A 144179-nucleotide genomic window follows, 5' to 3' on the forward strand; every position below is an offset into this window, starting at 1 on the left:
TTAGCTTAGAAATGTGTTTAGTTTTACTGTGGAATTCATTTGGTGGCTTGTCATCCTTTCTGTCAAAATACCTCTTAACACTCCCAGGATGTAGCACGTATTCATCAAGAACTGCGCCAATTGAACCTAGGAAGTGATCTTGTGCAAATGGACACGTTGGCGGCCTGACATGCTATATGTACTTTCATGTTATATGTACTGTTTAACACACACTTTTGTTGAGGCCGTTACGTAGATACTACACATTTTACAAGAGATGAAAGGAAAGTAGATAGAGCATTGTAATAGTTGTTATGTACGTTGATGTTATACATACTGTACAACATATACACGTTGAACCTGTTAGAAATATTACAAGTTTAAAGGCAAGCAGACCTTCTGCAACTGTGACTATTGTGAACACTGATGTTATAGGAATTGTATACAACTGTTAAAGGTGACCTTTATCATATATATGCTGTGCTATCAACATTCAATTGAACGTACTTGTGTAATTATTTAAAGTACATTATTTTCAGCAACATCTGTGAGGAACCTGAGGGCATCCTCATTTTCCCCCTGTATCCTCCTCTCATGAGGCCGGGGACAGGCCATCACTTTTGAATCCTGACCGTGGGGGTGCAAATGTGAGGGAGGATCACACATGGGTGGAGACATGCTATCCCCCCCCCCCATTTCCTTTTCATAATGGACCTTCCATCCCACAAGCCTTCATAGTTTGTCAGCCCTTTCCTTGTTCCTCCCCTAAAACATTCCCCAAGAATCAACAATACTCTACTGGGACAAGGAAGAGACCAACTAGAGCTACACACACATCCTCATTCTAATAATACACACACATATAGACCTCAACTGGGTACTGAGACGAGGAGGAGGACAGCAAGAGTCAGGCAGGACTACCATTTCAGCTGTAAGCGGTCTAGTCCTTTTTGGTCCAATCATGATGGGGGAAACTTTAAAAGGCGGAATTAGAGCAGAAATGGAGGCAGAAGCAGCAGCTGCGAAGGCAACTCCAGATCAGCGGTGTGGAAGGCGAAGCGCTCGAGATCCATTCAGAAATGCAACAAATTTGTGCAGCAGGGACTGAAGCCGAGGGACACTGGAGAGTGTGCAATGAAGGGGAGACAGCAGACTGGCATGCGAATATGTGGACCAGGCAATGTACATTGTTGTGAATAATGAACAAAATGAAAGGCATTACAAGTACTTTTGAATATTGAATAGAGTGGAAGCAAGTTTTGAGCACTCGTGAATATTGAGTGGAGTGAAAGAAAGTTGGTGAATTTGGCACCTAGCACAAACTGTTTTATATGAGGCACAAGTATTGGCAAAGTTAAGAGAACCCCCAAAAGGATATGGCATGAGTATACAAGTATGCGCAACAGCCAAAAGAGCTCAAGGAGCTGTGTGTTATGAGGAAACCTGCATTGGCAAGAGCAAGGAGAATACACAAAAAGGTGTAATAAGTTTATGGTGGCCAAACAAGCCACGCTACAGTGTCAGAAGAATGACACAGGTGTGTGGAATCAAGCCTCACTGTTAAATGCAAGCAGTAGTATATTGTTGATGGAAAGCAGCCAAGAAAATAGTATTGGTTACGTGACCTGTAATGGGTGAACCGTGTGGTCCGACAACTGCACCTAGACCACTGAAAGTTCACATAAAGACGCTTGTGTTTTACAGCAACCTCTTATGTGATTTTGAAGTGAAGACATTGTACTGCCTATGTGAACTAGTGAAAATCACCAATATCCAAAGAGATGGGAAGTGTCCCAAGAAACTGTGTTGTTTTGAAAAGCTGGAAGACTTGAACTCTTGGGGAAGGGAACCCTGGTGTCTTGTGAACTGTCTTGAACTTGGGGGAGGGGAAGCCGATTTCAAGCCAAAAGCTGGAAGAAGTTTAGAACTTTATTTTGGACACTACTCATTTTGATATGGGCATTCCTACACATTGCATACAGTTAGTTTTGAGAGCAAGTATAGGTTTTGGATACAGGCAGGCATTTGATTCCTGACACAGACTGTCCTTCATTGTCTTTAAGTAGCAGAATCTGATATAACTACAAAAAGTTAACTTATAATGTTGGTTTATTAAAGTACTACAGTAGTAGAGGAAAATACAGGGACATCCACATCCATCCAGAACAACAGCAAACTGTCATCCCTAGAATCCCAGAACCATGACCCTGCCAACCTTCCATGAGCTTGAACTAAAATGTTATACATGACCTCATAGCCCAGAACCCAGGTAAGCACAGACCCAGATCATAGCACTTCTCCCTCTTTACCCAAATTAAGCACAAACCCAGATCATGACACATCTCCCTCCTTACATAGCTTAAGAATCGACCCAAGCAACAAACCAAACTGGCCGAACAACAACCGGACATGGCACGCCTACAATAGATGTAACAGTCAAAAGTGACCAACAAGTAAAACTGTGACCCACCAAGTCCAGAGGAAAACTCACCACTGAAACCAGCACGCCACAAATGAACCCACCACAGAATAAAAACCCAAGACCACCTACAACCCGCTGATGAACAACAACCAATCAATACTACAACACATGTCCCTGACAAAAACAACCTATTGTTCCCCTTCCGCCCCCCCCACCAGAGCCCACCGGCCACTCTGGAATAGACAAAAAAAAAATGAGTCAGCACCTCACTGCCCAGACCCGTTTGAAATGGGCAACACCACACTGCCCAGAGTGCAGAACACTGGCAGAAACAATGTACCCAACGAGAACACACCTCTGAAAAGCACAATCAGAACACAATTCTAAATGACCAAACTGCACACCGGCAGAATTCAAATAACCAACTGCATACATCAGAATGTAGACCCAACAGTTGCACCCCAAAAAACAACCATGTCTCCATGAAATCTTCCCAAAACAACGTGAACACACCAACTGACCTCCTGCATGCACATAAACAATACCATGCCCCTCACACGACCCCCCTACCAAACCACAATTTCAACCAACAGTTGAATACTACCAACAGTACCCTGCACCTCCCGCACCTCAGTTGACTGTGGATGTAAACATCAGCCCCTAACATGCTGCAACTAAGAGCAACCAACCACTGTACCCGAACAATCATGCACCACATATGAATCCAGGCTGCACCCAACAGCCCACCACTGAGCCACTACAACTGCACACACAACCTACAATCCCCACAATCCCACTCACTACCTAATATATGCAGACCAAACCCCAAAACTACCATGCACCTCACAGCCCCTAAACTGCTGTAACCAACAATGCCCCAACCATAACCCAGAGTCAACCGGTACCATGTACCTTGCACAACCCTAAACCAAATCCCCAACTACAACCCACAGTCAATCGGTACCATGCACCTCACACGGCCCTATACCAACCATACCACCACCACCACCACGCATACTCATGCGCCTGACTGCAACCAAACAGCCCCCACTGAACCAACACCCACACACACAACATACACTCCCCCAAATCAGCACTGCCACGCACCTGGCTGTAACCAACAGCCCCCACTGAACCAACCACACAACACACTCAAGACACACACTCACCAGAATCCCGCTCACACACCAGGGGTATATATACAAACAACACAATCGCAACCACAACTGACCAACAGTCAACCAGTACTCTGCACCCCACACCACCCTAAACTCATGCCAAGCACCTCACGCCATGCACCTCCCACAGCCCTAAACCAAATGCACCAACCAACTGTACCAAACAGTCATGCACTTAAATGTGCACTCCACTTGAATCCAGGCCACCAACAGCCCCTAACTTTCTGTAACCTACAGCAACCAAATGACTGTACACGGAATTCACCACACAGGCTGTACCAACAGCCCTACCAAACCAAATACACACTGGCTGAACCATCAGCCCTTAACCTGCTGCAACTAACAGCAACTGACCGACTGTACGAAACAGTCGTGCCCCACACTTGAATCCGGCCACCAGCAGCCCCTAACTTGCTGCAATGATGGCGACAACAGCACCTAAACTGCCCCTACCTCGTTTAGAATGGGTCAGCACACCACTGGCCATACCCCATTACAATAGTCAACGCCTCACTGCCCAATACCCACCAGAGCTCATCCGGCCACTCTGGACTAGACAGCACCTCACTGCCCATACCCCGTTTCAAATGGTAAACACCACACTGGCCACACCCTGTTTTGAATGAGTCAGAACCCCACTGCCCATAAACCGTATAAATGGTTAACGCCTCACTATCCATGTACCTCATTTAGATTAGCACCTCACTGCCCATACCCCTATTAAATGTGTCAGTACCTCACTGCCCATACCCCATTTAAATGACCTCACCGGTTAAAAGACATTTCCTACCTGCCTACACCTAAGCATCATCAACAAACCCCCCTCACCCCCACATCCCCACATCCCAAGAGCCCACCCGGCCAATCTGGAAATTACCAGGGGAAATTCCCCTACAAACACCACAGACAACAAATAAACAGCTACAACAAATGACATGCCACAGCTGAACGCACAGCGCTAGACCCCAACCAAAAGTCACAGCGCAAAAGTCCAGCGCCTCCGCACCCTCATGTCCACGTAAAGCAAAACCACAACACACCTTGCAGAAGAGCGTCTACACCCACCCGCAAGGAAAACACAATACATCAAAGTATTTCACACCATGCGACCTTGAACCCCGCACCCTGATTCCATGGAAACCCATTCAGTGTCCTAAACAAAATTTGGCCACAATCATAAACACAATTGTCTTCATAATCCACACAACAGGCCCAGACCACTAACATCAACCCAGGGTCCAACCCAATGGCAAATTATCCCCCGAGGCCACATCATCATTGCAGGCCTCGCCCAAACACCTACTGTGCTCAGTCCTCATTCCTTGTAAGAGCCTTCGTGCGCATTTAAGAACCCCAGAGGTCCGGATCCAGCTCCCTCAGGTTTGCCACCATGCTGCGGCACTTGTCGCAGAAAACTTATTGGCGCAGCCATCCCTTGGTGCACACGAAGTACATATCACTCAACGATCTTCCCTAGAACACATCTTCTCTTCCACTGTTCCAGGCCATCCTCACCGCTCTCCCCATAACCGAAAAACAAACACTGTCTCTTGCTACCCTTTGCATCTCTGTGCCGCCATGGAAAACCTAAGCCTGACCTCGCCGTTACCGCAATGGGCTCCATTACAATGACCGGTGTCTCTTGTAACTCCGAAAGCGCTCCATAAACGTGCGGAAATTGCCATTCTTTCCGCACCCCCTTCAAAGCACGTCTCTCAAACCCAGCGGTGCGTTCCAAAAGAAAGTTAGCATCCTCTGGAACGTTGCGTTCCAACTGGCAAAGCAGCCATGTTGCTTCCAAATCCTCCTACGTCATCATGTAGTCTGCAGGCACTGGAGGGTAAACATCACCTCCAGCCACAACCACGACAGCTTTAGCCATGCCACCTTCTGTGAGCTGCTGCTCATCCCGACACACAGTAGCCATAAAATATGTCCCACGACTTAGCATGAACCACTTGCCTCAGGCCTATAGCAAGCACACTCGCTACAAGGGATATTCCGCCCTGGTCTCCTCAGCAGCACCTCCTCAAATCACAGTCACTGCTAGTCAGCACCCCGGCTGCCCCCTTTTACTGGCGTCGTCCGGCTGCCAGACACAGGCTGCACCTCACAGCCTGGAATGTCCGGAAAGTACACACAGACTGCCACTGCTCGTCACCACAGGCCTCCTCAGGCCCCTGGCCCCATGTGAATCCACAGTGCTGACCTATGCCAGGGCCAACCTTCTGAGCCTCAACGGCACCAACTCTTAGCCTGAACCACTTCCCTCAGGCTGGTAGCAAGCACACTTGCTACAAGGGGTATTCCGTCCTGCTCTCCTCAGCAGCACCTCCTCAATTACCATCACCACAAGGCAGCACCCCGGCCGCCCTCCTCGCTGGCTTTGTCCCGCCGCCAGACACAGGCCACACCGCACAGCCTGGAATGTCCAGAAAGAACAAACATGCTGCTGCTGCTCTTCACCATGAGCCACCTCAGTCCCCTAGCACCATGTGCATCACAGCGCCGACCTACGCCAGGGCCAACCTCCTGAGCAATGCCAGTGCCCCACTGCTGCTCCTGCCCCACCCTGACAGGCCAACTCCTTCTGGCGGTCCGGAACTGGATATCGATAAAGAATGTCACCTCAGGAAGCAGTACTCCTCACCAGCTGCCCCTTCCCAGCAGACTCAACACCCTCGTCACCAGTGATATAACTAATAAACCCACATTTTAACTTACCTTTTCGTAAAGTACTACAGTAGTAGAGGAAAATACCCGGACATCCACATCCATCCTGTACAACAGCAAACTGACATCCCTAGAATCCCAGAACCTTGCCAACTCTCCATGAGCTTCAGCTAAAATGTTCTACAGGACCTCATAGCCCAGAACCCAGGTAAGCACAGACCTAGATCATGACACTTCTCACTCCTTACCCGAAGTAAGACCAAACCCACATGACAAAATCCCACCTTGCCATAGGGCAAGTTTTGCCTTACTCCATCCTGCTGTGCAATACGTGGAATAAACCTCATACTTTATGTTATGGAACTGTGTGATACTCTAATTTGGTTAAACTAATTACTAATCTGAGCGCTAGTCGCGATTCCGGAGCTCTACTTTCTTCGTTCATTCATTCCAAATCAGAGTGGGTGATTTGTGGGGAGTAGGGTGCTCGCTGTCGATTCGGAACCTTAGCACTTTTTAATTTTGAGAGTGGTCAAAAATGCACAGAAACTTCTATCGAACCCACTCACTGCATTCTGTTGCTTATGAGGTAAAGCATATATTTTACAAGATGTATACTGCGTGTTATGTTATTTCTGCAGTTTAGCGTACACACGTGTACATTATAATTGAAAGCAGACTTGTTAAATATGAGCTAGTGGTACTGTTTAATTTACACACCTATACGTACATTATGTATATGCCTCTGATGGGGACCATTTACTTTATATGCTGTACTTTATGTATTATGCTTTTCTTCCTGTTTAGCGTACATACTTGTACATTACAATTGTAAGGACAATTGTTAAATATAAAATGTTGGGCTTTTTACTGTAAACACATGCATGTTAAAATGTTAAGGACACGTGATGCTACTGCTTACATTCGTATTGAGATTTCTTATATAGTGATACAAACAGTACAGAGTGCTTACATTTATATCTGTTTTATGTAGTATTACAAACATGCTAATCTTACTGTTTATTATACACACTTGTACATTTTAAATATAAAGACGCTTGTTAAATGTAAAAGGTTGCACTGTTTACTGTACACAACATTATGTTATAATTGTAAGGACATTTGATGCTACTGCTTACATTTGCATTAACATTTTCTATCTAGTAGTATTTATAGTACACTAGTGCCTACATTTGCATCAACTATTTCTATACAGTGCTATTAACAGTACTCTAGTGGCTATGTTATGTGACGAATCAAGGGAATTTGTCCCTTGTCGTCTAGCAGGAACCCCTTCCTGTGAGGCTAGGTAGGTGAGCCCGCTGCTCAATACCCTCCCTAGGGGTAGAGTCAAGTAGAAGCTCACCGGGAAAGATTCTCCCTTAGGGGACAAGGACTCCTGTTCCCATGAAGACCACTCTCAGGCTGGAAGTATCATGGGATGTGTTAACACAAAAGTAAATATGAATTGTCAGGAATGAGATGGAGGTATATATTTATTTAGTAGGAAAGGTAGTTTTCCTTTAAGTCCAGACAGCCACTTCACTGGATGAGGATTTTTAAAGACGTGCTTCCAAGGAGTGAGAGAGAAGCAGGAGATGAGAGAGAGGAACATAAGCGTAGGCTATGGAAGGCCCCAAGCTATGCTGCACCGTAAGAGAGTGGAGAGCAAAAAACTGTTTCAAACTCGCTTGCAGGAACAGTTCGGGGCGCCAGAGTCGGCAATCCAGAGACATGTGAAATCCACAGGGTAGGAGCCAAGGCTGAAACAGAGGTGATTACGAGACCACAGGAGCAAATATGTGGTGGACCCTTGGTCCAAGAAACATCGCCTAGATGGCCGACAGACGAAGATAATAGTCGAGGATGGCGCCACCACAGAGAAGGGACACCGGAGAGAAGACAGCATTTGGGACACGCAGTAAAAATGAGACCCCCCTAAAGCGAAACTCTCCAACACCGTTCCTCACCAGAAAAAGAGGTGAACAGGAGGCACAGGGAGACTCCAGTGAAGAATAATAATAATAATAATAATAATAAATCAATATGTTATACAGCCAACTAGTCCCAGTATAAAAAATGGAAGAGAGTTAGCTTGGAACCTAAGTCAGTATAAAGACTGTGCAGTAAGAGAGAAGTATTGTACTACACAGCCACCTCATCACACTAGAAGATATTAAATAGATTTGGTGTTCATTAGTTCTGACAGTAAAAGTGTAAATCAAGAGAAAATCATTATCACCCAGAGTTAACTCGTCACAGTAGAAGATATGAAACTGAGTTAACCTCGCCAATAATTAGAAATAGGAGTCAAGAGAAAACCTTGATGAGAAAGTGGACAATAAGAGAGAACCACTGGGACCAAATACCCTGGGAAAAGGGGAAACAAAAGTGCCAAACTGAACCAGAACAAAATACTATTATGGAGATTAGACAAAGAGGGCTCAAAGTCTACAAATATTTACCAGATACAAACCAGAGGGGCACAAGCAGGTTTATGATCAAAAGCCTAAACCAACTAAAATAGAGCCAAAAGGGAACCCAGGTGGAGAAAGGAAGAGCAACTACAGAGACTAATACAAGGAGTCGCAAGAGACTATTTTTTTTTATTTTAAATTTTTTTATTGGCATTTGTAGGCAAACAATAAGACAATAGATCACTCTGCATTCGTTACAGGTATGCATTACGCTCACTTGGTGCATTATGCCAACTTAAGCAAACAAAACAAACTTGTCAAACATGTCAAACAACATAACAGTTCTCCAAGCATGTCAACTAGGTCCTAGTGTTATCAGCTCTGTGGTCATGCTCGGAACCAACAACATTCCCAGCGTACATATTGGGCCATGTTAACCAAGTTCCTACCTGGTCTGGGGTTATAGGGGCCGACAATAGGGCAAAAGGAGCAGTGAAGCCAGCTAGTTATGCAACACCTCAAGTTGTGGCAGGGTGTTCCATGTTGGCTTGTTGTCTAAGGGGTGAAACATATCCCAAACAAGCTGCTTCCACAACTCGTAAGCTCCACCTGAGGCCACATCTAGGTTCTGTGCTGACCTGGCCCACACTCTTGTCTCCGACTAAGCCCAAGTTTCAAAGTTCCTATGCCAGCTTGAGTACTGTGAAGCCCCAGCCGACTTCCAGGATATGGCAATGCAGCGCTTAACATGGATAAATTCCAGATCCATAAAGTTAATGATGTGCTTGTGTTTACTATTTCTCGGGTATGCACCCAGTAGGCACTCCAATTAATTCCAGGAGTACCTTGTGATCCAGCCTTTCTACATGCCTGCTCAACCCCGGACCAGAGACCCTGCACCTTAGCGTGACGCTAAAACATGTGTATCAGATTGGCCCCATCCCCCCCTACACCAGGGACAGGTGGACTGTTCTCCTTTATTGAATTTGGTCACCCTGCTAGGAGTCATATAGGTGCCGTGAAGCACATTTATTTGAATCAACTTGAAGCGTGCATTCCTGGACACATCTTTGGGAAACTTGAAAATACGTTCCCACTCCTGCTTCCCAATCTCTACTCCTAGGTCTGAGTCCCAGCATGCTTTTAGCTTTGAACTCCGGGATTATGTCTATCATTTAAGGCACCATACAGTCTAGACATCGATCGCCAACCATCCTCCAAAAAGTACATTAAGAACAGCAGCACAGTGGCCACCGGTTCCTACGGCCACCGAGATCATTTGTTTAGCCACCCCCGCTATTCTATGCCACACCTTCCTGCCCAAGCCGATTAGTAAGGGTGTAATGTCCAGGCAGTTCAGTGGTAGCCATATAACGTCTCTGAGGTAGGCAGGGGCCACCAGCTGCTGGAGCAATAGAAGCTCAGATGTAACTTCATCCGATAGCCATGGCGACACATGACTAAGTTGTGCCACCAGGTAGTAACATTCCAGATTCGGGAGCTGCACACCACCCTCCTTATATGATAAACACTGCGTTGTTAGAGCAATCCTATGGCGAGATGGGCCCCACAGGAAACCCCTCACCAGCGAATCCAGTAAGCGGAAAAAGGAAACAGTGATATAGTGGTGGGCATTACTAAAGAAGTACAAGAATCTAGGCAGAACAATCATCTTTATAATAGCTATTCTACTCAACAGCAAAAGTGGGAGCTAAGACCAAAAGGGCATTGACCTTCTCAACCCTTGCACCACCCCAACTGTGTTAGGTGTGTGCTTGATGTGTACACCTAAGTATCTGAATGCACCCACTTCTTACAGGAGCCCCATTCTCGGCGAAGCCTCAACCCTGCCAGCGGAAAAATACAAGACTTCTTGCTATTAGAAGATAACCCAGACACTTTAGCAAAGTTGTCCAATACTTCCATAATCATTAATAGGTTGTGTTGCGGCTCCCCTATATACAGCAGGAGGCCGTTGGCATAGAATTCATATTAAATGTCTAGCGCCACCAACCCGAATGCCTGCCTCTAAACATTATTGGCATAGGTAGACCGCTAGGGGCTCCAGCGCCAGTACATACAACATGGGTGATCGCGGGCATCCCTGTCATGTTCCCCTTTGTATGTCCCAAGCCACCGACACCTGGCTCACAGATTTGACTCTGACAGTCAGCGATGTGTATAGGATACTTACCCACCTTATAAAATGTTCACCGAACCCAAATCCCTGCAGTGCTGCAAACAGCCATTCCCAATAAAGCGAATCAAAAGTTTTAATCGCATCTAGCGATACCACCATGCTCTGTTTAGGGCAGTCATTGGTCTGAGTCACAAGAGACTATTTGCGAATTATATACTAAAGACTGGTAACTAGCAGTACCCTCAGGGGAAGGGAGTCATTCCCCTGAACTGACATGTTGAGTTTTCTTAGTGGGAGGGTCAGTTAAACTAGCTTTGGACTTGTTTCTGTTTGCACATTCACGACCGACACACACAAGCACCTTAGTTATTAGAACAGACAGGGATCACCCATGGACATAGGGGAAATTACGAATTCTATTTCATTTTGAATGAACAGAATTTTATCATGTCCTCTGAGAGTCTGCCCTTCTTCTGACTCACCACAATTCATATTAATTTGTATCTAGCATTACAAACAAATACATTTTACATACACACTTGTTGAAGCTATGCATCTGAAGCATATTAATTCATTGAAAAATTAATTTACGTTAGTGTTGTAAAGTTGTATTTATAGTTTAAATGTATTGTTATTTTGCATTATAAAATGAGTAACTGAAAGGTTTTTAAAACAATTATTTACAATGTTAATATTTTAACAATAGTTGTATTCACTGGTAAAAGACAATTTTATAAACAATTATTAACTAACCTGGCTCAGTTGAAGGCTCCAAAGGAGTGGTTGACGACATGTTCAAATTTGCTGCAATGAAATTGTAATACATTATTTTAAATACTACAAGTTTAACATTATTAAAATTGTATATACATTTATAAAGGGTACTTACTTTGCATCAGCACTGATCACTGTCTTCAATTGAAATGTTTACTATTGTTAATAGAATTGGTTGAATAAGTTGCGCATTTGGGCATGGTCTAACGCACAAAAGGCGCGTGTGCATGCACAGTTAGTGATTATTTGAAAGTGCCGTTTGTAAACCAAGAAGTTGTTTTTTCGGCAAAGAAGTTCATGTTGAAGTTATTTCAAAATAGAACACCAGCTAAGTGTATAAGCAAACGTGTTGTGCACTTTTCAATATTAATTTGTGCATTTTTTAAAAGAAAATATTTGTATACATCTGCAAGGAAATGTAATTAGCAATATGCACGCATGCAGATTTGTAGTGTTGCATTGCTGTTCCAGTCATTACTCATGCATGGGCATGTTTAGTGTTGCAGTGTTATTACAGTCAAGTAGAAGTATCGGTGCAGCATTATTACATTATACAAGCATGCATGTTTTGTATGCAATTAAAATGATTGTAGTTCACATATCACATGCTTGAATGTATATTTTAAGCACTGTGACATTGCTGCGGTTGTCCCTGTTCCCCTAGAGGGAGCCCCTTCTCGTGTGGCCAGGGTGGTGCAGGCACAGTCAAAAGTCCCTTGGGGTGGTGTAATGGGGGAGGGTCACATGGGAAGGGATACTCTCTGTGGGATTAGGAACGATTGTCAGGAGACAACACAGTATCTTTCTTACCCTCATGACCTCAACTCCCACACTTCTACTCCCCAGACATCTATGTTGTATTATAAAAAAGAAAATTGTCAACCTTCTTCTAACGACTAAGAGGAGGAAGAGTTCTGTTCCATCCTGGGTGAATACTGGTACTGTGTCGAGGAAGATGATCAGAGTAATGAAGAGCATGGGTAAGAATCAAAGTGTTCTGTCTAGTCTTTTTATCTCACCTTAATTTTCACACAGCGTTCAAAAGGAACGCGGGGAAACAGAAGGGAAGGCATGCTCTCTGTGTTGACTGGGAGTGTGGTAGCTGACGTCAAGACCCATCGGGGAAGAACAGGAGAGGAGACGGGATCCCAGCAAGAGGTATGCCCAGGAGAGCTCCAGAGTGGCTTTGCAGAGATGGGGAGAAGCAGAGGAATCTTCCTGAGAGTCCAGGGAGCTGGGACATTTTACAACGGCGGCCTCTGTCACGAGTGGAAGCAGAGCCTGACCTGCATGAACAAAAGAGAAAGCCAGTACGAGATAAGGGCTTGGGACCTGAGAATAAAAGGAATTTTGAGAGTCCTGGCAGGTAAGTGAACCAGGCATACTCCTCAAGGATAATGTGAGAGGTCAGAAATGAGAGATGGACACAAAGCAGGAATGTTCTCAACATTAGAAAGTTTATTAAAATTAAAAGGGTTTGGATAAAGGCCTTTCTTTCCCCATCCTAAAGAGAGTTTCCCTACCTCTGAAACAAACTAAAGATTGTTCTTCGTCTCGTCATCTAAAGTAGGCAAACTGTCCTTGTGTCCAAAACATATCTGACCGTCACGCCAAAAATGAATGACAAAATGTGCAAGGAAAATGTCTCTGCTTCAAATTCAGTAAAAAGTGTGCAAGACCCAAATATGTGTAAATCCAACAAAACAATCCATGTATCCAGGAGAAGGTCCCTTTCCCATAAATTATTTCAGGTAGAATATTGTAAATGTTTAGTTCAGACAACAGTTCTTTAAAGGGTGATGGAAAGGCCTCTTTCACACAACACTCCCTTAAGATGATGAAGGAAATGTCTTTTCCAAATAATGGTGTTTAAGGATGGCAAAGTATCTCTTGGCAACTTAAGAATTGATGTTTTAATACGTTCTTAGGGATGAGCATTGTCATTTCAAAACAAGTCCAAGAATAATAGAAATGGCATTTTTACATGACACATTTATAAGGCTGACAGAGTATCTTTCCAAGTAGTTGTGGTTTTCATAAGAAGGATGCATGTGTCTCTTCTAATCAGATGTTCTCTGGTATAGAAGGTCTCCTGGTATACTCTCCTTCCATGAACCCTCTTCTCAATGTCCTTGCCTTTCAAACAACTTACAAAGATTGTCTCCTGGTATACTCTCCTGCAGGAGCCTTCCTCAAAATATCTCCTCTATTCACACACTGTATATGGAGTACCTGGTATACTCTCCTGCTAGGAATCCCCCTCTGGGCCTTGAAGATCGCCGGTCAGGTATCTTTCCCCCAAAGCTACACTGGGCTTTGAAAATCCCCTGGTGGATTCTAATGCCAGGTATTTGCTCTTCCCAAAGGCTTACTGCCCAATGCACTCTTCCCACCAGGTCTTGTAGCAATCTTTCAGTTCTCGCCCTCTTTCTTTATGTATAACTGGAGGTGTGTTCCTCCACTGGTTTATTCTCTATTGGCTGCAGGTAACCCTTGTTCGAACTTGCCCCACATTGGCATCCCTTTATATAGAGGTTTGTTTAAGTTTGAATTGCTATCTTCATTGTTAGCATTCATTGACTTGTGGCAATTTGTGGAGTACATTTACCAACACAGCAGAATTCCCCTCCATCACCAAGCTGCAATTCAACAGTACCAGCAGAAGGGCTGCGCTGGCTCTATTGAGCACCATTGCCTCGCATCAAATCTGTGTTTTGCAGCTACAAAAATGATCGCTGCGCTGTCTTTGCCAAGCACTTATGGGGCAAGAGGGAACATGGAACACCCTGAGAATGGCTGCCAGTGTTTTCCTTATGTGGACCAAAGAAAAGCATTAAACGGCAGTGCTGCTTTGCTGCTAGCTCAAAATTTCCCGTTGCAAAAAAGGGCAATATTTTATATTTAAATTGACTGCTCCCTGATGCTCTTTTCCACCGCTTTCAACAGAACACAGTTCTGATGCAGTGAGACCCAGCTATGTTTATCCACTTTCAGGTTGTGCTCCAGCAAGAAAGGGGCATTTCTCATTGAATGACAGGCTGCGTCAGGCAAGATCTGTGAAATAACAAAGAAACTTCACTTCAAGCTGTACGGAAAAATGCTTTACTTTGCAACAAAATATCACAGCTGAACTCTTCACAAGTCGTCCCATTTCTGTGCGTATTGTTAGTGTCAGTGTCAAAGGAAAATTCACCACGTGTAAAAATGGTTGCTTTTTGCAAACAAGAAAATGTCTGTTTAAAAGTAAATTGTTGAATTAAGGCCATGTCCTTGCATAGAAAGGTGAGGGGGGGTGTTTGTTTTGAGAATATATGTAGGATATTTATTCCCAACAGACTTGCTTCTGGTTTAGGAAAGAAAAAATAAATAAATCTACCGTGAAACCAGCAGGACAGGTTTGTTTCAGCCCCTGGCTTCAAAGGACATGGCTTCCTGGGATTTGCCTCCCTTCAACTGGACCAGCCCCCGGGGCATATGAATAGACAATGGTGGTGGACCTTGCACGCCCATCACACTTTGTGGCTGTGCTCCTGCCTGATACAATGGATTTCTGGGACACTAGGTGTGACATTTTAAGCAGCACCTCCTCTTAACCTTAAAAAAAAACCAGGGAGCTTCAAAGGCACCTCCAGAGCAACATTTGGAAGTATGCCTGCATATGGGAGATAAAAGCTAGCCCATCTGGGGCAAAAGACTGTTCGGAATTAATAAACTTTGGACTTTTATTTGTGCAACTGGACTACACAGTAATGCAAAGTTAACAGTTCAAATATGATTTTGGGGGCGTTAAAACAAGACATTGTAGCTTTCCCTAGGATGCAGGGGACGCAAACAGCAAAAAAAGGTAAATCATGGGAAAAGTATCCATGGTCGAATGTTAAAAATTAAAGCAAACATGCTCTATGATAATACATACAACATGTATAAAGTTGTAGAATTTTAGGTGAAATATTTCCCACCAAAAATGCCAAAAGATTATTAGAAGGATGAAACAATGTTGTACAGACCTGGGAGTTGGAATGTTTTGCAAATCACATAGGCAAATGACAAATTCCACACAGAGCATAAGTCCCACAACTGTAAAAATGTGTGATTTATGTCCTGACTGATTTTTGGCAAAAATGACTGTGGGATGGCTCTGTACCTCATAAAAACACAACCCCTTAAAACGGAGTCCCCTCCTTCAGTCCCATCTGCTTCTAAGGAGGAGGCAACATAACATAGGCTGACCTATCCGATTCTTAGTGGTAGGTCTAGCTTAGTTCTGCCCAACAATAAATCCTGTGATGTCACCCGCCTTATAAAAAGGGGGAAACTCACAGAGACAAGGGACACTCTTCTGAATTTTCCAGCTTCTGCATATCCAGACATTCCATATTCATCCTGCCAGATTCCAGATCACACTGCCAGGCCAGAGAATAGCTTACCCTATCCAGGCAGGACCACTGATCCAAAAGGAAACCCCACTGAAAATCTCAATAACTCAGGGAGAAAGGGGGGAAAAGCTGTGGTACCCTTTTTGAGAGTATCCTGTGACCAGACCGGCTTCTTGTCCCACTACCTGCATGCCAGCTGTACTCTAGCTATCAAGTGACCAGACAGGCCCAGCTGTTTCATTCTAGGAGAGCCCCGCCATGGTGACCAGTGACCAGATATTCCCTTGGATTTGGGACAGCCAACCAGCTTTTTTGACACCAAGTGCTGATGTGAGTATTACCCCATCCCATAGAAACACGTAGTATACCCCATCTTGATACCTTGTCTTTGTTCCACCCTCTAAGTAATCCCATCAATACCCTGATAACTTGTTTAAAATTGTCAGAATCCTCTGTGCATCCTGTCCTTGATTTCCAAGTGTTAGTGCTATTCTTCCACTCATTGCCATCATTTGTAATTTCTTAGTAATATTTTTATTAAATTAATTCTCCCTAAAAATAGGCACACTGTGTGAAGAGTTACAACTGCAGCGTAACTTTTCTATTCACGGGTGGCATTTCTCTTTTCTAGCCACTAAATCTAGTTTAAGTGAAAGTTGTCTTTTCCTTTCCAAACCGATTTTCTCGGTTAACTGCTTTTATTTTTAAGACCGAATTTACTTTCCCCTCAATCTCATCCAGTCATTAAGTTAGAGTCACTCTTTCACTTGCATATCGCTGCGATGTGCATATGTCATTAAGCATAAAAACCACATTCCAATTCTGTTTATTTCAGCTGGTTTTCAAACCGTTTTGACATTTAAACCTGTGAAAGTAAGAAAATGCAATTTCTATGCGTGTGTTTTTGCTGCACTCTGTTGTCACTTCAAAGTGGATTTTCTGAACTGTATGCCCGTTGTTAATATCTTGCCTTGTAGTTTGCTAGTGTTCTTACATCCCTGATACTGTTAGAACTAATATTTGACTCATTCATTCAACCACACATTAAATTAATTATTTACCAATTCCGAGTGTTATTTATGCAATTGCAAAGGGTTTTGAATCCAATTTTGCCTCTCATTTCGTGGGGGAAGGTCAGGTTTTGATTGTTTGTGCTGTCTAGCATACCCAACTCATTGCTGCTCCTTTCTAGCCACTCAGAATTTGATTAATTGAGGTTTGAAGGAGCATTGCAGGGGGACATCTTAACTTGGGTGCCATTTATCCGAACAGTAAAATTGCTCCCATTCATTTGTGCTAAGTGTATTCTATTATTGTACAGTGTAATTATCAGCCCATTGGTGATTGCTGCCCAATATTAAATGTGTGATTTTCGTTGAATTTAAAATAAATATTGTATTTCCAACCACCGGTCTGGTTCATGGTCCATTGTGACCCGCGGTATTTGTAAAAGGGGGTGTGAGACAGGTTGGGTGCTAGCTCAATCTGAATTCTAGGAAATAAAGAAAAAGTATTTTAATTGTGCGCTACATCCTAGGCTAAGGGCAGGCCTGGTGTGTGACGCCCAATTGGAATACTTAACAAATGCTTGTTCCAATGTTCCTTATATTGACTTGTTATATACAGAGATTTGTACAGTTCTTGCCTTTCAATTGTTTTATTACAGTTCATTTGTACATGATAACATTTGCTGTGGGGTTCCCCATATCAACATCTTATATAAGGGGACTTGTGTAAATTCAGTCTTGGTCAGTGGTTTGATGCTTAAAGTAAGTTCCTAATTTAAACACCTGTATAGTCTCTCCACTGCTGCCGATCTACAAACGGTCCGTGTGTGGCACCCGCACTGCTTCTCCCAGTCTCTCGCCATCTCTGAGGGAAGCGCCTGCTTTCCTCCTCAGTTTGTTCACGTGCGTCTGCTTTCGGGTTTGATTCCTTCTGCACTCGCTCTGCATCTCTTCTCCTGCTTCACTACTGCCATCAAAAGGCACACCATTTTCAAATATCCCATTTCCTCTTCCTCCTAGTACTGAAGAATTTATGGGAATTGTAGTCCAGAAAGGCTACCTCTTGGCTTTGTGGACACTTGAATCAGGGGAAGGGATCATCCCGCCCTCTGGTGTTGCTGGGAAGTGTGAAGATGCCAGAGGAGGAAGGAGTCTTCATGGCCTTTTGCACTTTGCAAAAACCTGACACATCTTACTGAAAATTGGAGAAAAGGGCAAAGGAGACACACCCGCTGGCATTTATGATCATGGTGAGAAGCCTGAATGAGACCAAAAGAAGGGAGCAATTCTCTTAGTATCAGTATTGTGAGTTGGAACTTTTCGTTTTAGCCCTTAGTCTTTCGTTTTTCTTGTATATATTGAATTTTCAAATATTCTTTTGTTACTTTCTGTACCAGTTCCTGTAGCTCACTTTGCAAACCTTTAGCGTTCCTTTGCTCTTTAATGATTACCATCTTTGCTGAATCCATTAATTCATACTAATGTACTCTAGGTAACCGTGGAAAGTCTCTTTTCCAAGGGGTTTACAATTAGGCTTCAACCTTTCTTGGCATAGTCGGTCTTGTATATCATTTATTCCTGAAGCTTCTCTGCCTTCCACTTCATAATATTCTTTCTCTGTTGCGTTCCCCTCAATTCTCAGGATTCCTGAGGCTTCTCTGTCCTTTACTTCATAATATTCTTTTTCTGCTACGTTCTCTCAATGTTCAGGACTACTTTCTTTCGCCTTTATCAAATCCTTGGCGAATATCTTCTGGGTAATCGTGCAAAGTGTCCTTTCCTTTGTGTGGTTTGTTTTTCTTGCAATTATGTTTCAACCTTTCATGGCGTTGTCTGTCTTGCATATTATTTACTCCGGAGTCTTCTTTACACTTGGCTTTAGAATGTTAAACTTTGCTTTAGAATGTTTCTCTGTTACATTCCTCGAGTAACTGGGCGTTTTCCCCTCTTCAGAGGAGAGTTAACCCACGGTCCATTGGTCCCTCTCTCAGGATTACTTATGATCTTTCTTATTTTATCACTGTTCAAGTTAATCAGACTTAGTTTTACAACTTTGTCAATTGTACTGACACGAGTCTCTTTGCTTGCACAATGAGCCTAACTCTGTCTCATGGTTCTCCTATTTTCCCCCGTTACCTGTAGTCTGTCAGGGGAACATCCCTGGCGCTTGTACTGGTGGGGAATCTTCTCCTTTGCTCAGTTTCGGTCTGCTCTCTTCTCTGTGTGGTTCTCTCACTCTCTCTTTGTGTCTTGGTATCCGATTGGGAGACCTGAGTATTTGACAATTCCTGCTTGGTACGGTGTCAGCATTGTTGGACGGGCAGTCTGCCCACCTGACATCTTTGCGGTCACGCCAAGATCCCATTTTGGACTCCACTCATCTCCGCTTCTCGTTTTCTCCACACGCTGGGCTTCCAGTGTTTCCGGTGTTCAGAACACTTCTGATCGTTCCTGGCTCCACGGCTCCCTCCAGCTCCGTCTCCTCTAGCTCTTGCGCTCAAAGGGGGCATCCCCTGCATGTGTATGCATTCCTCTCTCTGCTTTGTTCGGCCTGCACTTTTTTTCCAATCTCCTCCCAGTTGATTGGAGATTTTTATTTAAAGAGACATTTTTGTTTTCTGGTGATGGCATCACATTCTTCAACCAAGTCTTGGGACTTGACACTACTGGATATTACATAGTCCCATGTAGGCCATCATGTGACTTGGTTTAGGGAGTTCCTCACAGGACCAGGAGTCCTCGTCCCCAAAGGGGAAGTCTCTCTTGGTGAGGCCCAACTTACCTCTAGCCCTACCCTACGGACTGTATTGCGGAGCGGGCTCACCTCCCTAGCCTCAAAGAGTGCACATATTGCTGGAATTCTTTATTCCCTTGCTCGATTGTATGTTGGAATGTGTATGCAGTGGGGGTGATTGCGTATGCTGTGTTTGGGCATAATGTTGGCTGCATATTGTTGCTGGATTATATATTCCCTTGCTTCACTGTATGTTGGAATATGTACAATGAAATGGGAGTGAAAATGTAGCATGGGTGTGGTTATTACTGCTGTCCGAATGGGTGGTATGTACTTTTAACTTATTTCAATTTGTTTTCGCTGGAAAACTTGGTAGTCAGCGATCATGCATCATATATACATATATTTGTAATTCTCAAAATTAGCAAAGTCTATTTGCAATTAAATTTTTCATTGCACCATTTAAAGCAAAATTCTAGGCGCCTGAAAAAACAGGAAACTCGAAGCAGACAATTTTGAGATTTCGGCCAAAATGTCTTTTTCCTGTGGGAAAAACTACTTGTTAAAAGCTGTTCAAAACACATTGGTATGTTAAGAACCTTGTAAAGCGCAACTGTTACACAAGTGTGTCCTGGTGCTAAAGGGCCAATTACAAGAAGAGGCCCGACAACCAGCAGAAAGGAAAACCTAAGCCAGAAACAAGTAATTCAGTGATTAAAACAAAAGTTTTCAAAGTTTTTCTAAAGCACAAAATGATCTTCAATGATCCGAAGGGACATAGGGATGGCCTTCCACAAGGCAGGAGCAGCAACCGGAAAGGCTCTGCCACCCGCAGTGGATGTCCAAAAACGGGGGACATGGAGCAAGATAAGACTAGAAGAGCGAAGATTCTGAGAGGGACAGTATCTCTCAATATTCTGGCAGATATGGGTGGCTCTGTAGCCATAAAAGACTCAATGGACCATGCAAAAGGTTTTAAACTTAATAAGGCCTTCAATCGGGAGCCAATGCAGTTTCTGAAGCACAGTAGCGGTCTGGGCAAATTTTGGAAGTCCCAGGGCCAAACAAACTACTAAACTTTGCACCACATGCAAACGATGAGTAACGGTTTTGGGTTGTGTGAGCAAGGTGGCATTACAATAGTCTAAGTAACCCAATACAGATTTGGAAACCACCAGCCCACGCAGATCGAATGGCACAATTGGTGGTGCTGCACCTGGTCTTAATCTGAGGCAAGGCCAAAAGTGATGTAGCAACTTTAATACCTAAATATTTTTTACTATGGGAACTGGAGCAGTGAGCAAGCCCCAGGAAGGAGGCCAAAAATTAGATGTCCAGGGGGAGAAATTTGGCGAGTTGGCAGCCAGCACCATGACCTTGGGCCAATTCTGTTGCATCCAGTTTTCAATGTCAGACTGACAATTCCTAAGACAGATGAGTGCATGGTCCTGATCGATGCACGAAATAAGTTGTGTGTCATCAGCATAAGAGAAAAACCTACAGCCATGTGCATGGACTAGTTTTGCCAAAGGAAGCAAATCATTAAACAAAGGAGAAATTGCCGAGCTCTGGGGGGACTCTAAGAGAGTAGGAAAAATCAGAAAAACGGGGCAAAGAAAGACTGAGTCCTATCTGTTGAAAAGTACAGAATCCAATCCAGGGCCAGGCCACAGATTCTAATTGCAATCGGGCTTTGACACAAGGTGGCATGATCAATGGTGTCAAATGCCACAGCGAGGTCTACTAGAATAAGGACGCCCACTCTGCCTTGATCGAATATAAGAGAAAGGTCATCATGACAGTGAATAGCACAGATTCCGTGCTCATTAAGGGGAAAAAGCCTTATTGAAGTGGGTCCAGGATGGAATGTGACTCGTCTTAACTGAGTTGTCACAATGGCTTCAAGAGTTTATCAGAAAAAACAGCAACGAGATTGGCCAGAATAGCTGGGTCCAACTAAGGCTTTTTCAACAGAAGAGAAACCACAGAATGTTTTAGAAAGGCAGAGCTCTAACCCGTCTGCAAGGCGTGATTGCTGCTCTTATAAACTTAGCCAGCTCAGGTCCCATAGATTTAAAGACCCAAAAAGGAATAGTGTTAAGAGGGGAGGCAGATTTAAGAACATTTACAATCGGGAGGATTTGTTCTTCCCTGACAGGAGAAAAAGAGAAAAAAGAGCTGTAAGGATAGGGAGAAGGCGGCAACACAGTTGAGAGAGGAGCAGTCCAGGCTACATTAAGATCTAATACAAATCATGAGAATCTTTCGAGAAAAAAAAGTCAGAAAGAGAATCACACAGAGCCTGGGAACCAGGCCCTTGGGTAAGAGCTGAGGTGGTTTGAGACATCTCCAGAATAACTGAAAAGTGCTCCTCATGCTTGACTTTGTGCTGCACGAATACGATTAAAAACGTGAAAAATGTTTGCTTCCTTAATGGGCAAGCCACTCTGCTTTCAAGGATAATTTGTCAGACTCTGAATATCCAGGGCAACACTGCGTTCAGCACTCTTGTACTAAGGTTTTAGGGCCCAAGTTCTCAGAGAACCAAGGAGCAGACAGCTTCTGTGATTTCTTGAGCTTCTTCACTGGAGCCAATTCCTCGGCAGCCAGATTAAAAGGCATAATGCATTGCTGAAAGAGGATCCGAAAGGGAATTGGAATTGGCAGTGGCTCTTGATACAAGTAGCTAAGGAAGCAGCGTCCACCTGATTCCAAGGCTGAACAGAGAAATATGAGGGTTTAGTAGCAGTCCTAGGACTAGAAATGAAGAGTAAATGGAACAATATAGTGGTTCGAAAAACAACTGGATAAGCTGGATGAGTAGCAAGGCTGTTGGAATCAGATCTAATGTAGGACTATGAGAATGAGTTGGACCCCACACCAGTTGGGAAAACTGAAGGTCAGAAAGAAAGATAAGTAAGTTAGCAGCATGAAGGTCGGAGGAATCATCCAGCCAAAGGTTGAAATCTCCTTAAATAACCAAGAGGGGGGTATTTCAATTGCATGGCTTCTGGGAAGTTGGCAAGATCAACTGCAAAGGAAGAACCAAACCTAGAAAGACGCTAAATGATAAGAAATGGTGGGAGTGGCAGAAAAGGACAAGTAAACCAGAATGTACTCCATTTTCACCTCATGTGGAGTCGGGAAGATCGAGCATTTAAACTATTTCCTGAAAATGAGAGTCAGTCCACCTCCAGGGTGCTCAGAAATGCAGTTGCATGTAGACTAGCATAGGAGTCAGAAAGGACATGGCAAAGACCCGGAGAAGAAACATCCGAAAGCCAATGCCGAACAGTCAGGCAGCAAATTGGACTCAGCAATCCAGTCCCACTTAAGGCCAACAGGTGAAAGGTGGCCTGAGATTGCCTAGTGCCTCTCTAGAATACCTTCGTAAAACCAGGTTATCCATTGCAGAGGGGAATGCCCAAACCCCTGATGGGCACAGCCGCGTTTGCCTCAAGTGCGCCTTTGGCGCAGCTGCTCACCCCAGCACATAAGTGCAGTGGGTCAAATGCAGCTGTGACAGAATAGATAAAAAAAATGAATAAATACCTCTGAATGAAGGCAGAGGGTATTTCCCCTGCAAGCAGCAAGTAAAACAATAAAAACAATAATAAAAGTAATCCCCCACATCTAAGCACAATCACTATGACAACCCACAATTTAGCAGTAAGCATAGATTAAGAGCAGCTTAGACAAAAACGGTATTCAAATTGCACACTCAAGAGCAGCCTTACCGGTTGTCTACTGATGGAATGAAACGTTTTTTAAACTATGACGCAGTTAATGTACACATTTTGCATGCACCGGTGGCTGCCTGGAAATATTACTCTGAATAACGTGCAGATTTTGTTTCATGCAAACCTAAGAAAGTTGGTAAGAAAGTCATTTTCTGAAACACCACGGGAGCTTAGTCTTAACCATAACTAGGCTTTACATCCATTAGCGCGAAAGCATCAGATGGATAGATGGGTGTCGCCCTAGAGTCAAGGTGAAACATAAGATCACTCTCTTTTCACACTTCTGTATGACATTTTTTTTTTTTTAAGAGGTCTCCTGGCCTACCCCAGCCCCTAAAATTGGAAAGTATGGTGTACATTCATCCAACGGTTTCAACGTTATAGCTTTCCCAATTGGCTTTCTGGTAGGGAAAATGAGCATCCATTGAAACAGGGGCACAGCTTAAACCCCTGGTTGGATTGGCTTCAAATGTATTTCAAAGCTGGCCCAAAGCAATGCAGATGCACCTTTTGTTGGTTTGGCGGAAAATAAAAAAAACTGAGGTACCCCCACACCAAAATCTTTGATATCTCCCATGTTGCATTGTAGAAACTGAGGCTTCTTAGAAATGAAGTCAACATTTATTTTTTTAAACAATGTGAGGCCTTTCCACGAGTATTCGCATCAGAATGTGAAATTACAGCATGCTTACAATATTAGGAGGGGGAGCAGGTTGTGGGGACGTCACGTTTATTTTTAGGTTGGATTTGAAGGCTGAAACAGTTTGGCTTCGGATATTTCTTTTAATTCTTTTGTGCATTTCCATTAAAAAGGTGCTGTTCTCATGAGAATATGGTTTGATTTTTAAATTTGTGTTGAGTAATACGGGGGATGACATTAAATTAAGAGGGTGGCTTGTGGCAATTTGGCTTCTTCGGGAAGGGTAATAGAGTAGTATGCCTATTGTTAAATTTTGACAATCATAATCTATGTAGGTTAAATTCAGAGAAACAATTTATACCTGTACAGTTATTGAAGAATAGGTTTATTATTCCTTTTATCTTGCACAATAGTGATAATCCCGTTCTTAATCAATATTGCAGTTAATACCAAATAATAATATCATGTTTACAATACATATATTATCGAGCAAGTAACAATGTTATTGTATTGCAATTCAAATGTTGGAGCGTTTACTAATGAACTTCGTTGATATAATTTGGCAAAATCATTATGAAATAAAATCAATTCATTAGAGTGTACATCATTGTATTAGTGATTTTAGTCACATGTTTACATAACATTGTGTGGTCTAGCCTTGACATCATCACATATAGGGATCGCTTTTGCAGAAAGACGCAATATTCTTTATGAATGCTGGGTCCAAGAAACACGGCTGAAGATTTCAGCCACAGGCAAATACATGGTGTTATTTCCATCATGTGGATATAGACCTAAGTAGGTAGTCTTGTATGCAGAGAGCAAAACTAAGTCGAGCTATACAGGATGCACTTAAATTGGTTAATTTAGGGTATATTGCAGACCAACAGTCCTTACAGTTAAATTTGTTCTATTTGTTCATTGGACTTGAAGAGTAGATATCATGAAAGTGTTAACATTTGGAAATAGTCCCTTGTCAGTTTATAAAAGTGGAAGTACTACGGGCAAGAATACTGCATTATTATTAGAAATAATACAGGATTTAACTACAGGGTAAATGTCGGTGAGTAATGAAGGAAAACCCAACAGATTTACTCTTAAAAATATTGATGACGAAGAAAAGCCAACAGGTTTACTTCAACAGTCTGCAAAAGAGTTGTTTGATTGAGAGTACTTCATTTTGAATAGTCAATATGATTACATTAAAATTGGTTAGCCAATGAAAGAAAAATGGTCTGTACACATTGGCTTTCTAGGAAAGATCATGAACTTCTACTGAACCTGGTGTCATTGAGACATTTAGAAATTGAAGTTGAGGGATTTTGCACCCTGATAAAGATCCTGTCATAATTGATCTTAATGGGATTCAAACATCTGTGACGTCAGTGAGGTCACCTGTGATTTCAGTGTGCTCTTGGGCTGACCAACATGATCTCAGACTTAGGACGGCGTAGTTCACAACACTTGCCAAATGTGTTCTTTGAAACCCTCACCTCAGTGTCTCGTTAACTGATGCTTGTTCACTGAATATTTATATATTTAAAAATTGGTCGTCATCATTGATGGATGAATTTAAACTCAAGTTCTATTGACTTTGAATATAAATGCCAAATGAGACTAAGTTATTAGTGATAGCATTTTTGCAAAGATGTTTTTTGGCCCAGGTGCTACAAAATTGGTTGGTGCAGATTCACCAGATGGTTCAAAAGTTGTACATTTTATAAACCATTTTTAATTGATTTTCAAATTGTGAAAATGCACAGTAATTGAATAGGTGGACGGATTTGCTTCAAATTAGTTTCAGATGTGGAACAACGAGGTGCAGAAGAGCCTTTTGAAGGATTGGTGCACATTTGCTCTGTAGGTTTTATAATTTGGCAGAGAGCAAGTGCCCCAGGCACCAGCATAATTCATATAGTTCCCATGATGCAGAGGAAGAGATATTCAACAGCAAATCTGCAGCTTGTTTTTTTATGGGAGTTTACTTTATAGAGGAAAAGCCAATTGGATAAAGGAAGTATAGTAGACAATGTATGACATTTCTTTTTTCATCCACCCGTTTTTACCATAGCTATCTTGTGACCGGAAGATGTTTGAATGCTCTGGCGGCACAAACTGGAACAAACACCCCCACTGGTGAGGTCTGCAGCTGCTAGTACAAAACCAGTCTCAATGCACTTACATAATCACATGTTTCCATGGAAATACGGAAGATGATTTTGCCTGCAATAGATATCAATAAACCCTCTCTTTGCTTCAGTATCTGAGTGTGGGTCTCATTTGTTCATTGCTTTAAACTAATTTTTATCTTGATCAAATTCCGCCCGAAAAACCCACTTATCCTGCTTTCCGATCCCCTGCTTAAATCCCCTTCCCTTTCCTGAGATTGGGAGACTCTCCCAGGCCAATCTGGCCCCATTTCCCCCACTTGAGTGTATGTGTAACAAAGTCATAAGCAGGGGATAAGCTCCTTCAACTTTCTCCACACTGGATCACCGCACTGAGTCTGGTGGCCTGGGAAGGTTAATGTTCATGTCAGTTTTTCGGGGCTCAGCTATAGGTTATCTCCCTGTAAGTGTTTCTTGGGTGGGTTGGCCCTTCTCCCTTTCCGGCCCCACTGGTATTGGGATCTTTTGGGTGGTGCGCAAGCTGGTTTGTGTGGTTTTGGAGCTCTGTGAGAATTGCGGCCTTACTGCTGTTTTGGGTAGTGTTCCATCTCTATGTGGCACCTACAGCACGTCTGCCACATAGTAAGTTTGCCTCAGAGGGAGGGGGGTGGCAGGGCTCCCACTCGCATTGTCCATTCTTGGTCCTTCTTGTTCAGGCATGAGGTTTCTACAAAAGAATACTGGTGAGCAACTTGCTGATGTGTGGTATGAGTATAAAGCGGTCTGCACAGTAACATTCCAGCATGGGAAAGGTATTAGGACCCTCTCTGCTACCACCATCCACCTCAGAATGGGACTGGCTCTAGAATTCGCCCAGATAGTCCTCCCACTTCCGGCTGAAAGGGGTTCCCACGCCCTCTTGACAAGGCCAGGTTGCTGGCCTTGTCACGCCTTTACACTTTCTCCTAAGCATTCCTCTTCTTCCTCCTCTGCCAAGTCGGCAAACTAGCCACACTTGCTTGGTCAATAAATCATGCCTCCGAGGTGGGGAACCTCAGTCCTTCTCACACAGAGCTCATGTACACAGCTCGCAGTGCATGGATGCAACACCCGTGCCCAGTCCCAGGCTTGTTCCCATGAGGGCTGCCGGAAAAGCTTTCGGCCTAGTCTCCCACCTCAGAGCCAGAACCCTAGACCCAGGTCAGCACCCACCAGACAAAAAGGGGGTGGGGCAGTGCACTGAGACACTGACACTCCAGAGTACTGTACCACCCCTGCAGAGACCCCCACATGGTGCCAGAGTTCCACAGACCCGGCTTCAAACTTCCAGAGTCTTCCATCTTGGAGGGTGCTCGACAGGGGAGAGAAGATCTTAACGGGGTGCGTCACTCGTCTCAGCACTCGCACCTCAACAGAACCTCGCCAATGCCAAAACAGGAAAGAACCTCTTGACGTGACAAGCCGCACCTCCACTCTACACACAACCACTCGAAGAGGCCTCTTTAGACACGAGACACGACAAGCCCAATGAAAAACGTATTGTATCGTTTGGTAATTTACATAGGTAAATTCAAATTTTAAGACAAAGTAAATGGTTTGTCAAGGGTAGAACCATTATTTACTTGCAGGGATAGGTGTAATGTAAATCGAGTGCACACAAGACGTTATAAAGAGCGGATCAAAAGACATTTTGTTGAGCAGAACTATTTTATGGCAGCATTTAGATAAAATAGGTCATTGTTGGCATAACCAGATTTGCTTAAATAAAACTATGTTATCAAGAGAGGAGGAGATATTTAAGGCTTCCGGTTTTATGGTTCTTATTTATCCACCATTTCATCTATATGTTTTCCAGCTTTATTATTTTCTCATTTTCTCTGCATGTACCACATTTGTTATTTACCACAGAAAATGGTGATCTGCACAACCAGTGTTCCCTCAGAATGTATTCAAATGAAAAAAAAAAAATAAGCATTAATTTAAAACATAAGCAGACTGGAACAGAGTTATTCCACTTCAATTTCAGCTCCAGTTTGATCATAAACGCAAACGGTTGATCCTCTGTCATTTGCTCACTGAGATGTAGGTTGTCAGCAATTAGAAAAACTTCAAAATTATTTTTCACACACATTTGTACAACCTTCATGCTGGCAGTTAGTAATGCCATTGGCCTGCTTTGCTTGATCTGTCAGCATACAAACTAAGCAGAATGAGCTGCCTTTATGATTTTGCAAAATAATAGAGTGAGAAGGAAGATTGATTTCCATCTGCATTATATATGTGAAAATCAGTAAAAAACAGAAAACATTGAGCTATCATGGTTTGTAATAACACCAGTGCTGGTAGACAGAGAATATCTGTATTCACACATAACCACAAGCCGGGACCTATTAGTGAAACAGAAGGACTGTGGCAGGGCAATATAGCCAAATTGCTAAGTTCTCTTCTGAAGCTGATCACGGGAGTAAGGAACAAGTTACTTACCTGTAACTGTTGTTCTCCAGCATGGGTCTGGCATGGATTCACATGCTCATGAATATTCCCCGTCGTCAGGCTGGGAATCCTCGGTAAAAGAAAAAAACAGTATCAGTTTCGTTTCTGATCTGTCTTTCGTAGTAATAACCAATCACTGGTCTCTGCATCATACTGACCACAGCCAATGACTGCCCTCTACCTAAGCACCGCCTCTGGCAGCCATCTTCAGATTTGGAAGCACGTGAAGTGGCAGTATGACCAAGTGAAGAGCCGCAGAGGGGTAGGCGGGAGGGTTCGCATGTGAATCCATGCCAGACCCATGCTGGAGAACAACAGTTACAGGTAAGTAACTTGTTCCTTCTCCAGCATGGGGTCTGGCATGGATTCACATGCTCATGAATAAAGAATACATAGCAGTAAACACATGCACAACCACAGGAGGTGGCAAAGGCTCAACATTAAGCATTTACATCAAACTCAACATCGAGCAATCTTACCTCCTCACCAGGCTCACCTCAGGCGAACAGGTTGCGCAGCACTGCTTGGCCGACCCTGGACTCCTCCCTGGAATCCCGATCGACGCAGTAGAATTTCGTGAAGGTGTGCGTCGACCTCCACGTAGCAGCCCTGCATATGTCCAGCAGGGGCACACCAGAAAGGAACGCCGTGGTAGCTGCGATCGCTCTGGTGGAATGGGCTCTCGGACGGCCAGGCAGCGGTCGGTTTGCCAACCGATGACAGTACATGATACAGCCGGAGAGCCATCTGGAAATGGAAGCCTTTGAGAGAGCCTTCCCCTGATTGACAGGTCCAAAGTTCACAAAGAGTTGTGACGTCTTCCGAAAACACTTCATGCGGTCCACGTAGAACTCCAGCGCTCTAGCCACATCCAGCGAGTGCAAAGTCCTCTCAGTCGGCGACGAAGGCGACGGGAAGAACACAGGCAACACCAAAGGTTCGTTGAGATGGAAGTTCGACGGTACCTTGGGCATGAAGGAGGGGTGCGTCCTGAGCACTACCCTCGTGTCGTGAAAAGTCAAGTATGGGGCCTTGCAGGAAAGGGCCTGGATCTCTCCAACCCGTCGTGCGGAGGTGATGGCCACAAGAAACGCTGTTTTCCACGACAGAAACTTCAACGGGGCCGAGTGCAGAGGCTCGAACGGAGGTTCCAGGAGCTTGGTCAGCACCACGTTGAGCTCCCACGCCGGGGCCGGCGCCTTCACCGGCGGGAACGATCTGAACAGTCCCTTCATGAACTCTTTTCACCAGACGATGAGACCACAAGGACGTCCGGCCCGTGGTTCTGGTGTATCGGGAGATCGCAGCAAGATGAATCTTGATGGATGCGTGTGCCAGTCCAGCTTTGGCCAGCGTCAGCAGGTACGGCAGTACCTGGGGAGACGTAATCCGTAGAGGGTTAATCTTCTGTGCGTGGCACCAGACAGAGAACCTCTTCCATTTGTGTCCGTAGCATTTAAGAGTCGAGGACGCCCTGGCCTTTGCAAGAACCTCTCTGCAGTCGGCCGGTATGTCGTATCCTCCAAACTCTAGCGCTGCAGGAGCCAGGCCTGCAAATTCAGCGATTTCGGGTCGTGGTGGAGGATGGCGCCTCCTTCCCTGGAGAGTAGATCCGCGTCCATCGGCAGCTTGATTGGCAGGGGCGCTGACAAGTCCAGAAGGTCCGGGAACCATATCTGCCTCGGCCACGCAGGTGCGACGAGGATCATCCTGCACCGTGACCTCTTGAGCTGGTTGACGAGCCGGATTAGCAGTGGCAAAGGAGGGAACGCGTAGAGGAACAGGCCCTCCCAGGGGAACGAGAAAGCATCGCCCATGCTCCTCGCCTGGGGAAACCTGCTGGCGAATCTCCGGCACTTGGAGTTCGTCGCCGTCGCGAACAGGTCGATCTGGGGTGTGCCCCACCGTCGGAAGAGGCGATCCGTAGTTCCCACTCGTGGCACGAGCGCAGCTCCCTGCTGAGTGAGTCGGCGATGGTGTTTTTTATCCCTGCCAGATGAAACGGCACCAGAAACACCCTTTGGGCGACGGCCCAATGCCACAGGTCCCGCGCCTCCTTGGACAGCGCTGGAGACCTGGTTCCGCCCTGTTTCCTGATGTAAAACATGGTGGTGGTGTTGTCGGTGAAGATCCTCACCACCTTGCCCTTGAGGGATGGAAGGAAGGACCCGAGGGCCCAGAACACTGCACGGAGCTCCAGGACGTTGATATGGAGGAACTTCTCCGTCGGGAGCCAAAGGCCTCTCGCGTGCAGATTTTGGTTGTGCGCTCCCCACCCTTCCAGGGAGGCATCCGTGGTCACTGTCTCCTGGTGGTCTGGGGTCTGGAAGTCCATGCCCGCTGTCAGATGCGCGCGGTTGCCCCACCACCGGACCGCTCGGCGGAAACTCTCGTCGAGTGTGATCCTCTCCTCGAAGCCGCCCGTCGTTTGGATCCAGCGCGCGTCCAGGAACTCCTGCAACGGGCGCATCCGGAGCCTGCACATGGGAATGAGGTAGATGCAAGAAGACATCATTCCGAGGAGGGACTTGATGGACCTCAGCTTGGCCGCGTCGGAAACCAACATCCGCTGTACCTTGCCCAGGATGGACCTGGTCCTTTCCTCCGACGGGGAGGCCATAAGGGACACTGTGTCGAGCTTCGCTCCAAGAAACAGTGCGTTTTGCGCGGGTACCAGGTGGGACTTGGCGTAGTTCACGGAGAATCCCAGGTCCGTGAGAAGTTGGACGGTCCTTGCCGTGTGCTCCACGGCGAGCTCCCTCGTCTTGGCTCGGATGAGCCAGTCGTCCAGGTAGGGGTAGACGTGGATCCCCTCGCGGCGCAGCTGCGCCGCCACCGGTGCAAGGCACTTGGTGAATACCCTGGGTGCCGACGGAGGGCTTTGAACTGGTAGTGACGCCCTTGTACCACAAACCTGAGGAATTTTCGGTGCCCCTTTAGGATGGGAATATGGAAGTAGGCATCCTCCAAATCCAACGACGACAGGAAGTCTCCTTCCTCCAGCTGACCCAGGACATGCTGGAGGGTGACCATCCGGAACTTCTGCGCCTTGATGAACTTGTTCAGACGTGGCAGGTCTAGGATGGGGCGCCATCCTCCCGTCTTCTTCTTCACGAGGAAGTATCTCGAGTAAACTCCGGAGCCCCGAAGCCTCTTTGGGACGAGTTCGATGACACCCTTCCTGAGCATCGCCTTTACCTCCAGGAGAAGCTGAGGGACGTGAAGCTCTTTCCTGGCCACGGGGGGGACGCGCGGGCACCTTCTTTGAAACTCGAGCGCGTGGCCCCGGGCTAAGGCGTCCAGCACCCAACGGTCGGTGGAGGTGGACTCCTACACGCTGACGAAGCTCGCCAGCCGGCCTCCCACTGGGGTGCTTCGGTGGGGGTCCGACCCCACGGCCGGTTCAATCCTGTTTCGACGAGGCTTTGCCGCCTTGACCTCCTTGGCGACGACGGCGGGGTCCGCCAGACTTGCCTCGTCCTCTGTAGGCCTCCTGAGACGACGAGCGGGCCGCTTGACGGTAGGTGGAGAAACCGCCGCCGGAACCTTTGGAGGCACCCTTGCCTCCGCTGCTCCGAAAGGGCGTCCGTCGTTGCTGCAGAACCCCAAGGGCCCGGGCCGTCTCAGTGTCCGCTTTAATGGCCTGAAGGGAATCGTCCACTGTTTTCCCAAACAGGTTGTTCCCATCGAACGGCATTTCCAGGACTCTGGTCTGTACGTCTTGACGGAAGTCCGTAGCCTTGAGCCATCCACGCCGCCTAAGGCACACGCCGTTGCCCAACTGGCGAACCCAGTGTCGGCGATGTCCGTCGCAATAGTTATGGCGTGGTCCGACGCCACCTCGCCTTCCTGTAGGATCTCCAGGGCATCCGCCCTCTTGTCGTCCGGTAGGAAGTCCAGCAGGGGAGCCAGTTTGTACCATAGCTCCCTGTCGTAGCGGGCCACGATAGCCAAGGCGTTGGCCGCTTTAATCGTCGTCGCTGCAGACGAGATGACCCTGCGTCCCATAGCGTCCAATTTCTTTCCCTCGCCGTCCGGTGGGGAAGTCGATGTGGAGGCCGCACCCCCCCCCCGCTTTCTTCCTGGCCGCCGGAGACGACGGAGTCCGGGGTAGGCTGCGCCCGGAGGCACAGGGGGGCTGCGTCCGGGACCCGGTACTTCTTCTCGTACCGGTCTCTTCTAGCGGGCGTCGTGGAAGGGTTCTTGATTTTTCTTCTCCTCAGGGCAGAGTTGGAAAAGCTTGGATGCCCTGGCGATCATGGAGTGGAACGATCCAATCTCGTCGGGCGGAGAAGCCCTGGTGGGAGGTGACGACGGTAGATCCTCGTCGTATACCTCATCGTCCGTACCCGTCGCTGCCGTGTCAGTCCCCGTATCATCCCCTCGGGTGGACGGGGAGGAGGGCTGGATGGAGCGCGACGGCTGAAAAGGAGGTGGAGGGTGAATCCTTTTCTTGGGCGGGGGAGCACCAGAAGGTCCCGGTTCAGGATCCCCCGACGGGAGAGGTTCCTCCGTCGGCAACGGTAGTCTCGTCCTTATCTCTGAACATAAGGACTGTATAGCCAACAAAATGGCCGCCGAGTTGTCTTGCGGCACTGGCAGAGGGGAATCCGACGGGCGATCAGGGGCGACGGGCCGGTCTTCTTCCACGCCAAGGCCGTGGTTTAAGACCTCAATCAGCTCTTCCTCTGAGGTTGAGGCCGAATCTACGACGACGCCCTACTCCCCCTTTTTCTTCCCCGCCGGGGGTTTCACGGGGGTCCTATCGATGGGCACAAAAGAGGACTCCCTCCGAGGTGGCAGGGAGACTCTGAGCCCCGAGGTCGCCACCACTGGTGTAGCCTCCACAGGCTGAGCCAGGGCCGCCGCGACAGTATCGATAGAGGGCTTGGCCGGATGGATTAAGGCCTTCACCACCTTAGGTGCGCTCATCGCCTTATCCTTGAGGGGGGGGGGACACTGCCTCGCTCCCCCTCCGATGGGGCCTTCGAGCTCGACCGGGGCCTCTCCAGGAGCTTCGCCGGGTGCTCGCCCTTCCTCTTACCCGACCCAGAGCGTTGGCTCGTAGCTGAAGGTGCCGGGGAGGGTGCGCCCTGCCTGGCGCCCATAGAGCCCGACCGTTCGGCGCTCCCGGTGCCAGCGGACTCGCGGTGCTTGGCCTTGTGTTGGACCCCCGTCGCCAGGGCGTCCTCAAAGGTCTTAGAAGACCGCTCAGATTTCTTCCTCTTCTTCTCGCCTGACGGGCTCTTCCCTTCCAGCCAGTTGGCGAGACGTTGATGGCGGTCCTTCATGGTCCGCTCCAACATATTGCCGCAAAACGCACAGTCCTTCTCCACGTGCGTCTTGTCCTCATGTAAGCAGTAGAGACAAAAGGAGTGTTCGTCCTCCTTAAAGACGTTCTGCAGCTGGCATCCAGGGCAGATCCTGAAGAGCTTTCCGGGCGTCGAGCTTCCCTTCTCCTGGGCCATGTCCGGGCCTGAGAAACTTCTGGAGTCCTCCAAAAGCGCAGCTCGACGAAATCTTCACCCTTGAGGGGCGCAGACGAATCCGACACGGGTCCCCGTTGATCGGATGGAGAGTCGGTGGAGCTTGAGGCTCTTTTGACCGAAAAAACGAAGTTTTTGAGAAAAAACGTGAAAAAATAGCACTAACGCTCGAGAGCAATAGCACGAGGATCCTAACACATGAACGTGCGGTGAAAATCTGAAGATGGCTGCCAGAGGCGGTGCTTAGGTAGAGGGCAGTCATTGGCTGTGGTCAGTATGACGCAGAGACCAGTGATTGGTTATTACTACGAAAGACAGATCAGAAACGAAACTGATACTGTTTTTTTCTTTTACCGAGGATTCCCAGCCTGACGACGGGGAATATTCATGAGCCTGTGAATCCATGCCAGACCCCATGCTGGAGAACATTGAGCACAACAATGTTTAGGATCAGGGGGATCTGGCAAACAGGCTCAAACCACTGCAAATGTGTCCCAAACTAAATGGAACCAGTGCCACATGGAAGCCTGAATGTATACCATGCAGGCGATGGGTCGAGATCTAGCAGTCAGACACATTCTGGATGCAGGTGTATTGCCAAGCGTCATGTCGGAACGTATTCTTGCTTTCTATTTAAGGATGAGCATTGGGGCCCTGTGATGCGCGACAAGTGGTGTTAAATTCACCAAATGTTTAAGACAGGTAATAGCATTATAAAAAGATTTCACTTCATTAAGCAGTCTATAATTCACTCAAACTAGAAAGTTATTGACACAGGATACAAGGTACAGCTCAAAAGTCTGTAATATCTTCAAAAACTGGTATGCAGCGTGCAAAAAAATATGCAAAATAAACAGCAGTGCAGACCACAAATAGAGGTGGACATCTGGATGTGCCAATGGATGAGCAGGAAAGTCAACACTGTTAGAAGTGCATGCGGGTATCAAGATACCGACTATGAACAAGAATAACTGTGGTGCAATGGTGCAATTATAGAAAGGAAACCAGAAGAGCCTTCAAACACAATTTCTGTTCAACCTTTGTTAATTTCTTTCAGGATCACCCGGTTAACAAAGCAATATAGTACTGCGAAGGTGGGTTATTCAATCACGTGATATGACAGAAAGAATTATTGTATTTCCCAATTCACTAATCGCTGTTCTGTCCTCTACGGGGAAAGAAATGATATTTACATTGCAAAGAGGATTCAGATCATTGGAAGAGAATAAGCACGATTTTGCTGCTCTTCCTCTGCTTCTGCACCAGAACTCAATTATGACAAGACTACACCACTGATTGAAGCTTCCTGAAAAGCCAGGGCTGAAACTACTCAGAGAAAACATCAAAGACGTGCCACTCACCATAGTAGAGTTTCATATAATAGCGGATTTGGATGCTGATGATCAGGATGAGGAAATCTTCCAACAGTGAATGAAGTAGGGGTTTTCAGAGGCACTGTAGGCATCTCCGATGCTTCAGATGGACGCTGCACCTGCAGGCATGAACCTGCATCAGAAACCCCAAATACTTGATTGCAGTCTGAGTGGTGAGAGAATCTAGAATAGCCCTGCAGTTGCAGCACACACTTTCTCTGATGCACTCACAGGTAAACCCAGTCACCAGGTTCAAAGGAGTGGCAGGATCCCTCAGCAGGTTCACACAGTCTCGACAGTCTTCACAAGGTACTTAAAATATTTAAAAATGGCGTCCTCTTCCAAATGTAAATCCAAACTGCATGCTGTCAAGGTAGGGGCCATAAATCACCAAATCAAGATGTTGTGGGATGACAACCTATGCTTTTTTCAGATTTCACCTGTGCAGCAAACCAGTGGTAGCTTCATGCCATGGTAGGCTAGTTTCTGTACTAGGAGGAGTGGGAAGAGCCAGGATTGAGACAAGGAGACTTGTTTGTGGTTACACCTTTATTTAAAAGAAATGGGGGTTGGAAAATACCTCACTATGCCTATTCTAGGAGGAATTTCCCTGCATCAACCAAAGAAAATTGGGTCTTTCCAGTGTCAAGATGTCCAAAGTTGCCCAAACAAAAGTAGGGCCTCTGTCCGTAACCATATTCTTGCCCTCACACTCTAAATGAACTCCACAGTGCAAAGGATACTGTCTCTTTTTATTCCCAAGTACTCAAATGTTCAGGTTTGACAGAGTTTAAATCCAACAAAAAGGGTTCCAAAGACCAATGTTCACAGTTCCAGAGAACAGTTTCCTTTCCCAGTTTCCTTGTGTCAAATTCAAAAAGAATAATCAAGTTCCAAGAGGATTACTTTCTCCCCTTGGGTTATTCCCTTTTCTTGGGGCATTGAATCCCTTCCCCAGGCTTTCTCTTCTTCTTTAATATTAACAAATCCTAAGGGTACTTCTCTTCCTAAGGAGTCTTTCTTGTGGGCTTGTTCTCAACAGTTTATGGTTTCAAGGGCATGGCCTTCCTTGAAGTGCTTTACAATTCTTGTCTATATTAGTCTTCACCTGCTATACTCGCCTGCCCGGAATTGTTGCAAAGATGCTTACTTCACCTAGTGTATCTTCTTACCAAGACTTTGTTAAGCAAACGCTTAACTTTGCCTGATCTACTTCCCCCCTGCCAGGACCTTACTACTATCGTATTGTTCATTGATATAGCACTGTTTCCCCATTTGTATGGCCTCAATGCGCTTTGTGGTTGTAACGCCCTCAGTAACCGTAGTCCATGAGTGGGAGTTTCTAAAAGTTCATTTAAAGATGCGTGTGTGCATTTTTCTAGTTTAGGACTTAGATGGGCTGGCTAAGATCCAGTAAGCAGCCTGCAGGTCAGGCACATGGACAGGTGCCATTGGCGGGTTAGGATAGAGTGCTAGTGCCGAGATTTGATGTGTGCCCAGATAGACCAAAATGTTTCATAGGTCGTTGCTGTATACTAATCGCAGCGGTGTTGAGGTGCATCAGGAGTTTCTGTGGATGGCTAAGCAATTTGCTAGACCAGAATTACATAGCCATAGCTGCAGTCTAGTGTGAATGGATGGGTGGCCGTGTCCGCTGCCTTTGTCCACAGATGTGGTGCAGGTATACATAGCTTAAACTCAGATGGAGTTCATCTTGGATGTTGTATTTCTAGGTCCAATGCGATTGGCTGGTCTCACCACTTGTGGTCGACCTATTTTCAAAGTGAGGTCATCATTGTGGTCATAGGCTGTGCAACAGGGGGTGTGAAGTTAAGGTGGCTATAGTTGAATTTCAGGGGTTTCGTTGCTCAAAGTTCCCCCCCTTAACGTACCTGCAACTGAAGTACTGGATGTGTGGAATGCAAGTCTTTGCAGCCTTTCCCACATTATGGGCCAGAGAGTTACTGCAATAATTCTGGGTTTCTGTAGGAAAGTACACAAACCAGTTCTGATTAACTACAGCAATAATGGAACCTGAATGAATGAATGAGCCACTGAATGGAATTGCCTTGCAATTAAGGCAGAGCAGTCTGGGCACTATCAGGTGGCCATCCAGAGAGCTCCAGGGCAGCAAAATAATGAGTTGGGGCATCATTTTCAAATAAAATAAACTGAGCAACGTGGAAGCCATGAAGAGCAAGACAAACCTCTGCAAGAAAGAACTGACCACACCAATCCTCATGAAATAAAAAATATGGGGAGAGGGCCCCAAGTAACAAAAATCAAAACAAGTGTGCCACTTAAACTATCAAAAAGCATGCAGCTTGCAGTTTTTTGCAGCAGTATTCTTTTTCATGCTCTGCTGCAGTACAGCCTGACTGGAAATATTTGGAATCAATTGGGATTGTTCCACTAAACACAGATAAGTACATTCTACAGAGCCAGAAGGCCTTGTAGGGACACACTTCTCACTTATTCATCAACTAAGGAGTTACAAGTAATCACCAATTAATACATGACATTGTGTCTCTTGCATTTTACCATTGCCAGAGCAAAGGGAAGCAGAGGTTCCAATAAAGTAGAAACATGAACCGGATTACTTCAAGAAGTGCCCGCTGAGGTTAGGTAGCCACGCTGCTTCAACACTATACCAAAGTCATGAATAAAACAATGGGCACAAGAATCAATATGAATTGTGGCAGATTAACAGTTTGCCAATATAAATGCACAAATAAGAGCAATCAGTTCAGGAAGCTGAACAAAATCAACATTTGGCATCTGATAAGCGTCCAAAACCTAATAAAGCATACAAATTGAATAAACCAAATCCATTCTTCTCAGATTATTACATGACCACGAACCATCAATGAAGAGAATCATCCAAGGGTTTTGCAATGGTGGTCCATCCTTTAAATCAATGTTTGGAGTCAAAAGAATGTCAGTTACCAACAAACAATCATGGGGCTCCCTATCTGAGGGTGGAGAGTTAGGAAGCCAGATTCAAAATAAGACACTGAGTGACAGATACAGTAGCAGCAGAAATAATCCGCTTTTTGTACTTGGTTTAACATGATATTGCGATATGCTATGTCTTTCCTTTTAGAACAGTAAGACAACCTAAAGCACTCCTGCAGTAACTGGCTGCCCCTGAACCAAAGTGTCTACTTTTCCCACTAACAATGCAGCTGCCGCCACTGTGCAAAAACAAGATGGTTAACCTGCAGCCACAGAATCTAAAACAGCATTGGAAAATGTAAAAGAGCTGTGCTTATCAGCATGCATCAAAAGTCAATACTCAATAACAATATAGAGAAAATAACGATTGTGATCTGGAAGAGCTAAGGCTGAGCCTTGGTCAATTCTTGCTGGTGTCCAATACATTCCATGGTCCCGAGCAACTGAAGATTAAAGTGTTCAGGAAATGAATACAGAGCAAGCTCTGTAGGGGGTTTATAACTGAAAATAATCTATTGGTGGCAGTATTCAGCTATTCAAAGAAATCCTAACTCATGATTTCGGGTTTAGGAACTTGCACAATCAAACTAATTCAGCTTATAGAATGCTCTGTCCCACTCCAGTGGAGATAACATGTGGCAGAGATAAATAATTCGGGTTTGACGAAGCTGAAGCTTTTCTTTATAGGCTTTATGTCTATTAAAAGCGAAAGCTGTGAGTAAATAGAGAGAAACTTGCTTAATAGACTTCAATGAGGGCGCACCAATACAAGGTCATAGACTTAGTGAATCAAAATGGACCACCTCATTTGAATACCAAGAAATCAAAATTTGGTTTTAAAATCTGCGAAAAGAGTACTGGACCCTTGTGGTAAATAAGTGAAATATTATTGCAAAGTTTTAGAAGTACAAAAGCAAATACATACTGACTTATAGGAAGTACATGTAAAGAAATAAACACAGACCTACTACTGTAAAAGGTGTTGAGGTTTCAAGAATGCAAGATAAAATGGTTAAGTGATGACAGAAAAAGCAGTCAGAACTGCTGCATTAACAGCTCAGTGCTCTTGCACACGTCTATATGCAGTGTTCCTAGGTTTCTTGACAGGTAACAGAGTATTGCAAGGATTACAGGTAAGTGCAATGTGAACTTGCATAGGCAATGAAAGGTTTTATTCCCTCTTCTACTTCCTTTGATACATTGTCCTGTAGGATATATGGAAGATTTTTAGCTCGGGTTCAGATTCATCCAGCTTCATTTTCATGCATGGGCCATAATTGTGGAGGATCCCATTCCAACAATCCCTGTTGCAAGGGAGTGTTGTTCTGCAGCCCTTTCAAATGTGGAGACTTTCAACAAAACTAGTAATGTTAGTTCCCCATATATCTGAACATCCTAATACCATCATGGGAATAATAGTACAACCCATTTTGCACAATAGATCGAATCATAATAAATTCACTGGTGTGGAAGTGTTCAATAGAAAGTTATGATGTTTAGAAATAGGAACAAAGTTGAGAGGTCATCTAACTGTATGAGGTATTGGCCGACCTCAACATTTACCACTCCATTTGAACAGCAGACAATTGGAAATTCAGAATCCATCAAAGTGGAGAGTGAAGCTCCATTATCAACATCACAGTTCAAATCAGTAGCAGAACGATCAAGCAGAACAAGTGCTGCAACAATGTTACTTTCCCCCGGCGTTCCTATTGTGCATTATATGTAGCACCTGGGGAAATGACTGTGAAAAGGAATCCGGGAGTTGTGTTAGCTGTGCTGGCTGCTGAGCTGGTTGATTTGGGCACTGCGAAGGCATCATGAAGTAGACACAGACAAGTTGTTCATGATTGTTTCTCAAATGTTTTAACTTGAAAGGCAGGATGGTGTAAGGCCTAACTTGCCCTATGCTAAGGTAGGATTTCCCTACCTAAAGAAAACTAAGGATAGTCTGTGTCAGGAAGTGAAATGTCTGTGTCCAAAACCTATACTGCCCCTCACAACTATGTGTATACAATGTGTAGGGATGTCGGCATCAAAATGAAAAGTGTTAAAAATAAAGGTCAGAGCTTCTTCAAGCTCTTGGCTTGTAATCAGTGTCCCCTTCTCCAAGTTCAAAACAGTTCACCTGGTATCAGGGTTCAAATCTTACAGCTTTTCAAAACACCACAATTCCTTGGTACACTTCTCAGCTCTTTTGACATGAGCACTTTTCCCCATTTCACATAGGCAGTTCTGTTTCTGGACTTCGAAATCACATAAGAGGTTGTTGCAAAACACAATCTTCTTTGTGGATACTTTCATTGGCTTTTATATAGAGAGGGGCACTCAGTCTAGGCACAGTTGTCAGACCACATGGCCCACCCATTACAAGTCATGCAACCAATAGCACTTCTTGACTGCTTTCCATCAAAAATTGGCCACTGCTTTCCTTTGACAGTGAGGCTAGGTTTATTGACCAGTGTCACACTCTTTTGACACTGTACAGTGGCTTTGTTGGCCACCATGCATTTTGTTACTGTAGCAGAGAATACTTTGTGATTCAAGGAAATGCAATAATGGGAAAGAATGCAACAGAAATAAACTTGATATGATTTCAACTAAATATAATATGATCACTTTTTCCCCTGTGACTACTCACCACCCCCCATGCAATATGAAGAGATGGAAATGAGGGCACACAAGTTTCAGGAATACAATCAAGAATGCAGTTCAATTCCAGCTCCCCCAGCAAGCTTAGAGAGACACAGGAAGGAGTTTAAAACACAGGTCAAAATGCTTTTCAATGTGATTGCAATGGATGGGAAAATATGCTAAATTGATTTTAATTGACTAAAGAGATTGAAGATGAGTGATAGAGTGATAGTTACTTTAGATTGGTTCAGGTCAACACTAGCGATAATTCATGAATGATTATCAAATTGGAAATGAAATTCAGCAGTGGAAAGCAAGAAGCAAGGAAAGGGGAAGGGAAGGAAACAAGGCTTGTACACACACAAGAGGTGAACAAGCCTGATCAGATTTTGTTGCCAAGATAAACTAAAATGTAGTCACCAAAACCACACTTGCCAAAGCAGCAGGCCTATGTCTGCATACATTAAACAGTTTTTAAAGGGTGGATGAAGAGACAAAAAACCCTTTCACATAATGATGTATCGTTTCAGGACCAATACAGTACTTTCTGCCACAAGTCCTAAAGCAACAACCTGTTCCCCCTCAGAGCATCTTGAGGGACTTGCAGGAGAGGCACGCTGGTTGTCTGGCGGTTATCAACTGTGCACACACCTATTTTTTCCCTTTACATTCAAGGAGCTATTTGTGCAACAATCCCGACTCCCCAACGTTGTGATGATCCCTTAAATGCAGTGTATGAATGTAAGTTCTTCTAATACTGACAGCCAGCTGTCCCCCATACCACATGGGGTTTTAATATCTCTCTTTGACAGATTCAAGACATCAATTACAAGAGACAAAACAGCAGAAAATACAATAATGCATCAGTCATGATCTTATTTTCACTGACCCATCATATGAATAAAACCATTCTTTTTTAAGGCCCCTCCAACCCACGCGAACTACCCTTAGTGAGACAAACGGTTAAGACAAAGTGTGCCAGGGGCATCGCTCATCCATGACCCCTCTAGGTGCCCTTTCACCAATGAATCTGAAGCTAGCGGCTCCAAAGCTGCCAAGGAAAATGGCAGGGCTTGGATTTCGGGTGAGGGTCATTTGGAAAATCGGTAGCCGCAGCAACATTGCAAGTTGAACACAGGAATGTACAGCACACAATTCCGAAACGCTTACGCCCACCCCTTTACGACAACTCACCAAGAAGGGTTTATGTCCTTCCGATTAGCACAATGGTCTTCTATGAGGAGACAAGCAAGCCTGGTCTTCCAACATCGCTCCTCCCATCTTCAAGAGATAGGAGCACAGATGCATGCCCATAATACAATTATGACTCACACTAGCTTATTCTCTGTTTGAAGCTACATTATTTAGTAATACATGGTGCAAACAGGGTTATCAATAATGGTGCTAAGGTAGCGGAAAACAAGAATGCAAAGAAACACCACATCAGTGGTTCCAAGTTTCTTTTCTCCAAAATGTAGCCAATTATTTTATAAAATGTTGTCTCCACCACCAGGTTCTTTATATACTGAACTGCATGAACTATTAGCTAATGGGTAATTCTCCATTTTAAATACTTGCTGTTATTTCTGTCTAAGTAAATGGACACACCTGGAAGTGGGCAAGGATGACTTTATGGTGAATCAAGATAAGGTAAAAACAACATTTTGGTCCCTGGACAGTATAGCCACGGGAGATGGCATACAGAGATTTCTTTCAATCACTGTTGGATGTAAAAGCTTTTACTACCATTCCACAATACTTATTGGAGTATTCTCCAATATTCTTTAAGAATCATTTCCTAAACTTTAACTTTAATCTAACCTAATTACAACAAATGAAGTTATAGGGGCTAGTGCCAAGATCCCAAGAGTAGTCAGACGTCAATTCTGTGGGATGCATGTTGAAAAACTAAAGCATTGGCTTATTGAATATGAATCCTTGTCTACTAAAAAGGACTGAATATTTTATGTACAATGAGATTTGAATGTAAATAATGCTAGGCCTTTTCAAGAAGGATATGGATGAATTACTTTATAGAACGGTTGAATAAAAAGGGGTGTATTTAGATACATTTTATTGTATGTATATTTCTCTGATTAACAATTTTGTTTTCTGTGTAATAAGTTGTAATTCTTATGCTTTTTTATATATAAATAAATTGTAAAAGGCTTTATATTTTAACCAAATCACAAAAAACATTTTTAAAAAAAGAATCAAAAGATGGAGCTCTGCACAAGCTACTCTAAGTCTGGTTTTGAATATAAATGCTTAGACCTTCTTGAATCAGCATACACATGTCACATTTAGAGTCACTTCATTTGTAATTCCTTTTTTCATTAACAATATGTGAACCATCTATATCAGAATAGTGGAACTGCCGTATAAGGATATCAATTTTTCCATGTTGGAGAAATGGTTGGTGATGGTAAAAGTGATTATTCAGTAAATAGGTTTTGTTGCAGGGGTAGAAAGCAGTACAGAGACCGCGAAGAGGTTTCGGCGAAGGGACAGGGAGGAGTACAACTAAAAGGAATACTACGGAGAGGGAGGGGAGGAGTAAATGTAGTGGGAATGGGTGGTTTTTCCACAGCAGATTTTGTTGCAGCCGATTGATTTTTTTTAATCGATTTTGCCGAAAATATAATAAGCCCAACCCCAGCCCCCACATTTATTTGATGAAATCTACAGCAATGAAAATAACTCTGCAAAAACACATCAAACCAATGTAGTTGGAGTCGATGAGACTAGATTGCCTGTGCCCATGATATTTTGAAGAGGACAAAACATTATTTGGGTGAAGAGCAGGAGAAAGGTAAGATGGCAGTAGAAGTACAGGTACACTAGCCAAAGGGGATGGACAAAGCAGGCAGGTAGGCCCAAGGTAAATGCAATTTGATGAGTAACATGATGGATGAAGTGCTGCAGTACAAATAATGTTACGAGCTAACATGATTACTAACAATTTGTGTTGGCCACCATTCTGATGGGGAATTGATGTGTGAGTGAGGCCGAGTCCACTGATCAGGATAATGTGTGTTGTGCGTTTCCTTCATCAAGAAAAGTTTGAGCCTTCAATGTCTCCATCAAGGAAAGGTTGCACTGAGTGGATCCTTGGTGCAGTCAAGGCTGTGCTAGAGGAGTGGTGGGCAGCCAGTGTGCTTGCAGGGATTCCTGCAATGCAGTGCAGGGTTGATGTTTGGTGCTGAGCAAGTTGTTGATTATTTCCCCCCTTTACTAATCTTGCATTGGCTTTCCAAAAATGCTTGCATGGATTGCATTCTACCTAGTTGATTGCACTCTCAAACTTTGGCACCTCTTCTGCCCGTGTGGAACCTGGCAGAGATTTCACAAGGGTCTGTCCTTGGTCCAGACATCTTTATAGACAACATCACTTCTCTTGGAAAACCTATCTCTGCTTTCTGCTTCTCATATGCTTCTGCTGATGGTACTCCAACCCTATATTTTCTCCTGCTCACCCACCCCCGAAATGTACTACAAAGCCTGATGCTCAACTCCTCCAAAACTGAAGTCACCCATCTTTAAAGCACCAACTCCCCCTTTCTCCTCCTAAACAGATCTACTTGTGTCATTAGTCATGGCCCATTAAATTGAGGGTACTCTTTCAAAGCAGACTGAAACTCCATTGGTTTAGGACTTCCACTGGCATAACTGCCAGGCTTAACCAAGTGGATTGCTGTAAAAAAAAAAAAAAGAAAAAACTCCCATCTAGCTCGCCACTCCGTTACCTCCATTGTAGTCCTCAGCAGGTTGGATTATTACTACAGTCTCAACATAGGACTGCTCTTCTATGCTTTAGCTCTTTACTACGATTACTACTGGACAACTCCTCTGCACCTCACTCACCTCTGTTATGAATAATGTCTATGTATGAAGAATCATTCTCATTCCAAACTCGTACTAGCCTGCATATCAAGTTCAACACATTGATCCTCAACCTAGTCCTTCCCAATTCACCTTGTGCAGCTTCACACTTTTGCTGTCCTTCCACCATACAACTGCTACTTCTTACCAGCCATTTCAAGGACCGTCCACTTTCCATGGTTTCAAGATTACTCAAAAACCACCTATTCTCACTTGACTGACACACTGCATCATATGATTCCAGTGTCCCCAAACTTATCAACAGTGTATTTTAACAAAGCTGTTCTATGGCTCTGTATTGCGTTATTCTCCCTTCACTATCCCAAATGATTTCCTTACCACATTCCTGGTTTATGTACCGTCCATCTTGCCTGAACTCTATGTCAAGCACCCGGCAATGTGGCTGCTTCCACAGTCAATATGCCTTATGTTCAGTATTTCTGTTTGAAGTACACTCCTTAATCTTGTTCTACATCCATCATGTAGTGGGCAAAACAGCATAAGTGTGACAGCTCCCTGAATTGGCAACACGGTGGAGTGGGCAACTCAACTGTTGTTGAACAAGAAAGGATCCCATTTATGTAGAGCATGAATGCCTCCATCTTTCCTCAGTCCTCAAAAGCTTCTCCTTTTTCTGGTAAGCAGTTGGACTGTTATGCTAGTGGTGGTGCTAGCATCACGTTAACACCCCATTTAGAATCCTATGGTGGGCTCTCTCTCTACCTCACCTACCAGCCCTTGTTCTTCATTTACTTTTGTGGCATCTTTCAGATGGAGAGCGAATCAACCATTTCTCTTCTGCACCGTCACATAACCATGAAACAATAGTGTGGTATGGATTCTAGATTGCATCGAAACAATCCTTGAAATGTAATGTAGCACATAGCCTCACTTGTGGTCACAAAGACCATCGATACAGACCACCTATATAAACACCTGCATGCAGAACCCGTGTACTTTCCGATCTGTGCTCACCAGCCCAATAGCAAAGCTATCTTGCTTTTTGGTGTATTCCTACTAACCTTACCCACACCCATGCCACTTTCAGATTTGCTAGAGTGCCTTGAAACCCTGCGAATGGAAGCAGTATGCAGCATTAATAGTCAGAACACCAGCTGTGTCTGCCAGTCCAAGCCCATGATCCAAGCAGTCCTTTGGCTTCTCCCCACACCAGTACCTCCCGAAGCCCACCGAATCAGGATTTTTTTTTTTAAACGTTCACTTACCTGCAGCATGTGCTCTTTCACCCGGTTTTGTCCCTGGCCATGCATTCTCTCATTGCGCCTTAACTGATATATAAAAAAAAGAACACATTAAAAAAAAGTCAAAGGGCTCTTTCTCTTGCTAAAACAAAAGTTTTTATTCATGGGAGACCCTTTTCATTTTTTTTTAAAAAGAACTCTTCACATCCAGAGCATTATTAGCACAAAGCATTTCTTTTAAAATGAAGCAATTCATTCACCATTTGCAACCCTCCACATGACATGCCGGGGTACTAATGACAATAATGGCTCTAGCTGTGTACAGTGTTTGCCTGTAATACTGTTGACAAAGAAGAGGTTCCGTAATAAGGAACCCGCGTCCCTTGCACACTATCTATGGCCTAAGCCATAGGGTATTAAGAAGCCTATTTATCTGCCCTCTTTACTCAAAGGTGATAGGTAGGGCTAGTAAGTATTTCATAGGATTAACCAACATTGATATGTGATAACATTTAAAGAAATAATCATGTCAAACATTCAATTTGACTGTAAAGGTAAAGATAAAAGACATTTTATTTTTCAAGTAGCCCAACGCATTTTGGGTTTTTCTACTCTTCATCAGGGCAATTAATGTTTTCTTTGTAGAATTTTGTTGAAGACATTAAAGAAATACTTTTAGTTCATACATCTTATGTTGTGCGAAATTCTGACATAAGAAAAAGTTTATCATTGTGGTTGCCCTGCTAAGGGTACTTATCTATACAGACATTTAGTGCAAGCACCTTTTCATTAAATGTATTCATCTTTGTGGCAAAACGTATGTACACAGTCCAACAACCAGTGAATCTTCTGATTTTTTCTATTAATTTCATTTTGTAGATCTACAAAATGTGGATTAGACATAATAATGATGTAAATCATGAACTGTCATTATTTTCCTTTCCTTTCCATTAGGGCTAATCCTACTCCCTCTGGGTCAGTTGCTTCTACATGCAACCAAATGGAGGTAGATGTGTTTCTTCTGCTGGGGCCTCCCTGTGCAACACGCTCTCTGTCTCCCTGGACCTTGAGGATAAGCATTGTAGGCTTTGAAAGCACCTGAAAACCTTTCCATGTGCTTCTTTTTCCCCTTCCTCTCCCCTGCTCACTTCCTGGTTAAAAAGTATTCTGCACTGGTTTCCTAGCCACCCTATAATCTGTACCCCAGGCCACCTCCCTCCCTACTGTTCCACCCCTGCACTGGCTTTCTGCCAACCCCTGCACTTGGGGACTGTTTTCTAGAACCGTAACAGTCCAGCCACCCCTTGATGTCTACGCTTAGCCTTGCACTTGCCAGCACCGGGCGTAATTGAATGTATTTGGTTTTTTTTATTATTCCCATGTACTGCACTTGGCCCTCCCCTTCCCATTCATTTGCGCACTCTCAATGTCAGCTGGCCTAGAGGAATCAATGTCTCTGTGTGGCTTCCGTTCCGCCTCCCTTTCCTCGACGCGCCTTCACACACTTATATGGTGGCGCGATACAAATGGCAAAAAATACCATAGCACATCATGTCATATGATGCAAACATTGCACTCATAACATGATGCCTGCCACGTATCTTGTACTCTTCACAATACGGTCTTCCCATTGTAATGCATGTACTACAAATGTCGGAAAAGTGATCCCACAAAAGCAGCAGGGAATGTATATTAGCAACGTATTAGCAACGTTAAGCAAGTGCATGCATTCAAACAGGATGCATGCCCCTTACTTTGCACACTCACCATAGCCTCCTACATTTATCTGTACAAACAGACCTTCTGTCACAGTGTTTGTGTACACACCACAACCAGCAATCACATTGCCCAATGGCTTAGTCTCCAGAGTGCCAATGCTATAGGTGCCATCCTAAGAACAGCTGGATCTGCCACGTCTAATCCTCAACGTCCAGCGGAGTCTGCAGCATTACTGTGCTAGAAACTGGAGGGGGGTAGTTGGGGGGGGCGGAAACGTAAAACAGGGGTGGTGATTGTGTCTTTAGGATTGTGTCTAAAAACACATTTCTTTTTGTCGTGTTTTTTTATGTGCGTGCATTTAAACTTTTTTTTCTTGTTTTCTCTATTGTTTTCCGTCTGTTTGCTTCTCCTCCTGACATTTTTCTCGACTGAAGATGAACTGTTATCTTGCATTGCTACAGGATTCTCTGCAAAGCTTTGTGCAGAGTGGCAAATAACAGCATTGCCAATAGAAGTAAAAAAAAAAATCCCATTTCCTTGGAACCACTGGAAATCTTGCTTGTTATTAATGCCTTCATAGTCGTGCAGAATATCCCAGCACTGCACAAAGTCACACATGCTTCTGTTTATCCAATGTATCCCAACCTCTGGCTGTGGACAAATTACACCAGCATGCTCCCAATGTCCTCTTCGTGTCATTGATGAGAAAAATCACCTTTGCAGTAGGAAATATCTGCATCACAGATGTCGTCAACTTTTTTAAGTAAGCAAGCAAACGTGAGCACGACATGCGCCACAAATATAGTCCTCCAAAATGCATGACCACCACATCTACAGTACCAAGAGAGGCCACACCTTTGCAAAGGAGATCCATGCACATGAAACCCCACTCTTAAACTGTGCCCCAAAAAGCCTGCACTCCTTCCAACTGAAAGTCAGTATCAAAGCCTCTTTCCACGGCATACCTGTGCAGATCGTGCACAAAGGTATCACCCGAACTTTGGGTAAATAGGTCACTGGCTCTTCCAGGGAACCACACCCTCGAATCCTCATTGGAGAATACCCACAGTTCCATTCGCGAAGGTGCCATGCTCAGAAGGCCATGATGTGGCACGTGCACTTTCCCAACTACAGCTAGGGCCATGCCCCAGTAAAGCAGACAATACTTCTTCGCTTTGCACTCGATTTTTCCAACACTCACTTACTGGCAGCTACTGGAGACTATGAAATTTTCAAAAACGCCTGCACCAATCTCTCACTGAACCTCGGCATTGCACACTATCATTTCTCTACACATATTTCCCGTTAAACTCTCTGAGAACACATTCCCTTTGCTTCCAAAGCCCCTCCACCAGAAACATTTCCTACAGGATGCCCTATTTCAGCATCCACAATGATCCTGCCGCACATCCAGCACACTTTGCCATGCACAAAACAGGTCCACCCTTGCCCACACCCAGAACACTATAAATCCATACATGCAACCTTTTGGGCAGCTAACATTGTGCACAAACGTAACATAAATAGCAGCACTTCAAACCAACTCCCTCATACCATGGAGCACTCATTCACGAAAACAGGTCGCAATTAGCAGCATCCACAAACATACCACAGCATCCATCACCCCTACCCACTGCCATTCACAAAGTATTGTGACACTACCAACCTACCCACAACCTTTTCACAATATTGGCCCTATGTCAACAAATCAGTACACAGCATAGTCACCAAGCACATTTAAGGTGCACTTCTACCATATCCTCTTCCATATGGACCGTTTGCAAACCCAGTACCCATTGCCCACACTGCATGCCTTTTCACTCCACCATCGCCAAGTACACATCAAAAACTTTACCATGCAACAGTGTCCTCACCTGCAAAACCAAACATGCACGCATGACACCTCACTTCTCCTGCTCTATTGTGTCAGGGCACCACCCTGTAACTGCTGCAAGATCCAAAATGCATTACTGCCATGTGTGACCTAAAGTCCTAACTTCTTGAGAACATGGCCTATGGCCTTCGGCCATGCACGCAACAGTCTAAGACTTCAACACTCTCACTGCTACATAATGGCATCATTCATTTCACCATGTCACCAACTACCACTATCCACATACACTGAATTGCCACTAACACTCCTACCCAACCTGCACACCGCCATACAGGAAAAATTGCTACACTTACAACAATGTAGAAACACAACACTGTCTCCTGCACCCCTGTGCAATTTCATTCACATAGTACTTACGTACATACGTACGTACGTACGTACGTACGTACCCACTTCCATTCACAAAAGTGATGCGTCACTGTAAACCTAACCACATACTGTTCGCAACATTGCTCCTACTCCAACCAATCTGCACACACCAAATTATGCAAGCACCCGTCTCTACTTGGTACAGAGTCACACTTGCATTGCTGCGGTGTGTGAGCAGAAGCCCTTCGGCCATGCACCCAATAGTGTAATCCTTCACCAAAACCACCCCAACTGCATGCACCCATGCATGCCACCATCCCCTACCACTGCTTCCATCCGCATAGCACAGGCACCCGTGCTCCCACCCACCCTATGCCATAACCAATTCACTCCCCTTCTGAAATTCATCTGCCACCATGGAAAGAGGATGCCACAGACAGGTTGCCATTATAGAATCAAAACACTGTCTCCTGCACTCCTGTGCACTTTCATTCACATACTACGGACATACCCACTTCCATTCACGAAGTATGGTATCACTGCCAACCTACCCAAATAGTGTTCGCCTACAGTAGCCCTACTCCAACCAATCTGCACACACCACAGTATGCAAGCACCCCCCTCTACCGGATACAGAGTAACACATGCATAGCTGCAGCGGGTGAGCTGAAGCCCTAGGCTCTTCTGAGCATGGGTTCTGGTCCACGGCTTTCGGCCATGCACCCAATAGTCTAATCCTTCAACAGATCCACTGCAACAACATGCACCCATGCATGCCACCATATCCCCAACTACTGCAATCCATCTGCATAATACAGGCACCCGCGCTCACACCCTATCCTATGCCATGTGCAAATCACTCCCCTTCTTAAAATCACCTGTTACCACTCACCACGGAAAGAGGTCGCTGCAAACCGCTCTTGGCAGAAGCTATCGTGCCGTTACGACAGCTGCCAGAAATCACCACACAAAGGTGTTGGCTGTCTAGGTACCCGGGAAATCACGCTATACGCACCAATACTGCAGCCACTCCTCCGTCTTCTTCCACCTACTTACATATGTCATATTAACCACGTGTCACTCCCCCGCCCTTTCCCTCCCTTGCTGCGGCCAACACATGGCGTACGGTCAATTTTGCAAACCCTTCCGCCAGCGCACTGTCCTCCAAGACACCATGGCGGTTTTTTGCAAACATTGTTGATGCACAGCATTCTTCCCTCCAGCCAACCACCGGACGCGTCCAAAGTTCTACGACAGCATGCCGTACTGCAGGTTAATGACACATTCGGTCCGTGTAGCGAACAGGAAATGGGTCCGCAGAGCCAGATATCACTATTGTTTAGAGATGTACATTTCAGTCGTTTCCAACAAAAGTGCTGGTTGGATTCCCACCAAAGATACAAAAGCACGCTTTCTGACCCAAACCTCAGCTCCTGCCGTAAATCCGTCCAGCTGTTTGGGCTGTAGCCGTGCGCAAAGTTTTTCCCCGTTCAGTCTATGGAAAAAAAAAATATTTGAAACCCCCTACAACTCTGCCCCCCCCCCCACGAAACCTCCCCCAACTTGGTGAAAAAATTCAGAGCTGACCATATACTTTTTTTGCAAAGTTTGGTGAGGATTCGTCCAGGGGGAGCAAAGTTACAAACCGCCAAAAAAGTGCTTCCCAGGAGTTTAGCAACTTAACCATAACTACACACCCGCTACCACGGATAGAAAGTATATATTACACGGCCACGGAAATGGCCGTGTAGTTATGCTTAAGTTGCTGTTTCCATAGGAAGAGCACTTTTTGGGTGGCTTATAACTCCGCTCCCCCTGGACGAATCCTCACCAAACTTTGCAAAAAAAGTATATGGGCCGCACTGACATTTTTTTTCCAAAGTTCGGTGATGTTTGATCCAGGGGGGGAAAGTTATAGGGGGTGCTCCAAAACGTCTTTTTCCCATAGACTGAATGGGGGGTAAAACTTTGCGCACGGCTACAGGTCAAACCGCTGGACAGATTTTCACAAAATCTGCGGCAGGTATAGGGGCTTCATCCAGAAAGCATGCTTTTGTAAATTTGGTGACAATCCATGCAGTATTTTTCTTTAAAACGACCAAAAAGTATGTCTCAAAAAATTAGTGATATCTATGTCCGCTCCGCGGTCACACTTCCCTGTTCGCTCCGCGGACAAGATAACGATTGGCTAATGGGCTCGCGTCATGACCGCATACACGCGACGTCTGTGCCGATAGGCTGCTGCGAGACGTGTTCTGCGTCAGATTGTTTGGCTGTGCCCAAAATCTTGGATCCGCCGATAGCGGAGCAACAACCAACGTACACATGCTATATTTAGAAAACTCTTTTGCTGTGTCAGAGTGTTGGGACAGGTTCAGACAGTAAGACATGGGTGATCAATGCATTTGTTCTGGGGGTCGGCTTCACAATGTATTTTCTATGGCCACCTTGTACGCACAGAAAATGAGGGCTGTAGTAACGGTAGCATTTCAGTCCATGCAGTGCACAGGAAACTTTTTACTGTTATAAGGAGACGCGTAGTGGTAGCGAACATTGAAATTCAGTACATGCTGTAATTACATTTTTTTTCCCCTACGAGTGTGCTATTCATTTGTACGCCGCCATGGGTGTGACATGGTGCAGTGGTTGTGGCCAGGGTGTACAGCCATGGGTGTGACATGGTGCAGTGGTTGTGGCCAGGGTGTACAGCCATGGGTGTGACATGGTGCGGTGGTTGTGGCCAGGGCGTACAGCCATGGGTGTGACATGGTGCGGTGGTTGTGGCCAGGGCATAGAGTCTTGGATGCATGGCCGTAGGCCGAAGGCCATACTTCCAAGACTGTACGCCCTGGCCACTACCACCGCCACATGTCACAGCAATGGATACACCTGTAGTATTGCTCATCCATCAGATATGGTTGTGGGGAGAGTGTAGAGTCTTGGCCACTGGAGGTATAAGCTACTGCACACACATACATTGTAATATCGGAGGACATACAGCTAGGAGTGTACCCTCTGGCCACAACCACTGAAGCATACCACACTTATAGATACACCCGTACTACTGCACATCACTCAGGTGGTTGTGGGGAGGGCCTGCAGTCTTGGGTGCATGTTAGTCGTGGGCAGGTTTCCTGCCAACAAATTCATATGGTAAAGTGGAAGTTGGTGCTCAATGTACGGCGAGCAATGCCTGTATCTGTGTTGTAATGTTTTCAGATTAATATTGAAGTTGGACGGGCATCCTATGTTTTGAAATCTGAGGCGGCCACCTGAAGTCTTTGATGGGGATTTTCATATGCTGTTGCAAAGTGAGAATGATGAGGTTATAGTTTAAAAACGCTTGTAAGGAACATGAAATATCAGTTCACGAATATTCTTTGATGCGAACAGTTTGCTGTGTGACTTTGCCAAAAATAATGGAGGCTGGGAAGATGATGTAAGTTTAATGTTGACGACTGTACACTAATTGTGAAAATGTAACTGAGGTATTTTGCGGAGTTGTAATTTTCCTCAAATACCAGAGAGTGTACATTGTTTGCGTTTGCAAGCTAACACTAGAGTCACCGTTGGTGAACTTTATTTCTTTTTCTTTTAAATGTTCTTTTGGTCTCGTTACAGTTTGCACGTTCTTTTGGTCTTGTGTAAAATTACGACATGTAATTTTTTTCTTGCTTGTCCATTCATGCTGCATCCATAAACGAATTACCATGTTACTGTGAAGCTGTCCTTTTTTTAACCCTTACGGCGAGTGCTGTTTATCTGCGTTTGTAGGGTGTCATTATATGTCTCCATGGTGAACTCTAATACTTATTTAAAATGTCATGTTTGGTCACTTAAATTTGTGTAGTATTTTCCACAATCTTTGTGTCTGTTTTGGAAATTTTTACTAAAGGTTCAGTATTGACACACATTTTGTCTTACGTTTTCCGCATAGCCATATTTTGCCACACTGTGAGTGCCACGGTCTCCAGATGCCGAGTGACGGCTTCTTTCCACGCCAGATGCAACTGCTGGTGAACGGGTGCCTGTCCATTATAATGTTATGGGATGACAGGCCAGGGCCGCTCTGTCCCTACGCTGAACTAGCGACAAGGAGTGACTTATTATCATTTATGGTGGTGTAAAGCAACGGTGATGCCGCCGTGTTGGAAATACCTGTGCAAACAAATGGAGTGCTCGAACAGAAACGCATACTTTGCGTATGCGAAATAAACTGCACGTATCTCTCCATGAACATTTTCACTGTTGGCGCTTGGAGTCATTGCTACAAATTGTTTGCAAATACAATTAGTCCGTTCATCTCTGACAGTTGTTTGTTAAATAAAAGTACTTTCCAAATACTAAAATGTAACCGTTTTCTTTTAAAATCACGTGCATCATTTCGAAATGTAATGTACCACGTTATACGTCGCTGTATGTTTATTTACAGGTTCTGTATCATGGTACATACTGTTGCTTTTTCCTTGCTGTCATGGAAAGCGAAGAGGGGCTATGTATGGAACGACCGCCTTTCCTTTCGATGGTGGTCATCTTGAAAAAGGATTTTGTTTAACCAGAAATCCCATTTTTCCATAGCACATGCTCATGGTTTGCACATCTATACTATTATTGTCAAATCATATTGCTTCTATGTCCTGTACTATGAAAGGTGGTTCTTACTGCAACATTTACTTTGTTAACAGATGGCTTTCTTTTTTGATAGGACAGCTAATAAGGCCATTTGCGAACAGAAATTAGGAAAGACGTATCAAACAATGATATGGGGGAGTGGGTAGCTGGTGCAAAAATATTGTGCGTTTGTTATTTCTAATGTTGGGGCAGTGTTTGTCATGCTCCTACATTACAGTAGTGATGTTTCTTGGGAAGGATGGATGGTTATAACTTTATAGTAATAAAGGACTTTCAATAACATACGTCTCTCGGCAATTGTAAAGGGCACCTACCTCTGTGCAGGTCTTCAAGGATTCAGTAGTCTGTAGGAGGAGAAATGGAGTCTCTCCTAGAAACCCCTCAACCACCCAGCCAAAAAGGCCAGGCAGAGGTGAAGTCTCCAGGGAAAAACCCCAGAAGGGGAAAAAACCCTGCAGTGAGCTGCTGGGGTGCGTGGGCTCCTGCAGGAAGCTGGTGACGGTTTATGCACTAGCTTTAGTGCAGAACGGAATCCTCTTGTGAAGAATCCTAATGCAGACAGAGTAAGTGTAAGTTAAGTATGAATGATAGATGTCTCAAGGTTGTTGGAATTCAGAGGTTAGAAGAAAGGGGCTTACCCTGGGGAGAATAAGAGTCTCTAGGTATTTGTTAGTCAATCCGATGGTAACAGCTGGTAAAGAACCTAATGGAGTATAAGGTCAGTGGGATTAGCCCTAGTGTATTTAAACACTGTCAAAATGCAGAAAGGACGTAAATGTGACAAGAGAATGAATTCTTACCAAGATACTGTTGACAAGAAAAAGGATAACAGATTAGAAGTCTTGGAACAGGAGACTGCAGAGGATTTCTATGGCTGTACCCTAATGCTTGGGGAGAAAAACAAGAATAGGGAATAACGCGTACTGGAAGGAACCGCATAGGAAAACTGACTATCTACGTCAGACTACACACCAATAATGTCTGGGGAAAAGACCAACGATTGAGAATGGCTTCCTTTAGTCTCGCGCAGCTTGAAGGTGTTTCGAAGTCTCTGATATTCCAGAACGAGAGAAAACATGAAAGAAATAATTCAAGAGGATAAGAAGCAAAAAGGTCTAGCAAATATAGTTTAGGTAATCAAAAGGGTGGAAGGCAAGAGAACTTACGATGCGCAGCGCAACTCTGCTTAGAGAAGCAACGCGCAGATCCGAAGTCCGGGTAAGCGGATATGCGACCCCGGAAGTTGAGGGCGTGGCTACTCGCTCAGAATGAGAAGCGAGAGAGACTAGTGTGCTGCACACAGTTCCCGGCCCCTCCATGTGGTGATTGTTTAATCCGAGCAATACCGCGTGTATGGGTACACGGGAACGTGAAAAAGAAGAACCCTGCTGGAGAGTTCTAACAGTCTCTTTCAACACTCTCAACACTCTAAAGAAGAGATTCACATCTGCACCCATACTTATGACTCCAGACCAATCAAGCCATTTCATCCTCGAGACGGATGCCTCTCAATACGCCTTGGGAGCTGTTCTATTGCAGGAAGATGATCAGGGGTTGGAACGGCCCATCGCATACCTATCCAAAACATTATCACCAGCTGAATTGAATTATACAATTCTCGAGAAGGAGTTATTGGCGATTAAAAGAGCATTTGAAGAATGGAGACATTTATTATTGGGAGCACAACATCCAGTGGAGGTCCGTACTGATCACCAAAACCTAAGGATTCTTCAATATGCCCAGACATGCAACAGCCGTCAGGCGAGATGGGCACATTTTTTTTTCACCTTCCAGGATCGTGTTTTCCTTTATACCAGGGAAATGTAATTTACAAGCAGATGCTTTATCGCGTAAAGAGATTACTCATCAATTTACGGTAAAGCCAGAACCAATCTTTCCCCGCAGTATTGCTAGCGTTGCAAAGGGCTGCAAATCTCCTGATTTCCACAAACGTCTGGAACAACGTTCTGGGCCCAGCATTCTGAAGGGGCTAACAAAGCAGGATTTAATCCATTTGTCTAAAAAGGAAGGGTGTTATTTCCATGGTCGACAAGTCTATGTACCCACTAAACCCTTAGAGAAAGAAGTGCTAGGCATGTGTCACGACTCCAAATCTGCAGGCCATAGGGGTTATGTTAACACTCTTGAGTTGAACTCCCGGTATTTCTGGTGGCCTTCGATGAGGAGTGACGTTCGTAAATACGTAGAGTCATGCCCAGTCTGCCTACAAAATAAGAGTCCAAGACATTCGCCCTTTGGAGCTTTGGTCAGGATGCCTTTGCCTACACGACCTTGGCAGATTATTTCAACAGACTTTATAGTTGATCTACCTCTTTCTGAAGGATGTTCGACTATTATGGTAGTCATCGATTCGTTCACCAAACTGGCTCATTTTCTACCTCTAGCCAGTCTTCCTTCAGCATCCCAAATGGCTCGAACATTCATCTCCCGAATTTCTTCTCTTCACGGTCTACCAGAGACTGTAATCTCTGATAGAGACTCTCAATACACGTCAAGATATTGGAAACAGGTCTGCCAAATTTTGTGAATCACATGGGCTTTAAGCTCAGATTTCCACCCTCCAACAAATAGTCAGACTGAGAGGTTAAACCAGACACTAGAAGGATATCTACAGAGCTATATCTCAGCCGCACACGACAACTGGGTAGGTTTATTACCCATTGCCAAATTTGCGTATAACAATGCTTGTCATTCAGCGATCAAGACCTCTCCTTTCTTCTGTTTATACGGGTTTCACCCGGTCTCATTCCCAGACAAAAGCCTTGCTGATGACAAATGTCCCGACATAAAGACTCTTCTGGAAAGGATACATAGGGGTCAACACGCAGCATCTCTGGCACTCAAAACTACCCAGGAAAGAACAAAGAAGATAGCGACCGTCTCCGAACTATAGCTCCTAATCTGCAACCAGGAGATTGGGTCTAGTTATCCTCCCGATTCTTACCCAGACATCTTAAACCTTGCAAGTTTTCTCCTAAATTCATGGGCCCTTTCCGGGTGATCTCAGCAGTAGGAGCAGCAGCATTTAAACTCAAATTACCCAAGACATGGGCACGTATACATCCGGTATTCCATGATTCCCAGCTAAAGCCAGATATACGAAGTATCTACTATCCCATGGTCTCCTCGCGTCCTCCAACAGTTCTGCTTCATACCGATGCAGAATACGAGGTCGCAGAACTATGTGACTCACGCATTCATCGCGGAAAACTACAGTACCTGGTGGATTGGAAGGGTTACACCCCAGCTGATCGAACTTGGGAATCAGAATCCAGCATTTACGCTCCACGATTAATAAAACTGTTCCACAAGAAGCACCCCGGTAAACCAGGCGGTAGTGACTTTAAGAGGGGGCATACTGTTACATCTCTCCAGCTCGGTTCTTCTGTTTCACGTTCCCGTGTACCCATACACGCGGTATTGCTCGGATTAAACACTCACAACATGGAGGGGCCGGGAACTGTGTGCAGCGCACCAGTCTCTCTTGCTTCTCATTCCGAGCGAGTAGCCACGCCCTCGATTTCTGGGATCGCATATCCGCTTACTCGGACTTCAGATCTACACGTTGCTTCTCTAAGGAGAGTCGCGCTGCGCATCGTACGTTTGCTTGCCTTCCACCCTTTTGATTATTACCTAAACGATATTTGCTAGACCATCCTGCTTCTTACTTCTTATCCTCTTGAATTATTTCTTTCATGTTTTCTCTCATTCTGGAATATCAGAGGGTTTGAAACACCTTCAACCTGCGCGAGACTAAAGGAAGCCATTCTCAATCGTCGGTCTTTTCCCCAGACATTATTGGTGTGTAGTCTGACGTAGATAGAGTCAGTTTTCCTATGCAGTTCCTTCCAGTACGTGTTATTCCCTATTCTTGTTTTTCTCCCCAAGCATTAGGGTACAGCCATAGAAATCCTCTGCAGTCTCCTTTTCCAAGACTTCTAATCTGTTATCCTTTTTCTTGTCAACAGTATCTTGGTAAGAATTCGTTCTCTTGTCACATTGACGTCCTTTCTGCATTTTGACAGTGTTTAAATACACTAGGGCTAATCCCACTGACCCTTTACTCCATTAGGTTCTTTACCAGCTGTTACCATCGGATTGTTTAACAAATACCTAGAGACGATTATTCTTCCCAGGGTAAGCCCCTTTCTTCTAACCTCTGAATTCCAACAACCTTGAGACATCTATCATTCATACTTAATTTACACTTTCCCTGTCTGCATTAGGATTCTTCACTAGAGGATTCCGTTCTGCACTAAAGCTAGCGCATAAACCGTCACCAGCTGCCTGCAGGAGCCCACGCAACCCAGCAGCTCACCGCAGGGTTTTTTCCCCTTCTGCGGTTTTTCCCTGGAGACTTCACCTCTGCTGAGCCTTTTTGGCTGGGTGGTGGAGGGGTTTTTAGGAGAGACTCCCTTTCTCCTCCTACAGACTACTGAATCCTTGAAGACCTGCACAGAGGTAGGTGCCCTTTACAATTGCAGAGAGATGTAGGTTATTGAAAGTGCATTATTACTATAAAGTTATAACATGGATGGCCTTAGCTGATGTCATTTTCAGATAAACTTTTGTTGAAAGTATGCAATGTGCACTACATTATTAATGGATAACGACCAATACGTGTTGGCGCTGTGCAAGGCACAAGTTGCAGGTAGACGTTCCTATATCAATATGAAATCTGTTTCCACATTGTCCACGACACATCTTACTGTTAAGTGTTTACGGATTCTGGGACACGTTACCGTGCTGTACACCAGCATATTGTCAAGTGGTAGGTGTTTAAATAAGTCAGAAATTGCTTTACATTATGGTTAGGTGGCACTACTGTAAACCGATCATCTTTAGAAAAAAAACTTTGCAAAGGGACGTTATGGTTAAGTTGCCCTACTAAAAACCCATAAAATTCAATTAAAAAAAACTTTAAGGGGATGTTATGGTTAAGTTGCCCTACCAAAAACCTGTGCACTTCACTAAAAAAAAAACTTTTCAAAACGTGCCATTATGGTTCAAAGTAAAACCGAAAAACCCCTGAAATTCGCCAGTTATGGTAGGCTAAGTGACCACAACTGCCCGCACCACTGTCCTCTGCTAACACCCAGGACATGAAAGATGGCATCACAAATGTCATTAACATCATCACTGATGACATCACATGTTATGGTAAGCTAAGCAACGATAACTCGCGCCACCACCGTGCACTGCTAAGACTAACACCCAGGAAATCAAAGATGACTATTGATATTAGAAAGAGACGGACTGAGCGCCTGTTTGCGGACGGGGGCGGACGAGGTCAACAGTACCCAAAGAGACATGGAGTATCTGAAAATGTACTATTCTCCTGCACAAAAAATGTTCAACATAGAAAATGGAGACAAAGACATTATAAGTATTAATAAATAAATATGGAAACCTAAACGTGTGAAATGGAAACGATGCATTTAATAACCATGTAGAATGAAATGGATGGTACCATGAAAAAAATGATGCCTCCATCGTAATTACTTCACAGAAACTCTGCAGCCTAGACCGACAGTGGAGGCACGCAGTAGGACAAAGGGAAATAACATCAAAATAGTAAGTGAAGGTCATTTTTTTTTATGTATGTGTACTTTTTTGGTATGTGGTGCAGAAGTAATAATGCCTTTCTGTTGGTTTGGCACAGAAATGACAAGTACTTTGGAGTGGTTGGAAGAGTACTTTCCGTATGGGGAAATATCGGAAGATAGCGATAAGAATGGTACACAGCACTCTGCGTATGCAAAGTAATGGCCAGTATTTTATGGGCATTTAATAGATAGTTATTTTTTACAGAACAGGAAAGAAAAAAAGAAAGGGCAACAAACGACACAGAAGAAGACAGGCTGAAAAGGATTGAACTGCAAATGTAGACACTAAATGAGAATTTTAAAAAGTTTAAAGGGAATTTGTGGAGGACTGTGTGAGAGGAAAAGTACGTTACCACTGTCCCACCTGTACCTGCCCCCCTTCTCCATTCCCTAGTGAACCATCCCCAAACAATCATGAAGATGTTTTGATGAAACATCCATCCCTTCTTCTCCTCACAAATCTTCCCCTCACAACCAGCCTGTGTTCATTCCTAATTGCCCTATATTTGTGTCAGTATCTGTTTCCCCCGGTATTTCTTTGGAATGAAGTGTGTGTGCGTGTTTTGGAATGTTTTTGTATAGTAGTTGTAGTTAAAGAGTTGGAGTAATACATTTTTTAAAAAAAAGACTCAAAATGTTTGCAAACAGTGCGCCTGTTTGACCTATCCGTAAGGAATGGAATGTGGATGTTGTAATGGCAGTACACCTACCCGTACTAATGTCAACTAAGATGGAAGCGACGTCCTAAGGACATTATGCCACACCGTACTGCTTACAAACGACATAAAACATGTTCGTAGAACACAACGTGTGTCTGGGATGTCTGTAAATGAGCAAAATGGGAGCGTGTTAAGGACACTATACTTGTCCGTATGGTCCGCAGTCAAGATGGTACCGTCCGTAGAACAGGCGCGGTGGCCGGCATGTTCGTAGTCAAACAAAATGGAGTTGTCCTAAGGACACTGGACCTGTCCGTACAGTGAGCATATCTTGTACGCAAATGCGCAGTACAACCATAAGTACAGCGAACATCACGCCTGTCCCCAACTGTCCGTCTCACTTGTGTCGAACTTAGAATTATTTTGAGAACCCGAACACTGTCCGTAGGACACTATTGCGCATGCGCACGTTTGTTATTCTGCATGTGCTGTCCACCGGACTCCCATTTCTGTCGCGGATGTGTTCAGGACATCATCATGTGACAATTTGCACAGTTTGTGTGCTTCCGCAACAGTACAAAAGAATTTATACACACAAGGCAAATTATTGTACAATATAAAAATATTATTTCACATATCGCAGACAATAGCTTACCTGTGGACATGGTGTGTACAATTTTTGGAACGCTTTTCAGTGAAGATGGTGATGAGGCGCATCCCTACACCCCTATAAATGACTACACCGCCGAGCGCATCTTCATTGTGCTACTGGCTATAACAGATTGAGTTGTGCTGCCTTTACTGCTGTAGTGACCAATAGGAAAACTAATTGTATGGCATCCATGGCTACTGTCGCTTCATTAGCCTCAGCAACACCCCTAAACCCTCCACCACCTCCCCAAGGACCTGCAGAGGGATATACGGGTGAGGATGTAGAGATCGAGGAAGAAGAGGAAGAAGAGTATGAGGTGGAGGAACTGCACACTACAAGCACTCGCTGGGAGTCGTGGGTGTGGCGGTTGTTTTCCGTTTGTGGGAACGTACCAAAAGAACGTGCGAACTGGGTCAGGTGTAACCAGTGCCAGTTGGTGCCGAGTCGCGGGAGACCTGGTGTGTACAGCTTTGGTACTACAACCATGAAGCGCCACCTAACTTCATTCCACAGTGCAGACGTTCTCAAGGTGGTGCCATGTGAAGAACATAGTAGGTTAAGTTCCTCCACAGCATCCTCCGTGTCCGATCCTCTCACCACAAGAGACACTCCTACGGGAGAGCGCCTCCCTCCAGCTGCCTCACAAGCCATTCTAAATGCTGTTGACCCTTTTCTTTCAAAGATGACTATAGTGTGTATGTATTGTGACGCTGCAGGGGGGAGAGTTTTCGAAGTGCTTTTGAGGCTACGGTCACGGAGCATCAGAATAACTGCTTCCTACCCAAGTAAAGATCACCCTATAGCTTTCTCTCTCCACCTGCCTCTTCTTATCCCCGTGGTTGGTGTCCCTTCCTTACCCTCCTTTGCCCTCCTCTCCTAGTGTGTTGTGTGCCCAAAAGCAGGAAAGTCGAAAACTATACAAATTAAAAAAAATGGCTCTTTTCAGAGCCGCCTTTCTCAGTTTAACAGTAGAACTAGCAAGTCACCATTGTAGGTCTCCGCGCATTTTTGAAAAAGTCAGCGGACAGTCGTAGGACACAGAAATGGGGGGTGCATGCGGAGTAAAACCAGTGCACGTTACGCTGTGAGTAAGTGGTGGCTCTGAAAAGAGCCTTTGGTGGGGTTGTGTCTGCTTCAAAAACTGAACATTGGGAAAAACGGAATGGCAAATAGGTTAGTGTGATTCCAAAACAGGGCGCAATGCATTTTGTACATTGTGAAGAAAAATTTGGTTGCCAGCATATGTGAGATGGACGCCATCTCTGTGAAAAATGAAAGAGCTCCGAAACAAAATGTTTTCATTGTGGAATGAGGACATGCCAACATCTCTTAGAAAAGCACAAACAGCCTTATTCACATTGCGTCTCGCTTTCTCCATTTGTGGACCAAATGCAGAAGAACGCAGCCAAATATGTCTTTGTGCAATACGGGAAAAAGCTATGTGGCAATTGGGGAACATGTCCATGATCTGCGCAATTCCTTTCTTCATTGCAAATTGCAAAGAAATTCCAGAGACGTGGCCTAAACTGTTTCCTCCGCAATGAATCAGGATGACCCTATGTCAGTAAAGTAACAGAGAGGTACCAAGTATAGCCATCTCATTCCACGCACACCATGCCAGTGCACTTCAGCATGAGGCAATCCACGATCTGTAGATAGACGGCAACTTTCTGCATGCACCTTCAACCAATGTATCCATGAGTCTCCCAAAACCCAGATAATCTGTTTTCGAGCACATAGAGCCATAGCTGAGTGGTCTCCTGTCAGGGAGAGGACGGTCTCACTGAATCTCTCCGTTCAGAACACACCTACTGAACTGTATTGACCAATCCCTAGCTGCGCTCATTCTCATTTGCATGCGTCTCCACCCCAGAATCCCCATTGGTAATATGTGCTGCCTGCAAACTACCACCATGTCCCCGGACAAGTACAGGGTCAGAGCGTGACGACTGTACAGTTAAGTAAAAATCCCCTTTTCCCCTTGAAGGCGAGCTCTGAAAAGAGCTGTGTTTTAAAAATGTTTGTGCAGATGCCCAATGACACCTGTCATTTTGTGTTTTTTAAAAATTTTTGTTCTTACTTTCCTCCTACAACCATTACAGAACCTGCTCTAAAGCAAGCCGTACATTCCAAAAGAACATGGCATTTCCCAAAGAAGACAGTGCAACACCATCTGCTGCAAAATAATCCGCATTACTGGGATCAATGTTGTCGTGGCTGCAGAAAAACATACCAGCTCGTAACATGAAAGCATGCATGCCGCGATTGATGTTACACCTCCCAATACTTTGATCTGGACAGAAAACAGAACTGTTTTCCCATTTTCCTCTAGGGAGGAAACCGGAAAAAATTACTTTCGCAGTTGGAAAGATGTTCATGAGTGCTTGAACCAACTCTCTTAAATCTTCCAACAAAGTACGTAAACTCACGTACCCCACATGGCAAGCACCGTAGTGCAAAAGTACCACATGAGGAGAGGTCATTGTATGCATTTGTCTGCAAACTTGCAGAATTGGCGCAACAGCCTCAGCACTCCACACCACCTCCACTCCTCTCACATCGAAATGGTGTGCCACATGCCTACTCTCGGCATAGTGCTGTAAGCCATGGACAAAAATATCTCCAAGCACCAAAAGCCTGACCCTCTCCACCTCTGCCATCTTCAGTATACACACAGTCTTTCAACACAAAAGAGCAATGTGAACGTCTGATTGGCTAATGCCTACAGTCCCCTTTCCATGCTGGATTTGCTGTAGAAACCTGTATGTGACACGCCCTACCCGCGGACAAGCGTTGCCTACGTGCGGCACGTAACTCTTACCCAGTCCTTCAACCATTTCCATATCAGTCTACCATTTCCATATCAGTCGCAAATCCAGTCCCTCATTGGACACAACTAAGCAGTCACACAACCAACCACCAATCGCATTAAACATCGCTAAATCTAACTCCGTCAGCAACATTGTGCACTTCAAATTTACTATCGATGACTCTGAATGGAAGTCGTGTATCGTTGCAAAGCACCTACCTCACAAATGACTGTGCAAGTCTCACGAATGTCTACGTACACCTCCATGCATGCACACATGCATGAGTATAGAGTACAGTTATGCATATTTTAATCAGAGAAGATGTGCAACCCTTATGATTTCATTTAAACAAATTAATGCATAGGCCATACATACCAACGCTTCCCATTTTAAGTGCAAGATGTCCGATTTTTCATTGTCAAACCGCACTATGTCTTATTGTCTCCCACATAACCTATACATACGTTACAGGCATGCCTATTTAGCGCAAAACTCGAGTTTACGTTACAAAAAAAACAAAAAACAAAAAAAAAAAAAAAGAAAAGAGTTGTGTACTGGGTACGGCCTGCAGTACTGCTACTTGCAATGCGATCGTATGGGAAAAATAAGCGCTCCCAATTACTTTGGTGACATTACCCGATGAGGGTCTCCCGATTTTTCGGCATCGTACTTATAATTTGAAAGCAGAAAATGTTTCCCCATCTACTATAATGTCCTATCACTTACAAACCTCTCTCCTATAGATAAAATAGCTTTAAAAAAACACGGCATTTTCATAACCTTAAAATTGTTCTCCTTTCTGAAGGACTTGCAAGTAACATACTGCAAAAAACATACAACGACAGCACATAGTGAAGTGGAAATGCACACATGCACTGTGTTGCAATACAAAAGGAGAATACTCTGACAAATGATGCACAATTAATGTGTACAGTATCATCACTGCTTTAAAACACACAATGAATAATTTGTTTTTTCTCAATCGCAGTGAAGACTACTCTCCTGGGAAGCAACAGCATCTTCACTGCAAACGACATATCCAAAGAAACCTGGTCTTTTCGCAAAAGAAAGTAAGTACAGTACTACCTTTATATTGAAACTATTCCTCAATGAGGGTGCATGGGTTATTTGTTAACTTTGGGCACCAAAGGAAACATTGATTTGTGTACCATTCAACTCACAAATCCTCATGTGTTAAACAAAGAATAACAGGCAGAATGGCTCACAAATCCCTGTGTGTTTGGAACTCTATTAACATACGGAATCATTAGAATGTCAGTACTCAGAAAGAAATAGCTGTTTCAATTTTATGCCATTTCGTTTACAAATAATGCTTCTCGTCACCACTAGGCCACTTTGTACTGTCATCTGAAGCACATTGTAGTGCTATATAAATAGAAAAATAGCCTTTCCAAATCATCTAGGAGTCCAATGCACATTCACACACCACGACAAACAGCTTCCCCATCAAAATTATGCACTCATGCACACAACACAAATACATTGTACAACAGACCAAAGCATGCCTTCTTTTTTTCAACAGACACCAAAGAATGTCTACCAAAAAGCAAGTCCGTAGAAAGGAACGCAGAATTAGAGCAAATAAAAAGAAGTGTCCAATCTAAGCATCCATCTGTAGTAGAGTTTGTAGATAACGTTGGAACAAAGCAGCTAATACAGTCGTTCCTTAAAACAAAGGAAGCATCAACTACCGAAACTTTACCTCCTCCATCAAAATGTGTCACAAAACACAAAAATCTTAGCAAACAATCGGCTACCAGTACAGCTAGCAATGCTCCTAATAATCCTGATATAGTAACAAGAACCCACAGTAAAAAAAGTATTTTAGCAAAAATGTTTCGCCACAGAGTCCTTCAGAATCTAATAAGAAGAGGTCCGAAATCATCCTGAACCCTTAAAACCTACCGTAGAAAATTAATCCTACAAGCTCTTGTGGACAGTGCAATCCTTCTCAAAAGGAAGTTGTTTATTAGTGTTAAGCAGGATGAAAGCACTAACAAAACTAAGTACCAAACTACAAAAGAAACTCAGCAATAAACGGAATGTGAACAAAAATAATTTCTTAAATGTTTGTGGAGGTGAATGGAGTCACACGACAACCACAGAACCATATTTTAATGAAGAAGCATACAAACAAAATCAAACAAACACAATTGCCATCCAAAGCAGTGGGCGAGGGTATGAACAAAATCAATAGTACCATCATGGAACATGAAAACTGCTTACAAAAGTATCCCCTGAAAACTCAGAATTCCCTCTCGATTCAACAGAACCACACCGCCCAGTATACAAATGGCCGTGCACATCAATGTGTGACATTCCAAACAAATCTTTCAAATCTTTACGTCAGTTCCTCAATCATTATGTAAAAGGTAAAGACAAAAGTAAAATGAAAGTGCTGCAAAATATGGACATTTGTCCAGTGTGCAAATACACAGGACTACAAGGACATTCATTAGCCTGCATTTCTGGGCCTATTTGCAAGAGCACCTTCCATGATATCAAAAAGGATATCAGTACATCATTCAAATGTGAGAAATCTAGTGTATAAAATATACTATGCAAAATGTCCAGCTTCAGAATTAGGCAATTTAAGTAATACTCTTCTGCATGGTACACCCAAATACTTACAAGAAGAAATTGACCGTATTCAGAGAAAATATTTTGGAAGTGAAAATCACTTACAAAATGCAATAGTTTTAGAACATAGTAGCAACAATTCTGCACATAGCAACCTTATATTACACACATACAGAAAAGAAATACTAAAATTTAAAAGGGCATCGGCTGAAGTACCAAACCATGTTTGTGTGCGTGTGTTGCCGCAGAACGTTTTACAAAAGGAACACAGAAAATATAGACATAGCATACAAAATAGAAAACAATGAAGATTCTAAATGGTTTGAATTAGCTGTCTACCTTTTAGCAGAAAACAAACATGAAGTAACTGAACGCCTAATATGTTGCAGTTCCTGCACTACAAAATTAGACAACCACCACACTCCTTCACATGCTATTACAAATAATTTGGAATTGTTCCCACTACCAAAAATCCTGCAACAACGCAATTTGTATGAGAGCATCATAATTCAAACAGTTCACCCATTTCAAGCAATTATACGCCTTCATCCAAAACAGCTAAATTACCACCCTCTGAATTGGTGAAAGGCATTTGTGGCGAAGTAGTTTATTTGCCATTAGATCTAACCAAAAATGTACAACGTTCAATAGAGCAATCTTTAATAGTCTTGGTAAATGGTGTACCAACAAAAGACAAAAGAATTTGGCAACAACTTGTGGACTTACATAAAGTTAGACAAGCATTGCAATATCTAAAAGACAATAATGAGTACTACAAGGAAATAAGTATTGAAGAAAGTTTAAGGGAAACAACTGAAATAATTCAAGAGCCATCAGAAACTGGACTTTTCGAACTACTGGATCCTGCTACAGTATCCACTCTTTTGGACCAGTACACAATTCATCCATTGTATTCCAATGAAAGCATAGATGATGCACTAGAAACTTACCAAATGCGACAAACCAAAAGGTTCACCAATGAGTATATGGCAAAAAAGTATAGAAGCACACACTTTTCCACTGCTATTTCCTACTGGCAAAGGTGGAAGGTACAATGATAGACCCACTCCGGTTTGGGCATCAGAATACCGCTCATTACGAATGTATTCACAAGATCCATGTGGAACCCAGTTTCAAAATATGTCAGCTACGCAGTTAATACAAAAAGTACAAGAACAAGATGAGGTTTTACAGTCAAGTATAACAGATTTGTTTGCAAACATGCGTGGTACAAAGGAATACTGGTTCCGATGGCACGGAGACATGCGTTGCATGATCAGAAACCTTGGACCACCGACTTGGTTTATTACACCAAGTTGTGCAGAATATGCATGGGAATATTTACATGAGTTCCTACGCATACCAAACAGCAACAAAAACAACAGATATATTAACACCTGGAGAACTTTGCTCTCTAGATCCAGTTAATGTGTCAAGATATTTCCATCATCGTTTCATTGCCATGCTACACTTTATTTGGAATAAAACTGTTCCTCCCCTTGAAGAAGTGCAACACTTCTTTTGGAGAAAAGAATATCAAGCCAGAGGAGAACCACATATTCACATCCTGTTATGGATCAACAGGTGTACCTAAATATGGTCACGACTGTTTTGCAGTTTATCCAAAAATATGTCACTTGTGAAATCCCTTCACAACAGACACAGAGTAGCATGGGCAGATTTTACAATTTCAAAGACACAAATGTGGCAAATATTGTCGCCGCAAATACAAAAACAAAAGGTAAATACTACACCAAATGCCGCTTTGGTTTCCCTAGACCAGTTACATAAACGGGTGAAGTAAACAACTTCATGTCTTCAGTAAATCACCTAAGAACACTTATTACTTAAAAAGAACAGAAGAATCAAAATATATCAACGATTACAATGCAATCATTGCCCTCTTATGGAATGCAAACATAGATGTGCAGTACATTGCAGACAATTCTACTGCTGTTGCACAATATGTTACAGCCTACTTAACAAAAGCAGAAAAAACAGAGCTTCAAGACCTCTGGGATGACCTAGCATCAGACAAAACACTACCACAGAAATTGTACAGCCTAGGCATAACAATGCTCTCTCGTAGAGAATGTGGTGCCTATGAAGCAGCAGATCGTTTAACCGGTACTGCTTTGTATGGAAAATCAGACAACATAGTATGGCTAAGTCTTGGCCCTGCTACATCTAGGAATCTAGGAAAAGGAGTGCTGAAATCATATGAGGACATAGAAACAATTGCCCGAAATGATCCCAACAGCCAAGACATTCTAAAAATCAATTTACTGGACACATACTATCCGAACAGGAGTAGCACTTTGGAAAGCATGTGTCTATACCACATAGCTCAAAAGTTTGCATACAAAAATAATATAAAACCTGATGAAAGCAAACGTAGATATAGAGTGACCGATTGTGAAGGGAGTTTAGTGAAACTTACCAAACTTAATCATGTAAAATTGTCATTAAAACTCCTCAACAGAAAGAACTGTATTACATGTCTCCGTTATAAATTTTTAAACCATGGAGAAAAGAGGAAGACATACTAGATAACTATGACCGCTATGATGATGCTTTCAAAGCAAATGAAAGCGCCATCACTGATGTGAACTTTATGCAGTACAAAACAATGTTACACAAAGAGCAGCAACAGGAAGAAGAACTTCAGGCCCAACCAGATAAGGACTCTTCCGACAGTAGTCAACCTTCTGTAACAGGAAGTCAAGAACCACTAAGACAACCACTAATAGCAAATGAGGCAGAAGTAGAAGATACCATGTATCAGTATCAAGAAGATACAGAAGACTTAACTGTACAACAAGTAAAACTTAAAGATCAGTGCACCATTTTTGAGGACGTAAAAACAAATTGTGCATGGTGTACAACACGAAAATAAAGAATGTAATTGCCAAAATTACAAACCTATACTGCTGTACGCAAGCGGTGAAGCTGGATCATGAAAAACATTCTTGATCAAAATCATCAGCAAGTTTCTTCAACAATTGACAAACAACAAACTGTCAGCTGTTGTAATGGCCCCCACAGGTTTAGCTGCCTACAACATAGGCGGTGTCACTTTACACCGATTACTACTGCTTCCAGTAGAGCATCAAAATAAATTAGACTACTACAAACTTTCTGCAGAAGCTGCAATGGAAGTACGCAGAGTATTGAAACAAATGAAAATGCTACTAATAGATGAAGTGAGCATGGTCTGCAACCTAATGTTGGCTTTGATTCACCTCAGATTGCAGGAAGTACTTACAAAATAATAAAGAAGAACTCTTTGCATGGAAACACATCATCATTTTCTGAGATCTTCTACAATTGACACCAGTGAAAGGTGAACCTATTTTTGAAACCTTAGGCCACAAACTCTGCCGTAAAACTGTTGGCAGCATAGGAAATGTCAACCTTTGGCAACATTTCCATTACAGAGAATTAACAGAGACCATGCGGCAAATCTGCAGATCTCACTTATGCCAACTTCTTAAAAAGTATTAGAGTTGATGTACTATCGCAAGAAGCACAAGTAGTATTGAAAAACCGGCACATTCATGCACGTTATGTCGATAATGCATGTGCAACTGATGTTATGGAACAATTAGCGCACAAAAATGTCAATTGTATGGCCTTAATGCCAACTCTTGCAAGCGGTTTCAAATTCAATGAAACAATGTTAAATAGAGAAATGCAACCAATAATAGAAATTAGGGCTACAGACAAACTAGACGTACATGGTATGACAGTACCCATGTGTGAGCAAGCCACAACAAGACTAAATAGTTTAGAAAATTCAATCTCCAACACAGCTGGGTTGGAAGAAATATTAAAATTATCCTTAAATTGTAGATTAATGCTTAAATGTAACCTTGACGTCGAGCAAGGGATAGTTAATGGAGCACTTGGTACAGTTGTTGGCTTTCAATCATACCCACATGATAGCAATATTCAGTTTGTCAATATTCGCTTTGATAAACTTTCAGAAGTGAAAAGGATAGGGCACTCAATTGCTCGATTCCTTCTCTTCAAAGACATGTATGTACGTGGAGAGCAATTTTCTCTAACTCTTGCATATGCAGTTACCATTCATAAATCCCAAGGTCTTACCCTAGACAAAGCATTGATAGATATAGGAAACAGTCTTTAAAGAAGGCATGAGCTACGTAGCATTATCACGCTACGTACACACGATGGTCTATTGCTAATGAACTTTTATGCAAGTAAAGTCAAAGCTGATATTCCTTGCATTCTAGAATACAATTGACTGTGCTCACTGTGCACCCCCCCATCTGAAACAATATCCTGTTCCAGATAAAATAAAACGTGGAACAAGAAAACTAAATCAAACAGAAATGCAACAGAATCCAACAGCAAATCCCTCAAAGAAAACAAAAGAAGCTAAAGCTTCATCAATTACCACATACAAAGAAGAACCTATTAGGGAATGTGAACCAGGTACGTCTTCAAAGAAGGAACAGAAACTCCGAAAAAAATCACTCAGATGCAGAACTAGCTGGTCTATTCAAATTTGCAAATGAAACTGGGGTAAGTTGTTATGCAAATGTACAAATGAATATTCTATTTCAATTGCCACCAACTGTTAACAAAATTTACTTACACAGTACAGACCAATTGTGTTTGCAAATGTTAGTGTTTCATAGAAACGCAACAAACAATCCTGACAACATGTACAGTGTGCATGGAATAAGGCAAGAACTGGACCACTGTGCTAGAATGGCAAGATTCATTATAAACTCACAAGAAGATCCAGAATTTCTAAATGTACTTACTACTCGTATTGGAAAACAAAAGCATACCTGTAAATTAAATCTTCCAGATTTCGTACATGTGGAAACATACATGCACTCTCTGTAGCAATGTGATACAGGAACAAATTCCAAATGAGCGATCTGTGTATGTTTACATACCTAATTGTGAATCTATTCCATTTCAGCAACTTGTACAGAATGCAAAACATGGCAGATTATGTACTGTTTGCAATTCAGACAATCGCTCCACCTTACTGATACAATAACATAGTGCCTACATAATACTTATGCTTCTATGTTATAATGCAGAAGGTACTAAAAACAACTGCAAACTGATTGGATTCACACACGGTCAAGCGCCACTTGGAAAGAAAACCTTTACAATAGGTATTATCTACCATGCAGGAGCTACAACCAATGCAGGTCACTATACTGCATACATTAAAAAGAAATGTGGATGGTTCAAACGTAATGATAGCACCATTACTCTAAAGCAGAGATTGCCAGCTAATCTTACAAATGCGTATTTAATTTTCTGAAAGCCAAAATTATATAAATAATGTGTACTTCAAGATTACCAAAAAATTATGTGAAAGACTACAAACAGTTAGAATATGCCTACAGGTATCTAACTGCCCAACAGGATATAACAACAACACCAATAAATGAATATCACGGATCTGTAAGAACAAATGCACAGTTGTTCACTTCGCCACAACGCGGGACGCGGAAACATTTTCAGTTGGGATTGATCCCAGTTATTACATCTTCAGTAATGGTTACAAGAAACAATGCTGGATATGCCCTGATTTGAGAAAGGCATCTTGCCGAAACACGTGTAATCTATAGGGCAGTTTAATTAAACCTTCCTATCACATAACCCTACCTGGATTCAGCCTTATTTTCTTCTGGCGCAGTAATACAGCAGCTTGTTTTCACAGTTAGAATACGCCTACAGGTATCTAACTTAAAAATCGACAGCAAGGCAACAAACATAACATTAATCAGAAAGAAGAAGGAAGCACTCAAAGGAAACAAATAGTTAGTACCATAGCAAATAAAGTTTTTTTTTTTTTTTTTTTTTAATCCGACAAGGATTTTTTTTCCCCAGTCCCAAGGATTAGAAAAGCAAACACAGAAACTGAGCGGGATGCACAGTACACTGGTTTGTAAACTAAAGTAAGTTTTCATAAAATTCAAAGACTAACATACCTTTTTTTTTATCACAGAAATTAAGAAAGGATACTTCCGCCAAGTACTAAAGGCATTTTAAACATATATGGATTCTGAACAAAGTAAGGCGTAAGTATATTAGCAGTCATTTTGTACACATGCAAACCTACACGTCAAATCTATGGTAGCAATATGCTGCTGTGGCTGTAGGCTGACCCTTGCATCTTGGTTGTGTAGCCTACCACCTACGCCTTACGACCAAGGTACAAAGAGTATAGTTCCTACCCACAACCATCGCTGCATATCAAACCATGGTCCTTGCAAATTAACTACTTTTAAGTTAACTTTTGAGACCTTTGTCTGCAGCCATGCAGCCAAGGCGCTAAGACGTGCACACAACTACCGCATTACACCACCCCCATATTCACTTATAACCCCACTGCTTATGACTTCAGTCTTGGGTGCATGGCCTTGGGAACGCAGGCAACACTCTGGGTCCGAGGCAGAAACACCACAGCATATCGGAACCATTGTGCCTTGTAATCTCACTACGTACAAAGTTGGTTTTCGGAGCATGGCCAAAGGCCATGCTCCCAAAACTGTACGCCCTCCCCACAATCCATCTTAATGATGTTGCATAGTACAAGTGTACCTATAGCTGTGATATGCCGCAGTAGTTTGTAGCCACAGGCTACAGACATGAGTGTGAGGCCATAGATTTATCAATGAATGGGTGTACAGTATATAAAATCCATAGGTGCTTACAACTGCAGCGCGTATTACTTTGTTCAAATACTCTGCATCCTTGCCACTACTACCACACCTTATGACATCCATTGGGGCATATAACACTACGTACAAATGTGCTTTTAGGGGCATGGCCTTTGGCCATGCACCCATAACTGCAGCCCCCTCCCCATAGCCGCCTGAGTGATGCACTACCACACCATATCACACCCATTGTGCCGTTTAAGTACACTACATATAACTGTGCTGTTGGGTGCATGGCCTGCGGCCATGCACGCATGACTGCAGAACCTCCCCACAGCCACCTGAGTGATGTTCAATACTAGGGGTGTGTCTGTAGCTGTGAAATGCTGCAGTGGTTGTGGGCAGGGCCTAAAATCTTAGGTGTATGTCCATACATTTCAATATATGAATGTGAAGTGGCTTATAACTCCAGTGCATAGAGGTTTCTTCTTGGGTGCATGGCCTTCGGCCATGCAGCCTAGACTGTACACACACCCCACAACCATCTGATCAATAATGAATACTACAGGTGTACCCATTGCTGTGACATGCTGTGGTGGCTGTGGCCAGGGCCTACAGTCTTGGAAGTGTGGCCCTGGCCACAATCACCGCAGCATTTTACACCCATGGTTGCGTAAAAATCAGTAGCACACCCATAGAAGGAAACATTGTAAATGTAGCATGAACTGAATTTGTACCCGAAATTCTGGGAGCTGGCCACACCTGCCAGATACATAATCGATTGTGTGGGTGTGAAGTATAAATGTGATAAGCTGCAGCGGTTGTGGGCAGTGTGTACATGCTTGGGTGTATGGCATACAGCCTGCAACCATGCACCCAAAAGTATACATCTTGGCCACAACCACCGCACTAGATAAAACCCATGTTGGCTTGTAAGTGAAGAGGTTATAACTTTGTTGTTGGGTGCATGGCCTTTGGCCATGCACCCAATAATTTTTGGCTCTCCCTACAACCACCTCAGTGATGTGTGGTAGTTGGGGGTTTTCCTATAGGTGTGGTATCCTTCAGTGCTTCTGGCCAGAGGCTGAACTCCTAGCTGTATGTCCATAGATATTACATGGGATAGGTGTGCAGTGGCTTGGACGTCCAGTGCTTATAACTCTGTTCTTGGTGCATGGCCTTTGGCCATGCACCCAAGAGTGTACACACTCCCCACAACCAGGCAATCGATACGCAATACTACAGGTGTATTCATGGGTGTGACATGCTGCAGTGGATGTGGCCAGGGCCTACAGTCTTGGAAGTAAGGCCTTCGGCCTGAGGCCGACGGCCACGCATCCAAGACTCTAGGCCCTGGCCACAACTACCATAGCATGTCACACCCATGGCAGCGTACTAATGAATACATTACCCATAGGAAAAAGTAATGCATTTATGGCATGTTGTCAATTTCAATGGTCGCTAACACCACGCGTGTCCTTACAACAGTTACAAGTTGCCTGTGCACTGCATGGACTGAAATACTACCGTTATTGGACCCCTCATTTTCAGTGCATACAAAGTGGCCATAGAAAATACATTGTAAAGACCGACCGCCAGAACAAATGCATTGATCAACCATGTCTTACTGTCTGAACCTTTCCCAACTCTCTATGACACAGCAAAAGAGTTTTATAAAAATAGAATGTTTGCGCTGGTTGTCGCTCCACTATCGGCGGATCCAAGATGTCGGGCGCATCCAAACAATCTCACGCAGACCACGTCTTGCTGCAGCCAATGTCACGTGTCCACAGTCATGACGCTAGCCCCTTAGCCAATCGCTATCTTGTCCGTGGACCGAACAGGGAAGTGTGACCGCGAAGCGGACATAGATATCACTAATTTTTTCAGACCTACTTTTTGGTCATTTTTATAAAAAGTACTGCACAGAAGGTCACCAAATTTACAAAAGCACACTTTCTGGACCAAGCCCCAGTACCTGCCGCAAATTTGGTGAAAATCCGACCTGTAGCCGTGCACAAAGTTTTTCCCCCATTCAGTCTATGGGGGGAAAAAAACGTTTTGGGGCCCCCCCTATAATTTTTCCCCCCCCTGGACCAAACCTCACCAAACTTTGACAAGAAATGGCAAGAAGTGGGCCATATACTTTTTTTGCAAAGTTGGTGAGGAGGCCAAGCACCCAAGACTCTATGCCCTGGCCACAACCACCACAGCATATCACATTCATATTTGCTGATAACTTTGGGTGAAAAACAAGGGTATAAGGAACAAAAGTATTAGATACTATGGATGTGATATGCTGCGATGGTTCTCCTTATTATTGTATACTTACTGTTTGGTCTAGTAACCAGAGTACATGTATTTCTTGTTAATTTCTGTGATAAAAGAAAATAGCATGTTAGTATTAGTATTTTGTAATGACTTATTACATTGTATACTAAACATACTTTTTTTTGGACCCTCATATTTAGTAGATTACAAATCAGAGTACTGTGCAATTTGCTCAGTTTCTGTATTTGTTGCTAAAATCATTGGGTCTGTGGGAGAAAAAAAAATCCATGTTGGATTAAAAAAAAAACCTTTTTCCGTTATGCTACAGTTTATCTGTTTGTTTATTTTCAGTGTTCACTTGTTGTTTCTGGCTAATGCTTTATACTTTGGCTTGTTGCATTTTTTTGGAGCAGTAACATTATTTATTTGTTTGGATATTATAAAATTTTGGAGCAGTTAGATACCAATTGGCGTATTCTAACTGTGTATTTTTTAGTCTAATTTAGTGGTATTCATTTATCCGATTAGTTGTTGTAGAATCTTTGAGCAATTAGATAGCTTTTGGAGTATTCTAACAGTTTATATTTTTTTAACACAAGTTTACTTAGGGTTTAAATACAGTTTAGTTATCAAATTTTGGTTTTAAGAACATCAAATAAGCGTTTGTAAGATTTGCTGGTAATCTCTGCTTTAGAGTAATGGTACTATCATTACATTCAAACCATCCACATTTCATTTTTATATATGCAGTGTAGTGCCCTGAATTGGTTGTGGCTCCTGCGTGGTAGATTATACCTATTGTTGTGAAGGTTTTCTTACCAAGTGATATTTGACCATGTGTGAATCCAGTCAGCTTGCAGTTGTTTTTGGTACCATCTGCATTGTAATTTAGAAGCATTAGTATTACGTATTTACTATGTGTTTGTATTACTAACGTGGAGCGATTATCTGAATTGCAGGTAGAGCATAATCTACCATGGTTTGCATTTTGGACAAGTCGCTGAAATAGAATGGATTCACAATTTGGTATTGATATATATATATATATATATATATATATATATATATATATATGAAGCGTTCATTCGGGATTTCTTCTTGTGTCACATTGTTGCAGAGAGTGCATGTATGTTTCCACATGTATGAAATCTGAAAGATTTCATTTATAGGTATGTTTTTGTTTTCCAGTACTTGTAGTAAGTACATTAGAAATTCTTGTGGATCTTCCTGTGAGTTTATAGTGAATTTCACCATTCCAGCACCGTAGTCCAATTGTTGTCTTATTCCATAAACACTATACGTGTTGTCAGGATTGTTTGCTGCATTTCTGTGAAGTACTAACATTTGCAAACACAATGGGTCTGTACTGTGTAAGTAAATGTTGTCACCAATTGGTGGTAATTGAAATAGAATATTCATTGCTACATTTGCTTAGCAACTTACACCAACTATATTTGAGAATTTAAATGGTCCAGGTAGTTCTGTATCTAACTGCTTTTTTGGAGTTTGTCTTCCTTCTTTAAAGAAGTACCTGGTTTACTTTCCCTAATTGATTCTTTTTTGCTTTTGGTTCTTGATGAAGTATTAGTTTCTTTTACTCTCTTTGGAGGATTTGCAGTGACATCCTGTTGCATTTCTGTTTGATTTATTTTTCTTTTATAACGTTTTACTTTTTGTGGAACAGAATGTGTGTTTAGGTAGGGGGTGTATAGTGAGCGAAGTCTATTGTATTCTAAAATGCAAGGAATATCAGCGTTTATTTTACTTGCATCAAAGTTGATTAGAAATAGACCATCAAGTGTACGTAAGCGTGATAGTGCTACATAGCTCATGCCTTCTTTAAAGACTGTTACCAATATCTATCATTGCTTTGTCTAGGGTAAGACCTTGTGATTTATGAATTGTGACTGCGTATGCAAGAGTTAGAGAAAATTGTCCTCTGCGTACATACATATCTTTGAAGAGAAGGAATCTAGCTGTTGTGCGTCCTATCCTTTATACTTCTGAAAGTTTGTCAAAGAGTATATAGGCAAACTGAATTTTGTTGTTGCATGGGTATGTTTGAAAGCCAACCACTGTACCCAGTGCTCCAGTAACTAGTCCTTGGTCCACGTCAAGGTTACGTTTAAGCATTACTCTTCAATTTAAGGATTGTTTAATATCTTTTCTAAGCCTGCTGTGTTTGAGATTGATTTTTCTAAACTCTTTAGTCTTGTTGTGGCTTGGTCATACATGGGTAGTATCATACCATGTACATCTAGTTTGTCTGTGGCGCTAATTTCCATGATTGGTTGCATTTCTTTACGAAGCATGATTTCATTGAATTTGAAACAGCTTGCAAGAGTTAGCATTAAGGCCATACAATTGACATGTTTGTGGGCTAATTGTTCCATAACATCTGTAGCACATGCATTATTGCCATAAAGTGCATTAATGTGCTGGGCGTGGCTTGGACGGCCATGTAAGAGGTCGCACTCTGGAGGAGCTCCGCTGATCCTGTTTTGATCCTGATGGAGGGGTACGTCCACGGGGGCCGGCCGACGTTGGAAATCGATGTCCAGGTGTGTGAATGCCACCACTACACCCGGTGAAAGTTTGGGACGTCTGGAAGGCCTAGAAGCCGAAATAAATGTGATTGACTGGGACGAGCCCTGAGCAGGCGGACAAGACAAAATGGCGGCGACACGTTGCGAACACCGAGGATCATGAAGTCAGTGTCGCGATCACGAGTGCAGGTCCCTTGGGTCCCTTTGCTTGGAGACTAAAACACATGAGCGCCGCCTAGGACGCACGGTGGCCCAGCGAGCGGGAGAGCCGAACGGATGTAGCTGTGACGACAGGACCGTGGGCCTAGTGGTTGGGGTGCTCCGGGCGTGTTGGATGCCCCATGGTGCGGTGGGTCAGGCTTTGGGCATTGTGTGGCGTGACTCCCCCTCGGTGCCTGGCGGGACGGGCCCCCGCCCGACTCATACAACAACATGACCACGAGAGGTGTGAAACCCAAGGCCAAACAGCCCACGATGGAGGCTTACGCCAAGTCCCCCCCAGGGGCGGAAGGAGGCAAGAACAAAGAGACCCCCGTGACGACCGCGGAGTCACCTGGTACGATACAGGAGGTGCTGGCGGCGATTGCAGACTTAAAAGTGTCATGGGAGACCAAGTTGGGCCTCGCCATGAAAGAGCTACAGGAAGGCTTAAACCTCAAGATCGGTGCCGTCCAGGAGGAGGTGAATCTGCTTAGGCTGGATGTGAGGGCGGTCTCGGAGCGCACGGGGACCATCGAGAAGGAGACGGCCACGAACACGGCAGACTGCGCTGCTCATAAAAAGGAACTACACGCCCTTGTGCAACGGGTGGGCAACCTGGAGGACAGAGCGGAGCAGGCGGAGGGACGTGCCAGACGCAACAATATTCGTATCGTGGGCCTAACTGAAGGAACTGAAGGGCCAGACCCCACGGAATTTGTGGAATCCATGTTTTTGCAGGAGATTACCGGCGGGGTTACTGACCCAGGGGTTTGCAGTTGAGAGAGCTCATAGGGCCCTAACCAGGAGGCCGCCTCCTGGGGCCCCCCCGCGGTCGGTGATCGCGAAAATTCTGAACTACCGAGATCGCGAAAAGATTCTTGAATTCTTTCGAAAAGGGGGAACGATTGACAGAGGATCGGCCAAGATCACGGCCTACCCTGACTACAAGTACAGCGGAGTCGGATGCACTTCGGAGCGGTAAAAAGGAGACTTCGTGAAGCTGGCCATCGCTACATGCTACTCTACCCGCCCAAATTGAAAGTTTTCTACAGAAGCAGATCCCTGTTCTTTGAAACACCAACTGAAGCGATGGACTGGCTAGACGCGCTGGGCAGTCCTCAAGAATCGGGCGTCCAGGCAGAGACTACGGAAGATAAGTAGCTTATGGCTGGGCCGCCTGGGGCAATGGGGCCGAGACATTGGGACTTGAATATAGTCATTTGTACGGTATGTGATGCGTATGATGTGGTGCTGACTGGCTGGCCCATTGGGCGTGCCTACCCGTGGTTACTTGATTGGGAGCTCCAAGAGGCTTCCTTTGTCCCCAGTAGTAACATATCTAGTTAGTTAGGTCGCTGTTAGATCGGCAACGCCCCGCAGGGTCCTATTCCTTGTATACGGGATAAGACCAGACGCGGGTGGGCCTGAGATCCAGGGATGGAGCTGGGCTTTTGTTGGGATGGGAGGGGTTGTTTGCTGTGGTGTGTAGTTGGGAAACAGGGAGGGGGGATGGGGATCAAGGGCGGAAGAGCCGGCGGAGTGTTAGACCAAGGGGGTATTTTGGGGAGGGCGGGGCTGAATACAGACCAAACCGATGGCATCGGATAGTCTTCGCATAGTTACCTGGAATGTCCGAGGCCTCAATAGTTACCTCAAGCGAAACAAAGTAATGCTATACCTGAAGAGGATGCGGATAGACATAGCCCTGCTACAAGAGACCCACCTCACCAGGGAGAAATTGGAGGTGGTCATGAGGAAGTGGAAGGGCAAGGTAGTGGGTGCCACGTACTCGGCGTATGCTAGAGCGGTCATCACCTGGGTGGCGCCCCACGTGCCGTTCCGGGTGCTTGACTCGATAGTGGACCCGGAGGGTAGAATGGTGGCGATAACAGGACTCCTGGAGAACAGGGAAGTACACATCCTCAACCTGTATGACCCCAATCATGATACTGCAGCCTACTTTAGATCCCTCTATGGCAAACTCGGCCCCTTGGTAGGGGGTGCGATGGTGTGGGGTGGGGACTTCAATTGCGTCTTAGATCACATAATCGACCGGTCCGCTGACACCAAAGGGAAAATGTCGCCGGCGGCCAAGGCTCTCGGGACATTGCTAGGAGACTTGGGACTGGTAGGTGTGTGGAGGAGACTCCACCCCACGGAGAGGCAGTATTCGCACTATGCGGCGCCATACGATTCATATATGAGATTGGATTATGTGTTTGGAACTGCCGAGATAGCGGGCGAAATAGTGGGGGCGGAATACAAAGCTCGAGTATTGTCGGACCATTCGCCCCTGGTGGTAGAGTGGCGACACCAACCCCCTAGGCCTCGGGTCCCCACATGGAGGCTCCGGTCGGAGGCACTGCAGGATGAGGGATTCCGGGAAGACCTGAGGGTTGCCATCGGGGAATATTTTGAGATAAACACGGGTAGCGTGCGTTCTGCGGGAACTCTGTGGGAGGCCTTTAAGGTAGTGGTGCGCGGAGTGGCCATCTCTAAATCCAAGGGACTTCAAGGGGGTATCGGGAGGGAGCATCAGGACACCGAAAGGGAACTGGAGAGCCTGGCTCGTCTCGAGAATGCCACTCAGGTAGACAAGACTAGGATGAGAGACCTTCAGGTGGCGTGCAGCGCTCTTTGGGACCGACTATGTAGACTGAACCATAGGAAATACACCGAGCGGCTGCACGCGGGGGGTGATAATCCAGGCAGTCTGTTGGCCTGGCTGTATAAGAGTGAGTCCCCCCCGAGTGGTTATTCATGAGATCCGTGGTGAGGGCGGTGGTCTTCGCAACACTCAGGATGGGGTGAACGAGGAATTCCTCAGGTTCTACAAACGTTTGTATGAGGACAGTGGGGAGGACAGGAGCCAGGACATCCTGAACACACTGGAAGACATTGGTCTGCCCACCCTAGACGACCTGGAGCGGGAGGAACTGGACGCCCCTATCACTTCTGATGAGCTGGAGGTGGTGATCCGGGGCCTCCCCACGTGTAAGGCACCTGGAGCGGATGGACTGCCTGGTGAGTTTTACAAGGTGTACGTGCAGGAGCTGCTCCAGCCACTGCTGGCCTTGTTTAACGAGGCATACGAACAGGGAGAACTCCCGTTGTCCCTCCGTGAGGCCATGATTGTCCCATTACTGAAACCAGGCAAGCCGGCTGTTGAGTGTGGATCTTATAGACCTCTGTCCATGCTAAACCAGGACAGCAAAATACTCACGGCGGTGCTGGCCAACAGGTTGAAGAAGGTGATTGGCAAGCTGATCCACCCGGATCAAACGGGATATGTCCCAGGCAGGAATATCAGTGATAACCATAGGAGGCTGCACCATGTTATTGACCATACTAAGGATGACACGGGCGAGATGGCGGTAGTGTCGCTGGATGCGGTCAAGGCCTTTGATTCAGTGAGATGGCCTTGGCTGAAAGCGGCCCTGCAGGGATACGGCGTGGGCCCTGGTTATATCAGATGGGTCCAGTTGTTATATAGCAGCCCGGTGGCTAGGGTCAAGACTGGGGCCACAGTCTCAGATGCCTGGCAACTTAGCAGGGGGACCAGGCAGGGATGCCCTTGGTCACCCATGTTATATATACTTGCGCTGGAACCGCTGGCGATATGCCTGTGGCAACAATACGGCGAGGTGGGCATTAACACTGCCAGCGGCAGCCACTTAATATCTCTCTATGCGGACGATATGCTGCTGTACCTACGCTACCCGGAGGAGAACCTGCAGTACGTACTGGAAGTACTGGATCATTACGCTGTCCTCTCGGGCATATCAGTGAACCCCAGGAAGTCTAGCCTGTTCCCTTTGGGTGGGTACAGGGACGTCCCATTGGAGAGGCTGCCTGTGTTGCCAATACCATGGCGGACCGACACGTTTAGGTACCTGGGGGTAAATATTTACCACCGGACTGAGGCGGTACACAAGCATAACACAGAGAGAGCCATAGAGGGGGTCAAGAACAGCATGACATTCTGGTCCAGATTGCCCCTGTCCATGATGGGGAGGGCGGCTTTGCTGAAAATGGTGGTCCTTCCCAGACTCCTGCATTTCTTCGTGAACGTCCCTGATTTGATCCCTAAGAGCCTATTTGTACGACTTCATTGTATGTGTAGGGGCTTCGTGTGGGGTAACTCCAGGAATAGGGTGGCCCTGTGGAAGCTCCAGAACCCGTACGAGAAGGGGGGTATAGGCTTGCCCAACTTCGAACTATATTATCTGGCGGGACAACTGTTGTATGTGGCCAGGTGGTTGTCTGATGAAGATTCGGCGGAATCTAGGTTACTGCGTGAGGATGCGGCCCCATACTTCCTGAGAGAGGTGGTGTGGCTACAAAGGAATAAACTGAAGGGAAGAGGGCGGCTATTGAGGTTGGGATGGGAGGTCTGGCACCGAACATTGAAATAGATGGGGGAGTCAGAACCACTATCTTGGCAGGTCCCGCTGGTGGCCCTGTGTGAAAACGACACCCAACTGTTTCATTCTGTCCGTAGGCACTGGGAGCCGGTGGGCCTGGCCACGCTTGGGGACATATGGAGGGAGGGGGAGGCGCTGGAATTTCAAAAGTTGCAGGATGAGGCGGGGGTGCACAGAGGCCAGTACATCACCTATGCCAGGCTAGTAAAACGAGTAAGAAAGAGATGGCCGGAGACGGCACTGGCAGATGATCCTGATGCCACCCTTGAAACTATGTATGATGTCTCAGAGGGCGGGCATGAAATATCACGGATATACGAACTCCTCAGAACGAAGGCTGGGAAAGAGTTGCCCCAACTGAGGCATGAATGGGAGGAGGAGATGGGTGGACTCATGACGGAGGGTCAGTGGAAGAGGGTCCTGGGATATCATAAAAAGGTGTCCCGAAATACACGGCTCCAATAACTCCAGTTCTACATTACTCACAGGGCCTACCTGACTCCCCAGAAGATCGCACGGTTTGGAGGCTCGATCACTCAAAAATGCCCCAGGTGTGGGGAGGTGGACGCTGGGTTGCTACATATGTTTTGGGCCTGCCCGGAAGTGTATAGATTTTGGGAGGAGGTCAAGATGAAGCTCGCAAGTGGGGGAGTGGTGTTGGACGTGGGATCTGCCTGGTCGTGTATGCTTGGGATCTTCCCCAGGCCCAGACACTTTAGGCACCTGAGCAAGCTGAGGGACCTGGCAAATGTTCTGGCCAAACGCAGGATTGCCATGAACTGGAAATCGGCTAGCAGGCCGAGAGTGGAACTATGGTGGGCGGACCTTATGAGGTGGGCGGAGGCTGAATCCGTGGTCTGGTTTGAAGCGGTCACTAGAGGGGGCGAGGAGGAGATAGGGCCCTTGCTGGCCTGGCGACAATTGGTGGCCTCTATGACCAACCCACAACAGGGCTTAGACGAATCTGAGAATTCGGAAGATGTGCCTACGGACAATGTTTCTCCTGACGGTGCCCCGACTGAGGATACAAGGGAGCCGGCTCTGGCTTGATGGGGGAGTTTTTTTCTTTTTTTTTCTTTTCTCGTATTTTCTTTTGTGTTTTCTGTAAATAATTAACAGTTGTATTGTGTTGTGTGTTTGTTTTTCTAAAATATAAAATCAATAAAATATTTTAAAAATAAAAAAGTGCATTAATGTGCCGGGTTTTCAGTATTGCTTCTGCTTCTTTAGAAAGTATACCAACTCTCATACTTTTTAAAATGTTGGCATAAGTGAGATCTGCAGATTGCCGCATGTTTTCTGTTAATTCTCTTTATTGGAAATGTTGCCAAAGGTTGACAATTCCAATGCTGCCAACAGTTTTACGGCAGAGTTTGTGTCCTAATGTTTTAAAAATAGGCTCACCTTTTACTGGTGTTAATTGAAGCAGATCTCCAAAAACAATAATGTGTTTCCCTGCAAAGAGCTCTTCATAGTCTGTTTTGAGTACTTCTTGTAATCTGAGGTGAATCAAAGCTAACATCAGGTTGGAGACCATGCTCACTTCATCTATTAGTAGCATTTTCATTTGTTTCAATACTCTGCGTAGTTCCATTGCAGCTTCTGCAGAAAGTTTGTAATAGTCTACTTTGTTCTGGTGTTCTACTGGTAAAAGTAGTAATCGGTGTAATGTAACACCACCTATTTTGTAGGCAGCTAAACCTGTGGGGGCAGTGACAACAGCTGGCAGTTTGCCGTTTGTCAATTGTTAAAGGAACTTACTAATGATTTTGATTAGGAATGTTTTGCCAGAACCAGCTTCACCACTGACGTACAGTAGTATAGGTTTATAATTATGGCAGGAACATTCTTTATTTTTATGTTTTACACCATGTGCAATTTGTTTTGTTACTTCTTTAAAAATGCTACGTTGCTCATTGTTTAGTTTTGATTGTAGTATAGCTAAGTCTTCTTTATCTTCATACTGACACATGGTGTTTTCTACTTCTATCATAGCTAATTCTGCCTCATTTATTATTAGTGGTTCTCCCAGTGGTTCTTGGCTTCCTGTTACAGAAGGTTGACTACTGTCAGGAGTGTCCTTATCTAGTTGGGCTTGCAGTTCTTCTTCGTGTTGCTGTTCATTGTGCAACATTGTTTTGTACTGTGTAAAGTTTCCATCAGTTATAGTGCTTTCATTTGCTTTGAAAGCACCCTCATATGAGTCATAGTTATCTAGTATTTGTTCTTTTCTCCATGGTTTGAAGAGTTGTAGCAGGGACATGTAATATACTTCTTTATGTTGAGGAGTCTTTAATGACAATTTCATATGATTAATTAAATTTGGTTTAGTGAGTTTAACTAAGCTGCCTTCACAGTTTGTCACTCTATATTTACCTTTTTTTTCATCAGGTTTCATATTATTTTTGCATGTGTAGTTTTGGGCTATGTGGTATAGACAAATGTTTTCCAAAGTATTACTTCTGTTTGAGTAGTATGTGTCCAATAAATTGTTTTTTAAAATGTCTTGGCTACTGGGAACACGTTTGGCTATGGTTTCTATATCTTCATATGATTTTAGAACTATTTTTCTAGATTTAGCTGGACCAAGACTTAGCCATACTATATTTTCAGATTTACCATACAATGCAGTACCAGTTAAACGATCAGCTGCTTCATATGATCCACATTCTCTATGGGTGAGCATTTTTATGCCCAAGCTGTATAATTTCTGAGACACTGTTTTATCTGATGACAGGTCATTCCAGAGGTCTTGGAGCTCTGTCTTTTCTGCTTTAGTTAAGTATGCTGTGACATATCGTGCAACTGCAGTAGAATTGTCTGCAATGTACTGCACATCTATGTTGGCATTTCATAAGTGGGCAATGATTGCATTATAATCATTGATATATTTTTCTTCTTCTTTTCTTTTTATGTAATATGTATTTTTAGGTGACTTACCTTTAACACTAGGTCTAGCTGAAGACATGAGGTTGTTCACTTGACCTGTATTTGTAACTGTCTAGGGAAACCAAATCGGCATTTGGTGTAATATTTCCCTTTGTTTTTGTATTTGCGACAACAATATTTTCCACATTTGTGTCTTTGAAATTGTAAAAATTTGTGCATGAAGAACACTATTTGTGGCTTCTGATGGAATTGCACAAGTGACATATTTTTCAATAAACTGTAAAACAGTGGCATCACTGTCTTGACCAAATTTAGGAGCATCTTTAATCCATAAAAGCATGTGGATATGTGGTGCTCCTCTGGCTTGGTATTCATTTCTCCTAAAGAAGTGTTGCACTTCTCCAAGGGGAGGAACAGTTTTATTACAAATAAAATGTAGCATAGCAATGAAGCGGTGGTGAAAATATCTTGAAACATTAACAGGATCCAAAGAACAAAGTTCTCCAGGTGTTAGTATATCTGTTTGTTTTGTTTTTATTTGATATGCGTAGGAAATCATGTAAATCTTCCCATGCATATTCTGCACAACTTAATATAACAAACCAAGTGGGTGGGCCAAGTTTTCTGATCATACAACGTACATCTCCATGACATCGAAACCAGTACCCTTTAGTACCACGCATATTTGCTAATAGATTTGTAATATTTGATTGTAAAACCTCATCCTTTTGTTGCACTTTTTCTAATAATTGTGTAGCTGTCATATTTTGAAAGTGTGATCCTGATTGTAATATGTGTGCAACTCCGTAACATAAAGTTGCTAGTTCACTTTCAAAGAGTAGGTGGAATATGTATTCCACATTTTGTCTAAATCTGGGATCTTCAGAATACATCCGTATGAGCGGTATTCTGAAGCGGATATTTGAATAGGTCTATCATCATACCTTCCTCCTTTGCCAGTAGGAAGGAGTAGAGGAAAAGCACGTGCTTCTATACTTTTTTCCCCACATGCTGATTGGCGATCCTTTTGTTTGACGCATTTGGTACGTTTCCAGTACATCTTCTATGGTGTCATTAGAGTGCAAAGGTTGAATTGTATAATGGTCTAAAGTATTTGATATTGTAGCAGGATCTAGTAGCTCAAATTGACCAGCTTCTTGTGTTTCTTGAATTATTTCAGTTGTATCTTTCAAGTTTTCTTCAATATTAATTTCTTTATAATATTCATTATTCTCTTTAAGATATTGGAAGGCTTGTCTAACTTTATGTAAATCTACCAGCTGTTGCCATATTTTTTTGTCTTTTGTAGGTACTCCATTTACTAAGATAATTAAAGATTGCCTCATTGGACGTTGCACTCCTAGAGTATGCACATTTTCTTTGAGATCTAATGGTAAATAAACTACTTTTCCACGAATGCCTTTTACCAATTCAGAGGGAGGTAATTTTGCTGTTTTTGGTTGAAGGCGTATTATTGCTTGAAATGGGTGTATGGTTTGAATTATGATGCTCTCATATAAATTAAGTTATAGGGGTTTTGGTACTGGGTATAATTCCAAATTATTTGTGATCGCACGTGAAGGAGTTTAGTTGTTGTCAAGTTTTGTAGTGCAATAACTGCAAAGTATTAAGGGGTCAGTTATTTCGTATTTGTTTTCTGCTACAAGGCAGAGAGCCAATTCAAACCATGTAGAATCTTCATTGTCTTCTATTTTGTATGATAGGTCTACAGTTTTTGTGTTACTTTTATAAAAAGTTCTACGGCAACATACACATACATGGTTTGGTACTTCAGCTGATGTACTTTTAATATTAGTATTTCTTTTTTGTATGTTTTTAGCAAAAGGTTGCCATGTGTAGAATTGTTGCTTAATTGGTTTAAAGCTATTTCTTTCGGTAAATGGCTTTCACTTCCAAAATAGTTTTTCTGGATATAGTCAATTTCTTCAAGTAGGTCTTTTGCTGTACCATGTAGAAGGATGTTATTTAAATTTGCTAGTGCTAAAGCAGGACTTTTAGCATAGTACAGTTTATAGACTAGATTTCTTATAGTTGAATGATGTGTTGATATCCTTTTGATATCATGGAAAGTGGTTTTACACGTATGTCCTGTAATGCATGCCAATGAATGTCCTTGTAGTCCTGTGTACTTGCGCACTGGACAGGTATCCATATTTTTCAGTAATGAAATTTTGATTTTGTCTTTGCTTTTTACATATTTATTGAGGAATTGGCATAAAGATTTGAAACATTGTTTGGGAATGTTACACATTGACGTGCATGGCCATTTGTACACTAGACGTTCTGATTCAGTTGAATGGAGGGGTAATTCTAATTTTCAGGGCATATTTTTGTAAGGAGTTCTTGTTCCATTATGGTATTATTCACTTTTTCATAACCTCGACCACTGCTATGTATGGCAATTGTATTTGTTTGCTTTCGTTTGTACGATTCTTCATTAAAATATGGTTCTGTGCTCGTAGTGCGATTCCATTCACCTCCGCAGATACTTAAGATGTTCTTTCTGTTGACATTTCGCTTATTGAGAAGTGTTTTTTGTAATCTAGTTATTAGTTTTGTTAGTCGTTTGTTTAACAGTAAAATAACTTTCTTTTGAGAAGAATTGCACTGTCCATCAACGGTTCTAAGATTAATTTCCTACGATAGGTTTTAAGCATTGAACCTGATTTCTCTCCTGTTTTTATAAGATTTTGAAGGACTTTGTGACGGTACATGTTGGCTAAAATACTTTTCTTGGTATGCTTACTTTGCACTATATTAAAATTTAAAGAAGTAGTTTTATCTTTAGTGATAGCTGATTTTCTGTTAATTGTTTTTTGGTTTGTTTTACATTTTGATAGAGGAGGCAAAGTTTTTGTACTTGAAACTTCTTGTGTTGTCACTAAATGACTATCAGCTGTTTTGTTTCAACTTTTTTTACAAATTCTGCTAGAGATGGATGCTTATGTTGGACACTTATTTTCATTTGCTCTACTTCTGCGTTGCTTTCTACGGACTTCTTTTAGTAGGCATTCTTTAGGGTCTGTTGAAAAAAATAAAGAAGGTATGGGATGGGGTGTTCTGCAATGTATGTGTGCGTGAGCGTTTGAGTAAAATGATAAAGATGTATGTAATGGTGTGTGATTGTGCATTGGAACTACAACTAGTAGGGATATAAACTGGGGTTCAGATGACAATAAAAGTAAGCTAGTGGTGTGGAAAAGTACAAATAGTAAATCTAATGTATACAATTAAAACAGTTGTTTGTTCTATAATATGAAAATTGTAGCGGTTCAGTTGGGTAATTTGTGTGTCCAAAAATAAGAATTTGTGGGCCATTCTGGCTGTAAATCGCTGTTTAAGACATGGAGATTTTTGGACAAAATGGTACACAATCTCTATTTTTAGGCACAGAAATAGCTTGTATTAACTTTACGGTATGTGAGTAATAATACAAATATTAAGGTGATATTCTACTTACTTTTTTTTGTTAAATTAACAGGTAACTTCTTAGTTCTTTGTTCTTTGAATTCGGCTGCTTCTTTTCAGGAGACTGGTCTTCACTGCAATTGTAAAAGATTCAAATTAGTAATTTTGTTTGTATATATAGCGCTGTTTTTAATTTAGATTGAAATCCTCAGCGCCTTCTTCAAAACCATTAAACTAATTTATTTACATAAGATACATTGCATCAGTTCAGTACATATGATATATTCTTAATGAACAAATAGTATTGAATGACTAACTGCAGCAAAAAAAATATCTTTACTATGTCTTGTGAAATTTATAATACCAGTGAATACCACTATTTCTGTAACTAAGCTGTTCTAGGTAATAGCGCCTCAATGCCATGTCTAAATTAAAGTAATTAAGTAAATAAATAAAAACAAAGAAATAAGAAATTGTATATGTATTTTTTTTAAAGATTTAAACATGGATTGTGCTTGCATGCAATTTTGTTTGAATATATGTAGTCCATATATTTCATTTAAAAAATGTTAGTTTAACATGATTTGAGTGTGTGCGTATAAAGAAAGTAAATAGTATAAAGGTTTATAAGTGATAGTTGATTTTAGGAAATTGAAAAAATACAGTAAATTCATTTTACAGATTACACAAGCTAAAAGTTGGTTTGAAAATGTGTTCATCTACTGTACAGAAAATATGCATACCTGAAGTTTGTGTTCATGCATGTGGATATGCATTGACCTGCAAGTAGAAATCTTGGAGACTTGTACAGTATTTCTGGTAGATGGTGCTTGCCAATGATATGACACTTGTACTCGGAGAGATTCACAGTACATTTGCAGTGCTGATCTATGCTGATGCAGTTAGATGTAGAGGTCTTGAATGTGAGTGGTGCATGGTCATGTGACTTCTTAGCTACATCCAATGAGGAAATGGCAGAGAGAGTGAAGTGGAAATAGTAGAAGGGCTGTTCATGTTACGATATGTCCGCGGACATGGCGGTAGTTCGCGGACACGGGAGTCACATCCGGGGATTTTTGGGTTCAGAAGTCATGCAAATGAGAATGAGTATTGAAAGGGAATGGTCGGGAAAGTTTAGTGGGTGTGTTGTGCTAGAAGAGAGTTTCTCATATACTGTTTTTGCTGAGAGAACAACAGATAGCTATGTCTGTGTGTTTTAGGAAAAAGATTGTATGGATTTTGGGAGATTCATAGATATATTGGTTGAAGGTGCATGCAAAGCTGTGGAGTAGCTGTAGATCTTGGATTACCAAATGTGGAAGTACACTGGCATGGAGTACGTGGAATGAAGTGGTTGGACTTGCTACCTCTCTGTGCTACTTTGGAGACAGAGCAACATCCAGACATAATTGTAATTCATTGTTGAGGGAACAGTTTAGGACATGTGACTGGATTTTTTTTTACAATGTACTATGAAAGAAGGACTTGGGAAGGTTATGGACAGGTTTCCTAATTCTCAAGTGATATTTTTGACAGATTGCGCAGAGAAAAATGTGGCTTTGTTCTTCTTCATTTGGTCCACAAATGGAAAAAGCAAGGCGCAATGTTAATAAAGCTGTTTGTGCCTTTCTAAAAGATTTTGGCATGTCTTCTTTTCACAATGAAAATATTCTGTTTCGTAGTACAAACATTTTTCGCAGAGATGGGTTCCATCTTACTTATGGTGGCAATCAGATTTTTCTGAGAAATGTACAAAATGCATTGCGACCTTTTTTGGAATTACAACATCCATTTTGAAGTAGGTGTTAAGCATTTATAATTTTTGACTTACAAACACCTCCGAAAGGCTCTTTTCAGAGCCACCAATCCTCCCAGAGAAAATTGCAATGTTTGTGATAGGGTAGCAACCCAATTTTTTAAATGTTCGCGAACTGTCCGTGGACTTCTAAAAAATACAAAGGGATCTGCTTCATTTATTTTCACTTCTATTTTTTAAACTGTGAAAGGAGGCTCTGAAAAGAGCCTTATTTTTTTTTTGATGTTTGATAGTTTGTATTTTTTTTGGTTTTCTATACACGACACACTAAGAGAGGAGGGGAAAGGAAGGTAAAGGGGGGGACACCAACCACAGGGATAAGAAAGGACGAGCTGAGAGAGGAAGATGTAGAGTGGGTTTTATTTGGGTAGTGAGCAGATCTTCTCGTGCTCTGAGACGATAGTCTCAAAAGCACTACGAAGTTGCTCCCCCCGCAGAGTACTGTGTCAACCTACATACATACAACTGTGACCCTCGAAAGGTAAGGGTCATCAGCATTCTGTATGGCCTGTGAGGCAGCTTGAGGAAGACTCTGTATCACAGAGGTGGTCCTTGTGGTGACAGGATCAGAAACAGAGGATGTAGTAGAGGAAATCAACCTGCTACGTTCTTCGCAAGGTACAACCCTGCGAAGAGCCCCAGAGTGAAATGACCTCAGGTGTCGCTTCATAGTAGTGGTCCCAAAGCTGTACTTAGCATGCTTCCCGCGACGGAGTATCATTTTGCACTCATTGCAGGTAACACGGTTCGCACAAGCCTTAGGACCATTCCCATGAATGGTAAATAACCGCCACACCAAGACTCACGCCTAGTGCGGGTAGTAGGGATTTCCTCTAACTCATTCTCATCATCCTCTTCTTCCTCCTCTGCATCCTCACTCTTGTTCCCCTCTTCAGGCCCTTGGGGAGGTAGAGGTGGTTAAGGGGGTGGGGGTGGTGCTGAAGCAGGTGCAGCACTAAGTGGCAGTCGTTCAGCCATGGATGCCATCTCGAAGATGGTGTAATCTGCAGGTGGCAGCAAAAATCACTGTGTTCTGAAGAATAGCCAGAAACACAATGAGAATAAGCTCTAGGGCGTGGTCTTTTGTAGGGGTGCTGGTGCGCGGTCCGCGGACATGCGCGCTGTCCACGGACAGATCGAACACAAAAAAAAGTTTGAAAAGTTTCAAAAAGTTATGTAGAAACTCAGGATTACTATGTGGGACTTGTGCCATGGTGAGATTTTATTGAAAAATATTATGGATTAATTGAAAATGTACTTTTAAATTGTTCGGGGACACGAACAGTGTCCGCATTCAGAAAACGCGATCAGCGTGGGCGCGGTCATATGATCCGTTAGCGAACAAGTCCGCAAAGGAAGCGCATGTCCGCAGGACACCAAACGCACGGAGATTGGTTAGCGCATGCGCGTTGATGTTCTACGGACACTGTTCGGGTCCTGAAGTAATTAAAAATGCGTCACATGTGAAACAAACATTTTAGGACACTGCGTGTGTTCTTAGAACAGTTTCAACTAGCTAGCGAACAGTACGGACAGGTATAGAGTTCTTTAGGACACCCATTTTCGTTTAATTACAAACAATTCAGGACACCGTGTGTGTTCTTAGAACAGTTTAAACTTGATAGCGAACACTACGGACAGATATAGTGTTCTTTATGACACCTCCATTTTCGTTTATTTACGAACATTACAGAACACCTGCACTGTCCGCGGCCACCTACATTGTTTTTTAAAAAAAGAAAAAAAACTATTTACAACACAATATAAAAATTAAACTTTAACATATATTAATAATTTATGACAGAGAAGGCGAGGCAGAAACAGAAACAAAAACAGGAGAATTAGGGGTTTCAACATGATTGTTATTAGGTGAAGAAGGGTTGAAGTCTCATCAAAACGTTTTGGGTTATGGAGAGGGTTTGTGGATAATTGACTGGGATATGGTGAGGCAGGACAAGTACATGTGGGGCAATGGTACGAGGTTTTTGGTTTAAAATGATGTTCCACAAAAGTTTTCAATTTATTAAAATTAGTCAACAATAAATCAATTTTTTCTTCTATACTGTGAAAATTGTTACCCATAACAGGTTTTTCTGAAGTATTTTCTATTTTGGTATGCTCTGTATAAAATAAAATATATATATGTTAAATCTATACAAAATAATAATAATTAAATGGTTTATATAGTGTTTACCATTAGTTTCACTATCTTGGGACATTTCTTCATGTGCGAAATTCTCCTCTAGCCATTCCAGAGTACTAGAAATTTCTGTGAGAAAAAAAAAAGATAATATATTTTTTTATCTTATACAGAACGTTTATAAATATATGAATAAAATAATATATGAATAAAATTAAGTACACTTACTATTTCAGGTAAAATATGTCCTATGTACTCAGTGGGTCTGCTCTTGTTCTCAGTTCTGTCGTGTTTGTGAGGTAATTATGTTGGAAGCCAATTTATCTTCTTGTGGTATATTCCATTTTAGAACATAGTGCATTTAAATGAATGGTTAGTGTGTTGTATATATGGGTTACATTTCTTATGGATTAGTACATATAATGTGTTTGTGTGCTCCTTTTTGAATGTGTTAAATGTTCCTATGTTATGATATAACAATCAAACATACCCCCCCCCAGAGTTTTTAGGTAGTGGTACTGTTCTTCGAACATGTCCGCGAACATTAAGGGGTCGATTCATGGAATTAATGTGCACCGAAAATTCCCGCGCAGAGGTGCCAAAACGTGCGAATCGCAGGAAAAGTGCGAAAATCGCAGTGCAAGTGCGAAAATCGCAGGAAAAACAGCGCACAGCGATTCATGGAAGTCCGTGCGCGAGAAAAACATTGGATGTGCGCTAAAAATGTGCGCCACGCACACGTCATCCAACAGCGTGCGCCACGCCCACTGCGAAATCGCACATGGCGCGGCACACATCACAAAAATAGGCGGAACACGGGGCGTAACACTCGGAATGGGGAACAACGTGTGAAAATATGGCCGTCACGGGGGAAGTACAGGAGGCAAGTGCGCGAAACACCCACACGCTCGCCTACAACGCGTATTCATGGAATCGAATAGGGCAAACCAGCGCAAGGTCAAAGCCGCGCACAGGGCCAAACAAGTACGCCACAAGAAAGCAGGCGGTAGCGCCCCTACGACTGAAAAAAATGTGCGCCAAAATGTGCGCTAACAAAAAGCACCCATATACAGCCATGATGAATGGCCCATACAGTGACCCTCTAGGACAAATGAGGTGCAAAGGGGCACCGACAAACACAGACACCCGCTGTGTGAAAAATAGCGTGTGCGCGTGTTCCTGGGTGCGCGGGAAGTTCCACACGCGATTAGCCTGGGTACGTGTACTACGGGGTGCGCGGGAAGTTCCACACACGATTGGCCTGGGTAGGTGGGGGTGCGTGGGAAGTTCCACACGCGATTGGCCTGGGTACGTGTACTACGGGGTGCGTGGGAGGTTCCACACGCGATTGGCCTGGGTACATGTACTTCGAGGTGCGCGGAAAGTCCCACACGCGAATGGCCTGGGTAGGTGTATTCTAAGGTGCGCGGAAGATTCACACGCGATTTCTGCAGGTTACGTGTATTTCGGTGGTGCCAGGGAATGCTACACGTGATTTGGCCATGTGGGTCCCCCCCAGGTGTTCCCTCTACACCCTCCACGGCCCCTGCAGGCAGCCCACACCACAGGGTACTACCCTGCACCCCTGCTCATGTCCCACAGGCAACCCATCCACCATGGCCATGCTCACCAGCCAACCCACATGTCACCTTGCACTACTGATCACCAACACATGTCTCCCACCACCCCCACCCCCAAGCCACCAGGGGCAGCCTCCACCACTCCACCAGGCCCCCACTCATGTCTCCCACCACCCGCACCCCCCAGAAGTGCAGGGGCAGCCTCCACCAGGCCCCCACCCATGTCTACCACCACCCCCAACCCCCAGCAGTGCAGGGGCAGCCTCCACCAGGCCCACACTCATGTCCCCTATTACCCCCACCCACCAGCAGTGCAGGGGCAGCCTCCACCAGGCCCCCACTCATGTCTCCCATCACCCTCACCCCCAGCCACCAGGGGCAGCCTCCACCAGGCCCCCACTCATGTCTCCCACCACCCCCACCCCCGGCAGTGCAGGGGCAGCCTCCACCAGGCCCCCACTCATGTCTCCCATCACCCCCACCCCCCAGCCACCAGGGGCAGCCTCCACCAGGCCCCCCACTCATGTCCCCTATTACCCCCACCCCCCAGCAGTGCAGGGGCAGCCTCCACCAGGCCCCCACCCATGTCTACCACCACCCCCAGCCACCAGGGGCAGCCTCCACCAGGCCCCCCACTCATGTCCCCTATTACCCCCACCCCCCAGCAGTGCAGGGGCAGCCTCCACCAGGCCCCCCCTCATGTCCAACTCATGTCTCCCACCACCCCCACCAAACCCAGCCACCAGGGGCAGCCTCCACCAGGCCCCCACTCATGTCCAACTCATGTCTCCCACCACCCCCACCCCCCAGACACCAGGGGCAGCCTCCACCAGGCCCCCACTCATGTCTCCCACCACCCCCAGCCCCCAGCCACCAGGGGCAGCCTCCACCAGGCCCCCACTCATGTCTCCCACCACCCCCACCCCCCAGCAGTGCTGGGGCAGCCTCCACCAGGCCACCACTCATGTCTCCCACCGCCCCCACCCCCCAGCAGTGCAGGGGCAGCCTCCACCAGGCCACCACTCATGTCTCCCACCACCCCCACCCCCCAGCAGTGCAGGGGCAGCCTCCACCAGGCCCCCACTCATGTCCCCCATTACCCCCACCCCCCAGCAGTGCAGGGGCAGCCTCCACCAGGCCCCCACTCATGTCCCCTATTACTCCCACCCCCCAGCAGTGCAGGGGCAGCCTCCACCAGGCCCCCACTCATGTCCCCCTGCACCCCCACCCCCAGCCGTGCGATTTGCCTGGGTACGTGTACCTCAGGGTGCGCAGGAAGTTCCACACGCGATTAGCCTGGGTACGTATACCTCAGGGGGCGCGGGAACTTCCACACGCGATTGGGCCTGTGAGAGTGGGGTACATGTATTCCAGGGGTGGGCGGGAATATTTACCCCCGACTGCCTGTGAGAGGGTGCTACGTGTATTCTTGGGGTGGGCGGGAAGATTCACACGTTCGCCTACGACGTGGCGAAAAATAAATGGTCCAATCCTGACACACATACGCCAGCATGAAGCAGGCGTACGTCAACCCGCGCAGCATAAAAGTGCGCGCAAACAACAAACAAGCTCATACGCCAGGATGAATATACCATTCCTAGCAGCAGTGGCCTTGGGTTACCAAAGGAGGAGGAGGAGGTTAGTGAGGGCCCGAATTTTCACTCCCAGAACCAGCCTTTTTGGGATGCCTGATGACCAGGTGTATGGGAGGTACAGGTTTCCCCCACACATAATACTGGACCTGGTCAGTGAGTGGGAGGATGACCTCACATCACCCACCCTGTGCCCCCTGGAGAAGGTCCTCAATGTACTGCACTTCTTGGCCACAGGATCATTTCAGCGGACAAGTGCCATAGTGGGTGGGGTGTCACAGGCCACGCAGTCACGCTGCCTACACCAGGTCTTGAACATCATCACTGCACGCCCATCAGTCCGTAGGCACATATACCTGCCCAGGACACCTGCAGAAAAGCAGGCTGCCACCCTCGATTTCTACGGTGTGGCACAATTCCCAAAAGTGCTAGGTGCCATTGACTGCACCCATGTGGTACTACGTCCCCCCCAGGGCATCTGAGCACATCTATAGGAACCGCAAGCACTGGCATTCCATCAACGTGCAGGTAGTATGTAATGCTATGGGAATCATCACCTCAGTATATGCCAACTATCCAGGGTCCACCCACGACAGCTTCATTTACCGAATGTCTACCCTAAGCTGGGACCTAGAAGCTGGGCGGCATGGCGATACATGGCTGCTTGGTGAGTATGAATGCCACTGCACATGTATGCATGTCAGATGCAAAGTTATGTCACTACCCCACTAATGATACCCATCACCTCCTCACCAGGGGACAGTGCCTATCCTCTGAGCACCCACATGATGACGCCAATTCGGAACCCCATCACGCCTCCAGAGGTAAGATACAACACAGCCCATATTGCAACCCGGGGCATAGTGGAGCGCACATTCGGAGTGCTCAAGTCACGCTTTCGCTCCCTTGACCGTTCTGGCGGGCAGCTGTTATATGCGCCCCCAGTAGTGTACAGGATCATAGTGGCAGCATGTGTCCTGCACAATGTTGCAACATGCCGGGGCCTGGCTGTGGACATGGTGGTGCCCCCACATCCCCAACCACATGCACGCCCGCTGCGCATGGGAGGGGAGAGGGCACGGGGTGAGGCAGCCCGTACGCAGCTGGTGGCTAATTACTTCACATAGAAATCACACCCCAGTGGAGTGCACACAGGCCTGGCACATACCATCTGATAAGCAATGATGACTCGACCTGACAATTAAGACGAACAAAGGGACAGTCAACTGTCAGAACCATAGCAGCCTGAGATTGTTCATGTGGAAGTGTCACAATGTGTGCATCCCTACCTACAAAAACACCACCAATGCCGTGTCATGAAAAGACACTTCCATGCTGCAGAAATGAATACCCACTTGCAAAATACTACATGAAAACAGTGCCATGTCACCCACCCCCTCCCCGGCACGGCCACACAACACACCATGGCATGTCATGCAATGTGAGAGGAAAGAAATTAATCCCCACAACATGCCCCAAGTGTCAGCAGCTACAGTGTCCCTAATGGAAACATGTCCACACATGAAATGCTCACAGTAATGCAGGACCTACAACGCACATTACCAAATACTTCCCAAGAATACCAATCACCTACACAACCTCCAACCTACCTTAAACATGACATTACAGACTTAAAAATTAGCTAGCCTCACCACCTGATGATGACAGCCCTCCGAACACTTCCAAGTATACAGTGTTAGTGCCACGCAAGAGTGTAGGTGCACTGCTTACAACATGGACTCCAGTTCCAAGGTGGACCGCATTGTGAAGACATGAGGAATGGACCTGCAAATATGGAGGATGAAATGGATGCAGAGGCACATATCAATACACCACGCAGTGTACAATACAACAACAATATGCACTATGAATGTATACACAGTATTGTCTACAGACTGCCCACACAGCTCATGGGAGTCCAATGTCACCATGTACGTCAATGTCACTTGGGCACACCCTTTGCAAGCCCATGGAAACGGGAAGCAGGAGGGGTGTGTGTGACAAAAACCCAAGCATCTGAACCAAATCCATGACAAGCCTGCATGTGCCCAGCCACAATGCAGCGTATGCCCACGGGAGCCACACAAGGCAACACACTGCCCAAAAAAAAAAAAAACAAATGGCCATTAATGGGCCCAGGTGGGTGGGGGGGTGGGGTTTGGCCACCCAGGAGGTCCGAGGACAGGGTGCACACCAAAACCCACCTGTTTGGATCTTGCGAAAAAAAAAACACCTCCATGGGCTCATGGCCTACACGGCTACCCTATTGTGGGAGAATCACTGCTGTCGCTATCGTCACCCTCTGCAGCTGCATCAGGAGGTGGTGGCACTATGGGAGGCAGCCCACGCAAAGCCCTAGTCTGTTCCTCCATGGCTGCAAGCATGCGGGTGTGGGAGGTCTCGTTCTGGAGGATAAGTGTGCAGAGGTCCCCATGCAACAACTCACAGGATGCCCGGACCTCTGCCCTAGTTGCCTGCATCTCAGCTGAGAGCGTATGGGTGAGACGCTCCAGCTGCTGTTCTGTCCTTCGGTTTGTTGAAGCCTCAAGCTCAACAAGAGTCGTCCTGAGGTGAAGGAGTTCCAGCCTCAGGGCTTCCCTGTGGCCCTGGGACTCTATGGAGATGGCTTCCTGCAGAGTCGCCAGTGCCGCCCGCCTGTCCCTGTCGGACGCCAACATGTCCTCCCTGTGTGACTGGCAGATGGAGTCGGTTGCCTGCTGTAGTCGCTCCATCAGCCTTTCGGGGGGGACAATGGAAGTGGCCACCCTATCCATGGCCTGAGCAATCATCTCTGATGATGCTGCCTGTTGGGTTGCCATACCGTAAATGGATTGCTCCCATGCGGTATTGCCAGGTGGCGTACGGCCACCACGTCGGCGGGCACCACACCTCTCTGGGGCAAGGCGAACTGCACCTTGCTGTGCCGGCAGTGCCTGAGGCTGCAGGACTGCATTCCCCCTCTGATCTGCTGGCCCAGGAACAGGATCAGATGTCGCGGAGTGTGACCCTGCATCCGTAACCACCAAAGGTGTACCTGCCAACACTGACATCCCCATTGAGGGTTCTAACCCTGGTGCAGGTGGGTCGGACAGAACAGAATCCCTCCCAGGAAAACTCACCTGCGACGGCACGTAGGTCTCATCATCCGAATCGACACCTAAGTACAGCTCGGGGGAGGTGCAGCCAGAGACACCCCTTGAGAGCACGACCTGCAGCAGTTGTGGGTTCTCACCCACCACCACACCACGTCCCTCACTGGTGATTGGTCGGCCCTCAGGCCCCTCCTGGGTCTGCACCATCTCCACAACCCCAGCAATATCAAGTGCGTCTTCCCCTGCAAAGACATAAAAGAAAACAAATGGAAACAGGCATTAGCACTATGGCACACAATTAGGGCTGAGAGGCTACAGAAACAGTACTTGATTGACACGTCCCACATGACAAACACTCCCATGCATGCACCGTCACTGCGTGTGATGGGGAGGCAGATGGCACACATTGATGACACCAAGATGGAAGATGAACACATTTGCTGCTTGCTGCCTAGCAGTGGCATCACACATTGGCCAGTGATTGGCAGGTCAAATACACATGCCATCACACAGATGGCATGTACCCTAGCCATGAGGTGAATTGTTCATTCAGTCCAGTTTGTTCATATAATTGATTATTTTCATTGTAATGGTTCAAATGTTTAACCTGCAGCTGCCAGTGAAAAATGGTCCTATAGCACAGGGACATGTCCACGAAACTGAGCCAGTCCACTGTACCATAGCCATGTCAGACATGTGACAATAGGACTGAGAAATCCCGAGTAAAAGTGGTGGTATGCAAACAATCTGCCTGAATAAACAGAGGTAAATAAGCAACAGTGTTGTGGCAAGATGACACTCCAAGGGCAACTGGCGTGGTGTTGGGCTGGATGTCTAATGTTGGCCGAAGGGATGCTGCTATACCCAAATGCTGTTGCCAAGAATGTATAGGAAGAGGCACATGGGTGAGCCGAACCACTCAGGCACACACACCCTCCCCTGGCACCCAAACAGAAGCCCTCCCACACGCACCATGCACTTGGATGACACACACATGCATGTGCACTCACCGGACAATGCCTCGTAATCTGCCAGTTCTCCCACGCCTTGGATCTGTTCCTCCGTGACGTAGGTCCCAACAACCTGCTCATGTGGAGTGAGTTCTATGTCGTCTGCTGGAGATCCACCTCCAGTCACTAGAGTTGCGGCATGACTTGAGGCCAGCTTATTCTTTGCCCTGCACTTCAGGTCATTCCAGCGCTTGTAGCATTCATTAGCTGTGCGCCTCACGATTCCAAGGGCACTTATGATGTCCGCAATGGTCTGCCAGTGTGCCCGACGTTGTGCAGGTGTGGTCTTGGATCCTGCAACAATCACCATTTTGCGGTCATGTGCGGACACATACTCTACAAGTGCATTCAGTTCGGCCTCATTGAAGCTGAGCTTCCTTGATGGGCCGGACTGTGTAGCCGTGTCCGGGGCATCAGCCTCTACTGGACGAGCACTCTTCCTCTTCCGCTTGGAAGGTGGTGGGGATCCTGAGTGTCCTACGCCGCTCTGGACACTAGGGGCAGGAGCGTGGGATTGCACACTCAGCATGGGAGTTGGTGCAGGCATTAGCTCAAGTCTGATGGTGTCAGGGGGAATGTCAGCATGATGGACTTGGACCGACACTGTCCTGGATGGGTGTGTGAGAGGTGGGGTGGATGGAGCCGCAGCTGCCCCTGCAGCCTCTCCAGCCTGCCTATGCGGGGCAGCAGATGACCTAGCTGCCCCGATCCACGTGGCCTGATGACACCAACGTTCACCGGCGCACGTGGCCTAGACCTGCTGACCTGGAAGTCAACCATGGAGTCACCCTCTGCCAGGTCTGGTTCCACAGTGGGCTGGTCCAACAAGGGCTGAGCATGGATGGTGTCAGCCACAGTAACCTCAACCAGGGGGGTGGGCATGGGTGTCCCCCACTGCTCCTCCACACATGGGGGGCTAGGGGCCCCCTGCAAGTCACGGCCACGTCCCCTACTGGATCCACCACGGCCACCACTTGGGGCTCGGCCACCTTTGCCACCCTTACGGCTTGGTCGCCTCCCAGCCATGGCACTGATGTTATTGTGCGTATGGGAGTCGATGTGAACTATTGTCCTGGGCAATTGGGGGTCAAAGGGGTTGGGTACCAGATGGTAATCATACCCTAGTGCTCTAGCAAGGCTGTAGGTCACCCCCGGGGAAAGATGACGGGTCACGCAACGCACAGGCACCCCAAAAAAGCGAAGTAAGGTGCACGCAACCCCTCCTAGACCACGTGCGTGGAAAAATAAACCTGCACTACGCTGTGGCACCCAGGAACACAAGAATGAACGTATGCGTGTCACACGCAGCCTAGAATGACCTCTGAAGGGGTACGCGACACACAGGGCAAGCACAGATGTTAAATACGTGCGCGACTCACCGTCTGCCAGGAACAAAAGCGTGAAAAATATGCGCGTGTGCGCGTTGGCAACACCCCCGCCAAAAGAAGAATTGTACGCTGTCTGAGGAGACAGGACAACAGTAGTAGGGAACGCTGTTTGAGGAAACAGGCCCAGGAAAAAGAGGAAAAGAGAAAAAGCTGTCAGAGGTAACTGTGTACGAACTGGAAACGCCGTGAAGTAAATCGCGTGTGAACCGACAAGTACAGATTTCACCCACTCGCTCTCCACGAAAAGCACGTACAAGGAAATGGCGTCTACACGTACCTTTTATACACACGTCACAGACGCGCATACGCGATGAGGCCATTTCCACCAATTACGCGCTTTGACATTCGGACGTGTATCTCTTCATTTTTACACGTGCCATTCTCTACGGCCATGCGCGTGACGTCACAGCTGCGCATGGTGGCCTTTGGGCCAATGAAATCGCATATGCGAGCACACGTGGTAAAACTGCACGTCCGAGTGTTATCGCGTGTAATCGGAGGGAAGTGAGTGTACACGCGATTGGCCTGGGTATGTGTATTTCTGGGGTGCGCAGGAAGTTCCACACGCGATTGGTGGAAATCCACGTGTGCTCTGTCATCACGTGTAATGAGGGGAAACACCCGCGCGCCTCACGTCACAGACGCGCTCACGCGCTAAGGGCCTTTGCTCCAATGAAATCGCATACGATTTAGGGGCCTTTCCTCGATTTACACGCAGACGTGCAGGATTTTCACGTGCCAAATCACTTCGTATCAAGCTGGCCGCGCGTAAGCACACGGAAGACCACGCTCCTGCCCAAAAGGCCGAATTACTGCCCCCCAGAGCCCCGAGCAGCCTCCCACGAGCCATCTGCTGCTGCCTGCCTGCCTGCTGCCACCGTGCCCTGCCATTTGGTGCCTGCACATCAGCCATCTGCAGGGGTCCATTTGCTGTGTCCACCCCTGCTGGAACAGAAGACTCCCGACTGGGATACCATCGCTCCACAGCCCAGCCCCAGGACCCAGTTGCCCACCCACTCCTGCCTCTGGGGTTGCCATGTCGGGCACTGCAACATCTGGCACCACTTGCAACCCCCGGCCAGAGAGGCAGAGGGGCACCAGCTTCACTGCCACCGAAGTTGGTGTCCTGGTGGAGCAAGTCCTGGGGCAGTATGATGCCCTCTTCGGAAGTAAGCGCGCCAACAAGGAAGGACGGACTCGGATCTGGATGGACATCGTGACTGCCATCAACGCGGAGGGGGTGGCAGTCCGCGACTACCAACATGTCAAGAAGCGCTTGGATGACTGCAGGTCCAGGACCCTCTTGAAGGGCCGGCGCCTCGTGGAGGGGGACCGGGCCGCATGAGTACCATCCAGATGAGGGTCCTGGAACGCGTAGGCCCAGCGCTCCACGCCCAGATCCTTGAGAGGCAGATCCGTCTGGAGTTGAGCGGTAAGTGGCCAAGCATTGCTGTGAGAGAGAGGGCATGTCGCAGTGTGCTGGTTGTCTGATACTTGCCTGTATGTGTGACATAGGCCATGTATGCATGTGTGTGTGCAGGGACGTCAGGCATGTGAGACCAGTAATGTGTGAACCACACGGTTGGTGCATGTGTTCAAATGCAACATTGGTTGCCCTATGCGGAATGGCCACATGAAAGCATGCCAGTCTCTGTTCCTGGACATGGGTGAGGGATGGGTGCTGATGCCATGTACATGTATGCTGTCCACGTCTGTGTGTCTGACCTGCGTGTTTGTGACTTGTGAATGCCAGGGATGCATGACACGTCTGTCGCAATGTTCAGGTTCACTGATGCAGCCTAGTCATCCTTGTATCCACTGTGTCTGTGGTGTACGAGGCCAGATGGATGAAACTCGGGTGAAGTGTGTGCATGTGATAGGCATGGCACATGATGCATGTGAGTTCCAAAACAACAGTGTATGTTTCAAGAATCACTTGGACATGTATGCTAATGTCCATAGCATGCGCCATGCCTGTTACCGCATGTGTTTTACCTGCACTGAGCCATGTGTTGTGGAGGGACATGATGGAAGTGATCTTTGACAGTGCCACTCATCTGCTATTGCTTCCTGTCTAGGGGACCATTGTACAATACCCTGATGCTTGTGTTCTATGTCTCCCTCTATACAGCGCCACGTGAAGAAGAGGGCGGAGACAGCTCTGTGGAGCAAAGCGGCTGGGATGCCCCCACGGCTGCAGCGGAAGGGATGGGTGAGCCCCCACAGGGGCTTGCAACGGCGGAAGACGGGGTGGAGCCATCCATGTTAGTGGTTTCCACAGAGGAGGAGGAGGAGGCCGCTACTGAGGCGCACATGGGGCCTGGTGGGGACATCCCTGCTGGTGCAAGTGTTGCAGTCCAGGGGCAGGAGGCAGCACAGGTCGCCATGGAGGGGCCTGTGCATGTCACTGTCCCTGACACTGTGACTGCACCACCATGCACCAGCAGGGATGCCCCAGCCCAGGCCCGTCCGCAGGTAGGGGGATGTCCATGTCATCTGACTCCCCTCCACCTGCGGACGAGGGGACCCCTGGCCGTATGGAGAAGGTCCTGATTGGTGTCGCGTTGCGCACAGGTGCAATTCGTGATGAGGTGCGTGCTTCCCGGGAGGAGCATGCACGTCATCACGGAGAGCACCGTGCCGACGTGGCCCAGTTGGGATCGGCCATGGTCGGGGGTTTCCTACATGTGTCGGCCAATCTGGCGACCCTCTCCTCCTCTGTGGAGACTATGCACCAGTCGTTCTCCATGCCGTCTTCCGGCCCAGATTCCACCAGGGCCCCCTGTGGACCTGCCCCGACCAATGCAGCCGGCTCGGCGGGGATCACATCTCTGCCACAGTCGTGAGTCGGAGGTCCAGCAGGGGTGGACACACCAGCAACTGGACCCCAGCAGATGGAGGATGTGACGGCATCATCGGGCAGGACACATGCACGACGGCGGTGGATTCCATCAGCCTGGATGCTGTCGTGCTGGCACAGGCAGTTGCGTCGGAGGCAGCGGCAGGCTCGACGTGGGAGGCATCATGGCTCGGGGCCATCAACATCAGGGGTGCAGGCATCGGCCGGAGGGCAGGAGAACCCTGGAATGGGAGTGGCTTCCGTGTGGGAGCGGTTGGGCCAGCAGATAGGTGCGGAGCGGCAGCGGGCAGAGGAGGAATGGCTCACAATGGTCAGGGCGGAGAACTCCATGCGGAGGGCGCTGAGGCGGGCTGAGTGCCTCGAGGGTCTTCGAAGGGAGTTGGAGCTGGACACTGCTTTATCCCTGCGAGACCTCGGGGCCAGGGAACATGCCCACCTCCAAGCCATTGAACAGGAGTTTGATGATGCCCTGGCCCATGACAACATCCAGTGAGCCGTTGGACTAGCCCGCTGACCATGTAAATAGTTATGTAGTTAGTGTTAGGTTTCCTTTGTTTTTGCATTTTCTTTGGACCTTTTGGACAATGGGCCACATTTTTGTATATAGTTATTTTTTATTAGGTAGGTTTCATTTCTTTTGTTGGGATCATGGACCCTGGCTTGTTCACCTGTACATAGTTCACTGTTGGATTTTCTTTTCTTTTTACAATTCACCCATGGAGCAATGGCTTTCAATTATAATTTCCCATTGGATTTTCTTTTTCACGAACATGCTTCTTTTTACTTTTTTTACATTCCCATTTCTGTTAGTTTATTTTTGATTCAATTCATGTTTCCTTTAATACATATTTTTTGATCAAACTTCAATGTGTAGTATCATCTCATTGGTTTCATGCATATCATGATATGGGTTTTGAGATTCACTGACACCCATTGGGTGTATGTGAGGGACATGTGTTCGTTTCCAAACTTGCAATTGCTGTTCTATCATGTTATTGCCATTTCTGAGTGGCTGGATGCAATACTCGGGTGGGTGTTTTGCATTTGGAGGCTGACCATAGGGACCAGGGATCTAGATTGTGATGACATGTTGGCTGGGGAACATGAGTTGGACATGAGTGGGGGCCTGCTGGCAGGTGCCCCACAGTGCTGGGGGTGGGGGTGCAGGGGAACATGAGTTGGACATGAGTGGGGGCCTGCTGCCAGGTGCCCCACAGTGCTGGGGGTGGGGGTGCAGGGGAACATGAGTTGGACATGAGTGGGGGCCTGCTGCCCGGTGCCCCACAGTGCTGGGGGTGGGGGTGCAGGGGAACATGAGTGGGGGCCTGCTGGCAGGTGCCCCATAGTGCTGGGAGGTGGGGGTGCAGGGGAACATGAGTTGGACATGAGTGGGGGCCTGCTGGCAGGTGCCCCACAGTGCTGGGGGGTGGGGGTGCAGGGGAACATGAGTTGGACATGAGTGGGGGCCTGCTGCCAGGTGCCCCACAGTGCTGGGGGTGGGGGTGCAGGGGAACATGAGTTGGACATGAGTGGGGGCCTGCTGCCCGGTGCCCCACAGTGCTGGGGGTGGGGGTGCAGGGGAACATGAGTGGGGGCCTGCTGGCAGGTGCCCCATAGTGCTGCGAGGTGGGGGTGCAGGGGAACATGAGTTGGACATGAGTGGGGGCCTGGTGGAGGCTGCCCCTGCACTGCTGGGGGGTGGGGGTGGTGGGAGACATGAGTGGGGGCCTGGTGGAGGCTGCCCCAGCACTGCTGGGGGGTGGGGGTAATAGGGGAGATGAGTGGGGGCCTGGTGGAGGCTGCCCCTGCACTGCTGGGGGGTGGGGGTAATAGGGGACATGAGTGGGGGCCTGCTGGCAGGTGCCCCACAGTGCTGGGGGGTGGGGGTGCAGGGGAACGAGAGTTGGACATGAATGGGTGCCTGCTGCCAGTTGCCCCACACTGCTGGGGGGTGGGGGTGCAGGGGAACATGAGTGGGGGCCTGCTGGCAGGTACCCCATAGTGCTGGGGGGTGGGGGTGCAGGGGAACATGAGTGGGGGCCTGGTGGAGGCTGCCCCTGCACTGCTGGGGGGTGGGGTTGGTGGGAGACATGAGTGGGGGCCTGGTGGAGGCTGCCCCAGCACTGCTGGGGGGTGGGGGTAATAGGGGACATGAGTGAGGGCCTGGTGGAGGCTGCCCCTGCACTGCTGGGGTGTGGGGGTAATAGGGGACATCAGTGGGGGCCTGGTGGAGGCTGCCCCTGCACTGCTGGGGGGTGGGGGTGGTGGGAGACATGGGTGGGGCCCTGGTGGAGGCTACCCCTGAACTGCTGGGGGGTGGGGGTAATAGGGGACATGAGTGGGGGCCTGGTGGAGGCTGCCCCTGGTGGCTGGGGGTGGTGGGGGACATGAGTGGGGGCCTGGTGGAGGCTGCCCCTGCACTGCTGGGGGGTGGGGGTGGTGGTAGACATGGGTGGGGCCCTGGTGGAGGCTGCCCCTGCACTGCTGGGGGGTGGGGGTGGTGGGAGACATGAGTGGGGACTTGGTGGAGGCTGCCCCTGCACTGCTGGGGGGTGGGGGCAATAGGGGATATGAGTGGGGGCCTGGTGGAGGCTGCCCCTGCACTGCTGGGGGGTGTGGGTAAAAGGGGACATGAGTGGGGGCCTGGTGGAGGCTGCCTATGGTGGCTGGGGGGGTGGTAGACATGAGTGGGGGCCTGGTAGAGGCTGCCCCTGGTGGCTGGGGGTGCTGGGAGACAGGAGTGGGAGCCTGGTGGAGGGTGCCCCTGACTGCTGGGGGGTAAGGGGTGCAGGGAGACACGAGTGGGGGCCTGGTGGAGGGTGCACCTGACTTGCTGGGGGGTGGGGGTGCTGGGAGACATGCATTGTTGATCAGTAGTGCAAGGTGACATGTGGGTTGGCTGGGGGGGCATGTCCATGGTGGATGGGCTACCTGCGGGACATGAGCAGGGGTGCAGGGTAGTCCCCCGTGGTGTGGGCTGCCTGCAGGGGCTGTGGAGGTTGTAGAGCGAACACCTGGGAGGACCCACACGGCCAATTCACGTGTAGTACTCCCCAGAACCCCTGAAATACACGTACCCTGCTGAAATTGCGTGTGGAACTTCGCGCGCCCCCCTGAAATACACGTACCCTGCTCGGACGGGGCCAATGGCATGTGGAACTTCCCGCGCACCCCTGAAATACACGTACCCTGCTCGCACGGGGCCAATCGCGTGTGGATCTTCCCGCGCACCCCTGAAATACACGTACCCTGCTGAAATCGCGTGTGGAACTTCCCGCGCACCCCTGAAATACACGTACCCTGCTGAAATCGCGTGTGGAACTTCCCGCGCACCCCTGAAATACACGTACCCTGCTGAAATCGCGTGTGGAACTTCCCGCGCACCCCTGAAATACACGTACCCTGCTCGCACGGGGCCAATGGCGTGTGGAACTTCCCACGCACCCTTGAAATACACATACTCTGCTGAAATCGCGTGTGGAACTTCCCGCGCATCCCTGGAATACATGTACCCTGCTCGCACTGGGCCAATCGCGTGTGGAACTTCACGCGCACCCCTGTAATACACGTCCCTGCTGGAATCGCGTGTGATACTTCCCACGCACCCCTGAAATACACGTACCCTGCTGGAATCGCGTGTGATACTTTCCGCGCACCCCTGAAATACACGTACCGTGCTGATTTTGCGTGTGATACTTCCCGCGCACCCCTGATGCGCACGTACAAAGGACAATCACGTGTGGAACTTCCCGCGAACCACTGAAATACACGTTCCCCGCTTAGCGTTTGCTGTTTGCCAGCTCTGTGAACTGGTCCAGGGTTAGCGCAGCCCTTTGCGATTATTTGGGGATTTTGAAGGCTTTTCCATGCGCGAGGGCATTCTTGGGGGTGTAACTGGCGCTGCTGCAGGGTCGCTGCGCCAGGCTGGTTTTGGATGCGAAAATCCATGAATACGCTGTGGGCGGAAATCGATTTTAGCGCACGCGGCTGGCGCAGACATTCACACGGGCACGCTGTGCGCCAGTCGCGTGCGCCACTTTTGTGCAAATTTCTATGAATTACCCTGTAAATGAGTTCGCGGACATCAAGTACAGTAGAAGAGATTCAGTCAGTTCCATTTGACATGTATATAAAGTCAAAGTCATTATTGTTAAGTTGCACTACTAAAAACCTATGAAATTCAGTGAAAAAACTTTATATATATATTTTTTTGTACAGAGCATACCAAAATAGAAAATACTTCAGAAAAACCTGTTATGGATAACACTTTTCACAGTATAGAAGAAAAAATGGATTTATTGTTGACTAATTTTAATAAATTGAAAACTTTTGTGGAAGATCATTTTAAACCAAAAACCTGGTACCATTGGCCCACATGTACTTGTCCCTCCTCACCATATCCCAGTCAATTATCCCCAAACCCAAAACGTTTTGATGAGACTTCCATCCCTTCTTCACCTAATAACAATCATGTTGAAACCCCTAATTCTCCTGTTTTTGTTTCTGTCTCACCTTCTCTGTCATAAATTATGAATATATGTTAAATAAAGTTTAATTTTTATATTGTGTTGTAAATTCTTTAAAAAAAAAAGAAAACTATGTAGGTGTCCGGGGACAGTGCAGGTGTTATGAAATGTTCGTAAATAAATGAAAATGGAGGTGTCCTGAAGAACACTATACCTGTTCGTACTGTTCGCTAGCAAGTTCAAACTGTTCTAAGAACACACGCAGTGTCCTGAAATGTTCGTAAAAAAAAAAAAATTAAGGTGTCCTAAAGAACACTATACCCGTTTGTAGTGTTCGCTAGCAAGTTTAAACTGTTCTAAGAACACACGCAGTGTCCTGAAATGTTCGTTTCACGTGCAACGCATTTTTAATTACTTCAGGACCCAAACAGTGTCCGTAGAACATCAACGCGCATGCGCTAACCAATCTCCGTGCATTTGGTGTCCTGCGGACATGCGCTTCCTTCGCGGACTTGTTAGCAAACAGATCATATGAGCGCGCCCACGCTGATCGCGTGTTCTGAATGCGGACGCTGTTCGTGTCCCCGAACAATTTAAAAGTACATTTTCAATTAATCCATAATATTTTTCAAGAAAATCTCACTGTTAGGGAGAATTCTCTGTTTAGGCTGAATTTCCCTACCTAGTGAGTCCCCCAGCAGCTTTGCTGGATTTCTGGGGTTTCTTTTTTTCTCCTGCCAAGAGTGAGACTCTTTTACCCTCACTCTTGGACATGTTGAAGAGTGTTTTCTTGGTAAAACCTTGTGTTGAATGGGCTATGGGGTCTTTTACTCCATAGGGCCTCATGTATTTTTGTGATGTGGGTTACACCGCACCCTCTGTGCCGTGACCCAGGGGTGTCCTAGGGACTCCCCAACATAGACTCCATACCCTGGGACTGACTACTGTCTCCCAGGGCATGTAAAGTCACCAAAGACTTTGCTAGTCTTGAATCCTGAACAGAACCAGTACAAACCATCATATTGTGGACGTACTGGCTGGGGCAATTCGATTGCCCCAGGGTCTGTTAGTCGAGGGGGCACGTCTCCGTCCACCCTGATCGAGTTTTGGCTGGTGGCAGTGGAAACTACTTTTTATATTCGACCGCGAATATTTTCCTATGGGATTTCCCATTGTTTTAGGCTAACACATTTAATTATTTATTTACGGTAGCCTTAAACATACCGCCGGTTTTTATATTTATTATTATAACTCCGGTTGGGACTTTTTGCCAAAACTTGATTCCAAAATGGCGTTGGCGTTCGCCTCTGTAACTCTGACCCAAAGTGGAGCCCTTTGTTCCACTTTTGGCGGGCTTCTCCACAGAAGCCCTCCAAAGTGGTGCCACTCTGTCTGGGGTACTTAGGAGGGGTGGAGGGGGATTTAGGCACCCTGGACTGAGTTACCTTGGTAACTCAAGTCGCACTCCGTCCTGATTGGCCCAAGTGGTGAGCCGGCCGGCTCACCACTTAGCATGTTTGAGTGACAGCTAGGCTGGGTGAATGGGGGTTTGCTGCATAAAAGCAGGGCTTTGGGGACTGGAACTTTAGAAGTCGCCACAGGACCAAGAATCCGACGAGGGAAGAGCTGAGCCGACCTGCTTCGACGACACCACCCGGTGGAGCCCTGCTGAACCGTCTCACCACTTTTCCCGACGACCGAGGAGAACTCTTAACGGAGTGGCTCCTTCCCTTGACTGGTGGGGACAACCAGTTTTCGCCTTCTTTTCGCTTCTCGAGGTATCTCGTGGCCGCCTTGCCAGTGCCAAGCACCCCGGCAACCGGAACCCCACCACTTTTACCCCAACTACGAAAGTCGGTACAACCCTTTAACCGGAGGACTCCGCGGCTGGTTTCTTCCCGGGCAGTGCAACGACCTTCTTCTTCTGCTCTTCAGCGAGAACTTCTTCTCCCCTGACCGACGTCGAGCCTTGCTGCCACTGCCTGGAACAACTGCCACCGCTGGAGGATCCTTTCCGCTTAAGGTACCGTGTTCCGCCTGGCTTCCCTTGCTACCGATTGTACGGGGTAGATTTAGCCCCCGGCTTTCGACCCTGGGAGTGCCTGGAACACCCTGGCTAAACTTTCTAACCCACTCTAAACTCTTTCTAACTCTTTGCAAGACTTTGAATCCCTAATAACAGCGTGATCTTGGGCACATTTTCGCTCCGGCTACTCTAAGAGTGGGCCCTGCCTAGTGACTTTTGCTCACCTGTGACTTTGTGCTTCTTTGAGCCTATTGCAAGTGTTCTGGACCTTAGAGTGGTGTGTTTAACCCATTTCTGTTCTTTTTATCCCTTTCTTGAACCTACTAGAGTGTCATCTAATGTTAAGCGCTCACCTCTGTTTTAATTATGTGGTGTTAACTTAGAGTTGTCTAGATAGGAGTAAGGGTTGGAACTGATTTCATTATAACTGTGTTTGAAGTGTTTTTACTATACTTTGCTAGAGTGTTTCCAACTTATGTGTTCTTAAAAATAAATAACTATATACTTTTGAAACCAAGCTCTGGTCAGTGTTTGCTTGTGCTATTGTGTCTGGGTACATATTGTGTATACTTTACATACTGCCTAACTCTTCTTGAGGGGAGTCTGACTGCTCAGCCACAGCTACCAGGTAAATCTGGGTGGTGCGGACTGCTACCAAGTGGGTTTACTGCTATACCTGTAGTCTTAAATCTTTTGCAGTGTTCCCCAAGGGAACTGCACAGGTTTCTGCCTAACACTGGTGTACAGCGGTGGGATTTGTATTGAGTATACATTTTATTGTACTTTAGATACCTTAGTGCAACTAACCACAAAGCTTAGCACTGTAAAAGTAAACCTCTAACATGTCAGTTATAGAAAGCTATAGTCAAGAGTCCCTTGCAGCCAAAACTGCTGATTGTTTAAGAGTGCTCTGTAAACATAAGGATCTCCTGACTAAGGGCAAGAAAATGGAGCTGATTGAAAGATTGTTGGCTAACCAAAGTCTGGGTGATGGTTCAGAGGAACCTACCACTCCAGCAACTGTAGATGACAATATTGAAGTTAACATGGAGCAAAATGTTGATGATTCTGAGGAAGAGTCAGAAGAGGAGGATGAGGCTGTTGTAACTGTCCCCCCTAGGCCTCTGCCTGCTCTACCTGCTGTACCTACTGGACCTTTACCAGGTCCCACATTTAGTCCTCAGTACTTTGAACTGGAGAAAATGAAGCTAGAATTGGAGTATAAGAAACTTAATGCTCAAACTGACAAAGAACTAAGGCTAAGGGAAATGGAGCTCAAGTATGACTTAGAAATGAAGAAATTATCTGTTGAGAATGTTTCTCTCTCTGGCTCCTCTAGAAGTTCCAGTCCTAAAAGACCCCGGATGCCTAAAGAATTGATTGGTATGTATGAGCCTAAGTTGGATGTGTTGGATTGGTTGTCTCTGTTTGAATATAATCATGGGCTCCAGAACATCACAGGAAATGACTTACTCACCTGGTTGTTCTCTAGGCTTCCCCCTGTTGCAACTGATGTGGTAATGGAGATGGGGGAGGAGGATAGGAAGGACTATGAATATGTGAAACTAGCTTTGATAGCTAGGTTTGGGAAGACCCCTTCCCAGTATCTTAAGAGGTTTAGGAGCCTCAAAAAGCATGATGGTACCCCTTGGGCTACCTGGGTGAGTGAATGTTTGAAAAACTTAGAGGGATGGATTAAGGGTTACAAGGTGAACACTTATGAAGGTATGAAGAATTTGTTTATGTTGGAGACTATTTATGATGCCTGCTCTCCTGAGCTCAGACAACACTTGGCTGATTCCAGGGAATTGGATTCCCGGAAACTAGCTAAGGCTGCTGACTTGTGGGTTGCCAACAGGGCCACTCACAAGGATTCTGGGGTAACTCAGAAGAAGGATGGGGAGAAACAGTCTAAAAAGGACTCCAAAGAGAATTCTAATATTACAAATTCCAAAGAGGGCCCCAAACAAAACTATAAGGGTAAGCCACAAGGGAAACCAAATCAGGCTAGTGTACCTCCTGGTCCCAGACCGGAAGGAGGTCAGAACAAGCCTCCATTCCAGCGAGCCTTTGGCTCATGCTTTGTTTGTAAGGCTACTGACCATGTGAAAGGAGATCCCAGATGTAAGGGTAAACCTTCAGGGGTCCAGCTTGCCTCCTTAGCCTTCGCTCCAGAAGAGGAAGTACATATGGCAAGTGGAAACTTTCTATTACTAGCTGATGAACCCACTGGAGTCTCAGCTAGTGTTTCTTTAGTCTCTCTGGGGTTGTGGGAACAACAGAATTTAGATGTCTATAACTCTATCCCAGATAATACTAAAGAGTATTATAAGGACAGTGTCCAGGTGAATGGTCAGGAGACTCCTGCCATTAGGGACACTGGAGCCAGCATAACTGTGGTGGATGAATCATTTTTCAAGGCAGAGGATGTTGCTAAGGCACCCAAATGCCTCACCAAGTTAGCTGGTGGGCCTGTGCAGATGTGTCCCCAGTTACCAGTTCTCATCCAATGTAATGATATGGCTGTAAAAATACCTGTCAGTGTACAATGTGAAGTGCCAGGTAGGGTTCTGTTGGGTAATGACCTCAAAGCTCTTGGAGTTGTATCTCATACCCCCAGACCTCCTAGCAAAAGGTTACAGGAACTCACAAAACCTGCAAGAGAGAAAACCCTGAGAGGGTTATCTCAGGAGATGATGACAGAAATCACCCCTCTCCCACTGGAGCAACTTACTGCAGTAACTACCAGATCAGGAGCAAAGGGGCAACCCAAGACTCCTAGGAAAAAGCCAGCAGCAAGCCCTCCAGTGCTTCCAACAAGGACTTCCCCTAGGTTGTCCAAAGTTACACCTGTAACTCCACCTCCAGCTGAGGCTGAGAGGGAGGTACAACCCTGTGTGGTTGAGCTAGACTCTGAGGAAGAGCTAGAAGGAGGCCCCAACCTTATTGGAGATTTGGACCCTGAGGACCATCCTGAGCTGCAGTCTTTACTGGCAGAAGGTGGGCCTAGCAGGGCAGCTTTTCGTAAGGGGCAAAGAGAATGTCCAACTCTGGAAGGTCTCCGCCACCAGGCAGCTTCTCAGGCTGATGGGCAAGAGCCTGGGAAGTATAGGTTGCACTGGGAAGATGGCCTCTTCTACAGTGAACCCACTGAGTCTGAACCTGGAGACTACAAACGCCTTGTAGTCCCACAAGAGAACAGACAACAGTTCTTACAACTAGCCCATGAGATACCTTTGGCTGGTCACTTGAGTTTCAAGAAGACCAAGGAAAGGCTCTCACTCTACTTTTATTGGCCAAAGATGGGGGCTGAAGTAGATAGATATTGTAAGAGCTGCCATACCTGCCAGACTTCTGGTAAGGTTGGTTCCAAGAATGTGGCACCTTTAGTGCCTCTCCCCGTTGTGGGAGTCCCATTTGAGAGGGTTGGGATTGACATTGTTGGTCCCCTTGATCCTCCAACCTCCTCAGGCAACAGGTTTATACTTGTTGTAGTAGACCATGCTACTAGGTACCCTGAGGCAATTCCTATGAGGACTGTTACAGCTCCGGCTGTGGCTAAGGCCCTCCTTGGTATTTTTACCAGGGTGGGGTTTCCTAAGGAGGTAATCTCTGACAGGGGGTCAAACTTTATGTCCCACTACATGAAGGCCATGTGGAAAACCTGTGGAGTTACCTACAAGTTCTCAACCGCCTACCACCCTCAGACAAACGGGTTGGTTGAAAGGTTTAACAGAACCATGAAGAGCATGATAGGTGCTTTAGAAGAACCCCTTAAGAAAAAGTGGGACCTTCTACTGCCATGCCTTCTCTTTGCTTATAGAGAAGTCCCTCAGGAGGGAGTAGGTTATTCTCCCTTTGAGCTTCTCTATGGCCATCCAGTCAGAGGTCCATTGGCCCTGATTAAGGAGGGATTGGAAGGTGCTCCTCCCCTCAAGCCAGTCAGAGTGACTGACTATGTGATAGGTCTCCGGAGGAGAATGTCACACATGATGGCAGAAGCAAGTGACAACTTGAAAGCTGGTCAAGCCCTGGTCAAACATTGGCACGACCAGAAGGCTAACATGGTTGAGTTTACTCAAGACCAGCTAGTTCTAGTTATGCTCCCAACAAGGCAGAGGGCCTTGCAAGACAAATGGATGGGACCCTTCAAGGTTGTGGGAAAACTTGGAGAGGTCAACTATCTGGTGGATCTGGGCAGACCCAGGGAAGCTCCTAGAGTCTTCCACACCAACCGACTAAAAGCATACATCTCCAGACCTGATGTAGGAGCCTTGCTTCTAGCTTCAGCTGCAGAGGAAGAAGAGAGTGAATCCCTCCCTGATCTCCTCAGAGGTGTGCCTTTAGATGAAAAAGTTGAAGGAGTCAACCTCTCTTCAGACCTGACACCTGAGCAACGAGAGGAGTGCAAATCTATGTTAAATCAGTTTGCCTCCCTGTTCTCACTGTCACCAGGCTTGACCCCTTGGGGCCAGCATGAGATACTCACTGGTGACTGTCTGCCAGTCAAAAGCAGAGGATACAGAATGTCAGAACATATCAGAACCCACATCAAAGGAGAGGTCAAGAAGATGCTTGATCTCGGGGTAATAGAGCCCTCTACTAGTCCATGGTCTAGCCCAGTTGTGTTAGTACCAAAGGCAGGATCCAAAGACTTGAGATTCTGTGTGGACTATAGAGCTCTAAATGCAGTCACCAAGACTGATGCCCACCCTTTGCCCAGGACAGATGAGTTGGTGGATAAACTTGGTGCAGCCAAGTACCTCAGCACATTTGACCTGACGTCAGGCTATTGGCAAATAGCCCTGACAGACCATGCCAAGGAGAAAACTGCATTTTCAACCCCAGTTGGCTTGTACCAGTTTAAGGTCATGCCTTTTGGACTAAAAAATGCACCTGCCACATTCCAAAGGATGGTGAACCAAGTTCTGGCTGGGATGGAAGATTTCTGCATGGCATACTTGGATGACATTGCAGTCTTCAGCCACTCCTGGGAAGAACATGTGAACCACCTAGGACATGTGTTGCAGGCTCTGGAACAGGCCCATTTGACAATCAAAGCCAGTAAGTGCCAGATTGGTCAAAGTAAGGTGGTCTACCTTGGACATGAGGTAGGAGGTAGAGAAATAAGGCCTTTGCCCAGCAAGATTGAAGCTGTGCAAAATTGGACAACACCAACTACTCAAACCCAAGTGAGAGCTTTTCTAGGCCTCACTGGATATTACAGGAATTTAATTGAGAACTATGGGACCATAGCTTCTCCACTGAATGTAATCTCCTCTCCCAAATTCCCTAAAAAGGTAAAATGGAATGAGGAGTGCAATCAGGCCTTTGAAAAACTGAAGAGAGCTCTTTGCCAAGCTCCAGTATTGAGAGCTCCTGACTACCACCAACCTTTCATTGTACAAACTGATGCTTCCAATGTAGGTATAGGTGCAGTTCTAAGCCAACTGGATGAGAAGGGTAGGGAGCACCCCATTTGCTTCATCAGTAGGAAACTGAAGGATCCTGAGACAAGGTGGGCAACTATCGAAAGAGAATGCTTTGCTATTGTGTGGGCACTGAAGAAGTTTAGGCCATACTTGTATGGTTCTACTTTTGTTATTCAGACTGACCACCAACCCTTGAGATGGTTAATGCAAATGAAAGGGGAAAATCCAAAACTATTGAGATGGTCAATCTGCCTGCAAGGGTTTGATTTCACCATTGAGCACAGGTCAGGGTGTCACCATCAAAATGCTGATGGACTCTCTAGGATGTATATCATCGACTAGAGGTATGAGGTTCATCCAGGAGTGGATTAAATCCTCCTGTCCCTTAGTCTGGGGGGGGCGAGTGTTAGGGAGAATTCTCTGTTTAGGCTGAATTTCCCTACCTAGTGAGTCCCCCAGCAGCTTTGCTGGATTTCTGGGGTTTCTTTTTTTCTCCTGCCAAGAGTGAGACTCTTTTACCCTCACTCTTGGACATGTTGAAGAGTGTTTTCTTGGTAAAACCTTGTGTTGAATGGGCTATGGGGTCTTTTACTCCATAGGGCCTCATGTATTTTTGTGATGTGGGTTACACCGCACCCTCTGTGCCGTGACCCAGGGGTGTCCTAGGGACTCCCCAACATAGACTCCATACCCTGGGACTGACTACTGTCTCCCAGGGCATGTAAAGTCACCAAAGACTTTGCTAGTCTTGAATCCTGAACAGAACCAGTACAAACCATCATATTGTGGACGTACTGGCTGGGGCAATTCGATTGCCCCAGGGTCTGTTAGTCGAGGGGGCACGTCTCCGTCCCCCCTGATCGAGTTTTGGCTGGTGGCAGTGGAAACTACTTTTTATATTCGACCGCGAATATTTTCCTATGGGATTTCCCATTGTTTTAGGCTAACACATTTAATTATTTATTTACGGTAGCCTTAAACATACCGCCGGTTTTTATATTTATTATTATAACTCCGGTTGGGACTTTTTGCCAAAACTTGATTCCAAAATGGCGTTGGCGTTCGCCTCTGTAACTCTGACCCAAAGTGGAGCCCTTTGTTCCTCTTTTGGCGGGCTTCTCCACAGAAGCCCTCCAAAGTGGTGCCACTCTGTCTGGGGTACTTAGGAGGGGTGGAGGGGGATTTAGGCACCCTGGACTGAGTTACCTTGGTAACTCAAGTCGCACTCCGTCCTGATTGGCCCAAGTGGTGAGCCGGCCGGCTCACCACTTAGCATGTTTGAGTGACAGCTAGGCTGGGTGAATGGGGGTTTGCTGCATAAAAGCAGGGCTTTGGGGACTGGAACTTTAGAAGTCGCCACAGGACCAAGAATCCGACGAGGGAAGAGCTGAGCCGACCTGCTTCGACGACACCACCCGGTGGAGCCCTGCTGAACCGTCTCACCACTTTTCCCGACGACCGAGGAGAACTCTTAACGGAGTGGCTCCTTCCCTTGACTGGTGGGGACAACCAGTTTTCGCCTTCTTTTCGCTTCTCGAGGTATCTCGTGGCCGCCTTGCCAGTGCCAAGCACCCCGGCAACCGGAACCCCACCACTTTTACCCCAACTACGAAAGTCGGTACAACCCTTTAACCGGAGGACTCCGCGGCTGGTTTCTTCCTGGGCAGTGCAACGACCTTCTTCTTCTGCTCTTCAGCGAGAACTTCTTCTCCCCTGACCGACGTCGAGCCTTGCTGCCACTGCCTGGAACAACTGCCACCGCTGGAGGATCCTTTCCGCTTAAGGTACCGTGTTCCGCCTGGCTTCCCTTGCTACCGATTGTACGGGGTAGATTTAGCCCCCGGCTTTCGACCCTGGGAGTGCCTGGAACACCCTGGCTAAACTTTCTAACCCACTCTAAACTCTTTCTAACTCTTTGCAAGACTTTGAATCCCTAATAACAGCGTGATCTTGGGCACATTTTCGCTCCGGCTACTCTAAGAGTGGGCCCTGCCTAGTGACTTTTGCTCACCTGTGACTTTGTGCTTCTTTGAGCCTATTGCAAGTGTTCTGGACCTTAGAGTGGTGTGTTTAACCCATTTCTGTTCTTTTTATCCCTTTCTTGAACCTACTAGAGTGTCATCTAATGTTAAGCGCTCACCTCTGTTTTAATTATGTGGTGTTAACTTAGAGTTGTCTAGATAGGAGTAAGGGTTGGAACTGATTTCATTATAACTGTGTTTGAAGTGTTTTTACTATACTTTGCTAGAGTGTTTCCAACTTATGTGTTCTTAAAAATAAATAACTATATACTTTTGAAACCAAGCTCTGGTCAGTGTTTGCTTGTGCTATTGTGTCTGGGTACATATTGTGTATACTTTACATACTGCCTAACTCTTCTTGAGGGGAGTCGGACTGCTCAGCCACAGCTACCAGGTAAATCTGGGTGGTGCGGACTGCTACCAAGTGGGTTTACTGCTATACCTGTAGTCTTAAATCTTTTGCAGTGTTCCCCAAGGGAACTGCACAGGTTTCTGCCTAACACTCACCATGGCACAAGTCCCACATAGTAATCCTGAGTTTCTACATACCTTTTGAAACTTTTCGAACTTTTTTTGTGTTCGATCGGTCCGCAGACAGGGCGCATGTCCCAGGCCCGCACACAAGCACCCCTATAAAAGACCACGCTCTAGAGCTTATTCTCATTGTGTTTCTGGCTATTCTTCAGAACAGAGCGATATTTGCTGCCACCTGCAGATTACACCATCATCGAGATGGCATCCATGGCTGAACTACTGCCACCTGGTGCTGCACCTGCTTCAGCACCACCCCCATCCCCTCCACCACCACCACCTCCCCAAGGGCCTGAAGAGGGGAACAGGAGTGAGGATGCAGAGGAGGAAGAAGAGGATGATAAGAATGAGGTAGAGGACATCCCTACTAACCGCACTAGGCGTGAGTCTGGGGTGTGGCGGTTATTTACCATTCATGGGAATGGTCCTAAGGCTCGTGCGAACCGTGTTACCTGCAATGAGTGCAAAATGATACTCAGTCGCGGGAAGCATGGTAAGTACAGCTTTGGGACCACTACTATGAAGCGACACCTGAGGTCATTTCACTCTGGGGCTGTTCGCAGGGTTGTACCTTGCGAAGAACGTAGCAGGTTGATTTCCTCTACTTCATCCTCTGTTTCTGATCCTGTCACCACAAGGACCACCTCTGTGGGACAGCGTCTTCCTCAAGCTGCCTCACAGGCAATACAGAATGCTGATGACCCTTACCTTTCGAGGGTCACAGTTGTATGTATGTACTGTGACACAGTACTCTGCAGGGGGGAGCGACTTCGTAGTGCTTTTGAGACTATTGTCTCAGAGCACAAGAAGATCTGCTCACTACCCAAATAAAACCCACTCTACATCTTCCTCTCTCAGCTCGCCCTTTCTTATCCCTTTGGTTGGTGCCCCCCCTTTACCTTCCCTTCCGCTTCTCTCCTAGTGTGTCGTGTATAAAAAAACAAAAAAAATACAGAATATCAACAAAAAAAAGGCTCTTTTCAGAGCCGCATTTCACAGTTTAAAAAATAGAAGTGCAAATAAATGAAGCAGGGCCCGTTGTATTTTTTAGAAGTCCGTGGACAATTCGCAAACATTTAAAAAATTGGGTTGCTACCCTATCACAAACATTGCAATTTTCTCTGGGAGGAAGTGGTGGCTCTGAAAAGAGCCTTTGTGAGGTGCTTGTAAGTCAAAAATTATAAATGCTTAACACCTACTTCAAAATGGATGTAATTCCAAAAAAGGTCGCAATGCATTTTGTACATTTCTCAGAAAAATCTGATTGCCGCCATAAGTAAGATGGACCCCATCTCTGCGAAAAATGTTTGTATTACGAAACAGAATATTTTCATTGTGAAAAGAAGACATGCCAAAATCTTTTAGAAAGGCACAAACAGCTTTATTAACATTGCGCCTTGCTTTTTCCATTTTTGGACCAAATGAAGAAGAATGAAGCCACATTTGTCTCTGCGCAATCCGTGAAAATATCACTTGAGAATTAGGAAACATGTCCATAACCTTCCCAAGTCCTCCTTTCATAGCAAATCGCAAAAAAATTCCAGTCACATGTCCTAACTGTTACCTCCACAATGAATTACAATTATGTCTGGATGTTGCTCTCTCTCCAAAGTAGCACAGAGAGGTAGCAAGTCCAACCACTTCATTCCACGTACTCCATGCCAGTGTACTTCCACATGTGGGAATCCAAGATCTACAGCTACTCCACAGCTTTCTGCATGCACCTTCAACCAATATATCTATGAATTCCCCAAAATCCATACAATCATTTTCCTAAAACACACAGACATCGCTATCTGTTCTCTCAGAAAAAAACAGTATATGAGAAACTCTCTTCTGGCACAACACACCCACTAAACTTTCCTGACCATTCCCTTTCAGTACTCATTCTCATTTGCATGACTTCTGAACCCAAAAATCCCCGGATGTAACTCCCGATGTCCGCGAACTACCGCCAGGTCCGCAGACATATCGTAACATGAACAGCCCTTCTACCATTTCCACTTCACTCTCTCTGCCATTCCCTCATTGGATGTATTTAAGAAGTCACATGACCATGCACCAATCACATTCAAGACCTTTACATCTAACTGCATCATCATAGATCAGCACTGCAAATGTACTGTGAATCTCTCCGAGTACAAGTGTCATATCATTGGCAAGCACCATCAACCAGAAATACTGTACAAGTCTCCAAGATTTCTACTTGCAGCTCAATGCATATCCATATGCATGAACACAAACTTCAGGTATGAATATTTTCTGTACAGTAGATGAACACATTTTCAAACAGACTTTTAGCTTGTGTAATCTGTAAAATGAATTTACTGTATTTTTTTCAATTTCCTAAAATCATCACTTATAAACCTTTATACTATTTACTTTCTTTATACACACACAATTCATGTTAAAGTAACATTTTTTAAATGAAATATATAGACTACATATATTCAAACAAAATTGCATGCTAGCACAATCTATGTTTAAATCTTTAAAAAAATACTTATACAATTTAATATTTTGTTTTTATTTATTTAATTACTTGAATATAGACATGACATTGAGGCGCTATTACCTAGAACAGCTTAGTTACAGAAATAGTGCTATTCACTGGTATATTATACATTTCATAAGACATAGTAAAGATATTTTTTTTGCTACAGTTAGTCATTCAAAATAATTTGTTCATTAAGAACATATATGTACTGAACTGATGCAATGCATCTTATATAAATAAATTAGTTTAATGGTTTTGAAGAAGGCGCTGAGGATTTCAATTAAAAATCTAAATTAAAAACAGCGCTATATACAAACAAAATTACTAATTTGAATCTTTTACAATTGCAGTGAAGACCAGTCTCCTGAAAAGAAGAAGCCGAATTCAAAAAACAAAGAAGGACTAAGAAGTTACCTGTTAATTTAAGAAAAAAATGTAAGTAGAATATCACCTTAATATTTGTATTATTACTCACATACTGTAAAGTTAATACAAGAGCTATTTCTGTGCCTAAAAATAGAGATTGTGTACCATTTTGTCCAAAAATCTCCTTGTCTTAAACAGTGATTTACAGCCAGAATGGCCCACAAATTCCTATTTTTGGACACACAAATTACCCAAAGGAACCGCTACAATTTTCATATTATAGAACAAACAACTGTTTTAATTGTATACATTAGATTTACTATTTGTACTTTTCCACACCACTAGCTTACTTTTCTTTGTCATCTGAACCCCAGTTTATATCCCTACTAGTTGTAGTTCCCAATGCACAATCAAACACCATTACATACATCTTTATCATCTTACTCAAACACTCATGCACACAGTGTACATACATTGCAGAACACCCCAACCCATACCTTCTTTATTTTTTTCAACAGACCCTAAAGAATGCCTACCAAATGTCAAGTCCTTTGGAAGCAACGCAGAAGTAGAGCAAATGAAAATAAAAGTGTCCAACATAAGCATCCATCTCTAGCAGAAATTGTAAAATAAAAATTTAAAACAAAACAGCTAATACAGTAATTTAGTGAAACACAAGAAGTTTCAAGTACTCAATAAATATATAAAAAGCAAAGACAAAATCAAAATTAAATTACTGCAAAATATGGATACCTGTCCAGTGCGCAAGTACACAGGACTACAAGGACATTCATTGGCCTGCATTACAGGACCTACTTGTAAAACCACTTTCCATGATATCAAAAGGATATCAACACATCATTCAACTATAAGAAATCTAGTCTATAAACTGTACTATGCTAAAAGTCCTGCTTTAGCACTAGCAAATTTAAATAACATCCTTCTACATGGTACAGCAAAAGACCTACTTGAAGAAATTGACTATATCCAGAAAAACTATTTTGGAAGTGAAAGCCATTTACAGATTGAAATAGCTTTAAAAGAATTAAGCAACAATTCTACACATGGCAACCTCTTGCTAAACACATACAAAAAAGAAATACTAAAATTTAAAAAGTACATCAGCTGAAGTATCAAACCATGTACGTGTATGTTGCCATAGAACTTTTTATAAAAGTAACACAAAAACTGTAGACCTATCATACAAAATAGAAGACAATGATGATTCTAAATGGTTTGAATTATCTCTCTACCTTGTAACAGAAAACAAATACGAAATAACTGACCCCTTAATACTTTGCAGTTACTGCACTACAAAACTTCACAACAACCAAACTCCTTCACGTGCTATCACAAATAATTTGGAATTATACCCAGTACCAAAACCCCTACAACAACTTAATTTACATGAGAGCATCATAATTCAAACAGTACACCCATTTCAAGCAATAATACGCCTTCAACCAAAAACAGCAAAATTACCTCCCTCTGAATTGGTAAAAGGCATTCGTGAAAAAGTAGTTTATTTACCATTAGATCTAAAAGAAAATGTGCATACTCTAGGAGTGCAACGTCCAATGAGGCAATCTTTAATTATCTTAGTAAATGGAGTACCTACAAACGACAAAAAAATATGGCAACAGCTGGTAGATTTACATAAAGTTAGACAAGCCTTCCAATATCTTAAAGAGAATAATGAATATTATAAAGAAATTAATATTGAAGAAAACTTTAAAGATACAACTGAAATAATTCAAGAAACACAAGAAGCTGGTCAATTTGAGCTACTAGAGCCTGTTACAATATCAAATACTTTAGACCATTATACAATTCAACCTTTGCACTCTAATGACACCATAGAAGATGTACTGGAAACGTACCAAATGCGTCAAACAAAAGGATCACCAATCAGAATATGCGAAAAAAGAGAGAAGCACGTGCTTTTCCACTACTCTTTCCTACTGGCAAAGGAGGAAGGTATGATGATAGACCTATTCAAATATCAGCTTCAGAATACCGCTCATTACGGATGTATTCTGAAGATCCACATTTTCCACCTACTCTTTGAAAGTGAACTAGCAACTTTATGTTACAGAGTTGCACACATATTAAAATCAGGATCACACTTTCAAAATATGACAGCTACACAATTATTAGAAAAAGTGCAACAAATGGATGAGGTTTTACAATCAAATATTACAAATCTATTAGCAAATATGCATGGTACTAAAGAGTACTGGTTTCGACGGCATGGAGATGTACGTTGTATGATCAGAAACCTTGGCCCACCCACATAGTTTGTTACATTAAGTTGTGCAGAATATGCATGGGAAGATTTACATGATTTCCTACGCATATCAAATAAAAACAAAACAAACAGATATACTAACACCTGGAGAACTTTGTTCTTTGGATCCTGTTAATGTTTCAAGATATTTTCACCATCGCTTCATTGCTATGCTACATTTTATTTGTAATAAAACTGTTCCTCCCCTTGGAGAAGTGCAACACTTCTTTTGGCGAAAAGAATACCAAGCCAGAGGAGCACCACATATCCACATGCTTTTATGGATTAAAGATGCTCCTAAATGTACAGTTTATTGAAAAATATGTCACTTGTGAAATTCCATCAGAAGCCACAAATATTGATCTTCATGCACACATTTTACAATTTCAAAGACACAAATGTGGAAAATATTGTCGTCGCAAATACAAAAACAAAGGGAAATACTACACCAAATGCCGATTTGGTTTCCCTAGACCAGTTACAAATACAAGTCAAGTGAATAACCTCATGTCTTCAGTTAGACATAGTGTTAAAGGTAAGTCACCTAAAAATACATATTACATAAAAAGAAAAGAAGAAGAAAAATATATTAATGATTATAATGCAATCATTGCCCACTTATGGAATGCAAACATAGATGTGCAGTACATTGTAGACAATTCTATTGCAGTTGCACGATATGTCACAGCATACTTAACTAAAGCAGAAAAGACAGAGCTCCAAGACCTCTGGAATGACCTGTCATCAGATAAAACAGTGTCTCAGAAATTATACAACTTGGGCATAAAAATGCTCACCCATAGAGAATGTGGATCATATGAAGCAGCTGATCGTTTAACTGGTACTGCATTGTATGGTAAATCTGAAAATATAGTATGGCTACGTCTTGGTCCAGCTAAATCTAGAAAAAGAGTTCTAAAATCATATGAAGATATAGAAACAATAGCCAAACGTGATCCCAACAGCCAAGACATTTTAAAAAACAATTTATTGGACACATACTACCCAAACAGAAGTAATACTTTGGAAAACATGTGTCTATACCACATAGCCCAAAACTACACAATCAAAAATAATATGAAACCTGATGAAAAAAAAGGTAAATATAGAGTGACAAACTGTGAAGGCAGCTTAGTTAAACTCACTAAACCAAATTTAATTAATCATATGAAATTGTCATTAAAGACTCCTCAACATAAAGAAGTATATTACATGTCCCTGCTACAACTCTTCAAACCATGGAGAAAAGAAGAACAAATACTAGATAACTATGACTCATATGAGGATGCTTTCAAAGCAAATGAAAGCACTATAACTGATGTAAACTTTACACAGTACAAAACAATGTTGCACAATGAACAGCAACACGAAGAAGAACTCCAAGCCCAACTAGATAAGGACACTCCTGACAGTAGTCAATTTTCTGTAACAGGAAGCCAAGAACCACTGGGAGAACCACTAATAATAAATGAGGCAGAATTAGCTTTGATAGAAGTAGAAAACACCATGCGTCAGTATGAAGATAAAGAAGACTTAACTATACTACAATCAAAACTAAACAATGAGCAACATAGCATTTTTAAAGAACAAAACAAATTGCACATGGTGTAAAACATGAAAATAAAGAATGTTCCTGCCATAATTATAAACTTATACTACTGTACATCAGTGGTGAAGCTGGTTCTGGCAAAACATTCCTAATCAAAATCATTAGTAAGTTCCTTCAACAATCGACAAACAACAAACTGTCAGCTGTTGTCACTGCCCCCACAGGTTTAGCTGCCTACAACATAGGTGGTGTTACATTACACCGATTACTACTATTACCAGTAGAACACCAGACCAAATTAGACTATTACAAACTTTCTGCAGAAGCTGCAATGGAACTACGCAGAGTATTGAAACAAAAGAAAATGCTACTAATAGATGAAGTGAGCATGGGTCTCCAACCTGATTTTAGCTTTGATTCACCTCGGATTACAAGAAGTACTCAAAACAGACTATGAAGAGCTCTTCGCAGCAAAACACATTATTGTTTTTGGAGATCTGCTTCAATTAACACCAGTAAAAGGTGAGCCTATTTTTAAAACATTAGGACACAAACTCTGCCGTAAAACTGTTGGCAGCATTGGAAATGTCAACCTTTGGCAACATTTCCAATACAGAGAATTAACGGAAAACATGCGGCAATCTGTAGATCTCACTTATGCCAACATTTTAAAAAGTATCAGAGTTGGTATACTTTCTAAAGAAGCAGAAGCCATATTGAAAACCCGGCACATTAATGAACTTTATGGCGATAATGCATGTGCTACAGATGTTATGGAACAATTAGCCCACAAAAATGTCAATTGTATGGCCTTAATGCCAACTCTTGCAAGCTGTTTCAAATTCAATTAAATCATGCTAAGTAAAGAAATGCAACCAATCATGGAAATTAGCGCCACAGACAAACTAGATGTACATGGTGTGACACTACCCATGTGTGACCAAGCCACAACAAGACTAAATAGTTTAGAAAAATCAATCTCAAACACAGCAGGCTTAGAAAAGATTAAAAGTATCCTTAAATTGCAGATCAATGCTTAAACGTAACCTTGACGTGGACCAAGGACTAGTTAATGGAGCATTGGGTACAGTTGTTGGCTTTCAAACATACCCACGCGACAACAAATTTCAGTTTGTGAATATACTCTTTGACAAACTTTCAGAAGTAAAAAGGATAGGACGCTCAACAGCTAGATTCCTTCTCTTCAAAGATATGTATGTACGCAGATAACAATTTTCTCTAACTCTTGCATACGCAGTCACGATTCATAAATCACAAGGTCTTAACCAAGAGAAAGCAATGATAGATATTGGTAACAGTCTTTAAAGAAGGCATGAGCTATGTAGCACTATCACGCTTACGTACACTTGACGGTCTATTTCTAATCAACTTTGATGCAAGTAAAATAAACGCTGATATTCCTTGCATTTTAGAATACAATAGACGTCGCTCACTATACTGTCGGGGAGTTTCTCCCGGGGTCGGCTGGGCCGTCTGCGGACCTCCGGGCTGGGAGGCCCCAACTCCTCCCGTATTTCCCAAAAATGAGTATGAGACACACGCAAGAAGCAAGGTGGTTCTGCTGTTTATTGAACAACGGCAGGGATGGGTCTAGGATCGTACGCCTCCGTCCAGACTCTCAAAATTCGTGGGCTCGCAGGCCCCTTTTTGCCTCAGCATGACGCGCTACTTGCGTCACCTGGGAAAGTTAGCGAAAAAACCTATCGCCACTCTGGATTGGTTCCTCGAGTGGTAGGGTTAGTATAGCATACATATAGAGAACATTGTTAGTGGTTAAGGGTCAGTCAGGTGGTATACTTGGGCTGTCCCTTCTATTAGATACTTGAAAATTGTTACACGAAGACCCCTAATGATTGGCTAATGTTAGTGGCGTCAGTGATGAGTGCCCCCATGTTCTGATTGGTCCACTCGCGAGCCCCCCAGCCTGGGACCATCGCTGTTCCCAGCTCGCGGTGTACCTGTCATTTGCAACAATATGTAACTATGTGTTCGTGCAGACAATGTGTGGATTTGCTCATAGGCCTGAGAGCAGACCATTCCCATCGCTGTAGTAGTCCATTGGGTCATTTCATTGTTGCAGCCTGTGTCCTAGACGTGGGACCCAGGCGACTTCTCCCTCGTGGGTCTGGCACCTTGTCAGGTTTGGCTTGGTCACGTGAGGAGAGACCGTGGCTGAGGCAGAATTCTGCACATTTAAAGTTGTATTTGCTTCTGTGTGCTTGGCTTTGCTTACAGGTGTAACCTTGGCGTCGGCTGGTAGCCTACAAGTTGCAACATTGCTCCCTTGGCCGTCAGCTCTCGCTGGGCTCGTTCTGCAGGGTCAGCACTTGTACTCTTGCTCGTTCAGTGTTCATGGCGGCTCTTGCTTGCGGCCAACTTGGGCCTGGTTCATAGGTGGGGATATGAAATGCACGGTACTTATGTTGCGGTGTGACATGGCTTTATAGGCAGTATCATGTCTTTGTTGTATTTTCATCACGATGCAAGGGTCGGGAGAAGCGTCAGCAAGCGTGTAAGCGAGTGCTTTGTGCGTCTTGCGTTTCTGCATTTCGGAAAACCTATGTGAAAAATAATAAAGATACGCGTCAGTGGGTGTATCCGTCACCTACGTCATAGCACTGAGTATATTCTTTGTGTTGGTTGGTGTGGGAGTGTTCAGTGTGCACGGTGGCACGTGTGTTCTTGACAGTTGGCTAGGTCGTCATGGCCTCTCTAACGATGTGGGTGCTTGTTGAGGTCTTAGTCGAGTTCATCCATGCCGCAGGTGTCGGCTTGAGTAGGATAGGCTGGTGGGCACATCCGTATGTTCTTGAACCAGGGTATTTGGTCGTCTGGTAGATAGACAAATTCATCTCGTGGCGGGTGTCTGGGCCGCGATCCTCTGGGCCAGGGTCGCGAGGAGATTGGGGAGGGGGGGTCTTTTCTCCCATTCTCCCACTTCAGTCCCCCCGCTGGTGGACTTGTCGACCACAAACATATCCTTTTCTTTATCTCCTCTTACTCTCCATATTTTAGTCACTCCTCCCAGGTGTCCATAGTGGTTGACATGGTCCTCAAATGACCAATACATGTATACACAGCTTCCTCCCGGTTTGCAGTATACCAATCTTCCGATATAGCTCCTCGGGTTTCTTGGGTTTTCGAGCTTTACGGATGGTGGGTCTAGGTGATTGGCGATGGTCTGTTTGCGCAGTTTCTCTCTTTCCTTTATTATCGTGTCTGTGTGCTGGTCATCATCAGTTGGCATCAAGGGGTGCATGCCGACCATTTCGATCATTTTGTCTGTAGTGCATATGATCAATACAGCTCCAGCCAGTATTATGCATCCAACTATAATCTTCAGCCCGTCCGACAGCCATGATGGCATCCATGACCATAACAATGAAAACCAGCTATCATCCTTCTTCACTCCTTTACTTTCTTCCATCATCTTGGAATGCATTTGGGCCAGTTGTGATACTGCTTCGGTAAGTGTACCATTATCGGCATCGTTAGCTGGAATAAACGTGCAGCACGACTGTCCTATCTTTGTGCAAACTCCTCCCTCCATCGCTGTGAGGAGATCCAATACATATCTGTTCCGTAGTGCTACCATTCTCACTGCTCGCAGTTCCTCTTTTATTGCATTGAATCCGTTTACTGTTGAATTAATCGTCATTAGTTCCCATCGTGTTATCTGGAGCCATTTAGCGTTTGCATAAGCTTGTAGTCCAGGGTGAATTATTGACGAGAAGAACATAGCAGCTCTGCTAAATAACCTGTGTTCTGGTGGGATAGAAGTGAGTGGTGTTTCCGACCTTCCCCACAGGTAGTTTCCTGTCAGGGGTTCTCCTTGTCTCTTTTTCCTGTTTAGGATATTATTGTTGTTTTTGTTGTTCTCTCTCCCCTGTGATTGTACCGATCTCTTCCTCTTGTTCCCTTCATCCATTTTGGGGAAGGTGGCCATATTCACATGTTTTTGGGGCACCACTAGTGATGGTACATTGATGTGTACCATTGTGCATATACCATTCCACAATGGGGGCAGGGTTTGATTTGCCTTATTTCCACAGGCCCAGTAGTGATCCATTATCACTGCCGTTCCCGCACCCCCCTCTGATAATTCTAACACACTTCCACAGTTGGTGTTGTATCCCACCTCCACATCTCCTTTGTGTTGGTAGCATAACTTGGGCGCGGTCAGCGGTAGTATGCTTATTGGGTCTTCATCTTTCTCCATCCATGTCAGCATGGGTACGTACTTGCCCCATGTCGCCCAACATCTGTCATTGTGTTCCTTTATGGTGGTAATATTTTCTCTTGTTACCATGTTGCTGCCGACCACTCCTATGTCCCATTCATTGTTCATGTATACCTTCCCTGTTATTGTTACAAGTGGCCTTTCCCAACACCCTTGTGTACCAGGAACTTCAGTGGCGTACCAAACACATGGTAGGTATTGTAGTGTTACTTTCTTCGTTTCTCTATTTTCAGGGCCACTTGTCATGTATCTGAACGCTTCAGCATGCAAACTGCTCTTGTGTTAACTCAAATATGACTTGAGGACATTTTTTTCATACGGGTATGTGTCTCTCATTTTCCACTCCATTCTCATCACCGTTCCTTGAAATCGCCCTCTCGTTTGGAATAGTGCCAGATACACTATACATCGTACCGTCTTTTCTTCTATTTCTGCGGCGACGAATGTTCGAGAAGCACTCAGGGCGTATGGGATCAATGAGCAAACATAACAGCTGTCTTCTGTTGTCTGCTTACCTATTTGGGTCATGTGCTGGTACCACATGTTGTTCGAGACGTGTGCTGAATCTGTTATGTAATTATCAATACCCTTATTATCTGAGTATGTGCTGCGTTTAACTGTACTTCCCTTATGCGGAGGGTTGCTAGTACCACCTGACGTAACACCTGTTGCAGCCGTGGGAGGGGGTATGTTAGGTTTGGGTGCAGCCATAATATTGATAGCATAACTTTTCTGCCATACAGAGGCAGCCAATAGACCAGTGATGACCAATACTCCTATCATTTTCATTACAAAGGCTCATCTCACCGGCATTTGCTCTTACCTTGCTGCAGTCCGGCAGCTTATTCTTGCGACGTTAAAGTTGCCCGTCTGAAAATTCTCAATACGCTTGTTATTATTGTTAGTTGTTGTTATCAAGCTCCCCCTATCAAGTAATCGTTCAGTGCCCAGGTGAAGAGCTGTTCCCACGCCAACCTTAGTGATCTATCTCTTAGAGCAGGTAAGTGCTGGTGAAGATGGGGAAATGATTGTTCTATGGCCAAAACAAATGCGGTGTAATATACGCGTACCCTCCTTCTTTTTAGGTACTTTGGCCTTCTTATATGATATACAAATTGGTGTGATAGGGCTTCAGGGTCGTTATCATCCGTGGGTAGCATCTACTCCTGGGCAATGTACACTGTTAGTTACTTATTTTCTTGATAATACAATTATACATGGTACCTGCATGTGCGAGAGAAGAAAAAGAGAAAACATACAAGTGTTTTACATGTGTGTGTATGTGCAATGCCCAAGTTCGTTATACAACGTCCTTCAGCTGGGGCTCAATTGGCAGAATTTTGTTTACTTCGTGATCTCGTGACCATGGGATGGGCAAGCGTCCAATGTCTATTTCAGTAGTTATCTCTGGGGACTCTGGGGGGTGATCGGGTGTAGTGACACTAATGTCGTCAGCTGTGGTCGACATCTCCTTCTCTGTTGCCGATGCTGTCGTTGCTCTTCCAATGGCCCGGTCGTTAACGCTAGGGCGGGTCTGGAGTTTGTAGATCTTCACGTCGCGTAGGTGATTCCAAGCACGCTTGTCCTGCAATTTCATCGCTCTGGTAGCTACCTCTTCTACCAAATGAGGGCCAGTAAAGCGTGGGCCGTTCCACTTTCTATTGAAGTTGCGGAGTAGCACATGGTCACCTTTAGCAATTTTGCTTAGTCCTTCCTTTTCTAGTTCCTTGTTGGTGTCTTCTTGTTGAGAACTCTTCGACCCACCCCGCGTGCGCTCGAGCTGTTGAGATACAAACGCTAGACTAGTATTCAAGGAAGACACATATTGATACATTTCGTCACCAAGAACAGTTGCAGTGTTTTCATAGTCTGTGAATGCTCTTGATGTAGGCGTTAGAGGAAGGCGCATTTGACGTCCTGTCACCACCTCGTGAGGAGTGAGGTGGTGATCAGACCCTGGCCTATTCCTTAGCTCAAATAGAGCTAGCGGAAGACAGTACAACCAGCTCTTCTTGGTTGTTTGCTGTATTTTTGCTATTTCTTCTTTCAGTAGAGCATTCAGGCGTTCACATTTACCGTTGGCCTGCGGGTGATATGCACACGCAAATTTATGCTTAATGCCCAGCAAAGACGTGATGTGCTGAAACATTTCATTAGCAAAGTGTGGGCCGTTCTCTGACCGCAACACTTCACACACACCCCACCTGGGGAAAACCTCTCACTAGAAATGTATCTGCTCTGAACGGATCTGCATGTGAGCAGGGTCCGGCCTCGATCCACCTGGAGAATGGGCATACCACTACAATCATATACCTATTTCCTTGACATACATTGATCATATCAACGTAGTCAATGTGAATGTGCAGGAAGGGTCCCTCTGGCCGGGGTATAGTACCTTTTATCACTTGCAGCGTGTGACCGGCCGTAAACTGTTGACATGTAAGGCAATTGCTGATAAAATTTGTTACATGAGAATTTAACTCGGGGCAGAACCAGTCTTCCCTAATTCGTGCTGCAATTACTTCCTTTCCTGTTCAACAGTGCCAACGGCATGACCACCTTTCCAGTGTTACTTTGACGCCACTGTGCGTCAGTTGGGGACATCGTGCATCCTCTTTTTACCCATAGTTCCTTTTCTGCCATTGGTGCGGCCGCCTGTAATTCCATTATCTGTGAGGCTGGGAGATGGGTGTACCCTTCTTTCATCAACATCTGTTTAGCCATCCCCCTCCCTCTCCCTTTCTCTGACTCTGGGGGGTTCCATATTTCACCAAAGTACGCCACATGTTTGGCATGTGCGTCTGCCGTTTCATTCCCTTTTCAGATATGATCTTCTCCATTAGTGTGTGCGGGACATTTGACCAAAGCTATTTCTTGGGGATCATTGACTACTTCAATTAATTCAGCTAACAAGAGAGCATGTTGCACTGGGGTGCCATCAGCTCTCCTAAACCCCCTTCTCTGCCATTTTATCAACCCTGAGTGGACAGTTGACGTGACATATGCGCTATCAGAATATATAGTAACTCTTTTGTCAACGCTTTCCTTCAAAGCCAAGATCAGTGCAACCAATTCTGCTGCTTGAGCCGAATAATGCTGTGGTAACTGTACACATTTCACCGGGGCACACATCAAATCTTATGTTATTTTTACAACTGCTGCGCCCCAGTTCTCCTTATCCCATCACTCTGGTCTATTGTCGATGACCCATCAATGAACAAAATCTCTCCACCATTGAGTGCATCCTCTTCAACTTTCCTAGTGCATGAATACATTTCGATAGTCTGCGTACAATCGTGAGCATAATCACCTTCCTCAATAACTTCCGCTATAAACCTTGCTGGGTTAACTGTACTACATCTGACAATTGACAGTTCGGGTCTAGACAAAATGATCTCATAACCTGACGCCCTCTGTGTGGTTAGTGTGGACTTGGGCTTATTCAATATTGCAAAGAGTGCATGTTCCACAAATAGTGTGGTTGGGCACCCCATTGTAATAGACGATGATTTCTCTACCCCAAATGCAGCTGCGGCGAGACTCTGTTCGCAAGGGAAATGACCTAACATAACAGGGTCCAAGTGACCGCTGTAGAACGCTATTGGCTTGTGTCCCATGCTCGTTTTCTGAGTCAATACTGCTTTCATTACTGCGGAGTCGCAATGTGAAAAGATAAAGAACTGCCGTTCATAATCTGGGGTGGCCAGTACCGGAGCAGTTGATATTGCGTTCTTCAACTCGTCAAATGCTTCCTTCATTTCCCTTGTCCACCCCAATGTTTTGTCCCCTTTGTGTGCTTCTCTCAATGCTTCAAGTAAGGGTCCTATGTATGAGCTGTAATCAAAAACCCATGCTCTACAGTAGTTGCACAATCCCAGGAACTGCTGCAGCTCCCTCACTGTTTGTGGTAGTGGTGTGTTTGATATAGCTTGTGCTCTTTGTGGTGCAATCTTTCTTCCGTGTTGGGATATTAGTTGATCAATGTGTAATACCTGTTCCTGACAGTACTGTAACTTTTCTTTGTCTACCTTGTAACCTTTCTCAGCCAATACTGTCAGCATTTTCAATAAGTCTTCCCTGCACCTTTTCTCGCTTGTGCTGCAAATTATTATGTCGTCAACATATTGCAGCACCGTACTTTCCAATTCAACGTTTCCCAAGTCCATCTGTATTACTCTGTTGAAAATTGAGGGTGACTCGCAGTACCCTTGCAGTAACCTGGTGCGTTTCCATTTTGTGTTTCTGTACGTGAAGCTTGTCAACTCTTGTGAATCTGGATGCAGGGGTATTGAGAAAAAGGCATTTATGAGGTCAATCACTGTGAACCGTGAGGTCTCTGCTGGAATTCCGCATAATATTGTGGCCGGGTTTGCTGCTATGGGGTATTCTGCTTCCACAATGTTGTTCAAGGGTCTGAGGTCCTGGATAAAAAACCAAGACCCTCCTTTAGCTTTGCGCACTGGGTACATGGCCGTGTTACATGGTGATTCTGATGGTACCAGTATGCCATTATTTATTAGGGCCGTTATTGTTTCGTATATGCCCTCATCTGCCTCTTTTGATAGTGGGTATTGTTTCACTCTAGGGAGTATTGCACCCTTTTTCAGCTTTATTCTTACTCCCCCGATACTCTTTATGCAGCCCACGTCATAGGGACTGGTGGTCCACAGTGATGTTGGACCTTTTGCCATATCTTCCTCGTAAAAGGGAACTGGGGTAGATGTGGGTGCTTCAAGTGCCTTGGCCATTTTATGTGCCACTTGCTTATATGTCACTCTTAGCCATATATATCTACACTCATCATAAATACCATTTCGCCCTCTTCTTTGTCTTCTGAAAAGAGCTCCTCATCGGACACCTGGGTCAGCCTGCATCCCTCAGCCAGAGCTATCACTGCCCTCCATGCTCTCCCTTCCCGGTCTTGAGCATGTACTGCGATATAAGCAGCAGTTTCTATGATACTCTCGATGCTCACTGAAATCACCTTCCCTTCTGGTTCATTGGCTGGTGTCTCGGGTCTGAACAAATATGCTGCTGGCCTCCTCCAGATCTTTCCTTCTATTCCTGGCATCCATGCGAATGCCATGTCTGTTCCGTACTGGAACAGTTCGCCATCTACTGGCTCAGCCCGAGTTACTGTCTGTCCACAGTATGCTTGCAGATTTTGCCGTGCAGTGAGCATGTTTATTCCTGGAGTGGAACAAATTATGCCGTCCTCCGTGAAGGAGATTGTCATATTTAGCCTGCTCATTATGTCTCTCCCAAGTATGTTTACTGGTGATTCCTTTGAATACAAGAGCGGACAGACATGTTGTAATCTCCAATAGATAAGGAGATGTTATCAGTAAAGGGAACCAACCCCCTAGCCCCAGAGAATCCTTGGGTGTTCATGGCCTCACCTGACATCTTAAATCTACCTTCCCTTATGCAAGATCGGGTTGCCCCAGTATCAACAAGGAATGATAATTTTTTGTCACCTATCGTTACCTCAATGCGTGGTTCCTCCGCACTATTAGGTGTTATCGACAGGGTGTGGGCTGTCCTATCTTGGGTATAATGACTGACCACTTCCTGTGTAAGGGTTGTGTCCCAGGACAGTCCTCCTTCCTAATTGTGTTTGTTGTAGCTGTGTATCGGTGGACGTTACCTTATGGTCCTTGCCCAGTGGGGTAGAAGTTTTTGAATCCTCCCCCTTGCTGTTGTGCAGGATAGCCATATCTCCTCCCCCTCATCATTCCTCCCCTTCCCTGTTATTATAATATCCAGTTCCTGATGTCATGTATCCTCCTCCCATGTTAGCCGTGTATGGTGGGGGTGGTGGCAGCTGTTGTGTTATAATTCGTGGTGATTGTAGTTGGGAGGGATCCTGTGCGGCCACTACTTGCGTAGGGTTTGGGGTCATTGTTGTTGGTGTAGTTATTAGTGCACCTTCCATCGTGTACTTGGACAGTTTTTTCTGCACTAATTTAGCCTCTTCCGCTTTTCTATCTTCTTCCTTTTGTTTCATCTTTTTTTGCCACGTCCTACAATGGTGTACTATTGTCAGTTGTATTTCCGGCCACGCCTTTGCTTCCATCCCCACTACTTTCTTCAGTTGTTTTTGCACAGCCTCCGGGAGCCCCTGTATTAGTATGTGTACTATTGTCAGTTGTATTTCCGGCCACGCCTTTGCTTCCATCCCCACTACTTTCTTCAGTTGTTTTTGCACAGCCTCCGGGAGCCCCTGTATTAGTATGTGGTAAAATATTGCCGGTGCCTTGTCCCATTGTTCTCTAGTTTCCATACGCCACTTCCCCTGAATCTCCTGGATATAATCAACAGGATCTTGGTTCTCACGCATCTTACGTGACGTAATTGCCCCTATGTCTGAGGTGTCTGTGTATTGTACCCTCAGTGCTTGCCATAATGCATGCCTGCAATTCGCGAATGGCGCCCCGTCATGTGATGTGTTCGTTATTGTGACCCCGGGAAAACCCGCTCTCTTCCAGATGTCATCTGCCGCATCCCCTAATATTGATATTAGTAGGCCCTTCACGTCTCCTACTGCTAGTTTCTGTCCTGCAGTGTGTTTTTCCATCTGATATATCCATTTCCCCGCTCCTCCACTTAGTGATGGGAGCCTACACTTTATATTTTCCTTATCTGCATGCTTCCAAGGGACGTATTGTGGTCTAACCCCCCCTCTCTCCAAAAGTGGCATTAGATTGTGTCCTATCTGTCCCCCCGGGTGTCGCAGTGTTGAATCCGTATACCCCTCCTCTTCTTCTGTGTCGTCTATGTCTTCGGTTATGTCCATATTTCCCCCGCTCATAGCTGTTTCCCCTTCATCTCTTCCCCTTCTGTTATTATTTCCTTTATTTGATGTGGGTGTGTGTGTCCGTTCTTCCTGTCTGCGTCCGGGGAGATATCTAAGAATGCCGGCGTAGGGTGTGTGTTCAGGAGCGGGTGTGGGCGGACATGTTGATGATGCGGGTGTAGCTGCACGTGTTTGCCTTCCCGCCATTCCTTGTTCTCCTTCCTCACTTCCCCCCAGCTCTCCCTTCCTTCTGCATGCCCATGGTGATTCCCTGTTGGTGCGGGTGATGTACAATTTGTCTAAGCTTTCCCTTTCGCCGTTTCTTCCTTCTCCTCACATTCCTTCTTCCTCGCTGCAAAAATCATTCGAGAGCGACAACCCCCAATCTGTCTTTTTCCCCCTAATTGTCACTGTTTTTAAATCTATTAGATCCGTTCCCCCCACCACTTCTTTACCAATTGCTCCCTTTTGTGCTTTATGTTGTTGCTACTTCTGGGTCCCTGCATACATATTTCCTTATCCCACTCTCTCCTCTCCTATCTCCTCTTTCCCCTTCTCTTTTCTCTACTATTTCACCGCCTATTTCCTCTCTTTTCTTTTTTAATTCCTCCATTACCTCACTACTCACCTTTTCTAATATCCTTTCTTCCTCTCTCCTCCTTTCCCATCTCTCTCTTTCCCTTTCTAATATGCTTTCTATTACCCTCCCTTCCTCGTATTTCTTTGTGGTTTCTGATAGTATTTTTCTCTTCCATATTTCCATTTCCTTTTCCTTCTCTTCTTCCTCCCTTTTCCTGTCGTGCTGCGCTGCTCGAGATACCCTTTCTGCTACCGCCTTCATCCTTTCAGCTTCCCTCCTCCTCTCTCTTTCCTCCCTCTCAAGCTGTTTTATCAGGGCGTTTTGCTCATTCCTTAACTCCGCCAATCGTTCCTCCAAAATCTCCTCCTCCTCTCGTAACAGCTCCCCTTCCTTCCTTTTTCCTCCTTCCCCTTTTATCTCACTCTTACTCTCATCGTCCTTGTTCATTTTCCTTACTACCTCCTTCTCTTCTCCCGTTAATGTCCCTCGCAATTTTAATAGCACCTGTGCAGCCACCCACTCGTCGTGTCCTATGGCTTGGATTGGTTCTTCACTAGTCTTCCCTTCCCTTGCGTGCATCTTCGTATAAGTTGGGCCTACCGCACTTGTCACCTCCCCCCCTGTATAGCTACCTGTAGCTGTATATGGTGGTGGGCTGTATGCTGTGTTCGAATACCCCTCAGCCGCCGTTAGTTGTTGCCACTTCTCGTAGTTCCGTTACAGGATATAAGCCCCCTTCCTCCTTTTTCACTACTTTTCGCTAAAGGCCGTTCCTTTTTTATTTCTGTTTCATTTACGTTGCTAAGCTTCTCCCCCCTCTTGTCCTCTTCCCACGCACTGTGTGCTTTCAACCTCCTTTTCCCCATTCTCTTCTTCCTCCTTAATCTTCTTCTCCTCCATTTCCTCCACAGTGAACATTCCGGTTGGTCCTGGTCGGGACCCCTGGAACATCCTCCATAAGTTAAACACCTCCACATGGTGCGTCAACTTCTTCCCCTTGTATGTGTTATGCAGATGTGTCAGTAGCGAGTGTTGGACGTATGGGTCGAAACTGCCGTTAGGCGGCCAGGGTGTCGTCATTTTGTTGTCCGTCCCTTGTGTCCTTTCTATGCTGTATTTAATCAGTTTCTCCCTATGGGGTGGACACTGTTTTGCATATATGCTGTAGCGGGATAGTGAGGGTGTTCCCCCACCCTCCCGATCCTATCCCGTATGACATGGTTACACTGTGCTGTTAGCTCCCTTCAATATAGTAGTCGTTACCTGGCTAAAATAACTCAATCAAATATGACAATTGCGGGTGTGTTACCTGGCCCCTTAGTTTGGGGACTTGCGACCATCCGCTAAAAAGAAAAACAGTCAAATATGACTCTTGCAAGTATGTAGTCCTTTTTTTCTGTCTTGGTTTCTCTTCCTTAATACCGTTACGGCCCCCTACGGCCAAGGCGCACGTAGCCCCCTGCGGCTGCGTGCCCTGTGTGATGTGCTTATACAGCCGTCCCACTTTCCTTCACCCCACCTCCTTCTTCCTCACTCGTTGTGGCCGGCGTTCTCCGTGCGCGGTCACGTCCCCCTCTCCACCTGTCCCGGAGTTAACGTGGCCGCTAACCTCTGTGCCCACCCCCTCACCACTATTCACTTCCCCACCACTCTTCAACAATACTGTGTGGTCGAGGTATCCTATGAAGCCCTACGGGTGACGTCACCGACCTCTTCCAAAACTATCGGTAAGATCTTTCACATTTCAGAAAGCTCGAAATAACTTTTGCTATTTGTCCCCGTTAACCCCACAGCTGTCCTCTTGTCACGCCTGGAACAAGGTAACCAATAATATAAATCAGACTGCGCACGCTGCATCGCCTCGCGTGTGATACGCCCCTCAACAGGAGGGCTTAACCAGCCAATTATCTTTCGTATTAGGCAACCAGCTAGCTACCGCCTACAGGAAAACGTCATCTATCTATCGAGTTTCGCTGCTCGATCAACAGGGATCCTCATCTACTCATTGATCAATAACCGCCAATTCGTAGGAAGCCACGCACGCACCCTTACAGGTGGTCACGACCTAGGCCAATCAGTGTCTACGAGCAGCCGCACGTGATGTTTTCGTGCTCCGCCCACTCTTCTCCGTAACGTAGCTGACCGCTCTCGCACTTGTCCAGCTACCATTCACTTCACTGCCAACACTAATTTATCAAATCTTCGCATCTTCGCCGCACACCATAGTAACACCTCCCACCGCCCTTATTTCATTCCTCCCCCCTCCCTCACAATTTCACATTGCTTGTTGGGTGTGGCATACTCACTCAAGTTCTCTTGACGCGGGGCCGCTCGACTGCGTGCACCCCTCCAAGCGGCTCGCCACCTCCCCTCATCTGGACCACGTCTGGACACTCGCCAACCGTGGGCGGTGGTCCTGTAGTCCTCAAAAAGGGGGCAGCGGCAGAGGGGGCCACGCCGCTGGGCCTCCTCGCAACGAGAAATAAAAAGGTAGATCGTAACCAGATCTCAGCAGTGCCTCCATCTTGTCGGGGAGTTTCTCCCAGGGTCGGCTGGGCCGTCCGCGGACCTCTGGGCTGGGAGGCCCCAACTCCTCCCGTATTTCCCAAAAATTAGTTTGAGACACACGCAAGAAGCAAGGTGGTTCTGCTGTTTATTGAACAACGGCAGGGATGGGTCTAGGATCGTACGCGTCCGCCCAGACTCTCAAAATTCGTGGGCTCGCAGGCCCCTTTTTGCCTCAGCATGACGCGCTACTTGCGTCACCTGGGAAAGTTAGCGAAAAAACCTATCGCCACTCTGGATTGGTTCCTCGAGTGGTAGGGTTAGTATAGCATACATATAGAGAACATTGTTAGTGGTTAAGGGTCAGTCAGGTGGTATACTTGGGCTGTCCCTTCTATTAGCTACTTGAAAATTGTTACACAAAGACCCCTAATGATTGGCTAATGTTAGTGGCGTCAGTGATGAGTGCCCCCATGTTCTGATTGGTCCACTCATGAGCCCCCCAGCCTGGGACCATTGCTGTTCCCAGCTCGCGGTGTACCTGTCATTTGCAACAATATGTAACTATGTGTTCATGCAGAAAATGTGTGGATTTGCTCATAGGCCTGAGAGCAGACCATTCTCATCGCTGTAGGTGTCCATTGGGTCATTTCATTGTTGCAGCCTGTGTCCCAGACGTGGGACCCAGGCGACTTCTCCCTCGTGGGTCTGGCACCTTGTCAGGTTTGGCTTGGTCACGTGAGGAGACAGCGTGGCTGAGGCAGAATTCTGCACATTTAAAGCTGTATTTGCTTCTGTGTGCTTGGCTTTGCTTACAGGTGTGACCTTGGCGTCGCCTGGTAGCCTACGAGTTGCAACATTGCTCCCTTGGCTGTCAGCTCTCGCTGGGCTCGTTCTGCAGGGTCAGCACTTGTACTCTTGCTCGTTCAGTGTTCATGGCGGCTCTTGCTTGCGGCCAACTTGGGCCTGGTTCATAGGTGGGGATATGTAATGCACGGTACTTATGTTGCGGTGTGACATGGCTTTATAGGCAGCATCATGTCTTCGTTTTATTTTAATCACAGTGCAAGGGTCGGGAGAAGCGTCAGCAAGCGTGTAAGCGAGTGCTTTGTGCGTCTTGTGTTTTTGCATTTCGGAAAACCTATGTGAAAAATAATAAAGATGCACGTCAGTGGGTGTATCCGTCACCTACGTCATAGCACTGAGTATATCCTTTGTGTGGGTTGGTGTGGGAGTGTTCAGTGTGCACGGTGGCACATGTGTTCTTGACAGTTGGCTAGGTCGTCATGGCCTCTCTAACGATGTGGGTGCTTGTTGAGGTCTTAGTCGAGTTCATCCATGCCGCAGGTGTCGGCTTGAGTAGGGCAGGCTGGTGGGCACATCCGTAAGTTCTTGAACCAGGGTATTTGGTCGTCTGGTAGATAGACAAATTCATCTCGTGGCGGGTGTCTGGGCGGCGATCCTCTGGGCCCTGGTCGCGAGGAGATGGGGGGGTAAGGGGGGGGAAGAGTCTTTCCTCCCATTCTCCCACTTCAATACACACCCACCTAAACACATATTCTCTTCCACAAAAAGTAAAACGTTATAAAAGAAAAATAAATCAAACAGAAATGCAACAGGATGTCACTGCAAATCCTCCAAAGAGAGCAAAAGAAACTAATACTTCATCAAGTACCACAAGCAAAAAAGAATCAATTAGGGAAAGTAAACCAGGTACTTCTTTAAAGAAGGAAGACAAACTCCAAAAAAAGCAATTCAAAAAAAGCAATTAGATACAGAACTGCCTGGACCATTTAAATTCTCAAATATAGTTGGTGTAAATTGCTACGCAAATGTAGCAATGAATATTCTATTTCAATTACCACCAATTGCTGACAACATTTACTTACACAGTACAGACCCATTGTGTTTGCAAATGTTAGTACTTCACAGAAATGTAGCAAACAATCCTGACAACACTTCTAGTGTTTATGGAATAAGACAACAATTGGACTACTGTGCTGGAATGGTGAAATTCACTATAAACTCACAGGAAGATCCACAAGAATTTCTAATGTACTTAGTACAAGTACTGGAAAACAAAAACATACCTATAAATGAAATCTTTCAGATTTCATACATGTGGAAACACACATGCACTCTCTGCAACAATGTGACACAAGAAGAAATCCCCAATGAACGCTTCATATATATATCAATACCAAATTGTGAATCCATTCCATTTCAGCGACTTGTACAAAATGCAAACCATGGTAGATAATGCTCTACCTGCAATTCAGATAATCGCTCCACGTTAGTAATACAAACACATAGTAAATACATAATACTAATGCTTCTAAGTTACAATGCAGATGGTACCAAAAACAACTGCAAGCTGACTGAATTCACACATGGTCAAATATCACTTGGTAAGAAATCCTTCACAACAATAGGTATAATCTACCACGCAGGAGCCACAACCAATTCAGGGCACTACACTGCATATATAAAAAAGAAATGTGGATGGTTTGAATGTAACGAGTGTACCATTACTCTAAAGCAGAGATTACCAGCAAATCTTACAAACGCTTATTTGATGTTCTTAAAACCAGAATTTGATAACTAAACTGTATTTAAACCCTAAGTAAACTTGTGTTAAAAAAATATAAACTGTTAGAATACTCCCAACGCTATCTAACTGCTCAAAGATTCTACAACAACTAATCAGATAAACGAATACCACTAAATTAGACCAAAAAATACACAGTTAGAATACGCCAACTGGTATCTAACTGTCCCAAAATTTAACAATATCCAAATAGACAAATCAATACCACTAAAATATATTAAAATAATAGACAGTTAGAATACGCCAATTGGTATCTAACTGCTCCAAAATTTTATAATATCCAAACAAATAAAATGTTACTGCTCCAAAAAATACAACAAAGCAAAGTATAAAGCATTAGCCAGAAACAACAAGTGAACACTGAAAACAAACAAACTGTAGCATAACAGAAAAAGTTTTTTTTTTAAAATCCAACATGGATTTTTTTTTCTCCCACAGACCCAATGATTTTAGCAACAAATACAGAAACTGAGCAAATTGCACAGTACTCTGATTTGTAATCTACTAAATATGAGGGTCCAAAAAAAAAAGTATGTTGATTATACAATGTAATAAGTCATTACAAAATACTAATACTAACATGCTATTTTCTTTTATCACAGAAATTAACAAGAAATACATGTACTCCGGTTACTAGACCAAACAGTAAGTATACAATAATAAGGAGAACCACCGCAGCATATCACATCCACAGAGTCAAACATTTCAACTATGGTCTATGGAAACTTAATGTCCGCGGACATTATGAGTGTTCTTAGAACACTTTCAACTTGACAACGAACAATACGGACAGTGTCCTCAGAACACCCCCATTTAGTTTATTTGCGAACATTTCAGGACACTGCTTGCTTGCGAACAAAATGGACACATATTGGGTCCTCAGAACACCCCCCATTCAGTTTATTTAGAACATTTCAGAACACCCGTGAAGTCCGCAGACACATCGAACACAAAAAAGAACGTCTAACACATAAAAAAAACACAACTTTCATCCCATCTCATACACTCCCACCCTCCCCAAACACTCCTACACACCAACACACTCTACTTAATACAAAATTTGAACAAAGTTTCACCGCGCTGTCCGCAGACGTCCGCGAATCCAAGATTGCGGGCGCTACCGAAAATCTGACATGCTTCACGCTGTCCAATCAGCGAACACGTCGCATGTCCGCGGACATGACGCAAGCCGATTGGCCAATCAGGACACTGTCCGCGGACCGAACATAGATATCACTAATTTT

Source organism: Ambystoma mexicanum, chromosome 5p, assembly GCF_040938575.1.
Source record: "Ambystoma mexicanum isolate Mex_15411 chromosome 5p, UKY_AmexF1_1, whole genome shotgun sequence".
In the NCBI taxonomy this organism is placed as follows: domain Eukaryota; kingdom Metazoa; phylum Chordata; class Amphibia; order Caudata; family Ambystomatidae; genus Ambystoma; species Ambystoma mexicanum.